At 40.5% G+C, this 135193-nt stretch overlaps 4 protein-coding genes across 8 annotated transcripts; all 4 read right to left on the bottom strand.

The window, feature by feature from the left end:
- Positions 1–17015: 17015 nt before the first annotated feature.
- Mettl2a (methyltransferase 2A, methylcytidine) lies at positions 17016–33926 on the bottom strand. Of its 2 annotated transcripts, XM_048367282.1 has the most exons (9): positions 33802–33926; positions 33578–33669; positions 30067–30419; positions 28064–28113; positions 25464–25524; positions 23207–23346; positions 19994–20100; positions 18684–18749; positions 17016–17360 (listed from the first exon to the last, which is right to left on the bottom strand). In XM_048367282.1, the coding sequence occupies exons 1-9, from the start codon at positions 33885–33887 to the stop codon at positions 17206–17208; spliced, it is 1110 nt and encodes a 369-aa protein (XP_048223239.1). In that variant the 5' UTR covers positions 33888–33926; the 3' UTR covers positions 17016–17205. The 2 variants fall into 2 exon arrangements, with proteins under 2 accessions (XP_048223239.1, XP_048223241.1); XM_048367284.1 differs by lacking the exon at positions 33578–33669 and having other exon boundaries at positions 33802–33893.
- LOC125365739 (guanine nucleotide-binding protein G(I)/G(S)/G(O) subunit gamma-5-like) lies at positions 28558–29342 on the bottom strand. The gene is made up of 2 exons (XM_048365970.1): positions 29337–29342; positions 28558–29006 (listed from the first exon to the last, which is right to left on the bottom strand). Exons 1-2 carry the CDS (start codon positions 29340–29342, stop codon positions 28794–28796), a joined length of 219 nt encoding a protein of 72 aa, XP_048221927.1. The 3' UTR covers positions 28558–28793.
- A 2793-nt stretch (positions 33927–36719) lies between the features above and the next one.
- Efcab3 (EF-hand calcium binding domain 3) lies at positions 36720–61809 on the bottom strand. 4 transcript variants are annotated; one of them, XM_048367279.1, is made up of 9 exons: positions 59117–61809; positions 54611–54686; positions 53212–53355; positions 52515–52586; positions 49798–49918; positions 43666–43844; positions 42608–42792; positions 39920–40036; positions 36720–37536 (listed from the first exon to the last, which is right to left on the bottom strand). In XM_048367279.1, the coding sequence occupies exons 2-9, from the start codon at positions 54615–54617 to the stop codon at positions 37207–37209; spliced, it is 1155 nt and encodes a 384-aa protein (XP_048223236.1). In that variant the 5' UTR covers positions 54618–54686; positions 59117–61809; the 3' UTR covers positions 36720–37206. The 4 variants fall into 4 exon arrangements, with proteins under 4 accessions (XP_048223236.1, XP_048223233.1, XP_048223237.1 ...); XM_048367276.1 differs by lacking the exon at positions 59117–61809 and having other exon boundaries at positions 54611–55038; XM_048367280.1 differs by lacking the exons at positions 54611–54686; positions 59117–61809 and adding an exon at positions 53606–54306 and having other exon boundaries at positions 53212–53388.
- Positions 61810–71789: 9980 nt separating this feature from the next.
- On the bottom strand, positions 71790–118954 carry LOC125366514 (EF-hand calcium-binding domain-containing protein 13-like). The gene is made up of 32 exons (XM_048367272.1): positions 118671–118954; positions 118009–118113; positions 114198–114251; positions 113168–113272; positions 112470–112523; positions 111674–111778; positions 110568–110618; positions 110042–110146; positions 108862–108915; positions 107243–107347; positions 106246–106299; positions 100444–100548; positions 100165–100218; positions 99653–99757; positions 98249–98302; positions 97280–97384; positions 96954–97022; positions 96233–96337; positions 92784–92837; positions 91324–91428; positions 91052–91105; positions 89482–89586; positions 88234–88287; positions 85660–85764; positions 84812–84865; positions 82291–82395; positions 80462–80515; positions 78099–78203; positions 76019–76072; positions 75037–75141; positions 72562–72615; positions 71790–71914 (listed from the first exon to the last, which is right to left on the bottom strand). The coding sequence occupies exons 2-32, from the start codon at positions 118067–118069 to the stop codon at positions 71805–71807; spliced, it is 2463 nt and encodes an 820-aa protein (XP_048223229.1). The 5' UTR covers positions 118070–118113; positions 118671–118954; the 3' UTR covers positions 71790–71804.
- Between the last annotated feature and the right edge of the window lie 16239 nt (positions 118955–135193).

The raw sequence follows: 135193 nt of genomic DNA, 5'->3' as shown, positions 1-135193 counted from the left end.
TATATGTGGTGCTGAGGAATCGAACCCAGGGCTTCCTGGATGCTAGGCAAGCACTCTACCACTAAGCCACATTCCCAGCCCGAGTCCATTCATTTTAAAAGGTGCTGGGGAATTGAACCTAGGACCTCCTGTATACGAGGCGAGCCCTCTTGCCACTAGGCCATATCCCCAGCCCTCCATAAGACTCTTATCTCCAATTAGTAACCAAAAAGTGAGAAGTGGAGCCATGGCTCAAGTGGTAGAGCATCATCCTTGGGTACAAACCCTCAGGGACAGTGCCCAGGCCCTGACTTCAAGCCCTAGGACGGGCAGAAATAATAAACAAATATATAAAAGGCAAACATGACCACTGGGCATGCTGGTTGACAGCTACAATCCCAGCACTCAGGAGGATCAAAAGTTTGAGGCTAGTCTGGGGAACATAGTACAGTCCTGTTTGGATATTAAGCAAATGAATGAATAATAAATATTGTATAAATAAAAGGAGAACATACTTACCAAGCAGCTATACTTGGTTATAGCCTCACCTTACAGGAGGGTAGACCACACCAGAACATTCCTCAGAGGTCCTGAGATTTTGTTCTTAAGTTTTACTGCACAGCATGGTGAATATATATTGCACAGTTCAAAATTATAAAGTAAAGGTTGTATGTTCTCACCACAAAAATGGTAAATATTTTTTTTCTTTTCTTTTTTGGCCAGTCCTGGGCCTTGGAATCAGGGCCTGAGCACTGTCTCTGGCTTCTTTTGCTCAAGGCTAGCACTCTGCCACTTGAGCCACAGCGCCGCTTCTGGCCATTTTCTGTATATGTGGTGCTGGGGAATTGAACCCAGGGTCTCATATATACGAGGCAAGCTCTCTTGCCACTAGGCCATATCCCCAGCCAAGGGTAAATATTTGCGGTGATGGATATGTTAACTGAAGCTTGGTGCCAGTGGCTCATGCCTGTCATCCTACCTTCTCAAGAGGCTGAGGTCTGAAGATCACAGTTTGAGGCCAGCCTGGACCAAACAAAAAAAGCCCATGGGATTCAATCTCCAGTTAACCAGGAAAAAGCCAAAAATGTAGGTATGGTTCAAGTGGTAGAGTACTAGCCTTGAGCAGAAAGAAGCCAATCAAGAATGCAAGGCCTGAGTTAAAGCCCCATTAGCAGCATGTGTGAGCATGTGTGTGTGTGTGTGTGTGTGTGCGTGTGTGTGCATGCGTGTGTGTGTGTGTGTGTGTGTCTCATGGTGTCTGAGGTTTCGACACTGCTTTACTGTTCATTAGTTTTCTGACTTTAGGGAAGTCACTTTACCTCTTGGGGCCAATTTCTCTATCAAAGTTAATCTTAGGATTAAGCCAGTTAACACATTCATTAGACTTTGAAGGTTTTTTTTTTTTTTTTTTTTTGCCAGTCCTGGGGCTTGGACTCAGGGCCTGAGCACTGTCCCTGGCTTCTTTTTACTCAAGGCTAGCACTCTGCCACTTGAGCCACAGCGCCACTTCTGGCCATTTTCTCTATATGTGGTGCTGGGGAATCGAACCCAGGGCCTCATGTATATGAGGCAGGCACTCTTGCCACTAGGCCATATCCCCAGCCCGACTTTGAAGGTTTTTTTAAGGTATGGAAATGGAAGATGGAATTGTTCTCTCAAGGCAAGGTCGCCCTAAGACAGGAGTTGTCATAGGGAAGAGAAGGGACCGTCACGCAGTGGGCACCCCACATTGCCTGCCCATCAACCCCCAGTCTTCATTCTCAGCAGGGTAATGGTTCACTCTGATGCAAGAACTTCTGCCCTGAGATCTTCAGTATCTCAAAGAGAACCTAGCTTTTCTTTTCTTTTTTTTTTTTTGCCAGTCCTGGGCCTTGAACTCAGGGCCTGAGCACTGTGCTGGCTTCTTTTTGCTCAAGACTAGCATTGCCAACTTGAGCCACAGCGCCACTTCTGGCTTTTTCTGTTTATGTGGTGCTGGGGAATTGAACCCAGGGCTTCATGCATGCTAAGGAAGCACTCTACCGCTAAACCACATTCCCAGCCCCATGCTTTAAATAAAGATGTTCAAAGGGAAGTTTGAGCTTGAGGCCTGTCACTCGCCAGGCAGGTTCTCTACCATTTGAGCCATGCCCTGGTCCTATTTTGGTTTTTTTGCTTCTAAATAGACTTTTACCTTGTGATATAATTTGGAGGTTTAAATCCAGCTAGCAGTCTGCTGTGAAGATCACTATATGTGCGTTACAGGGACAAAAAAAAATATTTTAAATGACTTCAGCGGCTTTTCATTGAGTCACAGAGTCAGGTTTTGGTTTTTATTTTCTGCCTGTAGTGGGGTTTGAACTCAGGGTTTGGGTGCTGTCCCTTAGTTTATTCACTCAAGGCTGGCCCTATACCAATAAACCACAGCTCCGCGTGTGTGTGTGTGTGTGTGTGTGTGTGTGTGTGTGTGTGTGTGTTTTAATTGGAGATAGGCAAGTGGACTTTGCTTGCCCAGGCTGGCTTGGAACCATGATCCTCAGATCTCAGCTTGATCCTGAGTAGGTAGGATTACAGGCATGAGCCCGTGGCGTCCAGCCAGAGTCAAGCTTGGTACTGATAGATAGGTCTATGGTTCGAGACCTTTCTCCATCTCTAGGGCAGTTCCTGGGGCCACTGGCCTCCTCTGGAACTGATTACCCTGGTCCTGGCTTTAATGCTGAGCACTGTGCTCATAGAGCCACTCCTCCTTCCCCGCCATACCTGCTGGTGGGCCCAGGAAACCAGGTGACTGCTTAGTTAATAGGCTGGCTGCAAACTAAAGATGCTACACTCACCTTCCTCATGGCTCCCAGAAGGCTTAAGGAGGAACTCCCGGGAGAGCCTCCCCATTTAACCTATGGCTCAGTCTTTCAAAATGTAACAGATTAGCGCCCCTTTCCCCCTTGATGCACTCCATGAGAACTGCCCCGCGCCAAACATCTGCTACCTCTCTTGATTTTAGTGCAAAAGCTATGACCCGGTAACCTGGAATGGAGGGACGCCCACCGCTGAGGACAGTGGCTCAGAACCCCAGCTATTCCCTGTTGCCACCACCTTGTTACCCCTGCCTGCCAATCAGCTTTGCATCAATAAACTTTATGTTCAGCACTTTGCCAGATGAATGAGAAGAGAGCAGCTAAAGACTGATCTCTGACCTTGGCACATAAACAGCCTACAGATTGGTCTTGACAGTTAATAAAGGACAGGCCCAGCAATTCTCCAATGCCTTTTTGCCTTAATTAGATCCCAAGCATTAACAGCTCTGGAGGAAATCTTTCATTTGAAAAGAAAGCACCCCCCACAAGGCAGGCAGCCACACCTTGTATTCATTCATTCATTCATTCAAACTGTCAAGTCATGTGAGCAGTTACAGGTGCAGACATCCATCCATGCCCCATTTCCAGTGCTCAGCACGGAGCTAACTGCTTTCAAGTAGAGTCCCTGCAAGAATTCCCAAAGTCCACCTTGAGCTCTGTTGGAAGACAGCTTGCAGGCAGGCGGGCAGTCAAGGATATGAGCTTCTGTTGCATCCCGCTTCTGCTGTGTGGCTTTTGGCAAGGTATTTAACCTCTCTGCCCTCAGCTTCCTCTGGGGGGTTAATAATACCCACCTCTAGGAGTTGTCATCAAGTCTAAGTGAGACCATGTGTGTAGAGCAGTCAGCGCCACAGCTCAGCAGTGTGAGGCAGAGGCTTGGCGCCCCTCCCCCGCCCCCGCCCCCCCCTCCCCCCCTCGTGCTCTCCCGGCCTCTGGGGAAGGAATGGACTGCAACACACCCAATCCTTGTCCTGAGCCACGTGGGAGACACGTTTCAGATGGGGCTCAGTTTCTCTATAAAATGGGGAGTGCTGATCGTCTCCCCGGGGTGGGAGTGGGGGAGGGGCTTCTGCGCAGAAGCCAGCGCTGCAGGGGAGGGGAGGGGAGGGGAGGGGAGGGGAGGGCGGCCACGGGAGAGTGTGGTGGCAGCCTGGGGCTTGTCATCAGATGTCACTGCATCCCTGGGGGCCGGCTTTAATAATGGACACTTTAAAATTCCTGACCCCCACTTCATGCTCGATTTGCTCACACAAGGAGGTTTATTCGGTGTTAATCATATTAATGTGCTGTTTCATTTCATGCTGTGTGGTGCGCACGTCTCTGAGAGCCAGAACAGCCCTGGCTGGCAGAGCCTGGCCCTGGCCTGGCCCAGGCCCACCCTGGCAGCACCACCGAAGCCTGCGCCCGCCGAGGCCTCTGGCCATCCTCTCACTTCCCTGACCTTCCTTTCAAGCACTGCTCTGCTTTATTGCTCTTAACTCTCAATTAGAAACTTGTGGGGTAAGTGACCGGCTTTTACTCTGTGCGCGCGTGTGTGTGCGTGCTCTGCACGAGTGTACCAATGCTGGGGCTTGAACTCAGGGCCTGGGTGCTGTCCCTGAGCTTTTTTTTTTTTGTCCAAGGCTACCACTTGTGCCACAGCTCCACTTCTGACTTTTTTTTTTGTCAATTCTATGGCTTGACCTCAGGGCCTGGTCGCTGTCCCTGGCTTCTGCTGCTCAAGGCTAGCACTCTGCCACTTGAGCCACAGCGCCACTTCTGGCTTTTTCTGTTTATGTGGTGCTGAGGAATGAACCCAAGGCTTCATGTATGCTAGGCAAGCACTCTACCATGAAGCCACATTCCCAGCCCCCACGTCTGGCTTTTTGATGGCTAATTGGAGATAGGAATCTAACTGGTTTTCCTGCCTGAGCTGGCTTTGAACTGCAATTTTTTTTTTTTTTTTTTTTTTTTTGCCAGTCCTGGGGCTTGAACTCAGGGCCTGGGCACTGTCCCTGGCTTCTTTTTGCTCAAGGCTAGCACTCTGCCACTTGAGCCACAGGGCTACTTCTAGCTTTTTTCCATGAGCAATGGACCCCAGGGCTTCATGCATGCTAGGCAAGCACTCTACCACCAAGCCACTTTCCCAGTGAATTGGGAAATTTTGCACAAGGTTTTATTCACTAGGTGGTCCAGTGTGAGGCCTCCTCCCGGAGGACTGAGCTTAGGATAGTTGTTTATGGGATGGATACAAGTTGGTCTGGGCTCAGGGGCAAGGTGATCAGAGGTTAGGAAAGTGGCACGATCTCAGGCTTCACACTACAGAACTCATGGCTCTTCACATGACCTATGTCCAGATAAATGGTGAGCTCTGAGCTGGGAATTAGGGCCTGCTGACATAGAAAGGTCACCTATCTGATGCTGACGCAGACCTCAGTGAAGGTATGTGGTTATGTGGTTTCAACCAGTTTGAACTATCTCTAAGAGACACTGTGGTTTTAGATCTCAGGCCCAAAGTCCAGGAGTTCCGTGTTTGGTCTGCCCATTCATCCCATCCGCCAATAAAGAGACAGAGGAGAGGCAGAGAGAAGAGGCTTATTAGAAGGCAGCCATGGGAAGACAGCCCTTCAGTACAACTTCAGTCATCTTTAGGGGTACAGATATTGGCCTCTGGTTAAATAGGGAGAATTGGGGAGATGGGTGAGAACGGTATGCAGAGTTAAAATAGTCCTGGCTAAGTAGGACTTGGTTGATCATTATTTCAGCCTTTGTTCTTGGAGGAGTGCTGGAGACATTGTTATTGCTTTACCATTGGAACAGAACAGGAACAGCCTGCCTGGCAGGTGGACTGCTGAGCTATTGGCTATTTTCTTTAAGATGATAAGAGGATGGCATTGCTTGTTTGAAGGGCAGCTGGCATTCTGCCACAAGATACTCCTCAGTGAATTCGATTTGGAAGCCCAAGGTGATTGTAAAGTGACTGAAGTAGAGAATGGCTCAGATCAAACAGCACAGATGCAAAAGGCAGGAACTGGATACCCAGGTTTTAGTTAGTTCACAGGCCAGTCAAAGCAGCATTTGAAGGGCCTTTTACTTAAATGATGCTGAAAAATAGATTAGAGGAGCCATTACTGTGACCCACTATACATCAGCAATACCATCTATAGTAAAGCCAGTGGGCATGCTTTGCTTAGCTAGGTACATTTTATTTTTTTCCAGTACTAGAATTTGAACTCAAAGCTGGCACTCTACCATTCGAGCCATAGCTCATCTTTCAGGTTTTTTTTTTAATCTTTTTTTTTTTATCTTTCAGCTTTTAGATGGTTATTGGAGACAAGAGTCTCATAAACTTTCCTGCTCAGACTAGCTTGGAGTTGAAAACCTCATAACTCAACCTCCTGAGTAGCCAATGGTGCTTAGGCCCTCAGCTACGTGACTTTGAGAGTTTTGATTTTACAAAAAGCACTTGCAAAACCATTTAGCGTAAACCAACTGAACAACTCATGGGGGGAGAGGGAGAGGGGGAGGGGACGGGAGGAATGAGGGAGGAGGTAACAAACAGTACAAGAAATGTACCCAAGGCCTAACGTACGAAACTGTAACCTCTCTGTACCTCACTTTGACAATAAATAAGAAAAAAAAAAAGAACAACAACAACAAAAAAGCAAGTGACTAAAAGCAAGTAAAAATAGAGGGTTTACTCAGGGCTCCCCTCAGTTTCAATCGTACAATAAATACTTGTGTGTTGTCCCCTAGGGACCAGGATTGTCTCTTACCACAGGTAAACAAACCAGAAATTAAACGTTCCTCCAGTATTGCCTACTATACAATCCACTCTCCTCTTCCTTCTTCCCTCCCTCCCACCTTCCCTCTCCCCTCCTTCCCTTCCTCTCTCCCTCCCTTCCTCCCTCTTTTCATCCCTCCCTCTCTTCCTAGGTCTCACACGTGCTGGGCAAGAGCACTACCCCTACCGCATTACTGGCGAAGGACAAGGTCAGGCTCTGTGATGTGCTCAGTCCTCTTGCCATCTCAGTTGAGCTCCGAGATCCCCCAGGCATTTGCTGGTGCACCCACCTTGCCACCGTGGGCACCCAGCATTCCTGCCCCCTCCTCCGACGTGTCTGAACAGACGTCTTGGCCCCTCTCCTTCCCCATCCCGGGAACAGCAGCACCCTGGCCTGCCACTCACCCGGATGCAGGGCTCCCCTCCCAGCCCCTCAGCCTCAGCTAGCACTTGGCCTCCCACAGTCCTTAGCGCTCAGCCTCCAGAGTAGCTAGAATTACAAGTAGGAGCCGCTGGCACCTGCCATCCTTTTATTTTTCTAATGAAAGGTGTTGTTTTTTTCTTTAAGAAAAACTTTTTTTAGAATAAAAATTGGCAAGATATAGTTATTAATAGAATGAAAATGACAAAAAAAAATAGGGACCAGTTGTGGAGCTCAGTGATCCCATGCTTGTCTAGGAGGCCCTGGGTTCCACCCCCAGCAAGGACAACAACAAAAACAGAAGTGGAGAAGAGAGAAAAAGAGAAGAGGGAGGAAGAAACCCTCTCCCTCAACTCTACCACCTATGACATCCGCCATGGTTCTCCGTGCACACAGCCCGCCGCGACCTTCCTCCGCCTTCGCAAACTCTCTGATCTATGGCCGCGGCTTCGGCCTCCACGAGGGCCATTCCCTCCGTGAAATGCTCCCCCGGCTGCTTTTTAGTTTCAAAACTGCTGCTGCATGTCTACACACGACACCTGTAGGCAGCCGGAGCCAAAGCTCATATTCTTCCCTCCAACCTCTGAAATCGCCCCTTCTTTCTCTTCATTAAAGACCTCATTATGGTACCAGCCTCCCCCCCCCCCCCCAACACACACACTTAGGTTAAAGCCAGAAACCTGCATGTCATTCTTCGTTTTTCACCTCGCTGCCTCTCCCAGTTGGGTACCCACCCTACCTGGCGTACTGGTTAGATGTGTCCCCATCTGTCCCCTCCTTCCTCTGCATTGTTCAATCTGTCTTGCTTGGGCCTGCACACCTGTCACACTCCCCTGTCACGCTCTCTAGAGAGATCACTTCCCAAGTGTCCAGGAATTCCACGTTTTCTTCTTGGCAATTTCCTCTGTAACCCTTCGCTGCGTACAAGGTAAGGCTCAGCTGTTGATGAGCTCGATTGAAGAACAGCTGGTCGGCAATTCTCCTTTTTCTTTCTTTTTTTTGCCAGTCCTGGGCCTTGGACTCAGGGCCTGAGCACTGTCCCTGGCTTCTTTTGCTCAAGGCTAGCACTCTACCACTTGAGCCACAGCGCCACTTCCAGCCTTTTCTGTTTATGTTTTTATCCATTTATACTGAGGAATTGAACCCGGGGCCTCATACATGCTAGGTAAGTGCTCTACCACTAACCCTGGACGGCATTTCTAATTCTCACCAGATGCTTCTAGAACTGTCCCACGCAATGACCCATGGCACTGCTGTTCATTTGCTGCTGTGCCATGTAAACAGATCTTTAGTGGGGGCGGGGACTTGGCCCTGTTGCCTCTGGCTTCTATTCTACCTACCCAGAAACTCCCCATTGGCTGTGAATCTGCCTGAGGACTACCTGCTCTGAGACAGCCTTCCAGAAAAGTCTCTGTTGCTGCAAATGTGTTCAGGATGAACACGTGAATTCTCTCTGGGCCAAAGTTCCCAAGGGACATACCGCCAACACAGGGTGAAGCGAAGTCCAACAGACACAGGCGAGCCTGTGCCTGAGAGGAGTCCTCAGAGACGGGCATCCAACGCTGTTCCATGCACTGCTCGCACGGAGTCGGGGCTCCAGGATTTCCTAAGGGAGCGAGGTGTCCGGGAGTAATTTGGATAGATGAGTTTAAGGCCATTGGGAGCTACTTGGGCATTGTTGGACTGGGAGAAAATTGTGTCTGCTTGGCTTGCTCACGCCTTGGCAGTTCTCCTGGGGCCTCTCATCATTACTGTGCCTTTGAATCACCGGATCCACCTCCTCCAGCTGGCGCCCTGGCTCCCTCTGGCTGTCATCCCCTCTTGTCTGGGTGGGCCTGGCTTGGGAGCCATTTGGAGCTCCCTCCTGCCTGCAGCCGGGGCTTCCGGTGCCCAAGCCATGATGTCTCACAGAGTTGTTCCACAGACCTAGACTGAGGAGCAAAGAGAGGCAAGGGGGATTGGCCTGGCAGGGCGAGGGGGAGTGGAGGCAGCCTGGGACTTGCTAGGTGGAGGGTCAAGTGACCCTTCTGGGTGATCCTGAGTCAGCAGACAGGGTGGGGAGTCAAAAAAAAAAAAAAAAAAGTCAAGGCAGCTCTTGCCTAAGGAAGGAGAAAAGAGACAGGGACTCAGCAGCAACAGGAGTGGTATGAAAGGAAAACTCGGGACTTGCTGTTAACAATCCATTAAGATTGCTGGCTGGGCATAGTGGCAGTCTTGTAATTCTAGCCACTTGGGAAGAAGAGATTGGGAGTATCACCAAGAAAGCCCAGCTAAGAAAAGTGCTCAAAACCCTATGTCAGCCAGCAGTGTGTTAAGGTGGTATGCCTCTGTCACCCCCAGTGGAGGTGAGATGAGAATGATCATGGTTCCAGGCTAAGCTGGCCTGGCTGGGTGGAGAATGTGGACCAAACTGGAGGCAGTAAAAGAGATGGAGAGCTCCATGTGTAACAGTCAACTCCTAACCTACATTCGGTTCCTGCCCAGACTTCGTCGGTTACATTTCAGAGCACAGATCAATAATGGTACTCTGTAAACCAGATTCTGGTGAGCTGGGCTGAACGGAGAATCCAGACTCTGGGCGTGAGGGACAATCAAAGACAGGCAATCATTCTTCCTCATTTGGGTACATGCAGGAGGCGGAGGCAGGGGCCAGCTGTGCTGGACCGGCTGCTGTGCTCCCCATGCTGTGGGGGTGGAGAGGGAGAGGAGCTACTGAGAGCCTCAGGCCTTTGCACGGACAGTTCCTCCTGCTCGGACGATGTCCTGTGAGGGAGTCACCTTCAGCTGTTTATTGTGTCCTGGCCATAGGCCAGGTGCATTGCTGTTCTGCTAAGTGTTACTGCAAGGAACTTACGACTTAGCAAGCGCCACTGAAGGTCAGCCTTAGGGAGCAAGGGTGCAGAGCATGTGAAAGGCTTGGCACTGTGGATTACTTCAGGCTTCCTCGCATTTTCTACAACAGACCTACATGCCCAGTCCTGGTGTTTTCTGCTCTGGAGGAGAAATCCAAACTCACAGAAAGGAAGAATGAATGGGTGAATGCAATTTGAGCTTACTGCAGGTGACCATGCCAGGCTTGAGCTTTTGGTCAAGGCTACCAATCCAAGTCTCATGGCCTCACAATGGACCAAGCAATCAGACTATGGTTATTTGTCCCAAAGATTGATCATGCACGTTCCATTGACGATAGCCAAGAGACAATGAGTAGTCATGAATCCACTCACTGCAAGAGGGAGGCTGCTGTGTTTGTATCTAGGAAATTCACCACCAGCCCTACTTCTGCTTCTGTTCTTGGGGCTTGAACTCAGGGTTTTGTGATCTTGCTTGGCTTTTTTGCTCAAGGCTGGTGTTCTATCACTCAACCTACAGCTAGCTCTACTTTTGGCTTTTCTTTCTTTCTTTCTTTCTTTTGGCCAGTCCTGGGCCTTGAACTCAGGGCCTGAGCACTGTCCCTGGCTTCCTTTTGCTCAAGGCTAGCACTCTGCCACTTGAGTCACAGCGCCACTTCTGGCTGTTATCTATATATGTGGTGCTGGGGAATTGAACCCAGGGCTTTATGTATATGAGGCAAGCACTCTTGCTACTAGGCCATATCCCCAGCCCCCCCCCTTTTTTTTTTCTTTCTTTCTTTCTTGTTGGTCGTAGGGCTTGAACGTGGCCTGGGCACCGTCCCTGCGCTTTTTCACTGAAGACTAGCGTTCCACCACTTTGAGCCACAGTGCCAGTTCTGGTTTCCTGGTGGTTAATTGGAGATAAGAGTCTCATGGCCTTTCCTACCCAGGTTGGCTTTGAACCTCAATCCTCAAAGCTCAGCCTGCTGAGTAGCTAAGATTACATGCACGAGCCACTGGTGCCTGGTTACTTTTGGCTTTTTGTTGGTTAACTGGAGATTGTCTGCCTAGGCTGGCTTTGAACCTGGATTCTCAGATCTCAGCCTTCTGGGTATCTCAGCCTTCTGGGTGGTAGGATTACAGGCATGAACCACTGGTGGGTTTTTGGTTGTTTTTTTTTTTTTTTTGCCAGTGCTGAGCTTGAACTCAGGGCCCCCTGATCTTCTTTTTGCTCAAGGCTAGCACTCTACCACTTGAGCCACAGAGCCACTTCTGGCTTTTTCTGTGTATGTGGTACTGAGGAATCGAACCCAGGGCTTCATGCATGATGGGCAAGCACTCTACCACTAAGCCACAATCCCAGCCCCACTGGTGCTTCTTAAACAAGGCTCCCTGATCATAACCTAAAGACCAAGAAGCACACTTGTGAGGTGAACAAGTCCTGTCTGGACTGTGGGTACTAGCAGGAGGAGGGTGGGTGAATGGAGAGGGAGAAGAAGGATGAAGAAGGTCAAAATAAGTGTGTGGAAATGGAACAATGAAGCTCGGAGAATGGTTTGGGAAGAGGTTGTGGGGACGTGGGAACAACTTGTCAAGGTACACTGCTTGCATGTCAAAATGAATCCCCCTAATTGATGCAAAAAAAAAAAAAATCTGTAATGTCTCAATGCAGCCTGGCTCTGAAAATAGCAGCTGCAGCTCCAAACCAAAGAACAGGTCTTTGTGAGCAGAGTGAAAGAAGCTGTTTATGCTGAACTCATCTTTTAAGCCACCAAGAACTCACTAATGTCTTCAAAAAAAGTACGAGAATCAACTATGACAGGCAGCTGTCTCAACACATTAGATTTTGTCTTCCTATTGATTTTCCAGGATCTTAAATTTCCAGCCAGAGCCCAAGAGTATGGCGTGATATGAAGCAAGGTAGGAGGCCGACTGCAGAGCATTGACAGGGCCGGGCCCAGATTAACTACACAAGATTAGGTGACTTGCCTTTGCAGTTTAACACCTACAGTCTTGGGGTGATCCAGGTTACACCCTGACTCTAGGCATGGCCTTCAAGAACATGGCTTTGTTCTACTAGCTCCATTGTACCTGTCGCAAGGTTAACCATTCCTCCTTTTTCAAACACTGAATTTCTTTCCTCAGCCAAACTGCCACCGCTTTGGAAGATCCATTGTTACAAATGCCTCTCCTAGGCTCACCACTGGGCCATACCCTCTACATCTGTAGCTACCTTCCCAGCCCAAACCAATACCCTTCTTGTAGGCTGGGGACTTGGGGGAGTAGTGCGCTTCTCCAGTATGTGTGAAGCCCCAGGATTGATCCTCAAAATAAAAATACATCCCGTTTGGAGTCAGAGTCCTACCAGTTAGCGTGCAGAGGTCACGCTGTGTTCCACCCAAGCATGTGACTATCCTCTGCCCACCACGATTCTGTGCAAAGTCCTTCTCAGTCTACTTGGCTCCACTTGGTTGCTGAGCTTAGCAGATGGCAGGGAATAAAAGGGAGCAGGGCAGGAAAGGACTCATCTTTTTAAACTCCAAGACCAAATCAAGTGCCAGGAAAAGGGAATAAAAACTGTTCTTGTTGCTTTGATAGGCTGTAGACAAGCCAAAGGAGGGTTTTTCGTGGATCGTGTTAATATATCCAATTCTTTACTTCAAAAGATAAGTAAAATATAGTATGGTACTGGTGACTCATGCCTATAACCTTGTTATTCCAGAAGTTGAGGTCTAGAGGCTCATGGTTCAAAGCCAGCCCATGTAGAAAAAATCCATGAGACTACATCTCCAAAATAACCAGTAAAAGGTCAGGTTGGAAGTGTGGTTCAAGTAGTAGAATGCCAGCTGAGCAAGCAAGAGGCCGAGTTCAAACCCTGGTACTAGCAAAATAAAGATAGAAATACTACTTCAGTGATCCAGTCGGTTCACTTTATAGTAAACTCATGTGTGTATGGGTGTGTGAGCACGCATGCGTGCATGTGCATGCCAGTCCTGTGGCTGAACTTAGTCCTATGCGCGGTTCCTGAGCTTTTGTACTTCACACTAGCATTCTACCGGTTGAGCCACACCTCAACTTCTGGCTTCTTGTTGGAAAAGGGACTTGTACAGAAGGAGAGGACTAGAATAAGCCTTGTGGCGATGGACTGGAATCAGAGGCACTGATTTGAAGAGGTTTCAACATGTAAACACAGAGGTAAATGTTGTATGTAAACAAATGTATACAGGGGCCTGGAACCAGGAACCTAAAAGCACTAAACACACATGGTGCTCAGCTCTTGGTTTATTTTGCCAATCCTGGGGTCTGAACTCAGGTCCTGGGCACTCACTGTCCCTGAGCTTCTTTTGCTCAAGGCTAGCACTCTACCACTTGAGCCACAGCTCCACTTCTGGCATTTTCGGTGTATATGGTACTGAGGAATCAAACCTAGGGCTTCATGCATGCAAGGCAAGCACTCTACCTCTAAGCCACATTCCCAGCCCAGGTCCTGGTTTCTAAACACCACTCCACTGAAAGCAAGCACAACTGTGAGCCAATGCCTCATTCTAGATGGGGACACAGAAAGTGCAAGATATCCTTGAATGACTTTTGTTGGAAGTGCTGGAATATGTCAAGGTCTCAGAAGCCAGGAGTGGTTAAGTTTGAGGCCAGCTTGAGATAAATGAAAAGGGAGAATAGAAAGCTTTCTCTTTTATTGCTGGTCCTGGGCTTGAACTCATGGTCTGGGTGCTATCTCTGAGCTTTTTCAGCTCAAGAATAGTGCTCTATCTCCTAAGCCACAACTCCACTTCCAGTTTTTTTTTTTTGCCAGTCCTGGGCCTTGAACTCAGAGCCTGAGCACTGTCCCTGGCTTCTTTTTGCTCAAGGCTAGCACTCTGCCACTTGAGCCACAGCGCCACTTTCTGGTTTTTTCCATATATGTGGTGCTGAGGAATCGAACCCAGGGCTTCATGTATAAGAGGCAAGCACTCTACCACTTCCAGCTCTTTTCTGGTATTGGAGAGAAGTCTCATGGACTTTCCTGCCTGAGCTGGCTTGGAACCTTGATCCTTAGATCTCAGTCTCTTCAGCAGCTAGGATTACAAATGTGAGCCACAGGTGCCTGGCTTAGAATGCTTTTCTTTATACTACAATGTCAACCAATAGATGTAGAAGGAGCTAGATATGATTGCTGGCCATCTTAGTTATAATTCAGTCAAGAAATTAGTGACATACTCAAAGTACCAAGTTAAACCTTTGATAAAGAATGGGACATTTAGTTTCAAAGCATCTCCCTACAAGGTACTTACCTGGGAGACATTGCCTCAACTAAATAAAATCACCAATAGTGGTGATTACAAGTGTATCACAGTACAACGGAAGACAGCACTGCTTATGATATTCTTGCCAAAATGCGTAATCTGAACCAAGTCATGAGGAAATGACAACAGATAGGAGCTGTTACAAATGCAATCTTAAACGTCAAAGTTAAGGAAGCAAGGCTGCAGTAGGCTGAGACAAGGATGCAGTGTTAACACAAGGGGGTCTGTGTGTGGACAGACACTGGGCAGCTTGAATGCTCTGTAGACTATAGTGACGTTGCCATATGTTTCTACTTTGAAGCATCTATATGGTAAGTGGCAGAATGTCTCTAGTTACAGAAATTATAAATTACGGGGCTGGGGATATGGCCTAGTGGCAAGAGAGCTTGCCTTGTATACATGAGGCCCTGGATTCGATTCCCCAGCACCACATATACAGAAAGTGGCCAGAAGTGGCACTGTGGCTCAAGTGGCAGAGTGCTAGCCTTGAGCAAAAGGAAGCCAGGGACAGTGCTCAGGCCCTGAGTCCAAGGCCCAGGACTGGCCAAAAAAAAAAAAAAAAAAAAGAAATTATAAATTACACAGGAGTTTGGGACATTCCCTTGCAATTTATTTGTAAACAGTTCAGCAAAAAAGTCACCATTTCTGCAACCTCCTCATAGTACACTTTTCTCCAAGTTTTGATCCTTGCTACGCTGGGGGCTGAGATCTGGAGGGTTGTGGCCAGCCTGGGCACAAGTTTGCTAGCTCCCATCTCCAAAATAACCAGCAAAAAAGCAGGGATCGAGGTGACTTAACTAATACAGCACTCACCTACCAACTATGAAGTCTTAAGCTGAAGCCTCAGTACATTTTTTTACTCTTTTGTGTGTGTGTGTGTGTGTATGTGTGTGTGTGTGTGCTGGTCCTGGGGCTTGAACTCAGGGTCTGGGTGCTACCTTGAGCTTTTTAGCTCAAGGCTGGTGCTCTACCCCATGAGCCACAGCTCTCCTTATGACTTTTGGGTAGTGAACGGGAGGTTGAGTCTCAGGACTTCCCTATCAGGGCTGGCTCGGAACTGTGATCCTCAGATCTCAGCCTTTCTTGAAATTAGAATTACAGGTAAAAGCCACCAGTACTTGGCTTGTTTTTTTTGTTTTTTTTTTTTGCCAGTCCTGGGCCTTGGACTCCGGCCTGAGCACTATCCCTGGCTTCTTCCCGCTCAAGGCTAGCACTCCACCACTTGAGCCACAGTGCCGCTTCTGGCCGTTTTCTGTATATGTGGTGCTGGGGAATCGAACCTAGGGCCTCGTGTATCCGAGGCAGGCACTCTTGCCACTAGGCTATATCCCCAGCCCTTGACTTGTTTTTAATTCTTTCTAGACACACACTAGAGGGAGAACAGTGCTAAAACCTAGAGGACTAGGATTTAAAACAGAGATCAGGAGTAATTACTCATCAAGCATACCACATTATTTACTTTGGCACTGAGTCTTGCTATAGCCCTAGGATGGTCTGGACTAAAGATCCTCCTGCTTTAGCCTTCAGTGCGGGATTAAAGGTTTGGGCGGGGCTGGGAATATGGCCTAGTGGTAGAGTGCTCACCTCGCATATATGAATCCCTGGGTTTGATTCCTCAGCACCACATAGATAGATAAAAGCCAGGAGTGGCTCTGTGGCTCAAGTGGTAGAGTGGTAGCCTTGAGCCAAAAGAAGCCAGGGACAGTGCTCAGGCCCTGAGTTCACGCCCCCGGACTGGCAACAAAAACAAAACAAACAAAATAAAGGTTTGGGCCTCCTTGCCAGCAGGATAGGTTTTGATGTTCTTCCTGGGGGGAAAAGTCCTAAAACAGATCATTCATTCAATCAGCTTCCTTTGTGGCTTTTTTTTTGGCCAGTCCTAGGGCTTGGACTCAGGGCCTGAGCACTGTCCCTGGCTTCTTTTTGCTCAAGGTTAGCACTCTGCCACTTGAGCCACAGCACCACTTCTGGCCATTTTCTGTATATGTGGTGCTGGGGAATTGAACCCAGGGCTTCATGTATACGAGGCAAGCACTCTACCACTAGGCCATATTCCCAGCCCCTTTGTGGCTTTATTAAGTCTTTTAGTCATCTTTGTATGTATCAAGTGCAACTTCCCAGCACAGATACTATTATGGTTTTATTGCGTTGCTAGAGACAGACCTCCAGGGCTTTGTGCATGCTAAACATGCTTACTCCTGCTCAGCTACAACCCCAGCCATACCTTGGTTGTAAATTCACAATTCTAGTGGGTGTTGGTGGTTCATGACTATAATCCTAGCTACTCTGGAGGCTAAGATTGGAGGATAGTGGTTTAAAGCCAGCCCAGGAAGGAAAGTCCACAAAATCACTCAGAAGCTAGAAGTGGTGCTGTGACTCAAGCAGTAGAGTGCCTTGAGCAAAAGCAGCTCAGGGACAGTGCTCAAGCCCAGAATTTAAGCTCCAGGACCAGAAAAAAAAATGTAATTCCAAAGTATAAAACTTCAGTTTTAGGGCTGGGAATATGGCCTAGTGGCAAGAGTGCTCGCCTTATATACATGAAGCCCTGGGTTCAATTCCTCAGCACCACATATATAGAAAATGGCCAGAAGTGGCGCTGTGACTCAAGTGGCAGAGTGCTAGCCTTGAGCAAAAAGAAGCCAGGGAGAGTGCTCAGGCCCTGAGTCCAAGGCCCAGGGCTGGCCAATAAATAAGTAAGGTATTTGGTGAAAATGGATTTCTTAAAAAAACAAAAAACTTCAGTTTTAGTTATAGAATGGGAAGGTAGATTGAGAACTCAATGCAAGTGAGAGGCCTGGCTCAGTGGTAGGGTGTCTGCTGAGCATAAAGTGTCACCTAGTTCAAGTTTCGGCCTCCCACAAGAAAAAAGAAGCCAGAAAAAGGATCTAAAAGAAGCTAAGAGAGTATATATTAATAAACGTCACAAATAAAAAATACAAACGATATAAAATATTTTGAAGTCTTAGGATGCTTGAATTCTTAAACTGTCCAACATCAAGGAGCCGCTGTTTATGGACGCTCTTCTTTAAAAAGCCCCGACGCACTTGGCTGGTGTTGGGTCAGGAGCAGGCGCTGGTCAGCTGGTGGCGGGCACCAGAGGCTTGCGGTATTTGCACTGGATCCAGACCCGGTACATCGTCAGCTGTTTCCCTCGGTTTACTTGCAGTCGTCGATCCACCAGGTTCTGTACCTTTTCCAGTCCCGCCGTAGTAAACAGTGTATCTAGCTCATCTAGGTGGGAAAGAGGAGATGCTTCCGTATTTTCCCCTGAAGAAAGGGCATTTCCCACACTAAATCCCCACGTTTACTGGAGCTGTGAGACTGCTGTAACTATGCATTCACTAGCTAGTTATTCAGGTCAGGCTGGGGAAAACACCTTCTCAGAAGGGCAGCCCAGAACCTACAGATTTCTGAGGGGGAGGACTTATTATTATTATTATTTATTTTATTATTTTTTTTTGGCCAGTCCTGGGCCTTGGACTCAGGGCCTGAGCACTGTCCCTGGCTTCCTTTTGCTCAAGGCTACTAGCATTCTGCCACTTGAGCCACAGCGCCACTTCTGGCCATTTTCTGTATATGTGATGCTGGGGAATCGAACCCAGGGCCTCATGTATACGAGGCAAGCTCGAGGGGGAGGACTTTTTAAGAACATAAAACGAGTCCGTTTCCTTGCCCCCAGGCCCAGGCTCTATGGACAATTACATGAAAAATTTCAACCTGAAATGGTGGCACATGCCTTGGGAAGCTGAGGCAGGTAAATTTAAAGCTTGAGGCCAGCTGGGCTTCATAGCAAGACCCTATTTCAACAACAACAGCACCCCTAAAAACACCAAAAATTATATGCAAAGGGGCTGGGCATATGGCCAGTGCTTGCCTCACATACATGAAACTCTGGGTTCGATTACTCAGCACCACATATACAGAAAAAGCCAAAAGTGGCGCTGTGGTTCAAGTGGTAGAGTGCTAGCCTTGAGCAAAAAGAAGCCAGGGACAGTGTTCAGGCCCTGAGTTCAAGGCCCAGGACTGGCAAAAAAAAAGCAAAAACCTACAAGAATGTTTTACTGGAGAGCTTTCAATACTTTAGCCAAAGGCTCAGCATCTGTGATCCAACAAAGGAATGGGGAGTATGTAAGTACTGGCGAGGCACAGGCTGTGGACAGGGAAGGCAACAGAGAGCAACTCCTCGAGCTTAGGGGAAATGACTCACCTTGATACAGCTGTACCTAAAGCCCAGCCTCATGCAGAGGTCTAACAGTAATAGAGATGAGTCATTAAAAAAAAAAAAAAAAAAAGCAAGTTCTCATTTTGGACAAAATGACCCAAAGAAAGAGCAAAACAGTAGCACAAACTAGGACTGTGTAAGTTCAGAATGGCTTCAGAGTAGTGGGGAAGGGGACAGAGAAGGGGCCTGTAGGGAAAAGGTAGCCTGCAGGGTATGAGGGGTCAGATCACTTTCCTTCTGAAGATACACCGAAGACCACATATCTCACCCAAAGACCACATTTCTAACCCAATAGTCTGGGGCCTTTAGCATAAAGAAGATATTTTCCATACCTTGTGTGAAGAAGTAAACTCTGGTGCCATCACCTCTCACATAGAAATTTCCAGATAGACACTGACCTGCAGGGTGACATGGTAAAAATCAGAGAAAAGTTAAAATACTACTTGATAATCGAATTTGCAACAACATACTAATTTCACAAGCAGAATCTACAAAACATCAGGTAACTTCATGGGAGTGAATTTCAGTAGATGCAATTTTTAACTGTGCAGCCTAGAATTATTTGATAAAACAGTACGTTTTTACTTTTCGTCTCTCTGATAAAACTAATGGTGCAATCTTTTTTTGAGACAAGGAGAGCCATACACTTACAATTTTGTCCTCGCTATCCATACACTTAAAATTCTGCCTCAGTTTCTTAAGTGTTACACACTACCATGGCCAGGCCACAAATTTTGTCAAAAGAAAACCCAAGCAATATAACTGACCATAAAGAAATGTGACTTGGCCACCAGTACCATTTTGGTGACAGTGCTCTCACACCTCTCCAGGTGTCCACATGCAAATTCATGTCCATGACGAGTCCTATTGTTCTTATCATGGACATCCCTTCCCTTCTGCTAATTCTATTGCATTATAATTTGGCACCTAATTATAATTATTGTTTTAAGTTGTGGGGCTTGAACTCAGGGCCTGGGCACTGTCCCTGAGCTCTTTTGCTCAAGGCTGACATTCTACCACTTTGAGCCACAGCGCTACTTCTGGTTTTCTGGTGGTTAACTGGAGATAAGAGTTTCATAAACTTTCCTGCTGGGGCAGGTTTTGGACTGAGATCCTCAGACCTCAGTCTCCTGAGTGGCTACTGGCACCAGGCAGATATTATCTCCTGAGTCGCCAGGATTATAGGTGTGAGCCACTGGCACACATACCACTACCTTGGCAGGGCCCTGCCTGGGCTCTGACAATCGTACTTGAGCTTCCCAGTGTGCTGAGGGGACAGCACTGTATGAAGCCATTGGCCGAGATTTAGTCTCTGGAACATTTGTTTAGGCTGGCCTCCCAAGTAGCTATGATTACAGGATGAACCACAATGACTAGCTAGCTCTCTTAACTTTGTGTGAGTGCAAGTCCTAGGGCTTGAACTTAGGGTGTGGGTGCTGTCCCTGACTTTCTTTAGCTTAAGGCTAATGCTCTACCACTTGAGCCACAGTCCCATTTCTAGTTTTTTTTTTTTTTTGAGTAGTTTATTGGAGGTAAGCGTCTCACAGACTTTCTTGCCCAGGCTGGCTTTGAACCATGATCCTCAGACCCATCGATGTAGTCTGCCAGCAAAACTCTCCCTTTGATTACAGTAGCACAGTACCTTTTTTAAATCGGAGCTGAGCCATGTCATAGCGACCATAATCTCGCAGAAGCATCATCCCTCCAGGCTTCAGAAGTTTGCTCAGTCTATTGATTGCTCTCTGCATCCTGCAGGGCAGTAGAGAATGAGATCAGCCTTCGTAGGGCAGAGTTCCTTTTCCCTGTAGCATATCCCCAAGACCAAGGACCTACTAACCCTCCCACTACATGGGAACATTAACTCCTCTTTCCCTTCAGTGGGGACAGATCCAAGAACCTGCCCTACTGTAGGGTTCTGTGGTGGGGAAAGTTCCACGTTTTTGTTTTTGTTTTTTTTTTTTCTGTGCCAACACTGGGGCTTGAACTCTGGGCCTGTGTGCTGTCCCTGAGCTTCTTTTGTTCAAGGCGAGCACTCTACCACTTGAGCCACAGCACCACTTCTAGCCTTTCCGATAGTTTGTTGGAAATAAGAGTTTCATGAACTTTCCTGCTGGGGCTGGCTTCAATCATGATCCTCAGATCTCAGCCTTCTGAGTAGCTAGGATTACAGGCATGAGCCACCAGTGCCTGGTTTCCACATTCTTCATTTGGCCCTCAGCCTTCCTGGTCCTGGGATTGCCAGGGGTTCTTGCCCTGTGCTCCTGTGGTAGTCTGGGAGCCCTAACCATCCAGTGCGGGGAGTGCTAGCAACCCATCTGCCCCAGTGGCAGAGCGATACAATCTCAAAAGGTTATGTGGTGATACAATCAGGATGCGGAGTACTACAGTGCCTTACCTTTATGATTGCTCTGCTACAGTCTGGATCTAGAATGTCCGTCCACCACTGACCCAAATGTTAAAGACATATGAGCTAGACGCTTTTGGGAGATGGTAGAAACTTCTTATGTGTAGTAAAGTACATCCTGACCAGAGCACTTCTTCCACCCTGACCCCCCAGCCCACAGTGGAAACAGACCTAATGGGAGTTCTTTAGGGATGTGTCATCAAAGGGGACTGCAGGATGGGGTCCCTTCCTCTCCTCTTCCTTTTACCCTCTGGTCATGTGCTCTTCCTGCTGCCTTGCTAAAGGCCTAAAAGCCAACCAATCATGCAATGAAATCTCTACAATGAGCCAAATATGGCTTTCCTGTTTATTAGCTAATGATCTCAGGTGTATAGTGATACAAGGGTGACCGAGAGGTCTCTAAAAGCCTTGGTGCTGAATTAAACATTCATAACAAGTATACATGCTACAAACCCCAAAAGTAATTTCCAAATCTCACACTATCCCTGTCAGATCAGACTACTTCAGTGCTATCGAAAGAAAAGTGGAACAGAGGTCAAATCTTAAAGTTCCTGCCAAATGTGGTGAATACTGTGTCCTTGCCTTAATCTTATGATTTGGCTTTTTGACATAATCTGCTGGCTCTGATGTTTACAGTGAGATGTTTAAGGTCTCTAAGAATCAGTACTAACCCCAGGTTAGGGGTGTGACTGTCCACAAGACTGGCGCATGCCAAGCCCCTGGCTCTGTCCTGACTCACTGGAGTCAGGCAGGGTCAGTTGTCAGGCACTGGATCAACAGTGCCTGAATCAGCCACCATCTTTCTGATTCTGCTTTTCTGAGTAGTTTCATGGGACTACCTAGGAAACTATATGGATACATATGAAGTTTTTTTGTTTTTTTAATTTGCAAAGGTATGGAATCTTGCTATGTTGTCCAGGCTGGCCCTGAAATCCTAGGCTTAAGAGTTCTTCCTGCTTCAGCTTCCTGTGTAACTAGGACTATAAAAGCCTGTACTAACTATGCTATTCTATACTATGCAGGCCCTCCCCACCGCTGGGTTAAGGATTAATCAAGGACCTCAGGCATGTTGAGCACACATTCTACTACTGAGCAACACTCCTAGTACTTTGTATACATAATTCTTTTTTTGTCAGTCATGGGGCTTGAACTCTGGGCCAGGGCGCTGTCTCTGAGCTCTTCAGCTCAAGGATAGTGCGCTACCATTTCAGTCACAGTGCCAGAGTCTCATGGAGGGGGCTAGGAATGTGGCTTAGGGTAGAGTGTTCGCTTAGCATGCATGAAACCATGGGTTCGATTCCCAGCACCACATAAACAGAAAAAGCTGGAAGTAGTGCTGTAGCTCAAGAGGTAGAGTGCTAGCCTTGAGCAAAAAGAAGCCAGGGACAGTGCCCAGGCCCCGAGTCCAAGCTCAAGGACTGGCAAAAAAGCCTCATGGACTTCTCTGCTCAGGCTGGCTCGAACCAAGATCCTCAGATCTCAGCCTCCTAAGTAGCTAGAATAACAGGAGTGAACCACCAGTGAATGGCTGCACACAAGATTTTAATATTATATATATTGTGTGTGTGTGTGCTGATTCTGGTGCTTGAACTCAGGGACTAGGCAGTGTCCCTTAGCAGGCCCTCTATCACTTAAGCCACATTCCCACTTCCAGCCTTTTCTGGTTAATTAAAGGTAAGAGTCTCATGGACTTTCCCTCCTGGGCTGGCTTTGAACTACTCAGAGCTCAACCCCTCTGAATAGTTAAGATTTATAGGCATGAGCCACTGGCACTCAGCTAATGGTATCTTTTAAGGTACAGCATTTGACTTTTTATTTAAACATGGTTTTATGGAATTTTGTATTTCAATTTTACCAAAATATTAAGCATCAGAGAACACATGTGTTGAGCTTCAATGTGAAATCTGTGCAGTTAATAAATGTAAGTGGGGCTGGGAATGTGGCTTAGCGGTATAGTGCTTGCCTAGCATGCATGAAGCCCTGGGTTCCATTCCTCAGTACCACATAAACAGAAAACACTTGAAGTGGTGCTGTGGCTCAAGTGGTAAGAGTGCCAGCCCTCAGTAAAAGCAGCTCAGGGACAGTGCCCAGGCCCCGAGTTCAAGCCCTAGGACTGGCAAAAATAAAAATCAACTTTAAGCATTTAAAAGGCTAACCATGATGTTCTCTAACAGCTGTGGCACTCACAGTGACTATCAGTAGGCAGTTTTCCACCAAACTCCTGACAGTGAAAGGAAGAACAGAAGCCAGAGCTAGCAGCACCCAGTGGTAGAAGCTCAAACAGAAGTTGGACACCAGGGCTACAGTTGTGTGGCATCTTCATGTCTGTTACAACGCAATGAAAATTCTCTTTATTTAGGTCTTTGTTCATTTTATTCAAGTCTTTTATTCATGGTCTTTGGCTAGAGCTTTATCTTTGTTAGGTCCTGGGCTAAGGGATCTAAAACTTACTTGTCTGGAACAATTGCTGAAAGGACAAATATGAGAACGATGACATCAAGACTTTCTTTAGGTATTGGGTAGCACTGATCTTCATCGCAAAGATTGTGAACAAAGGCAAAACAGCGGGAAGGGTCATAATCTGAATGTGTCTGCAGACAGGTGGAAACACAAAGGGTCAGACCATATGAGCAGAGTTGGAGAAAAGCTTTTCTTCCTTTAAATGACATCACTGCCATTCCCAGCAGAAAGATGTTCTTCTAGTCATTGGTGTGCAAGGTTTTCCTCTTATTTTAGGGCAGGGTACCATAACCCTCCTAAATATGCCTCACTTGTGGCTGGGATTACAGATGTGTACCACCACACCTGACTAATCTGTTGAGAGAAAAGTATGGCTGTGTTTTCACCTGGGCTGAATCAGTGGGTTGTAAGAGTAAGCCACAACACCTGGCATCATGTTTTTCCAGGAGGACTCACAGGGTTAAGAGTCAAAATAACCCAAGAAGATCTTGTGGAATCTAACTGGTGCTATAAAAATGGAACATTATTGCCTATAATCCCTGAACTCAAGGGACAGGCAACAAGATTCTGAGTTCAAGGCTGGCTTAAATTATACAGCAAGAGACTGTTTTACAAGAAAGCAAGGGTTAGGAAGTAGGTTAGCCTACCATGTACAAGGCCTTGACTTCAAGTCCCATTATTAGTAAGGAAGCAAAACAAAACAAAACCAGCATGAAAACAAACATGCCCAGATCCTCTAAATCTTCGTCTTGAGATAGGGCTCATTGTACAGCCCACTCTGGCCCTTAATACTCATACTCCTGCTCAGCCTCCCAAGTGCTGAGATTACAGGCATATGCCACCAAGCCCAGCTTTACTTTCATTCTTTATTTTGATACATATTATCCTTTTCTCAGATCTGAGGGCTGAAGAAAGATCAAGAAAGCAAGAGATGGGGTTGGGAATATGGACTAGTGGTAGAGTGCTTGCCTCATATACATGAAGCCCTGGGTTCGATTCCTCACCCATATATGTGGATATATGGAAAAAGCCAGAAGTAGCACTGTGGCTCAAGTGGTAGAATGCTAGCCTTGAGCAAAAAGAAGCCGGGGACAGTGCTCAGGCCGAGTTCAAGCTCCACTACTGGCAAAAAACTAAAACAAAACAAGAAAGCAAGGGATGAACAAGGAAAACACCTCATAAGCAAAAGACAAACTATAGCAATTCTTGAGCTCCTGTGCGAACAGCATCCTAAATGAAGGCAACAGATAGATATACCCTAGGGCATCTTCCCTATGTCTTTTTTCCCCTAAAATTGTGACTTTGCTTCTCATTGGCCTTCATGCATCAAACACGGCAAGCAAGTTTATCAGCTAGGTAGATTCAAGGAACCCTCTGGGGACTCTGGAATTGAGAGACGCAGGCTGGGTACAAGTGCAAAACTTGGAACATCTCCAAAAGAAAGCTGGTCTCAAGAAACTTGAGGAGATGGGTGCTGGTGGCTGCGATCCTAGCTAGTCAGAAGGTTGAGATCTGGACCATCACAGTTTGAAGCTAGCCCAGACAGGAAAGTCTATGAGACTCTTATCCCTCTATGAGACTAAACCCAAAAGCTCTAAGTGAAGCTGTAGCTCAAGTGGTAGAACACCAGCCTTGAGTGAAAAAACTAAGGGACATCACCCAGGACCTGAGTTCAAGCCCCAGTACTGGCACAAAAAGTCTATGAGATACTCTCTCTAAAATAATCATCAAAAAGCGGGGTTTAGGCATGGCCTAAGTGGTAGCATGCTAGCCTATGAAGTAGAAGGCCCCGAGTTCAAGCCCTAATACTGCCAAGAGGGGAAAAAAGGAGGAGGATGAGACAGCATGGAGTAGCTGCTTGCCATAGTGTGGTGACATTTCTCAGGCCTAAGTTCCAGTACTCCCCATGCTGAGCTACTCTTTGTATAATCAGGTTCTGTGACATAATTCTTTATAGTCTGGGCTTCTACAAGTCCAGTTTCTTATAAATCAAAGAACATTTATTGAAGAAATCTAATTTCAATTAGAACATAAGATTGGAGAGGTAAAGAGCTCTGCTCTGAGTTCTATAGCTTGTAAGTCAACATTCATGTGTGGCTCTTTATTCCAGCTCCAAGCTGTTTCAGGGAATCTTTTACTTTTAGGATACAATACAAAAATAGAGTTAGTAACCTTGATTTTTAATCTTTCCTCCCCATCCTCAATCAGTAACAATTATTTCTACTTCTATAGGGGTCATTGCACTTACCCGGACCAGTTCTATAGCAGTTGATGAAAAATCACAACAGTAAACAAAGAGTCCTGGGTCACTGAAATAAGCAGAAAAAACAACAATTAGGCTACAGAGTACACTATGTTTTTTGTTGCAGAGTTAAAATACCAAATGGCAAAGAACAATGGATGGGTTGAAAGAACTGTGCTACTAGTCGCAACATGTTTTGGTTAAAATATTTTTTTCCCCTTGCAGTACTAGTTTGAAATTACTGTATTCAGTTAGTCTTCTACCACTGAGCTGGACTCTCAGCCCTTAAAAATCTTTCTTGATACGTATTTGTCAGGCTTGCTGATATGGCTAATCTTAGTGCTTTTCTCTTCCTCCAGCCAGACAATTCTATATTGCCTTCACAATAGTAATCCCGTATCTCCTCTGAGTTACCTTGGCACTTGCTGCATGCTAGAAAAACAATTGTGCCTGTCTACCTGCTCCTACCATATGGTGAGGGGCACCAAAGCAGGGATCAATTACATTTGCTACTTATGTGTTCATCGTTGGCTATTATTCTAGATGTGGAGAGACAAAGAGAAATAAGATAAAAACCCCTGCGCTTATTATTGAAATTCTTAATGTCTAGAATAAATTTTGAGGTATTAATACAAAATATATTTAATAACTATCAAAATTACAATTAAAAAATACTATGTATTTATCCTCAAGACATCAAAACACAAAACAAGGAGTAACTCTAGGACTTACTGTGCATCTAGTACTGATTTTGTCCATTTTTGAGCTAGGCCTTGCTTTCTGTCCGGGAATACACCTGGGCAAGCATGGTTCACCTATGTTAGCTGTCCCAGTAGTTAGGATGATAGGCAGGAAACATTTGCTATTAAGTTTGGGTCTCCCAAGCTTTTTCTTCTTGCCTAGGCTGGTCTTAAATCCTGATTTCAATAATCTCAGCCACTGACTTAAAAATGTTGAGTTGGAGGTATGGCTAAAGCAGAAAGCAGAGTATAAGCAAGCACAAGGCCTTGAGTTCAAATCCTAGTACTTGAAGATAAAAAAAACCTTTAACAATATATGGGCATTAAGGTAACACAAATAACATAAAAGGGCCACAATGACTACATAATTACATTTCTGAACTGCATTAATTGGGTTAAGTTTGCTAGATGTCCCTGACCTAGACCTTGAAGACTAGTGCAGCAGAAATGAGGGAAGACAGTTTGATTTGGGGAAGGTATAAGTCAAGGAAAAACATACAGTGTGACAACTCATTGGGGAACAAAAGACAACACATACTTCATAGAACAAACTCTCTCTTTACTATGCTAAATAATTTATGTCTGATTCACAGGCGGAGGAAAATCTGCAATAATGGCTTACATTGATGCAGTGGGTTCTAGTAGCACAGCACAATAATCCTAATTAATTTAGTATTGGTCTTAGGGCTTGAACACAGAGCCTGGCCACTACCCCATAGCTTTTGTGTTCAAAGGCTAGCACTCTACCACTTGAACAACAGCTCCACTCTGGCCTTTTGGTGGTTAATTGGAGATTAAGAGTTTCAGTTTCCTGCTTGGGCTGGCTTTCATCTGTGATGGTCAAATCTCAGCATTCTGAGTAGCTAGGATTATAGTTGTAAACCACTGGCACGCAGCAGTAATGTCATTTAAATGGTACAAATAGGCTGTGGGTATAGCTCAGTGGTAAAGCATCAGCCTAGCAAGCTTGAGGCTCTCGATTCCACCCCTCATACTACAAAAGAATAGGCACAATCAGATCCTGAAAAAGATACCTCCATTCATTTTTTCCCTCCATTTTTTAAACCCATTGGTTGTGATGATTAGTGGTCATAATTCTTGAGGGTCAGTTAAAATGGAATATAAAGAATATAACATTAAAAGTAGAACAAACTGGGCACTGGTGACTAGTTCAGAAACATTCAGATCACACCGTTCTCTCTTAATCTACCCATATCCTTATAAGTAATGTACTTCCCTGAGTCTCTAGGGAACTATACAACTCAAGGAGGGATATAGGACTCACGCACCCCCCCCCCCCCCCAGCAAGACAGAAGTCTGGGAGGCCTGTATTTGTAACTAAGCACTTAAGTGGGACTGAGCCCTTAGCATGTGTGACCGGATATTAACACCAGGTGGATAGTCTTAGAACTATATTCCACAACACTAAGCTAGTGATGGAGAATTGGTCAATGTGGGGAAATCCACAACATCTGGAATCAGCAGTGTGCTGTCATTAGAACTGGATACACCTTTGTGTAGGTCAGCTGTACTCTACCACAGGTGTAATGACAGCTTAGTCACTATTTTACAAGAGCTCAGGAGAGAGGAGAAACAGAACATAAGCATATTTTAAGTACCTCAGAGGAAGGCACATTAACCTTGTAGCAGATTTTAAGTTTCATTAACTTCCATGGTATCAAATTAAACTACACTGGATCATGTAGATATCTTAATCCTTCATAATATAACCAAAGCTTCTAGATTATAGTTTTGATAGTCTTGCATACAGCATCAGATAGCAAGTTTGAGTCCTGGTCTCAAATGGCAATCTTTTTTTTTTTTTTCCACTTTCTCTCATATAGATAAACCCGATAACATACTTACCTGTTGGTTTGTAAGATTGGAAAGACTGTGTTTCCCACACCACAACCAACCTGCATATAGAAATGAACTATTAATCACAGAAGCTATTCACATTAAACTTTTTTTTGAGACAGGGTTTCATTATGTAGCTTAGGCTGGCTTTGAACGTGCTATTGCTCCTCCAACTTATGATCATCCTGCCTCAGCCTCTGCAGTGCTGGGGATTATAGATACCACCATGCCCAACTCTTTAACTGATATTCTACATAATAAACTTGCCTACTTATATGAGAGCTCAATAACAGCCACGACAGTCCCTGATCTTGACATAAGGGGCCCTAAATAGCCACAGGAAAGTAGAAGGGTGCTAGTCTAGAAAAAAAGGCATGAGTTACATTTACTTTTTTTTGGTCAGTCCCGGGCCTTGAACTCAGGGTCTGAGTACTATCTCTGGCTGCTTTTTGCTCAAGGCTAGCACTCTGTCACTTGAGCCACAGCACTTTTTTATTTTTTTTTTACATTAAGTATTTTATTGTATGCCACTGCCAGTGTATATAAAACAGTTAACTTTGTGAAATAGAAATTCATGAAAATTCAGAGAGGTAGATGTTAAGGACTGACAAAAGTAGAAGTTGGTAATTATGGCACATGTGTTATAGAGAAGCTTCTGTACAGGCTTCGACTTTATCTCTCTTGACTATTCATTGGTTCATGGGAAATGGTCTGGAGATCCTCCACAAGACTTACTGGACTACAAAAAGGAGCAGACTTTCTGGGGTCTGAAGGGATTTGTACTTGAGGACACTCCAGTCAGCAGTGGATCATGTTGAGCATTCTGCAGACAGAATTGTTTTAAGTCTGCAGCTGCCTGAGAAACCACGCGGTTGAGCCCTGCCTCCATCCGGAGCTGCTGAACCACTTTCTTCATCGCGGTGACGCTGGAAGAGCCAGACGTGGCGCGGAGCTGGGGCCGACGCGTCGGAGGGAGCCCGACAGCACTACTTCTGGCCTTTTTCTATATATGTGGTGCTGAGGAATCGAACCCAGGGCTTCATGTATACAAGGCGAGCACTCTTGCCACTAGGCCATATTCCCAGCCTTTACCTTTACTTTTTTGAGTTCTAGACCCTGCACTCTTATCTACAATTACTTGCCTCCCAGACTTCTGTCTACCAAAAAAACCTGAAAATAGAGCTGTGGTTAATGTGGTAGAACACTATCCTTGAACAAAAAGCTCAGGGAGGGACAGTGCCCAGGCCACCTTACTAGGTGCCACTGTTCTCAGCCATTTTACATACATGATCTCAATGCTTCTAACAGTGATCAAGCTTTAGAGGCAACAGCAGAAGTCTCAGTACTCCAGGAGGGAAAGCGGCTTGTCTATCATCACACTACAGAGCACCAAGGGTATAGCTCAGTGGTAGATTGTCTGTCTGTCTAAAGCACACACACACACACACACACACACACACACACACACACACACAAACTCATGGCATAAGGCATAATTCTAAGCCAAACCAGCTCCAAAATAAGCCCCCACTGGAGTTGGGAGTATCCTATTTGTGTCATTTTCATTATAGTAGCTACCTACAGTAGCTACTCTTTTTTTGGTTTGTGCTGGTCCTGGGGCTTGAAGTCAGGACCTAGATGCTGTTCCTGAGCTTTGGTGCTCAAGGTTAGCAATCTGACACTTGAGTCAGAGCTCCATTTCTGGCTTTTGGCAGTTAACTGGAGATAACTTCCCTGCCTAAGCTGGCTTTAAACCAAAATCCTCAAATCTCAAGTCTCCCAAGTAGCTAGGATTACAGGGGTTGAGCCACATTGGCTTGTGGCCACCTACATACTTTCTTTCCCAGCTCAAATAATGGAAGCGAATCCAGGCCAATTAAACTTAAGTACTACATTGAGACAGTTTCAACAGACAGAAAGAACTCCTTGGGACCATTAGCCTTTTCAATGCTACCTAGTGAGCAGGGTGATAGCTTCACTAACTGTATTACCAGGACCACAAGGGAGATTACCTCAAGTATTCGGTAGGTGGCTGAGGATCCAGGAAAGTCATCAGTACAAACCATCGAACTGAGTTTCTGAGTTATACCCTCTTCCACAGGAGGCTTCTGGACTTTATGTCCAAGGCTGGTAGAACACTTATGTTGTTCTTTTATTGTTAAATTAGGCCCGCTGTCATTGCTTCTACACTCAGGAATTTCATTCCTTTTGTTCTCCAAGTGCCAATCCGTCAAGTAAGTTTCGTTTTGTGTCGGTGCCAATTCAGGGAATTCGGTAAATAGCCAGTGTCTATCTTTGAAAAATCCATTCTCATGAATTTTGTAGAAGTCATTCCAGTACTTATGAGCATTGACTTCATAATCCGCTGAAAATATTTCAGAAAGAATCAGTCTCAAAATATTTTATTTATATCAAATGTTATTTTGCTTCACCAATGTAATTTTATACTAAAAGTACATTCAAATAGAGCCGCAGTCTCAAAGCTGAAGGCATTTTTGAAGTAATTTATTTCTGCTAGTTATTATTATACATTGTTCCCTATTTCTGAATTCCAGAAAGCTTAACTTTCTAAAAATATAATTTTATTATAATTAAGGTGTTGTACAGAAGGGTTATCATTTCATAAGTCAGGTAATGAGTACATTTCATTTTCTGGACAATGTCACCCTTTCCGTTGCTTTCCCAGTTTCTCCCTTTCTTCCCTGCCGACTACTTGCACATGTCATTTTCCTCATAGTATATACTGAGTAGTATGACTGTTTGTTTGCCCTTCCTAAGCCCCTTGTCCCCCTAAAGATAAACCCAAAGTAAAAACAAACACCACCACCACCACCACCACCAATTAAGAAAAAAAAAACAAAACCACGCTCTCATTTCCAGGAATTCATTTTGGTAAATAGTATTTTAAATGTTCAGAGAAGTTACACCTTTGGGTTTCTACCCTAAGGGTATCTTCCTTTGGTCTGTTTCTGTGTGACTGCTTAAAGTCCTGTATAGGTTATCACATCGAGTTATATTTTAGGTCTAGCTCCTATATATGAGAGAAAATACATGTCATTTGTTTTTCTGAGCTTGGTTTATCTCACTTAGCATTATTTGTCCTGCAAATGACAGAGTAAACATTCTTTCTAATGGACGAGTAAAATTCCATTGTATCTATGTACCATATTTAACTGATACACTCATCTTCCAGAGTATTTGGCTGTTTCTATAACTTGGCGATTGTTAACAAGAAGCTTAATTTTTGCTGGTACTATTAGACAGGAAACTTATTACCTCTCATTATCTTTTCACACCCTTAGATGGCCCTTGACTATTGGAAAATTGTATAACTAAGCAATCCCTGCCCATTTATATATAAAATTAAGCAAAAAAAAAAAAAAAGCCTGTTTCTTTAGGCCATGCAAAATACTTTTGTATTTGTAGACAGCAAATTTTTCCCTGTAAATCATCATCAGCATCCTTTTTTAAAAAAAAAAACACAAAACTAATTGCCCTAGGTTCTTTGGTTGTTCATGTAAACTCCATGGATAACACTTAAGCAGCTCTTTAAGTATGTTCCTGCATGTAGTTATTTTAGAGTGTAGAGTCCAACCATGAACTCAATAATACTAACAGATAATAACAACGGAAACAAGGCTAAAAGGAAAACAGATAATAAAAAATTGTCTTCACGTGAGAAGGGTTTTGATAAATCAGAGAGGAGGAATACATGGATTTTTTTGTGTACGTACCAGTCTAGGGGCTTGAATTTAGGGATTAAGTACTGTCACTGAGCTTTTTGCTCAAGGCTAGCACTTTACCATTTGTTACAGCTACACTTCTTGCTTTTTTGGTGGCTAATTGGAGATGTGTGTCTCTGGTCTCAGGACTTTTCTGCCTGGGCTGGCTTCATACCACAATCCTCTGATCTGAGCCCCCTGAGTAGTTAGATTACAGGCATAAGCCACCAACATATTTTTTTGTTTTTTTTTTTTGGGGGGGGAAAGGCATCAGTCATGGGGCTTGAACTCAGGGTCTGGGCACTGTCCTCCATCTCTTTTGCTTTGAGTGACAGCTCCACTTCTGGTTCTCCGGTGGTTAATTGGAGATAAGAGCCTCTTGGACTTTCCTGCCCTGGCTGACTTTGCTTTTTTTTTTTTTTTTTTTTTTGCCAGTCCTGGGGCTTGAACTCAGGGCCTGAGCACTATCCCTGGCTGCTTTTTGCTCAAGGCTAGCACTCTACCACTTGAGCCACAGCGCCACTTCTGGCCTTTTCTGCCTATGTGGTGCTGAGGAATTGAACCCAGGGCTTCATGTATGAGAGGCAAGCACTCTACCACTAGACCATATTCCCAGCCCCCCTCTCTCCCACTGACTTTGAACCACTGTCCTCAGATGTCAGCCTCTTGAGTAGCTAGGATTATAGGCCTGAGCCACCAGTGCCTGGTAGGATTTTCTTTTTGTATTAAGGTGATTAAGACAGTTTCAGATTTCAATTTATTGTTCTTTGCCAATACATAGCTTTGACTAGTGCTGCAGATGAAAGAATAATAAAGAGGATTTTACTTCCACCACTGCTACTACTAAACTGAATGTTTACCTCTTTGCAAAGCATTTAATGTCTTGTGGTTCATTCTTTCCCTCCCTCCTTCTTGGGGCCCCAGCACACAAGCTAGGCAAGCACTCTACCTCTTGAGGCAAATCTTCAGTCCTTTTCTTTCTTCTTGAGATACCCCTCCTTATGTTTCCTAGGATAGCCCTGAGACTCCTGAGCCCACATGATTTTCCCAAGCAGCAGGGCCTACAGATATACACCACTGTCCCTGGCTGAGGTTTAATCATAAAAGAGAAAATTGTGGTACATGCTACTCAAAATTTCTTTCAATTCCACCCTGCCAAACTATATATGATGGATGCTTTCTAACTGTATTATTGTTATAAGACCCCTCTTTCAATGAGCATGACTCTCAAATTTCTACTTTCAATTGTCAATTGCAATACAGAGCCAACTAGTTTTAGTCATCCTCTGTGGATGTTCTACAGTGACCATATCCTCTACTTCGAGACGCCTCTTTCAGCTTCAACCATCTTTCCTGGACAGAAGCCCTACTCAACCTCAACTTCATTACACCAGAAGATGTATAATCCCCAGTTACTAGTCTCCTCTCCCAACAGTACTTAAGCGTTTGAATCTACCCTTCAGTGGCAACTCTCAAAAACTATATATATAGCGGAGAAAGTACACTATCTGAGATGATTATGAGACCCATAAGGTTGCCATTTTTCAGTCGTATCGAGACAATAACTCAGTCACCGGAAAAAAAAAGAAAACGGTTAATTAACCCTCCCTCAAATAAGAACCTGGAAAATCTTAAAAGCCCCGAGCTGTGTGTTCCACGGCCGCCCTCCTCTCCCCGCCCCCTCCGTTCTACTCTCGAGTTCTGCAGCCGGCCAGTAACAAAGGATCCCGGGGGCCGGTCCGGGGGCCGCGTCCGGCAGTGCGTCTGCTGTCGGGGTCCCCGAGTGTCCGACGGGGCCCACCTTGTCTCTCCGGGCACACCCGCTGGGTGCTGTTCTCCTGCACTTTCTTCTCCGCCGCCGCGGCCTGCTCTTCCGACCACTCCACGTTGTCCCTGAGGAAACCGAACGGGCGGCTTAGAGGTCTCCGGTCCCGAGTCGCGGGCCCGGGAGCGCTGGGTGCTTCGGAGGAGCGGGCGGCTTGCAGAACGGCTCGGGAGCCGCAGGGCATGCGGCGGAGCACTTACCAGGCATTGTGGTGGAAGACACTCGCCGGGTCGCTCAGGAACCGGCTCCCAAACGCTCGTCTCTTCCCGTCTACGGGAGCCGCCATGACACCGGACCCGGAAGTGCCTTCAAGGCCGCCACGCTTGAACGTCCGTCAGGCCACGCCCCTTCCGGAAGTCACGGGGTCAGCGCGGGAAGGGAGGCCGGCGGCCTGGGCGGCGCTGCGGCGCCTTTGGTTGGGCGGTCCCCCAAGTTGGGGCCGAGGTCTCTAGGAAAGAGGGCAGAGGGCCGACTTGGCGATACTATCCCTGGAGGCTCTGGGGGACGTGTCGGCTGGGAAGACAATGGAAGACATTCCACTTGAGCCCTCCATTCAGTGTTAGAATCCTGACCGGTTCACCAGTTTCCCTCAAGATTGTGCGTGTGCGTGCGTGCGTGCGTGTGTGTGTGTGTGTGTGTGTGTGTGTGTGTGTGTGTGTGTGCTGGTAGCAGGATTTGACCTCAAGGGCTCGCACTTGCTAGGCTGTTGCTCGGGGACACTCTACCACTTGAGTCATGTCCTTATTCCTCCCTCATGTCTCTGGCCTCCCCAGACTGAGACTTGAACTGGGCATGCGACTCTTTGGTTCTTTGGCTGGCGCTCTACCACCCGAGCCTAGCCCCCAACCCCCATCCTTCTTGTTTTAGAATAGAAATTCTTAGGTCACGGTTAAAAACATGAAGTTACCCACATCCACTTGGTAGCCAGAATTGAGGAAGGTAACAAGCAGTGGGGGAAAATAGCAATTACTGGGCTTCTGTGTACACGCACACACACACACACACACACACTTTGGTAGGGGGAGTGTTATGAGGGCGGATATGAAATGAATTGCAAGCACATGAGGTTCACTCCTGAAATGGACAAATTAAATTGTAACTATCTGCAATTAGCTGGGCTTATTTATTACAGTACAGATTGCAATACATACATATACAGTTGGCCATATGAATACATTTCAGCCTTATATTCTTATTTCCATAATCACTACCATCTGGTTCTGAAAAGAAACTAGAAGTATGCTATTAGCAAAATGTGGGTGACTGGCAGTGATGAAGACAAAGTTATTAATTAGTACGGTACTATACAGAGTTCCATTGTAGGGAGTTTCTATAGATAAAACTGTACTGAAAAAAGTGGGAACAGCCCACTTTAGCTATCACAAAAAAAAGAAAAATGACAGTCAAGAACATGTGCTTTATTTGAAGACCAATACTTTTTTTGTTTGGTTTTGGGTTTTTTTTTGCCAGACCTGGGGCTTGAACTCAGGGCCTGAGCACTGTCCCTGGCCTTTTTTTGCTCAAGGCTAGTACTCTGCCACTTCAGCCACACACAGCGCCACTTCCGGCTTTTTCTATATATGTGGTGCTGAGGAATCGAACCCAGGGCTTCATGTATAGGAGACGAGCACTTTACCACTAGGCCATATTCCCAGCCCAGACCAATACTTTTGTCTTTCTCATAGTGGTTTGAAACATTTTGAACAAAAGCATTCCAAAAAAGTACAGGGATTTTTCTTTCCTCACCAAGAATGCCCAATAGTTTGTAACATTAATTTGTTTCCCTATTCTTCTTTTCCCTTCCCTTTCTTTGAGACAGGTCTCCCTGCTTCAGTGGCGCAAATGCTGGGATTACATGGGAGTGCTAGTACATGGGCACAGTGTGACCCTCTTTTGTGTAATGTTTTTAAGTGTGTTGAACTTAACTTTATATGATTATCTTTAGTTGGCCTGTACAACTCACGTTCTCCATCTTTTAAATCATCTAAAAATTTTCAGATGAAGTTTGGAAGTCACATTCTCAGTCCTATTTTTATTTTTTTTGGAGATAAGGTCTCAACTCTCTACCCTAAACTGGCCCAGAACTTGAGATCCTTTTGCTTCTTCTAACTCCTGAGGGCTGAGATTATACCATGAAACCTTATTTTCCTATTGAGTAACAAATAAGTGTTCATCATAGAGTATTTAGGAGAAATAAAATAAGAAAATAGGGCTGGGAATGTGGCCTAATGGTAGAGTGCTTGCCTAACATTCATGAAGCACTGGGTTTGATTCCTCAGCATCACATAAACAGAAAAATCCAGAAATGGCACTGAGGCTCAAGTGGTAGAGTGCTAGCCTTGAGCAAAAATAAGCCAAGGACAGTGCTCAGGCCCTGAGTCCAAGCCCCAGGACTGGCAAAAAAAAAAAAAAAAAAAAGAAAAGAAAAGAGAAAAAAAACAAAAAAAGCCCCCAAGAAAATATTGTATCTCACAATTTAATACATTAACACCTTTTTATATCCTGTCACTACTAATTTATTTATGGAAATACCTTTTAATTTTAAAAGGCTCAGAAAAAACTGTATTATGCACTGCTTGATTAATTCAGTGAAATTTGGGATTGAATCCAAGGCCTTGTGCTTGTGAGGCAAGTACTATTACCACTTGAGCCACACCCGTAGTTTGTTTTGCTTTTTTAAGCTTTCTTTCAGATAGACTCTCCAGACAATAGTCTTCAGTGAGACCCAATCTCCTAATTAAAAAATCATAGCCAAGCACTGGGTGGCTCAGCTGTAATTAATCCTAGATACTCAAGAGGCTGAGATATGAGGAGCATGGTTCAAAACCAGCCCAGGCAGGAATGTCTGTGAGACTCTTATCTCCAATCAACCACCAAAAAACTGGAAAAGTGGAACTGTGGCTCAAAGTAGTAGAGTGATAGCCTTGAGCACAAAAGCTCAGGGACAGCGCCCAGGCCCTGAGTTCAAGCCCTACCACCAACAAGAAAAAATAATGATAAACAGCTTGGTAACTAAATAATCACATATTCCTGTTTTTTTTTTTTAAAGGGGTAAATTTCTAGAAATGGAGTTGCTGACTCAGTAGTTCTAACTAGTTCCATTACTAAGCCTAGTGAGGTTAAGGCATTTTATCTGTTTGCTCACTGTTATATAGCTAGACCCTAGAACAGGGCACAACATACAGTTTCAAGTTTCTGGGGGGCTGTGATAACCCCTAAAACCGAAAAGTTATTGTCATCCTCAGCCTCTGGCCTCTTTCATAAGCACTGGGAAAGCCTAATTCCATTTATGGTCAGAAGCTTATTGCATGGAGGGTCCTTTGGAGGCCAGGTTTTTCCTTTTTGCCAAGTCAGTTTTAATCCAGGTGGGGGCAGCAGGGAGCAACTGGCATTTTTAGCAAGGATGCTATCTATATCTACTTGCTAGTAAACATTTTAAGACAGCAGCATCATTTTATGAAGTAAATGTTTTTTTACTGGTCAGAATGTAAGAGATGTCAAATTTTCCACCTGCTAAGAATGTACTAGACAAAAGCAAGAAATCATAATTTTGATAACTATGAAAAAGTAGTTTTTGATGAGTTGTTTAGAAAAATGTAGAATTTTCATTGTCGAAACCCTTTGAAACCTTTCCGTTTTCTTTTTCTTCCAGTTTCTATGTCCCCTTCACTGATATCTGATGAGGAAGAGAATGTGGAGCTGTGGGAGGAGGAATTTTTGTTCATATAGGCATCGTGTAACCGTAAGTCCTTAGCAGAAAGCAGCTCTTGGCAAACATTCCAGGACCAAGTGTAAGTAGAAAAAGTGTCATAAAAGGTCTCATTTCCAGTTTCTATTCCAACCAGATCCCCTCGGATCTTCCGCCAGAGATTTAGCATTTCTTTCCGGTGTTCAAGAGCAATTCCTAAATTATAGGTGTCTGTAGCTTTCTTCACCTGCAACAAGAGCAGACATTTGCTGTAGTTACCTTCAAATGCACTTGATTTGTGCTAGCTTTGAGCAAAACAGCTCAAGGAAAATGTCCAGGCTATGAGTTCAAGCCCAGATTCAGTGTACATACACACACACACACACACACACACACACACACACACACACACACACAGAGAAGGGTGGGACAGAGGTGGAATACATAATTGGCACCCATTTCAGTTTGGGGCAGGGAGAACCAGTGGGAGGATATGCTGAGTAAGTCCTTAAGGACTTGATAAACTTGAGGGAGTGCTGACAGGAAGGAATTCCAGGAAGAGGAGGCAGCATAACCAATGGCTGACAGTAAACATGCTAGAGTTGGTAGGGAAGGTTCAGGCACTTTAGTGTCATGATTCAAGTGGGTAGGAAGGAGTAATGATGGAAGAGAAGTGGGCCTTTAAACATAGTCTTGTAAGATATCGATCTCAGGATAGGTGGGAAGATCCCTCTCCTTGTTTCTGAAATTCTTCCTCCAGGGAGCCACTGATTCTGACACAAGAGAGACAAATCCCTCAGTTATGTGGATAACTAAAAAGCCTTGCCACCACTGACAGGGAATTTATTCTTAACCAAGACAATGTCGTGACTAGATCTTCATGTGAGATCACTTGCTATGTGGAAAATGGTCAGGAACAGCAGCTACAGAGAAGATGACCCAAAGGATGGAAGTGGTTGTCTAGACAAGAGCCACAGAGGGCCTCAGCTAAGGCAAGATTACTAAGGGTGGAGTGATGGGAACAGATTTGGAGATTTTCCCAGAAACTCTCCAGACAGAGGCTGGATGTGGTGATGGGTGTGAGGAATGAGGAACAATAACCATGTTAAGATGCCTCCTGGCCTTCTAGCTACAGTGACTAAGCCTGTGGTCTCAACAACTACAACAAAGAGTCCTCAGGGGAGTGCCCGCTTGATGCAGAAGATGGTGATTGGTGCTGGACATGTTAAGTTTGATGTGTTAGGAGACATAGCAACATAGCACAGAGCTGGAAGTATTTATGAGTCAGTGAAATAAGGTAGAGGAAAAGTCTAGGCTAGGGACTAATTCAACAGTTATCATTGTATAGGTGGTAAAGTGTGAAACAGGAAGATAGACTGAAATAGCCCAAACACTCACCCTAGCTGTTCCTTCACCTAACACTGAGATCCAGTGTTCTGCTATGTCTGGGTAACAAAGATGACAGACTATCGATCTTCAGCAGCTGGTACCTGAGACTGGAGGCCTCTGGCTCTACTCAGCTTCCATTTAGTGCATGATGTGCCATGATGAACTCACACCTCTTTATTCTGTGGCACGCAGCTTTGAAACTCCAAAGTCCTATTTATCCTAGTGCACTACTCCTGTCCATTTCCTCCTCTGAGACTTCCATGTGCCTTCAAACTTGCTAAAGGAAGGAGCTGTGTTTTCCTCTCATGCTATCGCCTCATCTCAGAACTCCTTGCTAAACATTTACTGAATAGATGAATGGATAAAATAGATATGCAGCGAGAAGAGTAGCACAAGAGTAGAAATCTGGGCATCTCAGTATTAAAGGGATACAGGAAAGAGAAGAGAGAGAAGAGCACACAGGGCCACAGGACTGAAGATGAAGCGTGTGAAAGCCAAGGAAGTAGAAATGTTGGGGAGAGTTTGAGCATTAGTAACAAAGGGAGGCAGCATAAAGTAAACACCCAGTCTTTCTCTGAAAGGTAGCTAAGTTGCTCAGACAGGACACACAGTAGACAGGCAGCACAGATGTGCATACAGGTATGCGTTCTGGAGCCACTCAGCTCATAATCCTTGTTAAAGTTACTTCCTGGCTGGGTGCCTTTGAGCAAATCATTTAACTGTTCTGTGCATACTTGTGAACTGTGATGGAATGTTTACAGTGCTTGTTTCTGGGAGGCTGTGATAATGAAATGAGTCTGTACCTGTAGAACACCTGTGGAATACCTGTAGAGCTCAGTGCCAGACAAGAAGTGCCTGTCAGCTACGAATATTCTTGCTCTTGCACTAATAATGCTGCTTTCATGCATACATAATGGTTCACCAAGTACACCACTCACAGTCTCTGTGGTTTACTATCTTAATTAGTTTGCTATTTCCAGCATGCAACAAATGAATGTCCCAGTAATAATGCCGAGTGCAGCCTCATAAATGATTAACAGGATGAATCATAACCCTTGACATTTTAAATCCATTTGTCTATGCACAAGAAATGTTATTACAATGGATAAAAATGAGAACCCATCTTGTCTCATTTTGAATACAAGGTGCCGATAAAGATTCTCTAGGTTTATGAGGTGGTGTTGAAGCGGAAGGTACTTTGCCAGTGCTTTCTGGGAAGACTTTCTACAATGAGTACTCACATGTGGCTTAAGAGCAACGGCATCAGACACTGTCCAACTATGCTTTTTCTTGAATAATTGGTCGATGGCAATGATTTCATCTGGATAGCCTGAGCTCACTGGTTTTACATGTGCTGCCTGTAATACACATTTTGAAAGAAGGTATAGGATACATGTTGGTTTGAATTATATAACAAAACATAATAAACGTGTATATCTTATTATGAGAATTTATATATGATCTTTTAGGTTGTTGCTAAACCATTTGTCATTGGTGTTGGAACCATATGTAAGGTGTAGGCTCAATCTCTAGCAACAGAAAGGAGAACTATGAAGAATTTGCAGAAAAGCAAAGGTGTGTGCCACAGAGTAGGTATGTGGTTAGGGAAGTCATGTGAATCTACTGCTCACTTTGGAAATGTCTATTACCTAATTTAATTCAGGCACTCATTAACTTCTGTTCCACATTCCCCCCATTCACTGTTAACACTCTTACAGAGCTCATAGTGCTGCTGGGAAGTTAGGCCTTCAGGCTCCTACTGCTCTTAATCTTGTTTCTTTAAAGCGTTCAAATATGCCAAATACTGGTGGCTCATGCCTATAACTCCAACTACCTGAGGATTGTGGTTCAAAGCCAGCCCAGGCAGGAAAGTCTGTGAGACTCTTATCTCCAATTAACCATTAAAAAGCCAAAAGTGGAGCTGTGGCTCAACTGATAAGAGAGCCAACCTTGAGTGAAAAGCTAAGGGACAGTGCTCAGGATCTGAGTTCAACTACTTCATGTGAATTCTCTTAATATATCTTCCTGCTTTATGGTTGTTGTTTTTTTTTTTTTATAAATCCTTTAGCCCAGTTTTTAATCTTCCTTTATGGGAGACCATTTCCTGATTTCTGAGGCTAGAGTCTCTCCCTGTATTGTTTATTTTCTTCCTTTTGAGATCTTTGCCTTTTACTTTTCTTCCTCCAGGACCAGCTCACAAGATGGAAGCCCTATGTATAGTAACATGTGGCCTGGCATTTAGAAGGGCCCTGAATTTGGCTATTGCTGTCTTAGGGTCTTGATAGTCCAGGTTGGTCTTGAACTCATTATATAGCCTCCTGGGACTTTCAGTCCTTGTAAGCATCCCAAGTGCTGGGATTACAAGCATGCACTGTTATTTTTCAGTTTGTTTTGAAATTCTTGATTTTTCTTTTCTTTTTACTAGGGACTGGACTCAGGGCTTCACATATGCTAAGCATGTACTATCTACCACAGAGCCCTATTGATTGATTTATTATGTTTGCAGTACTGGGGGTTAAACTCAGGGCTTTGTGCTTGTTGAGTAAGTACTCTACCATTTGAATCCCCAGTCCTTGTATTTTTGTAGTTTTAGTTTTTCAGATAAGAGTCTTGCACTTTTGCCTGGGTTGTTTCCAACCATACCCCTCTTATCTTGTCTTTCAAGTAGCTAAGATTTACAGGTATGTGCCACCACAGCTGGCTCTCCTTGATTATTTTTGATAAAGGGCTCTCTCTCTCTCTCTCTCTCTCTATATATATATATATATATATATATATTTTTTGCCAGTCCTGGGCCGTGAACTCAGGGCCTGAGCACTGTCCCTGGCTTCTTTTTTGCTCAAGGCTAGCACCCTGCCACTTGAGCCACAGCGCCACTTCTGGCCATTTTCTGTATATGTGGTGCTGAGGAATCGAACCCAGAGCCTCATGTATACAAGGCAAGCACTCTTGCCACTAGGCCATATTCCCAGCCCTGGGGCTCTATATTTTTATTTTGCACTGGGTTCTATAAATTATATAGCCAGCCTTGATATTCACTTTTCTTTCCCTTCATCAGTGTTTTTCATCATTGGCCCCATGTTGGAACTTCTGATTAACTGGACACGATTGTGACCTAAATACTTTTCTTGGAAACTCAGACATGACTCGCAGAATGGCTTCATTCCAAACAAATCTCATTCCTGTGCTCAAGCAGAGAGGCCTAAGGCAAACCTTGGAGGAAGCCAGTTTCCTGAGAGAATAGCTAGAAATGTGGGTATACTTGTCCTGAGATCTTAAAACCCATAATGATAGCTAAGCATGGTGGTCCATTCCTGTAATCCCAACATTCAGGAGGCTGAGGCAGGAGGACCACCAGTTCTAAGCCACTCTGTACTATAATAAGTTCCAGGCCAACAAGGTTTACATATGGTTTCAAATCCTGTCTAAAAGAGCCAACTAAACAAAACAAAAACTGGCAATGACCAGCTACATGGGCAGGCACCAGAACTCGATAAAGGTTTAGAAGGCCCAGCTGGGCCTGTAGCGAGGTCTAGTGAGGAGTAAGGTGGCCCCTCTGTCACAGTGTTGGTGTGGATATAGCCCTCCTATCGCGCGGCATTTGGCCAGCCACATGCTCTGGCTGGTTGAGGGACTCCTAAATGCAGGTCCCTGAGCTGATGGGATAGACAGCACTGCAGGTCTTTTATTATTGTTATTCTTACAGTACCTGTGCTAACCAGGACGGAGAGCTGGCACCTTCAGTAAATTGACCTATTTGTTGACAATAAGTGAAATATTTACATCTGGGCCTATGTTTAGGAACATACTCCAATAATATTATTTGAAATATAACTAAAGATACTTTTTCACAGAAATCATGATATTCTGTTCTATATAAACAAATCTAAGCATATAAATTAGCTAATGTGACATAATCGAAATCTCACCTGTGCTTTCCAGTCTTTTTTATGGAAAAAGTAGTCCTCAAAGAAACACAGAGGCTCCCTTTTCCTTAGCATTTCTAATTTCTGCAGTTCCTTTGGTGGCTTTCCCATCATCACCCCATCCACATCAGGAAACAAAGGGAAGATGGGTATTTTTGAGTATGGGCTATCTGTAGGAAGACTGCATCCTAGAAAGAAGCAAACAAAACTGTGTCACTATGAACATAAGAACTTCCCATAAAAGCTGTTGTGGCTACTGTTTATAATCCCAGCACTTAGGCAGCTGAGGCAGGAGGGATCTCTGATTCCAGATGAGATGGGTTACTAGTGAGACTCTGCCTCAAAAGCCCAAACTAAGCCAGGCACAATGGTGTGCAGGCCTGTAACCCCAGCACTAGGGAGGTGGAGGATCTTGACATTACACATTCAAAGTATTTAAGGTTGGGCACTACAGTTTAGTGATGTAGTGCTTGCCTAGCATGAGTGAGGTATTGGGACTAAGCTACCGTTCTGCCAAAAAAAAAAAAAAAAAAGACAAACACAAGTTGCCTATTTTGGTCTTTGTCTACTCTCCTTGGTGAGCTTGTTCTCTTTTTGCTCTCCTCCTTCCACTCCATATCCATCTACAAACCCTAGGCTTCACCCAGGTGTCTGAAGTGTTAGGTTAGGGGCTTAGGTTCTGATCCTGGCTTCTAGTATTTCTGACCAGCCATAAAGCCATATGCAAATACATCTTTTTTTTTTTTTTGTGGGTAGTACTGGGCTTTAACTGAGGGCCTATCACATGCTAAGCAGATGCTCTACAACTAAATAAGGTCTCAAATTTTAGCCCAAAGCCAGCCTCAGGCTATGATCCTTCTACCTAAGCTGCCCATGTAGCTGAGATTGCAGATCTGTTCCACACTACTCCTAGCTTATTTGTTGAGATGAGGTCTCACAGACTTTTTGGTTGGGCTAGCCTTAAACTGCAACCCTCTCAATCTCCACCAGAGTAGCTGGGATACAGAGTGCCCACCCTGCCCAGTCCAAATAAACAAGCAGGAAGGACAAATGGATCTTACTTTTGAGCTCTTCAAGAAATTTAAATAAATCCTTTTCTTTCATAATTGCAACCCGGGCTGCATTAGCAAAGGCAGCGGTGCTTGAGTTTGGAACTGTGCATATTTCTGGCTTAAATCTCCCTTTTCCATAGGGACTCCACAATTCTGTACTGGCCTCCTGGAATTTCTTTCGGAAATAGCTTAAAAAGAAAAAAAAAGTAATTCAGAAATGGATAAAAAGAGATAGAGAATAAAAAAAAAGTCAGACTGTGAGCTATATGTGCTAGATAAGTTTATTTTGTATACTCATTTGATACTATTTGAGTGCCTAATCTGGTGATAGTCACAGACTGTTCCACTCTTTCTCTGTAGCCCTTGGTCCATGGATTTCTTCTTCCTCCTCAAGACCTGCTTGTTTTTTTTTTTGTTTTTTGTTTTTGCCAGTCCTGGGGCTTGGACTCAGGGCCTGAGCACTGTCCCTGGCTTCCTTTTGCTCAAGGCTAGCACTCTACCACTTGAGCCACAGCGCCATTTCTGGCTTTTTTCTATATATGTGGTGCTGAGGAATCAAACCCAGGGCTTCATATATATGAGGCGAGCACTTTACCACTATGCCATGTTCCCAGCTCTCTTTTAATTTTTAAGCAGTTATTACGAAGGCAATGTACAGGGGGGTTACAGTTACATAAGTCAGATAAAGAGTACATTTCTTTTTGGACAATGTCATCCCTTCACACTCTCCCAGTTTAAAATGCAGCTTTTTTTTTCTCAAATTTTTATTATCAAACTGACGTACAGAGTGGTTACAGTATCATACGTTGGGCATTGGATACATTTCTTGTACTGTTTGTTGCCTTGTCCCTCATGCTCCCCTCCCTCCCCCCTTTCCCTCCTCCCCCCTGGTGTTCAGTTCACTTACACCAAACAGTTTTGCAAGTATTGCTTTTGTAGTTATTTCTCTTTTTTTACCCTGTGTCTCTCGAATTTGGTATTCCCTTTGAATTTCCTACTTCCAATACCAGTAAACACGGTTTCCAATATACTCAGATAAGATTACAGAGATAGTGTAGGTACAAACATAGGAAGGTGATACAAAACATTATCTATAATAGAAACTACACATACACATAGGACGTTGAAAGTGGTTACAACTGTGATATATCACTTGTTTCCATAACATGGAGTTCATTTCAATTAGCATCATCTTATGTGTTTCTAAGGGTATAGCTATTGGGCCTTGTGATGCTCTGCTATGGCTTGCCTAAACCTGTACTAATTATTCCCAATAAGGGAGGCCATAGAGTCCATGTTTCTTTGGGTCTGGCTCACTTCACTTAGTATAACTTTTTCCAAGTCCTTCCATTTCCTTACAAATGGAACAATGTCATTCTTTCTGATAGAGGCATAAAATTCCATAAAATGCAGCTTTTTAAAATTAAAAACATCTCACTGACACTGGGTGTCAGTGGTTCACACCTGTAGTCCTAGCAATTATTCTGGAGGCTGAGATCTGAGGATTGCAGTTCAAAGCCAGCCTGGGCAGAAAAGTCCATGAGATTCGTATCAACGATAAACTACTTAGAACAAGCTAGAAGTGGTTCTGTGACAAATAGTAGAGTGTTAGCTTTGAGCACAAAGAGGCTCAGGGATAGTGCCCAGGCCCAGTTCAAGCCTCATGACCAAAAAACAAAACAAAGCCTCAAGGTTATGGGTATGGCATAGTGGCACACCCTTGCTAAGCACATGTGTAGAGGTTCAGTCCCCAGAACCACATGGCAGAGGAGAGAGAAGGGGAGTGGAGAAGAAGGAAGCAGAGAGGAGAAGTTAATACATGGTTTCATTTCTATGAATTTGTACAATTTTGAAAGTTATTGCTGATTACTAATTTATTTTTATTATTTTTAGCAAAGTTATACACTATGGTTTCAATATTTTTGATGTGTGTGTGTGTGTGTGTGTGTGTGTGTGTGTGTGTGTTCTGATACTGGGGTTTAAATTTGCTTAAATTTCTGCTGAAGGCTGGCACTCTGTCACTTCAGCCACACTTCCACTTCCAACTTTTTGCTGGTTAATTAGAAGCATCTCACAGACTTTCTTGAACAGGCTGGCATCAAACAGCAATCCTCAGATCTCAGCCTCTAGAATAGCTAGGATTATAGGCATGAGCCACGTATACCTTTTTTTTTAATTTAAAAATTTCAATACTTGGGGCTGGGAATATGGCTTAGTGGCAAGAGTGCTTGCCTCGTATACATGACACCCTGGGTTCAATTCCCTAGCACCACATATATAGAAAACGGCCAGAAGTGGCGCTGTGGCTCAAGTGGCAGAGTGCTACCCTTGAGCAAAAAGAAGCCAGGGACAGTGCTCAGGCCCTGAGTCCAAGGCCCAGGACTGGCAAAACAAAACAAAACAAAAAATTTTGATACTTGTTTTGTTGTTTAACATACAGAGAATGGGTGTGTGCTGATGAGAAGAATGTGTATATGGTGGCATGGGAAGAGGGGTTCTGCAAATGTCTGTTAGGTCTGTTAGTTGATTTTTCTAGGTTTGTGGTACTGGGGCTTGAAAACTCTGGGCCTCACTCTTGCTCTGCATTCTTACTTATGGCTGCTGCTCTAACATTTGTGTCATGCCTCCATTCTGACATTTTCCTGGTTAAATGGAAATAGTCTCTCACAGACTTTTCTGCCCCAGCTGGCACAAAACCCCAGTGCTCAGATCTCAGCCTCCGGATGCTCCTGATGGTGTTGAGCCATAGTTGCCTGGTATTTTGAATTAATCCTCTCTCTCCCTCTCTCTCTCTCTCCCCCCACCTTTTTCCTCTCCCCTTCTCTCTGCAAAGAAGTCTGTTCTTAATCTAATAGAGAGGCCCTTGAAGGTGACTTGTTTTCCTTCCTTTTTATAGGGTTTTTCTCTCTTTGTCTTGTACTTTCTACTGTTTGGCCATAATATCCCTTGGAGAGGATCTTTCTTGGGTGAGTCCACTAGGAGTCCTTTGAGCTTCTTGGATGTCCCAAGATTTGTTAAGTTTTTGCAGTTAATTTGTTGGAATTGGCCTTTTAGGCCTTTTACCTTTTCTCTCCAGGAACATCCATAATGCAAACATTTTTCTTGTTTAATGATATCCCATGAATCTCTATGGCTTACTGTCTTCAGGGTTTCTCTCTCTCTCTCTCTCTCTCTCTCTCTCTCTCTCTCTCTCGCTCTCGCTCTCGCTCTCTCTCTCCCCTTCTCTCTCTCTCTCTCTCTTTTTGGTTATACTAGAGTTTGAACTCAGGGTTCTGTGCTTGTTAGGCAGGATGCTGTCACTTGAACCATGCATGCCCTCAACCTTTTATTCTTGTTTTTCAGGTAGGGCCTAATGTTTTTGTCTGGTACTAGACTCAAATCATGGTCTTTTCACCTAAGGCTTCCTGTGTAGCTAAGATCCTAGGTATGTGCCACCATGTATGCTTATAGATTGATGTGGGACCTCTTTACTTTTTAGCCTGGCTGACCTCAAACCTTAAACTTCCTTATAGCTACCTCTTGAGTAACAGGGATATTACACCTGTGAACCACCATGCCCGACTTCAGTTTTTGTTTTTGTAAAATATGATAGGATAATTTCAGACCTTATAACTCAGAAATCTGCCCTCATCAGTTATGCTATTGAAGTACTTAATTCTGTGTGGGTTTTTTTTTTTTGTCAGTTGTGGGACTTGAACTCAGGGCCTGGGCACAGTCCCTGAGCCTCTTTGTGCTCAAGGCTGATACTCTACCACTTGAACCATAGTGCCACTTCTGTTTTTTTTTTTTTTTGGCCAGTCCTGGGGCTTTGGACTCAGGGCCTGAGCACTGTCCCTGGCTTCTTTTTGCTCAAGGCTAGCACTCTGCCGCTTGAGCCACAGTGCCACTTCTGGCCATTTTCTGTATATGTGGTGTTGGGGAATCGAACCCAGGGCCTCATGTATATGAGGCAGGTACTCTTGCCACTAGGCCATATCCCCAGCCCCGACTTCTGGTTTTTGAGTGGTTATTGGAGATAAGAGTCTCATGGAGACGTTTCTGCCCAGGCTGGCTTCAAATGTCAATCCTCAGATCTCAGCCTCCTGAGTAGCTAGGATTACGGGTGTGAGCCACCTGTGTCTGGCCATTTATTGAGTAATTTAGCATCAAAATTTCTTGTGCCACAGCATGCCTTTTATTTTTTTTCTTTTGGCATTACTAGGATTTGAACTCAGGACTTTGTGTTTGATAGGCAATGTCCTATCATCTGGTTGGTTCACACCTCCAGTCTAGCACCAAGATTTCCGATTGGTTCTGTTTAATAATCACTATCACTGCTGAATTTCTCATTTATATCATGAATTTCTTCCTAATTTTGTTGAATTATCTATTTCCTCTTATATTGGATTTCCTTAAATTCAAGTTCTTTGTCAAGCAATTCCTTGATTTCCTTCTCCCTGGGGGCTGTTGCTAGAGTTACTGTGTTTCTTTGGAAGTGACAGTGTTTTTCAGACTTCTTGTGCCCCTATGTTGGTATTTGTGAGTCTGTCAGGTTCTTGCCTCTACCAGTTTTCTTTCCTTCTACAGAGTGGCTTTGTAGCAAGAGAGTTTCAGTTTGGAGAAGTGTCCTAGAGGGTAATGTGGGTATTCTGTGTTGGCTTTAGTGTTTCTGATAGGTGCTGTATTGTAGTGTACATCTAACTCCTCCAGCTGTAATCTATGTTGGTGATGGATGAGAAGTCTCCTTTCTGGCTTCCCCTCGGGTTTTGTGTCTTTTTTTTGGGGGGGGGGGGCTGGTACTGGGGTTTGAACTCAGGGCCTTGTGCTTGCTTAGGCGGGTTTAAAAAAAAATTTTTTTTTGGCCAGTTCTGGGCCTTGGACTCAGGGCCTGAGCACTGTCCCTGGCTTCCTTTTGCTCAAGGCTAGCACTCTGCCACTTGAGCCACAGCGCCACTTCTGGCCATTTTCTGTATATGTGGTGCTGGGGAATTGAACCCAGGGCCTCATGTATACGAGGCAAGCTCTCTTGCCACTAGGCCATCTCCCCAGCCCGGTTTTAAATATTTTTAATGTCCTTAGGAATCAGACAAATAGTGAGATGATGAGATAAATAACTACCTCATAAAAAAATCAAGGAAGTAACAATACAATCCGATTTTAATAAAACAGCAGCAACATCTAAAAATTCCTATACACTAACTGTGTGTAAGAGGCAGTATAAGGAAGTGGGTAAGAATATGGATTCTGAAATTAGACTGGGACAAAAACCTAAGCATCCTTGAATCTTGGATAACTTATTTAACTGGTCTGTACTTCAGAGTGATAGTGTGTACACATACACACATACAGTCTATGATTTTTCTAATTATTTCCACATTACAGTAGCTAACATTCATTGAGCTTTTATAACGTACCATGCACTTTCACATGTCTTATCATACATCATTCCCACAAGTGCCCTTTAAAGGCAGAAGATATTATTATTAGATATTGTTATTCCCTCCTTCTATATATATGAGAAAACTGAGGCTGAGTAGTTAAGCTTACAGTTAAGACATTTGCATACCAATGTCAGGCATTTAGTAAGAGGCCTAGAACCAAAATGAAAGGAAAAGAGAAATTTTGTGCATTCTCTGTTCCACATCCCATAGGATAGCATAGAAAAACTATTGAGGCACGTAACATTTTTTTCTTACACCATTGGTGCTACCTATTTTTTAAGCTTCTCTAAGAAGGATCCCGAAAGGCTTTGAAGATACAGGGGTTTGGTTCCACTCCAATCCCCAAACTACCATGGAGAGGGCTGAACTTACTGCAGCTCACTCGCAAGCCAGAAGACCTGTTGTTCCCGTATGTAGGGAGTGTCTTGTGTTCCACACCAGATTTTGACTTGAAATCATGCCTGGAAAAGTCTTATTTTGCTGGGATTCTGTGGCCTAGGGTAGCTAGGGAAGGCCGAAACTTTGGCCTACAATGGGGCCTTGAGATAGTCTGAGGTCTGCCTTGCAATTTCAGAGCCAGGCAGGAACATTGTGGTGTATGACTATTTGCCAGATACTTTCTCCTTTGCTTTGGACCAGATTCTTGTGGAGTAGGATGTTGGTGAGTTGTCCTCTAAGTGCCTCCGAGAAGACTGCTTTTTTCTCTTTCCTGGCCACTTACCTCACTATTTCCATTATAGCTTTCCTGGGTAGGGCTGAAGTCTCTACAAGCTTTGACAATATTTCAAATAATATGACCCCTGGGGTGGCAGTCAGCTCTAAACATGTCTTCTTACTTGGAACTATGGGGGGAAACAAAAAAAAATGCTTTCTATCAAAAAAAACCTGAGAAAAATGGCAAAAACAAGATGACATTCTTTTTACTGAACAAGACGAGAGCTACAGTAAAACATTGAAAGTCTATTTGATAGATCACTTTTATTACTGAGTATATGGAATAATAATAATAATCGAATACTTTTAATTCAAAGACTTCTAAAGTAAATAGATATTTTTAACACAAGCACAAATTCTTTGTTAAGTACTACTGTCTTGTTCTTTTAAAACATTTATTAATATTTTTAATTTTATTATAAAGATGATGTACAGGGGGCTGGGAATGTGGCTTAATAGTAAAGTGCTTCCCTAGGATGCATGCATGAAGCCCTGGGTTCGATTCCCCAGTACCACATAAACAGAAAAAGCAAGAAGTGGTGCTGTGGCTCATGTGGTAAAGCACTAGCCTTGAGCACAGAGAGGCTCAGGGACAGAGCCCAGACCCTGAGTTCAAGCCCTAGGACTGGTTAAAAAAAAAAAAGATTATGTACAGAGGGGTTACAAGTTACATAAGGTAATGAGTACATTTTTTGGAACAGTATTACCCCCTTCCTTGTATTCTCCTGTTTCCCGCCACCACTACCCTCCCCACTAAGTTGTAAAGTTCATTTCCAACATAATGTCTAAGGAGACGGGAAGAATGACAGAAATGGTGGGACAAAGGGTGAAGTATTGTCTTGTTCTTTTTAAGCAAAATGATCAATAAATCAGTTATCTCTAGCTTTGCAGAAACTTTCATTATAATTGTATTTGCAAACAGTAACTGTACCCTAACTACAGTTCATAGCTTAAAAATGATTCAAGATTTGGAATGTATTGATTCAAAAAACCCATGTGACAGTGGCTAGATTTTTTCAAGACAGCCAAGCATGAGAGCAGTAATCATACTATTTCAAGTGTTTGACACAGCATTATAGCCTGTGTAAAACATGTTCTCTCACCTCCAGAACATTCCCCAGACCTCTATGAGGGTAGTGGCTTCATCAATATGAGGAAGGTGTTCAAGAACAAGTTAGCCGGGCGCTGGTGGCTCATGCCGGTAATCCTAGCTATTCAGGAGGCTGATGAGGGGCTCCCTATGCTTTTGTCTACTAAGTATAGTTTTAGTAAGCAGAGGGAAAAACAGACACTAACAAAAGTCTTCCATGTGAAGACAATGAGAAGTAAAAATACTCATCAAGATCAGCAAGTTTTAATTCACCATAGATGTCATACTTGTTTATATTCATAATTGGATCATAATTCCAAGCCAATCTGGGCAGAAACTCAAAAACTGGAAGTGGCAGTTTGGCTCAAGTAGTAGAGTGCTAGCCTTGAGCACAAAGAGGCTCAGGGTCAGAGCCCAGGCCCCTGAGTCAAGCCCCACAACCAGAAAAAAAGAACATCAAGTTAGCTATTCCCTAGGGACCTGCATTGGGGGGTGGGGGAACATTTTCTTTTTCTAAAGAAATGCTGTTTTTTTAATTTTTTCTTTCTTTCTTTCTTTTTTTTTTCTTTTTTTGCCAGTCTTGGGGCTTGGACTCAGGGCCTGAGCACTGTCCCTGGCTTCTTTTTGCTCAAGGCTAGCACTCTGCCACTTGAGCCACAGCGCCACTTCTGGCCATTTTCTGTATATGTGGTGCTGGGGAATCGAACCCAGGGCCTCATGTATATGAGGCAGGCACTCTTGCCACTAGGCCATATCCCCAGCCCATGTTTTTTAATTTTTTAAACTTGAGTTTGAACTCAAGAACCAGTTGCTAGCCCTGCTTGCTCACAGCTGATACCCTATCTCTTGAGCTTTTTTCTACCACTTTTTCCCTACCCCCCTTTTTGTTTTTGCTCTGTATATGCATGGATATACCACATATTCCATATGTATACCATATACTATATGGAGTCTTTTGGACCTTCCTGCCTGGGCTGGCTTCTAACTTCAATCTTCCTGGTCTCAGCTTCCTGAAGAGCGTGAGCCACTGGCACCTGGCTAAGAAATGCCTTTTCTTTTGTAAGAGGAATGTCTTTGGAGGTAGTGCCTACACTTGGTAAGGAATTTAAAACACTACAAAAGGAGACCAAAGTTTTCTACACCTCTCATCTCCTGAATGTCCTTATTGGAGACAAACATGCCATGTCTTCCATGGGACACAAGTGGCTACTTTTTGATGTGTGTGAATTACAGCTTAAAAACTGTCAGGTTTGGGGTTGGAGATATGGCCTAGTGGCAAGAGTGCCTGCCTCATATACATGAGGCCCTGGGTTCTATTCCCCAGCACCACATATACAGAAAACGGCCAGAAGTGGCGCTGTGGCTCAAGTGGCAGAGTGCTAGCCTTGAGCAAAAATGAAGCCAGGGACAGTGCTCAGGCCCTGAGTCCAAGCCCCAGGACTGGCCAAAAAAAACCAAACCAAAACAAAAAAAACCTGTCAGGTTTGCTTAAAAAATATTGTTTAAGAGAAGCAGTACAAAAACAAATCACAGCCCAAATGATTCCTTCTGGATCTGTCTCCTGGTTGAAGAATTCAGTGGCTATGTAGTGGGTGGCAGCGACCTAAACTCCTGTTTCTATAGTGACCACTCACCTACAGCCCTGAGGAAGCGCTCCTTATCTGTTAGCACCTTCATGAAGTCTGAGAAGTTTACTTTCCCATCTCCTGAAACAGAAATCTACGATCAGAATAAGGATAACATATATATGTACTTATATATTTAATATAATTTTATTGTTACTATTAAGGTGTTGTACAGAAGAGTTACCATTTCATAAATCAGATAATGAGTATATTTCTTACAGTTTCCCCCTCTCATCCCTGCTCACAAGTTGCAGTTTATTTTCCACATAGTGTATACTGAAAAGCACGAAAGCATTTGTTTTCCCTTCCTCCTTCCCTTTCTGTATCTCCTTTATCCCCTGCTAAATAGACCAAAAAAAAGGAACACCCAAAATCCAAAGCAAGAACAAACATCACCACCATCACCACCACAACAAAATAACCCACAAATTCCTTTTAGTAAATAGTATTTTAAATGTTCAGAGAAGTTACACCTTTGTGTTCCTCCTCTAAGAGTGTGAATGCCCAGAGTCCCCTATCAGTTATCATGTCCAGTTATATTTTAGATCTAGCTTCCACATATGAGAGAAAACACATGTTGTTTGAAGATAAGGTGGGGGGGCTCCCTTTGCTTTTGTCTACTAAGTATAGTTTTAGTAAACAGAGGGAAAAGCAGACACTAACAAAAGTCTTCCATGTGAAGACAATGAGAAGTCAAAATACTCACGATCAAGATCAGCAAGTTTTAATTCAGCATAGATGTCATACTTGTTTATATTCATTCCCAATTTAGCTAAAGTACACATCAGTCCATGTAAATCAATGCAGCCAGTTTTGTCCTTGTTGAAGAAGTTGTAGGCATCATGGAAGGCTGGGGAAATGGAATTGTGTTAGGATTTTTTTTTTTTTTGCCTGTCCTGGGCCTTGAACTCCAGGCCTGAGCACTGTCCCTGGCTTCTATTTGCTCAAGGCTAGCACTCTGCCACTTGAGCCACAGCGCCACTTCTTGCCATTTTCTGTATATATAGTGCTGGGGAATTGAACCCAGGGCTTCATGTATATGAGGCAAGCACTCTTGCCACTAGGCCATATCCCCAGGCCCTTGTGTTAGGATTTTTAATCAAGAAGAAGTACATATGTTAACAGGACTAAGACAACGCCACTGTTCAAAGATCATGTTCTGGAAAACTGTTGAGAGAAAAATGAGTATTTTATGATATTTTTAATGCAGAATATTTATCTTTTCTTGGAACTTGAAATGGAATAAACTAATTGGTAGACAATTTAACAGTCAGCTAAACCTTGAAGTGGTTGAACAAATTAGTTAAGTTATAATACAACTGAAGTTAGAAGCATAGAGCATCTTGGGAGCATAAATTAATGTGTCCTAACTTAGTCTTGTAAGGCAAGGAGGGGCAGGCCAGAAAAGGTTGAATGATAGGTAGGACAGTTAGGGATGTAGCTTAATGTAGAATGCATGCAGGAGACCCCAGGTTCAATCCCAAGCACTATCAAAAAGCAAAATGTTAAATGCAAATGGACCTGTTGTTTTTTTTCCCACTCAGCTGTTTCCAAGGTCCTTCATTCCTCCTTAGGACAGACAATATTCTGTGCATGCATGATGAAGATTAATTTGGACAAGGGATACAGACAGGAAGAAATAATAGAATCTACAAATATTCCACTTAGTGCTTTGAACATTTCTTTGTAAACACTTCAAGTCTGTCCAAAACATAAATACAGGGTACTGAGGCTTGAACTCAGGGCAGGGCACTGTCCTTTAGCCTTTTTGCTCGAGGTTCTTGCTCTACCTCTTAAGCCACAGCCCTACTTCTGGCTTTTTGGTGGTTGATTGGACTGAGCTGACTTCAAACTATGATCCTCAGATATCAGCCTGAGTAGCTAAGATCACAGGCATGAGCTATTGGCACATATCTTCTGATTCATATTTGACCTTGCATTTGTTCTTTTCTTTATTACAAATTCTTCTGGAAGTAAAACTATTTGACTAGGATTGTCTACATTCCAGGGAGATGCCAATTTGAAAACAATTCCCCTCTGACCCCAACCAAAGGTGTCCCTCTGAAATGATAAGATAGCCCAGACACCTCTTGAAATCCCATTACCTTCCATTTGTGAAGGGTTCAACTTTTTTTCTTTGTGCTGTGGTTGGCCTTGAAATCCTGGTAAGTCTTTTTCCCTGAGAAGAGAAATGAAAAGATTTAGATTTACTGCAAATGTCAATAAAGTCAACAAAAGTCCACTTCTGCAATTTCTGTTGACTAGAATGTTTGTAAGCATGACAACGTATCCAGTCAGGTCACTTGCTAAAGCTACAGGATTGATGGGTGAGAAAATGTTGACCACTGAGGTCCATTTCTGCTGTCTACTTGTCAATCATACTTTACTCCTTAAAAAATATGAAACTCGCTGGGCATCAGTGGCTCACACCTGTAATCCTAGCTACTCAGAAGGCTGAGACATGAGCATCAAAGTTCAAAGGCAAGTCTGTGAGACACATGTCTCCAATTAACCACCAAAAAGCTGGAAATGGCACAATGGCTCAAAGTTGTAGAGTACTACCCTTGAACAAAAGCAAGCTCAGGGACAGCACCCAGGCTCTGAGTTCAAACCCCAGGACTGACCAGAAAAAATAAAAAGGAAACTCAATTTCAGAGGGATTAAATATCTTGTGCCCCCACACAGAAATAAGTAGGAATCCTGAGATTTAAACTCAAGTTTGTTAAGCTTTAAACTATTCCTGATGTTGGAAATATGTAAATCCAAATTTTAATTAGCCTAATGATATACTTGTAGATAATATTTTGTGTCTATTATTATTTAACAACTTTAATTGGAAAACTGTATTTTTACCACATATGAGAGAAACAAGGAAAAGATAGAAAGTGGTTCTGGAAAGTTTGGATTTGGGTAATCTTTAATTTCCTCAGGAAGTAAAATATGGAAAAAGAATACTTTGGGGATGCTTTGTATTGACCTGAAGTAATTTAGGAGAATTTAGTATTCAGGAGAAAGGTAAAATATAAAACTTGTATGATTATAATACTTTGAATAAAATTTAATTACACTTAATTAAGTACAATTTAGTAATAAACTAATTCAATAATTATAATTTTTTTTTTTTTTGGCCAGTCCTGGGCTTGGACTCAGGGCCTGAGCACTGTCCCTGGCTTCTTTTTGCTCAAGGCTAGCACTCTGCCACTTGAGCCACAGCGCCACTTCTGGCCACTTTCTGTATATGTGGTGCTGGGGAATCGAACCCAGGGCCTCATGTATATGAGGCAGGCACTCTTGCCACTAGGCCATATCCCCAGCCCCCCAATAATTATAATTTTATAAGATTATTTTAAATGCATTTGGTTTGGCTACTAATATTAATGAAGGTTTGAAAGAGTATGGAATCTCTTAGTTTTGTGATTTTTTTAAGTAGTTATTAAAGTGAACACTAGAAGAATAAACAAAAGTTTTTGTTATTAATTTTATGTCCTCTGGAGTACCTAGTAGATTCATCTGGTTTTCAGAGGGACCTGGGAGAGCAGGTAGTAATAAGCTCTGGCAACGTACTGTTCTCAATATTTTTAATGTGAAATGTTATATAACTTGTTTTCTTTTCTCAGCTTTTGCTGACACTAACTTTTCTTATGTTCTGTTATCACCTTACTGAACTTCAGAAAAATGTACCCTTGCTGGGGATATGGCCTAGTGGCAAGAGTGCTTGCCTCCTATACATGAAGCCCTGGGTTCAATTTCCCAGCACCACATATATAGAAAACGGCCAGAAGGGGCGCTGTGGCTCAAGTGTGGCAGAGTGCTAACCTTGAGCAAAAAGAAGCCAGGGACAGTGCTCAGGCCCTGAGTCCAAGCCCAGGACTGGCCAAAATAAAGAAAAAAAAAAAAAGAGTCTTCACGGATTTTAAGGGCTGGGAATCTGGCCTAGTGGCAAGAATGCTTGCCTCGCATACATGAAGCCCAGGGTTCGATTCCCCAGCACCACATATATAGAAAATGGCCAGAAGTGGCGCTGTGGCTCAAGTGGCAGAGTGCTAGCCTTGAGCAAAAAGAAGCCAGGGACAGTGCTCAGGCCCTGAGTTCAAGGCCCAGGACTGGCAAAAAAAAAAAAATAAGAAAAATGTACCCTTATATTTGTTGCATTTCTAGCTATAAATAGGGTTCTTTGCATGGCATGAAAGATGCAACAAATACAGAAATATGTTCTCCAGAAGCAAGAGGAAAGGAGGTCAGGCAGTGTAAGGTTTTTATTATTACAGTAAAAAAGGATATTCTTGGAATGGGAATCCCTGAGATTTGGCAAGGACTCAGTCTAGCTTCTCATGTGGTATAAGGATTTACTCAGCACACATGGTATTATTTAATTTTTGCTTGACTACTTTCAATGTCAGAGAACTCACTATATTTCAGAAGGCAGCTTGTAATGGCAGGGCAGGTAACAGTGAGGCTCTACCTTCTGGGAGGTTATCTTCTCTAAAGAAATATTTTGTTTTAGCAGGGACAAATCCAAAGACATCAAAGCAAAAATAAAAAACCCCAAAACAACACCCCCTGCTAAAACCTCTCAAGTGAGAAATGGACAATTGTGAGACAGGAGAGGTTTTTCTTCCTATGACTTGATAAAATCTCATACTTAATAAAATCTCATGGTTCTCATGCTTAGCCTTAAAGGCTGTTTTTCAGGATCTATTAGTAGCTGACTGAGAAAAAGCTATTGTTAATGACACAGGTTAAACCCTACTTCCCAATTTTAATCCACTGGCTACTCCTGGCTAACATATTTCATTTTTCTGTGTATATTTGAAATATAGACTCTCTCTCTGTGTCTCTCTGCCTCTGTCTGTCTGTCTGTCTGTCTGTCTGTCTGTCTCTCTCTCTCTCTCTCTCTCTCTCTCTCTCACACACACACACACACACACATATGCACCAAACTCATGAAGTTGTGATTTGATTTTTTAACCTTAGGTTTCAACAACAATAATAAAAAAAACCAACCCTTAACTGCAGAGATTTTTCTTGGTCATTATTTTAATCTCCAGGGCATAAAAGCCAGAAGCATAAAGAGACATAAAGGTAATGACTAAGAATTTTTGATGTGCCAAAAAATACAGACAACTGCCTTAAATCCTGTCCTTACATTTTCTCTTGTCTTTGTTTTTGTCATGGGGCTTGAACTCAGGGCCTGAGTGTTGTCTCTGAGTTCTTTCACTCAAAGCTACCACTTGAAGCCACAGTGCCATTTCCAGTTTTCTGAGAGTCTCATGGTCTTTCCTGCTTGGGCTGACTTTAAACAGTAAACCTCAGATATCAGCCTCCTGAGTAGCTAGGATTATAGGCAGGCATGAGGCACAGGCATCGGCTTTTATCTTCTTAAACACTGAACAAACAAACTCTTCAGCAAAATAACAACCACACATGTAGCATTCTTACAAAAGTACTGTTTAAATATTGTCAGTACTGATACTAAGCTTCTCTTTTCCCGAAAATTTCAATGAATCATGATTTAGTCTCTACTTGTATTAATGTCTGTGGTAATATTCAAAACTGATTGTTTCCAAGGTTCAACAGCAGATTACCTTCACATTTGGTGGCTAGCTAGCCTATATACCCTATATATTTTTCTTCTCTGTTTCCATATGCTTAGGGCTCAGGTCTTCTTTATGACTTTTTTTTTTGCCAGTTGTGGGGCTTGGACTCAGGCACTGAACACTGTCCTTGGCTTCTTTTTGCTCAAGGCTAGCACTCTACCATTTGAGCCACAGCCCCACTTCTGGCCTTTTCTATATATGTGGTGCTGAAGAATCGAACCCAGGGCTTCATGTATACGAGGCAAGCACTCTTGCCACTAGGCTATATTCCCAGCCCTTCTTTATGATTTTACATAACACACAACTCCTTAAGTTCTCTAGTGTACTCGTGTGTGTGTGTGTGTGTGTGTGTGTGTGTGTGTGTGTGTCTTAGGAATTGAACTAGAGCTCTCTGCATGTAAGGCAAGTGCTTGATCACTTAGCTACATCACTAACACTTACTGTTTTGAGCCAGAGTCTTGTTATATATAACTAGGTTGGACTTAAACTCTTTTTTATTTTTTGCCAGTACTAGGGATTGAACTTGGCCTGGGCATTGTCCCCAAGCTCCTTTGGCTCAAGACTAGCAATCCACCACTTGAGCCACAGTGCCACTTCCAGCTTTTTCTGTAATTAATTGGAGATAGGAGTTTCATGGGCTTCCTGGCCTGGCTGGCTTTGAAGCTCGATTACAGGTGTGAACTACCAGCACTGGGCTTAGTCTTAAACTCTTGATTCTCCTGCTCCACTTTCCCAAGAGCTGACATTGTAGGTGGATACCCAGCTCTTTGGGGTATTCTGTGTCATAACACAAAATAGGTTCTCATTTGGAAGAACAAGCAGAATCGTTTCTCAAGCCAAAAGGATGTTTATCCTTTTCTTTTTCACACAAAATCTTTGTCTTCAATTTAGAAGTTTTACTTTATAAGAAAACTTACTATGAAATACTTGAGGACTGGTGTACTTTGTCTTTATGGCATGGTAAATACATTTATTACCTTAATAATTCTTCATCACAGTATGTCAAAACATTACCTACCTTTGGAAGACAGGTACTTTTAGGGGTTTCAGCTTAAGTTTTGATTTAACTTCTGAAGCTGCCATGTGGCCAGAGACTCTCCCTGTAATTCAGAAGATACAATTAAGGAATTAAGGATCATATCATAAATTATTACTGCTGCTGTTATACCAATATGGGACATGAACTCAAGGCCTTATGCTTGCTTGCTTGCTCACAGTTGATACTCTACCACTTGACCCATGCTTCCAATCTGGCTTTTTGTGGATTATTTGGAGACAGGTATCATGGACTTTTTTGCCCATGCTGGCTTCAAACTATGATCCTCCATACCTCAGTCTTCTGCGTAGCTGGGATTACAAGCAAAAGCAATCAGAGCCTGGCCAGATTAGTCCTCCCTCCCGCTCTCCATTTCTTTCCTCCTTTCCTTCCCTCTCTTCATTCCTAAGTACCTTAATACTTTCCTTTCTTCCTATTCCTCCCCTCCATTCTTTCTGCAGAATTTCACTAAGCTGGCCTCACACTCACAATCCTCTTGCCTCAGTCTCTCAAGTACTGGGATTCCAAATATGCAACAGTAAGTTTAGTTTACATATTATCTCAATCTCTCCTTTTTTTTTGTAGTACTGTACTGTACCATTTGAGTCACACATTCAGCTTCTTACAGATTAATTTCTTCATATTCTTTTGCAACTTTCTCAGCTCTCAAGGTCTGGAGTATGAAAGGTAAGGATCTCCCAGAATGACGTAGTACAAAAATCCAAGTTAAAATCATGTGCAAAATTGGAAGGTCATATGGAAAGGTTTCGTTACCATCTCTAGTTGAGCTGTAAGTAATTTTTTTTTTTTGCCACAGCTTTCCCTTTCCAATAGTGTCACTCTGATTCTATATTAAAAATGCTAAATAAGGCAAACCAGATATGCAACAAGAAATGCTGTTGTGTTCTTTCTCATGTGTAAAGCCTAAAGCAGCAAAATTCACAGGAAAGTAGAATGGTGCATAGCAGGGATGTGAGGAGATATTCATCAATGGACACAAGTTTCAGTTATGCACATAATTTCTGAAGACTGAATGTACAGTCTGGTGACTCTGTGGGAGGTGAATTAGCTTGAATGTAGTGATCATTTCTCAATGTGTAATATACCAAATCATCAAGTTGTGTACATTAATAAAAAATAGTATTATTATTAGGGGAGGAATCCAGTGGTATAACCTCTGAACAACTAATGAATGGTTTAACAAAATGAATACCAGGATGTGGAAATGTCTTGTGGGGACACATGAATGAAGGGAGGAAGGGTGAGCAAATGCAGTCATTATATCCAATGTATAATCTGTAAAAACTGGACTATGTAACTTGAGGGAAGAGGGAATGAGAGGGGGAAAGAAGAGGAAAACAATGGAAGGGGTGACACTGGTTAAGATACATTGTACCCATAACCTGGCTTTTGGAATTGAGATCTTTGTATAAAAAACAAAATAGATAAATAATCCTGGAAATATGTGGAAAAAGTATTTAAAGATAAAATTTACTTAAGAAACCACAACATTTCATGTTGCAAAGTATAAAATGTTGTATCATTTAAAAAATACCTATTTACTTGTTTCTAACTTAGCTGGTAGGAAGTAGCCTGGTAGTAAGTAGATTTCCCCAGGGTGTCCTTCTAGGATAGATCTTTCTTCCCTGTCAGTTTTTATGAGCCCACTGGTCTTTGTCAAAAGTAGGAGTAAGTATAGATTTGAGGCTGTCTGTCACCCTAGACTCTTAGATACACTCTACCACATCTATAGCCCCCTTCCCTTTCTCCTCCTGTGTAGTTGGAGAAGCAGGGATAGGTGATAGAGCTTCCTGAAATTTGTTGGTTTTATCACTAAGGTTACCTTTTTAAACTCTAAACTCCATTAGAAACAATGATGAATAAATACTATTAAGCCATGAAGAAAGAGAGTTTCAGAATGCTTGGTTAGAATTCTTTTTTCCCCCAGGTCTTCACCCCAGAGCTTGGAAAGCAATCATTCCAAACAACCCAATTACACAGTGTTCAGAATGGAGAAACCTACCACAGAGCTGGGAGCTGCAGAGATGCTCAACAATCTAGGCACGTGAAAGGTGCTGTGAAATAGTCTTGAGGCTCAAAATAATCATTACTGTAAAAGTATACCTTCAATTTCTTTTAAGGATGATAGATTTTTTTTCCTAAAAGGACTCAGCATACAATTGTACAAAATCCTCTTGTTTACCTACTTTTAAACTGTGCTACTAAGCACTTTGGGGCTTCAGATCAAGAATCCAATAAAGGGTTTTTGTTCCATCATGCAACTGTGACCTCATTCACTGCTCAAGCTCTGGCCCAGGGAGAAAATGATCATAAACTCCTTCCAGTGTTAGAGAAATTCTGTTTCAATGTGGTTCATTCAGCACCTTGGCAGGGTCTGTGTGTATGTGAGGGTGTGAATTAAAGAATGAGAACCTCGTTTTTTAGGCACCATTGAAATTTCAGGAAGGGGACAGAGCTGTTTTCAATTCTGCATTAATATATTTTCATTAATGAGGTGAAAGTTGTCCAAGTTAAAACGTTTTACACAGGTACCTTGACCAAATGATGATTAGAAACCCATATCATTATTGTTCAATCATAGAAGGGGGACAACAAAAATCAAACTCAGTCTTTAATACTAGGAGGAAAAGTGCTTAAAAGGAACAGGCTGAAGCAAAAGGATTTGAATTTAAAGGCCAGACTGGGTTCCACAGTAAGGTCCTGACCAGAGAAAATAGATAAGTAATGTCAAGCAGAAACTATAATGTTCATGATCTGACTTGTCCCATGGTATTTTAAGGCCTCTGCACAGAAGTTAGGAATGTCTTTAGTCTATTAGGCTAACTAAATACAGCCTCTGGCACTGAAGAATTAGATGATGAGGCTTACACAAGTGCCAGACTTCTCTCAGTGGCAGCATTTCTAGAAGTTTCCAATTCCTGCCTTGGGAGTTTGCTCATTATGAGCATAATTTAGCTTTACCAAGTAAGTATTTTCTGATCCTTGGTAATTTTGTCTCTCATCCTGGTTAGGAACACAAAGGGAAAGGAAGGGAAAGTTTAATGTACAAATCAACAACTGTTTGCTAAAGGGTTACCATGTTAAAATGGCAGTAATGACAGTTGGTATTAGATGGAGTTTGTGTTAAAAATTAGTTTGTTCTTAAGATAAAGTCTTACTATATGTCCTGGGCTGGCCTTGAACTTCTGGGTTTTCAACATCATTCCTACCTAAGCTTCCTAAATAGCTGGCACTACAGGCATGGGAAATGGTGCCCAGACAGAAACAAAAATTTTAAATTATTACTTATCTTTAATTTTAACAAAATACATGAAGTTTGCCATCTAAGTCTATTTTTTTGCAGTGCTGGGGATCAAACTCAAGACCTTCCCACATGCTAGGCAAGTGTACTAACCAGTGAGGTAATACCTTATCTTAACTGTATGTGTGTGTGTGTGTGTGTGTGTGTGTGTGTGTGTGTGTGTGTGTGTGTGTTGATACTGGAGTACAGGGGCTTGAACGCAGGGTTTCCTGCTCTCGCTTGGCTTTTTCTGGTCAAAGCTGATGCTCAACTGCTTGAGCCACACCTCCATTTCCAGGCTTTTGGTGTTTAATTGGAGGTGAGAGTCGTCTCATGGACTTTCCTGCCAGGATTGGCCTTTGAACTGGGATCCTCAGATCTCAGCCTCCTGAGTAGTTAGGTTTACAGGCCTGAGCCTATAATTAGTCTGTAGTTAGGATCACAGGCATCCAAGTCTAACTTCTTTAATGACACCGTTACCAACAGTTACTATATAAACTGCACTGTGATACTAAACAGGTTACAATAGAGCAAGAGGCTAAAAAATAGCAAATGAATCTATTAGAAAACAATAGTCAAGGTGAGATGTGAGGTGGAATGAGAAAAACAGTTGGAGAGGGAATGTTGTCCATCTACTTATGGATTGGTAGATAGAGAGTAGAACCAAGACTAGTAGGGAAAACACCTATGAGACTAACAAGTGTAAGTTATAAGGCTCACTCCTGTCTGATGACATTGTCACACAGGCCACACACTCACCTCTAAGATCACTGGCACTTTTTATCAGCTTGTGTGGACTTATTCTTTTTGCTTAAAGACAAGATAAAGATCCAAAATTACACAAAACTTGAAGTTATAGAAAGGAAGAGTATAGTTTATCTTAGTTTTTCCCCAAATAAGTGAGAACTGAAACAAACATCATAATTATGTAGGATATCCATCTTAATTCATATGCTGCTTTTGGTGTCTTAATATATCAAATTCTGAAAAAAAAAGCTTTGTAAAGTACTAGAATCAGAATTGAAATAAAAACTATTCACTTATCTCTTTTTATATTTCTGTATGTATATATGTATGTATTTATGTATGTATGAGGTGCTGGGGTTTGTGGTTTCTGTGGGGATTGGAAGTACATGTCTCTGCTGGGAGTGGCGGCAGTGACATTTAAAGAAATATGAACTTTTCTCCAACTCTGTTCACATTGTTCATCCACCTGTCTGCAGGAACATCCAGAATATGACTTCTCTTGCTCTTTTGCCATTGTTTACAATCTGTGTGATGAAGATCAGTGTTACCTAGTGCCTAAGCACAGTCTCAATGTCATTGTTCTCATATTTGTCCTTTCAGCAATTGTTCCAGACAAGTAAATATTGGGTCCCTTAGCTCAAGACCTAACAAAAACAAAGCTTGGGTCAGAGATCATGAGTTAAGGTTGGACCCTAAGTAAAGAATATTTTCATTATGTTCTAATGGACATGAAGATGCCACATATCTGTAGTCCTGGTGTCTACTTTCTGTTTCAGCCTCTAGCATCTACTGCTGGCTCTGGGCTCTGTTCGTTTGTTCGTTCTTTCTTTTTAAAATAATTCTATTTTTATTTAATTTTTGTTCCCATACTGAGGCTTAAATTCAGCACCTTATGCTTTTATGCTCTTCTGTGTTCTTTCATCTTATGGCTGGTACTTTACAGATTGAGCCAAACCTCCAGTCCACCTTTTTTTTTGCCACTCCTGGTGCTTGAACTCAGGACCTGAGCACTGTCCCTGGCTTCTTTTTGTTCAAGGCTAGCACTCTGCCACTTGAGCCACAGCGCCAGTTCTGGCCATTTTCTATATATGTGGTCTAAGGAATTGAACCCAGGGCTTCATGTATACAAGGCAAGCACTCTTGCCACTAGGCCATATTCCCAGCCTGGGATCTGTTCTTTTCCTTCCCTTCCTTCCCTTCTTTCCCTTCCTTCCCTTCCTTCCCTTCTTTCCCTTCCTTCCCTTCATTCCCTTCCTTCCCTTCCTTCCCTTCCTTCCCTTCCTTTCTTCCTTTCTTCCTTTCCTTCCTTCCTTCCTTCCTTCCTTCCTTCCTTCCTTCCTTCCTTCCTTCCTTCCTTCCTTCCTTCTTTCCTTCTTTCTTTCTCTTTCTTTCTTTCTTTCTTTCTTTCTTTCTTTCTTTCTTTCTTTCTTTCTTTCTTTCTTTCTTCTTCTTTCTTTCTTTCTTTCTTTCTTTCTTTCTTTCTTTCTTCCTTTCTTCCTTCCTTTCTTTCTTTCTTGCTCAGGGCCTAAGCACTGTCCCTGGATTTTTTTTAATTATTAAATTTTAGTGACAAGGTGTGGTGGCAAAGGGGGTACAGTTACATAATAAAGCAGTGAATACATTTCTTGTGATATCTTACACCCTCATTTTTCTTTCCCTTCCCTAGATCAGGTAGGCATATATACAATATCCATTGTACCAAAATCATATACAGTAACCATGTAGGGTATGCCACAGGAAATTCACCTAGAACTTTAACAGTAGAACTTCAACAGTAGAATCTTGCTGTGTCCTTCTCTTGGAGTTGTTTTTGCTTAGCCTCATCTTATATGATCATGTGTATATAGCTGTTGAGCTGTTGTGATCCACTGATAGGTTTATTCTAGACCTTTTTCTGTTTAGTAGATGTTTGGTTTTAGATACATAATGTAAAGTCTCTGACCCAAACATGTGGAAATACAACTTGAAAAGAAGTTTGTTGTTTTGCAGACCTGGTCTCTACTGTCCTCCTCCCTCCCTAACAGTCATATGTCAAGGAAACCATGCCCCTTTTTTCTCTGTGTTCTAGGCTTGTCTCGGTCAACATTATTTGTTCAAGTTCTGACCATTTCCCTGTGAATACAAATATTTTATAATTTCTAATTGCTATATAGTATTCCATTGTGCATAGGTACCACACTTTTTAAATCTATTCATCTGTAGTGGGGCATCTGGGTTGTTTTCATATTTTGACTATTGTAAATTGTGCAGCGATAAACATGGATGTGCAAATGTCTTTATGATATCTTGAGACCTGTTGTTCAGGATAGATGCCTAGGAGTGGTATGGCTGGGTCATAGGGTATGTCTATGCTGAGCTTTTTGAGGAACCTCCATACTGTTCTCCAAAGTGGTTGTACTAATTTGCACTCCCACCAACAGTGGAGAAGGGTTCTTCTTTCCCTGCATCCCCTCCAGCATTTGTTGTTGCCTGAGTTCAGAGTATAGCCTGGCTTCTTTTTGCTTAGGGCTAGCACTCTACCTCTTGAGCTACAGCACCACTTCTGGCTTTTTCTATATATGTGGTGATGAAGAATTGAACCCCGGGCTTTATGCATGCGAGGCAACCACTCTACCACTAGGCCACATTCTCGGCTCTGTTCTTTTAATGGTTAGGTGGGAACATCTGTAAAGGAGCGTGTGGATTGCCTATGTGTATGAAGTATTTTGATCATATTTATATTCACCACCTTGTCCTTTACCCTCCCACCCTCCTGTTCCCAGTCCCAATAGTCCCCCCCCAAAGCATTTTTAGTTTTGATTCTACAAATAATTTAATGTATTTTGTATTTAAATTAACCCTTCCCTCAATAAGGGAGGTATTTCTACTTCATGTGTGCTGTTTTTGAGTGACATAGATGAAAAATATCACCATACCTAAGTTCTTAAAATATTATATCTTACTAGGCAAATGCTCTGCTTTGAGGCATATCATAAGTTTCATGTATGATGATGATAAAGATAATGATGATGATGATGATGATGATGATGATGGTGGTCCTGGGGCTTGAACTCATGGCCCCACGCATTGTCTCTGAGCTTTTGAGACCAAGGCTTAGTGCTCTACCACCTGAGTCATAGCTCCACTTCTGGCTTTTTAGTGGTTAACTGGAGATAAGAGTCTTATGGACTTTCCTGCCTGGGCTGGCTTTGAACCATGACTCTCAGATCTCAGCCTCCTGAGTAGCTAGGATTACAGATGTGAGTCACTAGTGCCCGGCCATGTATTATATTTATAACCAATAAAGCATCTGAAATAAACAGAAAGCATCCAGTTATCAATTCTTATATTGTATTATAATTTTCTACTTACGTTTAAGCTTCTTCAGGCCCTCCATTATTGAAGCTGCATCAACCTTCCCATTTCCTATAAAACATTTAAATTCAGATATGGGGGCTGTTATATAAAAGTTAATAAAATTGTGATGTTATTAAAGATAATATTATAAGCTGAAACTCTATCAGTTTGTCCTGTAATTTGAATTGTTTTCTTTTAGGTATGATCACCAGTACCCAGTGATAATTCTGTGTTAGGCAGTTTAGTTAAAATCAATTACCCATCCAGTTTTAAATTAGGAAATGTTGGGTTAGGCAGTGTCCAGTTATATAGCAGAATGCAAAATGTAACAACATAGTAGAAGGAAGACAAGGTAGAGATTGAAAATTCAGTTAAAGTAGAAAATCTGAGCACTAATGAATAAAAAGCATACAATCTGGCCTACTCAGGTTGCTGTATCCCCTATACAGGGTTGCAGTTATCTCAAAACTGGAGGCTCCAGAGACTTACCCTCTGTTAGGGGAGGGATATGGTTTTACAGGCAATGGGCCAGCATATGCATTATCTTCAGGACTGAACACATAGTTCAAGTGGCACAATCCTTACCTAGCATGCTTTGAGGTCCCGAGTTCAATTATCACCACCACAAAAAAGTAGTTATATAGCACAAAGACAAATGGGTAAGTCATGTAACTTAGCTGAATAAAAATATTAGAAGTCTCACTAAATAGTCAAATGACTCCAAATTTCTGCTTCTCCTGTGCATTTTTTCTTAATACTTTTATGGTCCCAATTTTAATTTCTCTTCTTTTTTTCTTCCCTTTTAGGACATATTAGTGGCATTTATGCTTTTGTTTTTGTTTTTTCCAGTTCTGGAGCTTGGACTCAGAGCTTGAGTACTGTCCCTGGCTTTTTTTTGCTCAAGGCCAGAACTCTACCACTTGAGCCACAGTGCCACCTCCAGCCTTTTCTGTTTATGTGGTGCTGAGGAGTTGAACCCAGGGCTTCAGTGCATGCTAGGCAAGCACTATACTGCTAAGCCACATTCCTAGCTAGTACTTATGGTTTAAGAAATGAAAGTCTTTGAATATTTTTCTGTACTGAAGTTTTCAACTCAGGGCTGTATGCTTGCATAGTCTATTACTTGAACCATGTCCCCTGGACATTTTTGCTCTAATTATTTCTCAAGTAGCATCTCAAGTTTGTGTGTAAGGGCCAGCCTGGGCCTCCATCATCCTCTTCACAGTTATGGTATAGCTGGGATGACAGATGCATGCCACTGCACCCAGATTTTTATGTGTGGAAATGGACTCTCTTGGACTTTTTTTGTTTAGGGCAGCCTCAAACCCCAATCATCCTGTTTCCTGAGTAGCTAGGATTATGGAGATAAGCCTTTGTGCCTGGATTCTAAGGATCTTCTATAATGGAAAAAATACAGTTTGGGAAGATAATATAATTATAGAAAAGAACACTTACTGTCAAATGTCAAATGAGTTATCAGATCCATCACCTCTTCTTTTGTGAGCCTAATCCCTCTTCCTGCTAGAAACTTCTCTAAGTTCTGGATATCAACTGTGTTTCCTTAGGAAAGGTAAGAAATAGTATGAAACTATTTATAAAGGTGAAAAATGCTCTTTGTGCTTATACTTTCCATAACTTAGGTACAAGCAATTACAAAAAGAGAAAAAAAATCACATGTGTTTGGTTTTGGCTTTAGGGGAACCAAAGGTAGCTACAGAAAAGCAAGCTTACCAGGGGTTTGGAATTGGCTGAGGGGTTAGTGCAAAACTGACTCCAGTATGAGCTACACTAGGAATTTAGTTTTAGTTTCTCTCTTATTACCCTACTTGAATATTCATTTCTTTCCTACAAGTTTATCCTCCCTCCTTCTATTCCTCCCTGTCTTCCTCCTCTCTCTCTCTCTCTCTCTCTCTCTCTCTCTCTCTCTCTCTCTCTCTCTCTGTCTGTCTGTCTGCTATAACACCTGGAAATACATACCAATATTTAAAATTTAACTTTTACTTGTTTTAAAATACATTTGAGGGCTGGGAATCTGGCTGAGTGGTAAAGTGCTTGCCTTGTATACATGAAGCCCTGGGTTCAATTCCTCAGTACCACATATATAGAAAAAAGCCAGAAGAGGAGCTATGGCTCAAAGTGGTAGAGTACTAGCCTTGAGCAAAAAAGCAGCCAGAGACAGTGCTCAGGCCCTGAGTTCAAGCTCCAGGACTGGCCCAAAAAAAATCTATATATTTGACTCTGAGCCATGCGTTGGTAACTCAGCCTGTAATCCTAGCTACTCAGGAGGCTGAGCTCTGATAATTGCAGTTCAGAGCCAGCCTGTGCAGGAAAGTACATGAGACTCTTATCTCCAATTAACCACCAGAAAACTGGAAGTGGCACTGTTTTTGTGGTACTGAGGAATCAAACCCAGGGCTTCATGCATGCTAGGCAAGCACTCTACTGCTAAGCTATACTCCCAGCCCCAGGGATTTTAATTTTTTTAAATAAATTTATTCTCAGGATAATTTTCTAGGAGAGGGCTAAGAAGGAGAAAAGGTACAAATCCATGCCTTTTGATATACTGAAGAATTCTTTGGGGGTACATTTCAGAGAACTCTAAGGGTTTGGATTTGTAAATATATAGTAGTTATTGTTTATCTGAGTTCAACAGCATCCACAAACATGGAACTTATGCTATAGGTAAGAATTTAAACTTTGGTGAGTAGGAAATACTTCCATTCATCACTAATTTCAGAGCATTGAAGACAATATTTACAAGATTTTTGCATCATAGTTTGTAACTCACCCTTAATATAACTGATAGTATCCACCAAATCATTCAGATAAACTGTTCTGTCAACTGTAAGGCAAAGGGAAAATGTTTAAGATCAGCTAAATCCATCTTACTATGATTCACAAATTTATGTTGTATTACATTCTGAAATTATGAAACTCATAAGGTGTTTTTTTTTTTTTTTTTTTTCCCAGTTCTGGGGCTTGGACTCTGGGCCTGGGCACTGTTCCTGACTTTTTGTGCTCTAGGCTAGCACTCTACCATTTGAGCCATACCTCTACTTCTGGCTTTTTGTGCTTAATTGGAGATACCAGTCTCACAGGCTTTCTTTCCCAGGCTGTCTTTGAATAGTGATCCTCAGATCTCAGCCTCTCAAGTACCTCAGATCTCAGCCTCTCAAGTAGCCAGGATTACAGGCATAAGCCACCAGTGCCTGGTTCCCCCCTTTTTGTTTTTTCCCCCCATTATTTTCATGGTAGGGTCTCATTTTGTGCCTGCTCTGGCCTGGGCCAAGATTCTCTAATTTGTGCGTCCCTGTGTCAGTGGGTGATGATAGGTAAGTGGCACTATGCTCAGCCATTTTGCTTCCCCTGTAACTGAGGTAACAGGCACTTCCCGCCATGCCTGAGCTGGTTTCAAACCACAATCCCTAGAATCCAACTCCTAAGCAGCTGAAGTTACAGGCTTGAGCCAACATATCCAGCATCCATTTACTTTTATTTTATATGATACCAAAGAGGCTCTGTCAGCAGCTATGATAGAAGGACTGTGTGTTTCTCTGGCGAGTGCAGTGAAATGGGGGGAATACTCACTATTAGTTGGTATACAGGCCATTAGTTCTTCAAGTTCCTCATCCTTCATTCTGATTCCCAGGTCTTCCAAAAGTCTCTCTACTTTTCTGAGTTTGATCCGGGGCTCTTAGAAAAGAAGGACATAGAATAAGAATGTGAACAGTGAGGCTTAAGAGTTAAAGATGAACCATGGTCACATATCGAAAATGCTATTTGGTAGGTAAAGCACCAGAACATAAAAGAAATTGTATGCCTATTAACAGTAGGAAAAAACGCGATATGTGACCATTCAATGTTTAACAGTATTTGCCTTTAAGAGGTAGGTTAGATTGGTGGGAGGTAGGGAGAACATCACATTTGTGTGTGTGTGTGTGTGTGTGTGTGTGTGTGTGTGTATGTGTGTGTGTGTAGGTGCCTCACACATGCTAGGTAAATGTCCTAGAAACTTGTACTTGCTAAGGAAAATGCTTTACTATTGGCCCTAAAACATATTTCTATAGTTAAAAATTAAAAGGATAATTATGTTCATAGACTTGGTTATGTAAAGTAGAAATAGGATATTTCTCTAAATACTGAATGGTCCAACTGCAGGCTAGTCTAGTGACTCATGGTTGCAACAGTAGCCAGTCTATATCTGTCTAGCTGGAAAAGTGTTCAGAACTTTTCAGTGATATGATACTTAGATATCCAAATGTGAATACATTAAAATGGCAAGTTTCAAATCATGTTAATCAATAAATTATCAAGTAGAAAAACGAAAACTTTAAAAAATAATATATAGCTGGGTGCCGGTGGCTCATGCCAGTAATCCACTGGGATCTGAGGATGGTGCTTCAAAGCCAGCCTGGGCAGGAACATCCCTGAGACCTTTCTCTCCAACTAACCACCAGAAGACCAGAAGTGGAGCTGTGGCTCAAAATGGTAGAGCACTAGCCTTGAGCTTAAGAGTTTAGGGACAATGCCCAGGCCCTGAGTTCAAGTGTCATGACTGAAATAAAGAAATACATGTAAGGATTTTTTTGAGAGGGTCTTTCTAGATGGCCCAGGCTGGCCTTCAGCTCCCTATCCTGTTTTGGCTTTTAGGTACTGGGATTACAGAAATGCCCTACCATGCCTGACCAAAGATCTTTTTTTTAACCTGTGTTTTCACTATGCTTATCACTCACCTCTTAGGGTCTTCACTCCTTTTAGCAATCGATTCTTATATGCCTTTCCACTAGCTGTAAGACAGGGTACCATTTATGACATAGGTTAAACACTGAGAAGATTAGTAAACACAGCACAAATACAACAAATATAATTTGTAGAAAAAAACTTGAAACACCTTCTGATTTTTTTTTTTGGCAACTTATCCTATTTTACCCTAATGGGAAAATGAAACCAAAGTAAAGATACTTACTATACTCGTTGCTTAGTTAAAAACAGTCTTAATTTCCTGTTTATTCTTTTTTCCCCTTATTTCCCTGGTGTGCTTCTCTATTTGGCCATAATTTAGAGCAAGTGGTGCTCCCAGGAGAGCAAGAAAACTTGTCTTGATGGTGGAGAATAGTGAAAGACATCAACTTTCAGTAGTGAAATGAAAGTGGCAACAAGCACTAAGATTTCCTCTGTGAGCATCATGTTTTCTAAGTGCATTTTACTAAATACACATATATACAATCTCAGAAGGGTTCACATCCAAGCCCCTACATCTAAGCTTCAGAGGATTTGCTTATCTACTTACTGTAAACTGACAAGATCTTCTGCAGCTCCTTGTACTCCTCAGGAAGCACCAGCCCCAGTCTCCTCAGCACACGGCGCAGGTGACGAGTATCAACTCTCTCCCCTTGGCAAAGATCGGAGTTATTCACGTTAAAAATGAATCATTCCAAATTATGAAAAACAGTTATTTATGTGGATTAATTCCTAATTGGAGGAGCAAATTTACAATGAAACTTATCAAACTACATAAAGTTAAATAAAGGACATCTGAATGCGTGCTTTGAGTTACAGAGAATTTATACATTATAAAAATATTTTTTTCCTCGAATATGTCTAGGGTATTCTTAGCAGAGGATCAATGGCTCAATAGCTATGTGCATATGACCATATAAAATGATGCCATATAAAATGATGCTTATTTAAATGAACTCTAAGGAATGAAAACAAGAGGTTTTTCTACTGTATTGCTTCTAATTATTTCTTTTTTGCTTTCTTTTCCCCCTTTTGGTCTATTCCCTGTTGCCACTTTTTTATTTCTGTACCTTTTGTCTTTTTTTTTTTGCCTGTGCTGGGGCTTGAACTCAGGGCCTGAGCACTGTTCCTGGCTTCTTTTGCTCAAGGCTAGCGCTCTACCACTTGAGCCACAGCGTCCCTTCTCGCTTTTTCTACATATGTGGTGCTGAGGAATTGAACCCAGGGCGTCATGTATATGAGGCAAGCACTCTACCACTAGGCCATATTCCCAGCCCAATCACCATGACTTCTACTCACCAGTAAAAATTTTTGCTTCATCCATCTCATCATTGAAGTAAACCATTTGATTCTCTATAAGAAAAGACAATTCAGGCATAGAGATTAGAAAAATGATAGTAAAATTTTTAAGTTGCAATATAAAGAATTGGAATTTGTCTTTCAGGATTTTGTCCACTATTTTAATTCAAACCACAAAGGAAGAAAAAAAACCAAATCAATAAAGTGAATATATAGGTAACTATTACCATTTTGATTTCCTTCAGCCCTAGCAATAGACAGGTTTGAATTTACACAAGTACTGCCCTGAAGCCTTTACATCATTCCCCACCTCTAAATAATTGTGCAAAGGGGTTTCAATTCAACAAGTTAGATTATGAATTCAATGCATCTGATCAATGTCCCTCTTACACAATCCTCCCCCATCTTCCACAATCCCATTGATTCCCTCAAGTTATATAGTTCAATTTTCATATAATGTACATTGAATATGATGACTCCATTTGCTCACTCTTCCTGCCTTCATTCTTTTCTCTTCCCCTCAAAAGATGTTTCAGCTTCCTGTTAGAATCCTATTTTTTCCAGTTTTCTTTGAATTTTTAAGTTGTTATTATAAAGGTCATGTACAGAGGGGTTACAGTTACATAAGGTAGGTAAAAGAGTACATATCTTCTTGGACAGTGTCACCCCTTCTCTTGCACTCTCCCAGTTTTTCCCTCCCACCTACAAGTTGTATAGCTCATTTTCAACATAATGTCTAGTGAGTACCACTGCTACATTTGTTCACCCTTTGTTCCTCCACTAGCATCTTTTCTTTATGCTCTAAATGAGTTTATGTTCCTCCTCTCCATCCCTTGACTGGAAGCTATTTGAGACCAGGAATCAGACATAATATTTCCTTATATAATAAGTTGTAAATTGTCCACTCCTTTAGCTGGGTGCTTGGCACTAGTTTGTGCTAGACAAATAAATTGAACAATTCAAGTGACATAGAAATAGTCACACTTCTGGGTTAGGAAAAAAAACTGTCAAAAATAATCAGTTAAATTCCTTACTGATAACAAAAGCCTCTTAGGGTAGAAAGCATTTTGTGGAATCTCTAGCTAATATGTAAGGACCAAGATCACAGTTAAAAAAGTAACTATTATGATTTTTTTTATGATGGGAGGAAGAATCAGACAATTATTCATAAGAATAATTACTAGCACAATTAAGCCTGGTGCAAATTAGGTTTTTTTCGTGTGTGTGTGTGTGTGTTTTTGTCAGTCCCGGGCCTTGAACTCAGGGCCTGAGCACTGTCCCTGGCTTCTCTTTGCTCAAGGCTAGCCACAGCACCAGTTCTGGCCATTTTCTATATATGTGGTGCTGGGGAATTGAACCCAGGGCTTCATGTATACGAGGCAAGCACTCTTGCCATTAGGCCATATTCCCAGCCCCGCGAATTAGGTTGTTTTTGTTTGTTTGTTTGTTTGTTTTTGCCAGTCCTGGGCCTTGGACTCAGGGCCTGATCACCATCCCTGGCTTCTTTCCACTCAAGGCTAGCACTCTGCCACCTGAGCCACAGCGCCCCTTCTGGCCGTTTTCCAAATATGTGGTTTTCCATATATGTGGTGCTGGGGAATCGAACCGAGAGCTTCATGTGTAGGAGGCAAGCACTCTTGCCACTAGGCCATATTCCCAGCCCCGCGAATTAGGTTTTTGTTTTTGTTTTTTTTTTTTTAAATTTTTATTGTCAAACTGATGTACAGAGAGGTTACAGTTTCATACGTTAGGTATTGGATACATTTCTTGTACTGTTTGTTACCTCCTCCCTCATTCACGAATTAGATTTTAAAGTACAGGAGAGGCCAAAACTTTTTATGTTAGGGCCAGCTACAAGTAAGGGTAGAATGGAAGATGTGCAGGTAGCAGTGGCCTGTCTTACCTACACCTGTCAGTCACTATGGACAGTAGAAACCTTGAATAGATAATTATTTGTGTGTGTATATATATATATATATATATATATATATGCTTATTGAAAAATGGGCAGTTAAGCTCTCTGATGCAAGCTGGCCATTCCCAACCCCCAGTCAGGTTTTTATTAATGGGGAAGCTACTGGCTAGGCTCAAAATTAACTCCCTCATATGAAACAATCTTGGCTTGGGGCTCATCTCAACAAATTCTTCCTGATGAGTTATGCCTCTCTGATGCTTCTGTTTAGTTTTTCGCCTAGCTATAGTGATCTTGTTAAATCATAATGGAACTATCTTATTTAAAGCAGGCATACATGTAAAGGGAGGATGGGGGAAAGACATAAGAAGAAAGATAGGTAATAGCATTTGTCACAGTGGTAACAATCGTTAACTCTAGCCATTTGGCACACAGAGAAATACTCAGTTTTTCAAAGGCACTCAAAAAGAATTCTGCTTTTAGTAGTCCTCACACGGAAGCTTAGGGTTCCTCCCATCACAGTAGTATTGGAAATCCTGGCCATCTACTTCCTATCTACTTACCATCTACTGGCAGGTGGCTCTTTAAGTCCACATAGTCATCTTCCATGAGTTCAAGTTCCATGTCCTTCACCAGATTTTCCAGGTTACTGAAAGGGACTTTTTTCTCTTAGGAAATAAGGAGATAGAAATAAGAAATGCAGAACTGGAGGCATGGCACAAACAAGTAGAGTGATTGCCTCATAAGCATGAAGCCTTGAGTTTAAACTACAGTACCACCCAACACACACACACACACACACACAAAACCAACCCATTTCCCCACTCACATACCACAGGCTATATAAGTAAACTCAGTCAGTACTGGAATTGAGAAGAGAAAGCACTCCCTCTGCACTGAGCTATAACTGTCAATGGTAGTAATGACCAATGAAAAAGAAGAATTAGCTGGCTGCTGGTGGCTCACGCCTGTACTCCTAGGAACTCAGGAGGCTAAGATCTGAGGATCGATGTTCAAAGCCACGCTGGGCAGGAAAGTCCACGAGACTCTTATCTCCAATTAATCACCAAATAAAGAACAGAAGTGGAGCTATAGCTCAAGTGGTAGAGCACTAGCCTTGAGCATAAAAGCTCAGGGACAGTGCCCAGGCCTTGAGTTCAAACCCCAGGACTGGCACACACACAAATAAAACAAACAACAAATTAGATAATTCTGACAAATTGTAATAAAAATAACCATCTGAATGAAAACACAACTTCAAGCTTGGAATAGTGACATATTACTAACCATGACTGCTTCTATCATAGTCCATAGACTCCCAGCAGAATGATAGGTTGAAGAGACAAATTCAGAATCAAGAAACTAGCCAAATATGAGATCATTAAGACCCTCTCTGATCAGTGAGAATTTTTCAAAAGCAACCACAAGGGTAGAGGCATGGCTCAGCAGTATCACACCATCCCAGCAAGCATAGAGCCTTGAGTTCAAGCTTCAGCCCTCTTCCCAAAGCCAAAGCACAGTGATTTTCGGTGCTGTTCTCATTACCTTTGAAATGCCTCAAGCCTCTCAGCACTCTTTTCTTGTACACCATTCCATCCTCTGTAAAATGAAATTCAAGTCGAAGGATAACAGAGTCAAAGATTTTCTAGGTTGTTTTATGATTCATTTACAAGTTTTATCTAGTTCAATCCTCAAGTAATGAAAGAAGAACTGTTCTCAGTGTGCCGTTTATCTCCTAGCTGGACACATGGGCAGTGGCTACAGTGTAGTACACACACACACACACACACACACACACACACACACACACACACACACACATTCTCAGTATTTCTGCTTTCTTCCTCTTTTTTCTGGTCCCTTCCTTTCTTCCCTGCCTATGTTCTGGGTTCATGAGGTATGCATATATGTTTAGCTCAAACTGTAGACCCCATAAAGGGATGATCGCAAAACTAATTATCAACCTAAACAGTAATAAAAAGACAGTTTTAAAAATTATTTTTGTTCATTAAGTAATCTTGATGGAGGTGAAAACAGAGATGGGATGGAGAAGAGGAGACATCTGCCAGCCTGACCCATCCTCATGGGTCTTATCAAACCCTAGTGGCCTTCATCCTGTGCAGGAGTATCTGCAGGGCCTGGTGTATGTCTGTGGAAGTCACCATTAGAGTCATCTGGCATCCCCTTTCTATGTCCAGCACCAAAGTGCTAAGAAAGCTGAAAGGGTGTAGTGCAGAATACTCGTTTACCATGTACAAGGCCTGATACTCAGCCCCTCCCCCCCAAATAGCCTCCATTTTCATAATTGCTCATGAGAGAATGCCAGGCACAGTGAGTGGCCACTATGTGAGGGACGTGTGTGAAGAATTTGGATGGGTGTTGAGCATTTACTGGTAGGATGCTGCTTTCATTGCTCTGGAAGAGAAATAGCTCCATTGACAATGGGTATGTGTACGTTTGCCCTTGCCTGGGGGACAGTTGGGGGCAGGAACCATGGGAATAGATAATGATGTCTCTGTGGGGACCCCGAGAAATGGGCTTATGCTAGTGTCTTTATGGTGAACCTAGAGTAGAACTTTTTTTTTGGTGGGGGTGGGGAGTTAGTCTTAGGGCTTGAACTCAGGGCCTGGGCACTGTCCCTGAGCTTTTGCTCAGAGCTAACACTCTACTACTTGATCCACAGTGCCACTTCCAGCCTTTTCTGTTTATGTAGTACTGAGGAATTGAACCCAGGACTTCATTGCATGCTAGGCAAGTGCTCTACCATTAAGTCACATTCCCAGCCCTTAGAGTAGAGCATTTGATGCTAACATCAGAATACACATAATCCCAGCAGCCCCTGATCTCAGGTGTTTATCTTTTTGTTGTTGGTTGTGTGGCTTGAACTAAGGGCCTGGGAGCTGTCTTTGTGCCTTGGTGCTCAAAGCCAGTACTCCACCGCTTGAGCCACAGTGTCACTTCCAGTTTTTTTTTTTTTTTTTTTTTGGCCAGTCCTGGGGCTTGGACTCAGGGCCTGAGCACTGTCCCTGGCTTCTTTTTGCTCAAGGCTAGCACTCTGCCACTTGAGCCACAGCGCCACTTCTGGCCATTTTCTGTATATGTGGTGCTGGGGAATGGAACCCAGGGCCTCATGTATATGAAGCAGGCACTCTTGCCACTAGGCCATATCCCCAGCCCCCACTTCCAGTTTTTGAGTGGTTAATTGGAGATGAGTCTCACAGGGACTTTTTTGCCCAGGCTGGCTTTGAATTGCAACCCTCAGATCTCAGCCTCCTGAGTAGCTAGGATTACGGGCGTGAGCCACCTGTGCCCAGCTTTCAGGTGTTCATCTTTTAGCTAATGGGTTGTGATGAGATGGGAGGCGCCCAGGGGAGAGCCTGAGGACATGTGGTGCATCAAGGGCTCCAGAAGAATTTAGCTGTGTTGTCAATGTTTAAGCAAGGGCCCCTGGCTGCATGTAAAGAGAGATTTCTCATTTCCTAATGAAAAATAAACAAGAAAAATAAAAAAGAACAAGACTTCTTATACCAGAATGGCATGTTGCTTCAATTTCTTACATTCCTCACCCAGAGGCCCACACCACCTCCCTGTTTCCCTGAAAAGCAGGAAGGAGCAAAGTACTCACTACAGATGGGCAGACTTTTTAACAGCATCCACTCTTCCTGTTTAGTGAGCTTGAGTCCCAAGTTTTCCAGCATATTCTTTATGTCTCTGATATGAATCTTTTCTCCTTTGAGTAGATGGGAAATGTTTCAGATGACAATATTAAAACAACTACTCCAAATTATGAAAGTAGAATGAAGTAGAGCAGTATTTTATTTTATTTATTTATTTTTTGCCAGTCCTGGGCTTTGGACTCAGGGCCTGAGCACTGTCCCTGGCTTCTTCTTGCTCAAGGCTAGCACTCTGCCACTTGAGCCACAGCACCACTTCTGGCCGTTTTCTGTATATGAGGTGCTGGGGAATTGAACCTAGGGCTTCATGTATACATCACTAGGCCATATCCCCAGCCCCAGTATTTTATTTCTTTGATTTGGGTTTTTGAAACTCAGGGGCTTCACATTTGCTTGGCTGGCACCCAACCACTTGAGCCATATTGCCAGTACTGCTTTTTTCCCTGGTTATTTTGGAAATGAGTCTAGTAAACTTTTCTGCCCAGCTGGCTTCAAACCTTAATCCTTCAGATCTCATCTTCATGAATAGCTAGAAATAAGGGATGGAGCACTAGAGCCCAGCGAAATACAGCACTACTTCTAGCTGCTGAATAAAGTAAAGTACAAGTATACAAGCCAACCTCACTAATACAGTTACTTTGAAATTCAGTGTCTAAGAGACACTGGGACACTAAGAGACTAAGAGACACTAAGAGTGTTTAACCCAGACAAGACAACATTTCTGTTCTGTGTCTGAGTCAATATAGCATGGATAAACATGGAAACTGCATAAGAACCCATTGATTTATGCTGATGCTGTGGTTCGAGTGTTTGTGTTCTCAGCAAAATCTGTAATCTCAGCTACTTGGGAGGTAGAGATAGAGGGATACTGGTTTGAGTCCAGCTGGCCCTCCAAAATAAGTTAGTGAGACCCTATCTCAAAAAAGAAGCTGGTATGGTAGTAGAGATCTGTAATACCAGCTTCAAGGAAGTATATGTAGGAGGATTATGGTCTGAGGCTGAACCTGTCAAAAGAAAGACCCTATGTGAAAGATAACTGAAGCAAACAGGGCTGATGGCATGGCTCAAGTGTAGAGCTCCTTGCCTAACAAACATAAGTCCTTGAGTTCATACCCCAGTACTGCCCCTCAAAAAAGAATCATGTTGAAACAATCTCCAGTATAATAATAATAATAAAGGTAAGGGTTTTAGGAGGGGATTCTCAATAATGAATGAGATTATGGACCTATAAAAGGAGTCTTACACAGTAGTAGCCCAACACTTCCCTATTTTTGCCTTTCCACCTTCCACAGAGTAAGGGTGAAGTGTTCAAGGCACCATCCCGAAGCAGAGAGAAGCCCCTGCCAAACCCTGAACATGCAGGTGCCTTGACATTGGACTCCCCTGCAAATGGCCCAGCATGTATAGCAGCACGAGTAGACTAAGTCAGATGGCAAATAGAATCTACAGAATTCTACCTGCAAGAAAATCTGTTACTACATCATAGCCTGAATTATGGGGCTGACTCTTCCTAGTGTCCATAATCTGATGCAAAATCTTTATATTGATAGAGTTAGGGACACAGCTCAGGAGAGGGTGTGCCTTGTGTGAGCGAGGCCTTGGGTTTGTTTTTCAATATTGCAAAAAACAAAAACAAAACAAAGGGATGTTACTTCGAGACAGTGTTTATATTTTGGCTATTTGCCATCTGACTAGTGCCTTGAACACATAGGGTCTTTCTTTTGACAGGTTCAGCCTCAGACCATAATCCTCCTACCTTTACTTCCTTGTAGCTGGTATTACAGGTTTCTACTACCACACCAGCTTCTTTTTTTGAGATAGGGTCTCACTAACTTATTTTGGAGGGCCAGCTGGACTCAAACCAGTATCCCTCTATCTCTACCTCCCAAGTAGCTGAGATTACAGATTTTGCTGAGAACACAAACACTCAAACCACAGCATTATCATAAATCATTGGACTCTTAGGCAGTTGTCTGGGTTGCAGTGGCTCACATCTGTAATCCTAGCTACTCAGAAGGCTGAGATCTGAGGATTGAGGTGCAAAGCCAGTGCAGGCAGACAAATCTGAGAGACTCTACCTCCAATTAATTAGCAAAAAGCCAGAAGTGGAGGTGTGGCTCAAGTAGCAGAGTGCTAGCCTTGAGTAAAAAACCTGAGTAAAAAAGCTAAGTGAGAGAGTGTGAGGCCCTGAGTTAAAGCCCCAGTACCAACACACACACACACACACACACACACACACACACACACACACACACACACACTTCTCTACAAACTCAAGATCTTAATTTTATATCTTACATGAATTCTCACTCACCTGAAAAAGATTTTGCTACATCCATCAATTCATACAAGTTAACCATTTTGTCTTCTGTAAAAAAATAAATCAGAATTTGAACTCAAAGATGAAGACAGATTTTTAAAAAAAAATCTTAAAATATGGTATATAGAATTGCAGCATTTTTTCACTCTTTGCTCTAGAATTTTTATTCTTCTTCTAACCCACAGGAATATGCAAGGTAGGAGAGAAGATTTAAGATATATATATATCAATACACACATATGTATATATATTTCATGAATATGACTTCCTTTTTTTCTTCCCTAAAATATTAGCTGTTAGATCTTGAGAGTGTTGAGGGTGCATGGAGTTTTGTTTGTCGGAAGGTCTTATAGGCCAATCCTCTCCTTTTCAGATCTGGTTCTTCTGTCACCCTGGGGAGAGCAGCTCTCAGAGTGTGGCCATGACTTCTAGAGTTATCCACTACTTTTGCCTTTCTTGCTGGGTTGACGTCTGCATTGATGGGGATTAAACTGCTGCCATCTCCATGCGAATCATGGCAGCGGTAACCCAAGTACACCAGAGGCCACTGGGTTCTTCACTGTATGTGCTTAAGAAATAATGTCCTCCCTTTGAGTAAATACTTTGCCCCCAAATTTACCCAGTAGATAAAGCAATATTACCTCTATTCTGGTACTCAGTAAATATTTGTGGAATGACAAAAAAAGAAAGAAATGTACTAAAAAACATATGACTCTGGCTCTTGAACAATGAGGCCCTGTCCCAGGAAAAGATAATTTTCCACGTTTAGAGTTCAGAAATTCGAAACTAGCCTTTCTCACTGGTCAAGATTCTTGTGATCTGAATCTTAGTGTTATTTCCTAAATTAAATGGGGGTTAGATGAAGGCAGAAGAGATTATCTTCTCCATCAGTCGGATTCCTTCAACTCAGCCTCAAATACTATTGCAGACTGATTTTTAAAAACTGTCAATAGGAGGGGGGCATGAGGGACAAGGCAACAAACAGTACAAGAAATGTATCCAATGCCCAACGTATGATACTGTAACCTCTCTGTACGTCAGTTTGATAATAAAAATTTGAGAAAAAAAATTAAAAAAAAAACTGTCAATAGTTTTAAAGGCACCTTTAAAAAATTATCTCTTCCTACCTTTTCTTCCTTTAGCCTTCCATCACCCCTTTCTTCCATATTCTCTTTTTTTACTTCTCAAATTATTCTTTCATTCTATTTTTGGATTTCTGTATTTAGAAGGATATTCTGAGGCACAGTTTTGTCAATCTGCCCATCTGTTGGTCTATCATCTGTCTGTCTGTCTATCTGTATTTTTTTGAGACAGGTAGCCCAGGCTGGCCTCAAACTTTCACTCCTCATGCTTCTGCCTCTTCAGCACTGGGATTACAGGCATGTACCACCACAGGCATGATGTACTGTTTTAACCTTGTTGCTTATTCTTACTTTTTGTTGTTTGGTTCATTTTGCTCAAGGCTAGTGCTTTACCACTGGAGCCACATTTCCACTTGCATCTCTTTTGGTAGTTAATTAGAGATAAGTCTCACAGACTTCCTACCTGGCCTGGCTTTGAACCATGATATTCAGATATCAGCCTCCAGAGTAGCTAGGATTATAGATGTGAGTCACCAATGCCAACTCAATAGTTTTCATTAAGGTCCCTTATGCTGTCTTTGTACATAGTTTCGATGCATTTCAAAACTACGCACCTTCCATCTTTCTTTTTTTCATCATCCCTTTCCCTCATCTTTCTTAAGTCCCGTAGTGTATATAAATATACACATATATGTACATATCCATGAATATGAATGTCTTTTAGATATAGTTTCTACTCACCAGTAATTGGTAGGTGAGACACCAGGTCCTTCATTTCTTTTGCTTCAAGTTTGAACCCAGTGTTTCGTAGGACATTTTTTATGTTGGAGACATTAACCTTTCCTCCTTTAAAAAAACAAGAAAAGGTAAAGTTCTTATAAAATGAAAAACTTAGGCCACTGACACCTGCCTAGAAATGAGAGCTTATCATGTGGGAGTCAGAAATATATGCTTAACAATTAAACTTAGGAGAGAAGTCTACTGGGGAGAAAAAAAACAGTCAGGCCACAGTAACAACAACTCCTATTAATCTGGTCAAAAGTTAGTATTCAAAACTTGGTACAGGAGCTGGGAGTATGGCTTAGTGTTGGAGTGCTTGCCTAGCAAGCATGAGGCCATCCACACCACAAAAATAAAATTAAAATTAAAAAAATAAAATTTTATACAGAAGCAAAAAATACCTCCTAAATGTAATTATACATGAAGGATAACTAGTTCATAAAAAGAAAATTCTTTTCTTTTTTTTTTTTTTTGGCCAGTCCTGGGCCTTGGACTCAGGGCCTGAGCACTGTCCCTGGCTTCTTCCCGCTCAAGGCTAGCACTCTGCCACTTGAGCCACAGCGCCGCTTCTGGCCGTTTTCTGTATATGTGGTGCTGGGGAATCGAACCTAGGGCCTTGTGTATCCGAGGCAGGCACTCTTGCCACTAGGCTATATCCCCAGCCCAAAAAGAAAATTCTTAATGTAGCTTTTATAACATGAATCTGAAAACAACCTATACATGTGTATATATATATATATTCCAGATGATTTATATAATTAAATGTATAATTTTTAAATTTTCTGTGATTTCTATGAAATCATAGAAAACAATGGGAAATCACTGAAGAAATGATTGATCAAATTAAACATATAAAAATGAAAAATGAAGCCGGGTATAGGTGGCTCACACCTGTAATCCTAGCTACTTAGATGAAGCTGAGATCTCAGGAGTACAGTTAAAAAGCCAGCCTGGACAGGGTAGTTCATGAGACTCTTACCTCCAATTAACATCCCCTAAAACTAGAAGTAGCACTGTGGCTCAAATGGCAGAGTGCTAGTTTTGAGCAAAAAAGCTCTGGGTCAGCACCCAGCCCCTGAATTGAAGCCCCAGGACCAGCACACAAGAAAGTCTATTTATCAAAATACAATGGACAAGAGTGGATTGTAGTTGCTTAGATCTAAGAGGGCTAGTACCAGTAACAATGCTAATGGTCAGAGTTTCTTTGTTGGATAATGAAATGTTCTAAAACTGATTGTGGTGATAGTTGTAAAAGTCTGTTAATATACTAAAACCCTCCAGATTGTACGTGCTAAATGAGTGATGTGTATGAATTATGATCTTTGAATGAATTATAAACATACAACTATGAATTGTATGAATGATCTGTATGAATTACAGATCAGCAAAGCAATCATACAACTTTATTAAACAAAATTAAAAGCAAATAGCCAATTGGCAAATATTTACTACAGATAAAATTATATGCTTAGATTTAATAGTAAAAAGATCAAAATGATAAAATGTCCTGAACATGACATGCAAAGCATGAAAGGAATAATGATATAAAAAGATCTTCAGCTTCATTGATAACAAAAAAGTCATAACAATAATTAGATTCATTTTTTATTCTACAAAATTAGCAAGAACCTAAAAAATGTGAAAATGACATGTGGTAGTTAGAACAGAATGGTAATCAGTACTCTCATAATGTGTGGAGAGGTAAATTAATATAATCATTTTGGAATGCAAAGAGGGGATTTGGATTTTAAGCCTTAAACACGTTAAAACTCAGTAATTCTTGCCAAAAGAATGTGTCTAAAGAAATAATTTTAAAATTAGATCAAAGCTTATCTATAAAAATCAGAGCAAAACTGTAGAGACTATTGAATGTTTAATGAGAGGAGAATGATTAACTTATAATGAGATGCTAAATCAGATGAAATGATAATTAAATTAAAATGATGTTTACAAGGAATTTTTAAATGACACACTGAAAATCTTTTACTAGAATTTTAGGATTAAATGTTGGATATATAAAATAGCAGTAAGTTTAGTGAATCCTTTACACAAGAATGAATACACACAAGAAAAAGAACAAAGGTAACTATTATTATTATTTTTTTTGCCAGTCCTGAGCCCTGAACTCAGGGCCTGAGCACTGTTCCTGGCTTCTTTTTGCTCAAGGCTAGCACTCTACCACTTGAGCCACAGAGCCACTTCTGGTCATTTTATGTATATGTATATGTATATGTATATGCATATATTCTGTACATGAACCCAGGGCTTCATGTAGTGGCAAGCACTCTTGCCACTAGGCCATATTTCCAGCCCCAAAGGTAACTATTATTAAAAGAGGTACTATTACTTGAGATTATGGGTAATATCTTCTTTTCTTCTATATGCTACTTTATATATTTCAGATTATTCTAAAGTAGCCAGTACTTAGTAGATCCTGAGAATATTCTCAAATTGTATTGTCTGTATCCCATTTCTCACTTACCTGGGAAGAATTTCATACTATCCACTACATCTTTTCGAAATACATTTTTATTAGCTGTAAGAGATAACACAGTTAAGGTTTTGAAGAGTCATAAAAATCAATGTTCATACTTAAAAGAAACTTTTAGAAACATATTGCAATTCATTCTCAATGAAATGAAAGGTATTTAGGAGACTCAGCGCAAACTATTGCTAGATAGAATACAAAGCTATTTTTATTGGCATCCATAGTCTTCTTTTCTCTAATCTGGCTTTATCTTCTCTTTCTTCATCTTTTCTGCTCCTGTCCTTTTATTATTTTCCTAAGCCTTAGTTTTCTTACATAGTACAAAAGAACTTGTTTGTCCTATGATAGGACTTTTGCCTGACAAGGTCCCTGGTTTCTAAACTAAAACTAAAACAATAGGATTTTTGAAAATGCTATCTAGAAGCTGGATGATGCATGCCTATAATCTCAGTACTCAGAAAGAGGAGGCAGGGGAATTGTGGTAAGTTAGAGGCTAGCCTGGGCTACACTGTGATACTCTGTGTCAAGGAAGAAACACAAAGAAAAGAAGAGAAAATAAAGGAAGACAGGAGAAGAGAAGGAAAAAAAAAGGAAAAGGAAAGATAGGAAAAAAATAAGAATGCTAGTTAGGACTGGATCTTTTAAAATGTATTTTAAGTTAACATAAACTGGTTCAAATATTAGAATTACTAATAGAAATGTTGGGACCACCCTCCTCTGAACTCAGGGTAATGGACATGGTTCTTGCTCTTCTAATATTTAGGATAGGGCCATACTTGTATCAGATCTTAAAAAAAAGTTTATTGAATGAATAAATGTTCAGGAATCAGTGACATGCTTACCAGAAAATGGTAGGGTTTTAAGCAGCTTTTTGTGTTCCTTATTTGTGATCTCTATTCCCATGCTTTCTACAACGCTTTTCACATCCGCAGCATGAATCTTCTCTCCTTTAGGTAAGAATAAAGATCCTTGTAATGGCTCTGTGATACTTTTCAAAGTGGTTAGCTCTTCCGAGTAAAGGAAGGAGTCAGATTTTTTTTTAAGCCAGGCATGGTGGTGCATGTTTGTAATCCCAGTATTTAGGGAACTGACGCAGAGAGCACCATGAGTTCAAGGCAAGCTTGGATTACATAGTGAGACACTACCTCAAAACCCAAAAAGACAAACCAAAAAATTCTCTCTCAATGTAAAGTAAAACTTGAGTCTCTTGTAAATAAACAGCATTATATAGTAGTAAGGGGTGTGTAATTTCTCAGGAATTTTGATGCTATTTCATGGCTAATATAATTCAGCTACTGCAATAATAACTCTATTCTTTTTCTTATTCTTCTCTGGCTGTCTATCCCTTCCTCTTTTTTTGCCTGAATTGTGGCATGTCTTAAAAATGATAAATAAAAACTGTAATATGTTTTACCTTGGGTGACTTTGTTTTTATTTTTGGTGCCAGTACTGGGACTTGAACTCAGATTTGGGCTCTTTCCCTTAGCTTTTTCACTCAAAGCTGGCACCCTACCACTTCAGCCACAACTCCACTTCTAGCTTTTTGGTGATTAAGAGGAGATAAGACCCTTATGGACTTTCCTGCCTGGGCTGGCTTTGAACTACAGCCCTCGGATCACATCATCCTGAGTAGCTAGGATTAGAGGCATGAGCCCCTAGAGCCAGGTCAGTTTAGATGAATTTATATTACATAATTACATTGCAAGTTTGGGAAGAGCAGGGATGTCTTTCAACATTTAGCTGTAAATCACATAGAGCTTTGCCCCCACGGTCAGTCCTGCCAATAGAGGGTGCCACAGGGAGCCCTTCAACCCTCATCCTGACACTATCAAATTCCAGAGTTCTAAGATAATGACAACTGGCAAGTTTAGACTCAGTTAAATAATGATTTGAGAATGTGTGAAAAATAAAGACATTTTCAGAGAAGAACTGGCCCTTGCTGAGGAAACAAAACAAACCTAAGAAGGAGGTTTGTCAATTAGATGTGACAACTGAAATCCCCCCTCCACAAAAAAAAAAAAAAAAAAAAAAAAACCAAAAAGCAGAAAGTTAGAAGCAGTGGTGAGCTAAGAAAGTGACAAATAGGCTTAGAACTCGCAGAAGATTGGATTTTAACTGTTCTAGTCTAGCTTTCAATATGCTCATATGACAGATAACCCATTCTAGGTTAAACTGAAGTCTCTCTAACTGTACATCTGTGCTGGCTAAAATGGAAGCAGTACTGACTGTTCCCACAGCTTCCAGGGGATATTCTGTGTGGCTGAGAAGCCACAAGATACTTTGCTAGTCCATTTACTTCCCTGCTCATCCCCATGACTAGTTCACTATCTTCTCTCCTGTGTCTTTTTCCACTCCACCACTGGCTGTCTAAACAAGGAAGGCTTTTCATAGGCACTGCTACTACCTTGCTTGTCCCCAACTGGACTCTATTCTATTTCTTTGTCCCTGTACAGCAAAACTCCTCAGATACCATACTGCTTTAAAATATGGTTCTTGGATTCTTTGGCACCCACTCTAGTCAGGCTCCTTTCTTATCTCTCTGCCAAGTAAACTATCTATATGATGAGTCCTTGGCCTAAGGTTCCTTTTCTGGGGACACCCAACCTAACTGGACATCTTCCATATTCTCTTGAGTTTCCAACTACATCACTGGCTGCTCCTTTACTCCTCTGCACCAATCACCAACTCTTCTCATCCCTTATTACTTTGTGTATGGGGTTGGGGTTGGGTGGTCCTGGGGCTTGAACTTAGGGCCTATGCACTATCTCTAAGCTTTTTTTGCTTAAGGCTATCACTCTGTTAATTGAGCCACAGCTCCACTTCCCACTTTTTTAGTGGTTACCTGGACATGAGAGACTCACAGACCCTACCGGGGCTGGCTTCAAACCATGATTTTCAGTTATCAGTCCCCTGAGTAGCTCAGACTACAGGTGTAAGCCACTGGTGCCTGGTCTCTATCACTTTTCTTTCCCAGTCACTCAGCTCTAACTGCATCGACCTTCTTGCCGGTCTCTGAATAGTCCCAGCACATTCCTGCCTTTGAGTCTCTCTCCTTGTCTCCTCTGCCTTCATCATTGTTTGTCTAGAAATCCTGACATGGATCAAATCTTCACTTCTTTTAAGAGATGGCTCACATGTCATCTTCTCAAGGAGGCTTAATTAGCTACATAAAATGATGGCTATGTATTGTATTTATGGGTTATTGCTTGTTTTCTCTACCGGAATGTGAACTGCACGAAGCAGTGATCTTTGTTCTGTTTACCAATGTATCTTGAGTATCTAGCACAATGCTTGCCATCGAGCAAATACTGGATAAGTAGTTGTTAACTGAATGAATGGAAGAAACTATCATGTTAAAAATATACTTCAATATAAACCTCAGAATAGGTGGTGTAATAGTCATTGTAACATCTCACCTGTAATCTTTTTAAGTTCATCCATCAACACATTGAAATTAGTCTTCTTCTTATCTTTAAGAAAAACAAAATCAGATTTGTAGAAGAGTGATCTAAAAGTCCTTAAATTGTGAAATAGAAACTGAAAACTCAATCATTTGAAAACATTCCTTGAGAAGTTTATTATTTTTGTCATGCTATACCCTCACTAAATAACTCATATATAGGTAACTGTGATTGATTATAATTTCCCTAATAAGTACAACATAAGAACACAGTTTTAACTACTCCTTTCCTTCAGGATAACCTGTTAGTCTTTTCAGAGATTGGAAATGTTTTAGAGAATTAAAAAAATTTGTTTAAGAAGTTTGTTTCTATTTTGTTGATGCCATCTTTTTGTTTATAGTGATGTCAGTGCATTGGTGTGCATGTCTTAGGTTGCCAACACGATAATCATCAAGGCTGATGTATTGGTTAAAGTTCACTTACAGTGACAAAACTTACTTTCCAATGGCCATTCTCAATTGAATGACATTTTCATACAGAATATACTTAAAGTTTCTTCACCCAATATTTCTTAAAGCCTATGATGAAGGTTGAACATTTTCTTTTGCTCCTTTTCTTGTACTTCTTTGTCTTATTTCTACTACTATTACTGGCCTCATGTCCAAAGGGGGTTCTGTTTATTTATTCATTTTTTATAATATTCATTACATCTATATTTACCTATTTATTTATATTAGTCTATGTTACTAGTGAAAGAGAGTTAGTGTTACATTCATCATCATCATTTTAAGCTTAAAATGATACTGCAAAGCACAATATTTGGCTTTTTGAGCTTGACTTAGCTAACTCAACAGGATGCTCTCCAGCTCTAAGCATCCTACTCTAAGTAACATAATTCCATTCTGATTTATGATTGAATAATCCACTGTGTATCTACACATTTTTTATCCATTCATCATTTTTTTGGAACCGAGGCTGGTTTCACAGTTCGACTACTGTGAATAGTGCTGCAAGAAACATGAGTATGTGAGTATCTCTGTTATGTTGACTTCACTCTTTATATATTCTGAATATTAATCCTTAATCAAATGAATATCTAGCCAAGATTTTCTCCCATACTGTAGTTTGTTTCCTGATTCTGGTAACGGTTTGATGTACAGAAGCTTCTTAATTTAATTTAATGGACATTTGTCCATTCTTGTTCTTATTTCCTGTCATGTCCAGAGTTTTACTAGGGATTATATAGGTTTTCAAAACTCTCACCATCAAGAGGTAGATGGCTCTTCAGTGCCTTGATTTCTTTCTCCTTGAGGTCAATTCCCGTATTTTTAACGAAATTTTCTACCTTATCTGAAGACACTTTTATTCCTGAAGAAAGAAGGGGATGGATGTGAGCAATGTCTGTAATGATACAAACTATTATTCCTAAGCACCAATACTATATAGAGAATAAAAAACAAAGAAGAATTAAACTAGTTAAGTAAATATGGTTTGGAATATAAACATGATTTGGGGTGTAACTTTTAAACTTTAGGAATTGGAATTCACAAGTTACTCTTCATAAGAAAATGAAGAGTTTGGGGTTTCTGGCAAATCATGGCAAAGGCTGAGCTCAACCTTTTGTAAGTGTCTCTACAAAATAGAATTTAAAGGCTGCTAAATTAGTGGAAAGAAAGATACAGGTCCACAGGTTTACTCCATCATAATCCCCTAGGAAACATTTAAAGTCAAATTTATTTTTTAAAGTGATGCATAAAACATAATGTTATACATATTGATGGGACAATATAATATTTTGCTGCATGTATACATTTTGTAATTGTGTTGTTGTTGTGAAACTGGGAACCGAACTCAGTACCTAATGTTTTGACACTAGCTATAGCTCTACCAACTGAGCCATGCCTCCAAATTCTCACTTTGTAATTTTTAAGTCAGGTTAAACCTATCTGTCACCTCAAACATTTGCCATTTCTCTATGGTTTAAACCTTCAAAATACCTTTTTCTATATTTTTGAAACATACAACTTGAGGCTAGAAGTGTAACTCAATTGGTATTTACCTGGCAAGTATAAGGCCCTAAGTTCAAAATCCAGTACAGCAACAAAGTTAAAATGCAAACCAACAACAGCATTTTGAAATGTACCACTTATGATTGTTATCTATATTTACCTAATGTACAATGCACACCAGAACTACTTGTTCCTATCTAACTGTGCCTTAGTACAAACTGATCAGCCTTTCCTCATTCTTCCTCCTCCTCTCTCTTCTCCCCTGTCTCTAGGCTCAGTATTCTAGTTTTTAGATTTACATATAAGAGAGATCTGTGGTATTTTCTTTTGCTGCCTGGTTTATTTCAGTTGACATAATGCTCATCAATTTCATATTTGTTATTGCAAATGACAAAATATCATTCTTTTTTATGGCTAAATAGTATTGTTATATATACATACATTCTGTTTCCATTCATAAGCTGATCACATTTAGATTGTTAAAAACATGTTTCTAGGTACTAAGCCTAGAAATTCAATATGACTTGAAAAGTCATTGAAATATTCTGAATGTTAAAAAGTGGCAATTATAATGTGCATCTTTATCTGGGAATCACTGCTTTTGGGTGTATTGTAATTAAATTTGGGGTCCATTGTAATTAAACCATTACATTGCTGACTGTAGTGTGCCCTAAAGTTGAATTAAGGATAAATGGAAATAAACAGTGGGAACAGCAAGATTAACAACCTGAAAACTGAAATAGGAAGAGTTTGTGCAAACAACAGCACAGCTTGAGGACCTGTTTTTATCTATGGAGAAAAGAACTATTAAGCTTCTCACCCACCTTCGAGATTTTCCAGTTCCTTCATCAGTCTGTTCTTATAGACCCTTCTTTTGGCTGTAAGAGACAGTTCAAATTTCAGGCAATTGTGCAGCTATTTAAAAGTAGCATAAGTACATAATTTAAAGATTATAGACTTTTACATTAATAGTTTTACTTTCTGCTCTCATTTTGGTGATGGGGCATGAAATGTCCTTACACCTGAAGTACCAGTCACAGAGCTTCCTATGTTGAGAATCTCTCAAAGGTTACCATGGTTATTTTTAAAAGCTCACCATCAGTTGGCAGATTACTTAGCAGTTGTATGCTTTTATCTTCTTTGAGTGTTATCCCTATGTTTTCCAGAAAATCTTCCATGTTATCAATGTCAATCTTCTCACCTTGAAAAAGTAAGAAATGAGAATAGTTTAAAATTTGGATGATCTTATAAAAAATGATTGTGGCTTAAATGTTAATGAAGTAATCTTGACAGGAATGTAAGCTACCACAAAGATAAAATCCTGGAAGCTTTTTGATTAAAACACACCTCACTCTCATAGTTTCAGTCTCTACTGTCTTTTTTTGTGTGGACAGTTAGGATTTGCTTCATAACTGCTGCCCCTAACTCTGCTCTTGCCCAAATCCATCCTCTACTTCCATACAGCTGCTACCCTAATCATTCTAGTTTGTAAATCTATCACAACACTCTCCTGCACAATCTTGGAATGACTCTACACTCCACACAGTATAAAACTCATACTTTTTTGTTTGATATTCAAGGCCCTCCATGATTTGTCTTGTATTAGTTCCCTGTTTTTGTTATAACAAACTACTATCCACTTTGTGGCTTTAAAACAATACAGATTTTTTTAAAATTTATTTTATAGTTCAGGACATTCGAAGTCTAAATTCACTGGGTCAGAGAATCAGCAGGGTTGGTTCCTTCAGGAAGCTCTGGGAATACATTTACAACCAATCGGGAAAGACCAGGGTAACTTTCCCACCTCAGGATCTGTAATCATATCTCCAACGTCACTTTTGCCATATAAGGGAGCATTTACAGCCTCTGATGATTGGAACCAGCCCATCTACACCCCCCTCTTCACTCTCTGAAGTTTATTCCTTGCCAAATTTATGCTAGTTCACACCAGAGAACAGGTCTAATTATTTCTATTTCATAAATTTTCACATTGCTTCCCATATTGACCCTTTTAGGCATTTTTCTTGCCCATCTACTCTGTGTGGTAAACACTGACTTGCTTTTCAAGAACCAACTCATGTGTTTTGGGTTAGACACTCCTTTAAATCATTTTGTAATCCTTCTGGTGCCAGTGACCATTTTATTTATTTGTTTGTTTAATTTGTTTTGTTCTGTTTAGGTCCTGAAGCTTGAAGTTAGGGCTTGGACACTGTTTCTTAGCTTTTTATTTGTGCTCAGGACTAGCACTCCATTTGGGCCACACTTCCACTTCTGGCTTTTTGCTGGTTAACTGGAGATAAGAATCTCACAGAATTTCCTGCCAGCGCTGGTTCTGAACAACAGTACTCAGATCACAGGCTCCTGAATAATTAGGATTACAGGCCCGAGCCACTGGTGCTCAGGCTCTTTTTTATTTTAGTAGTCTTATAACATGGCACCCGTTTCTCCCCATTACATCAGACCCAATCACATAAACCTCCTACAAGCTTACGTCTTATAGATCCATACTTAGGATATAGTAGATACTCAATAATAAGTTAGTAATATATAACCTACCAGTAAAAAGAGCCCCTTTATCCAGTACCACACCCATTTCAACTGTCCCATCATCTGTAAAACAGAATTTTATTAATAAAGATGATAATAGCAGCTGGGAAAATATATAAAAGCTATGTCTTGAAGCAAAACACAAAATTCAGCAAATTTTTATGATTACCTGCAGAATTCTATCCTGTTTTCATCCCAAATGGAAAATGTGGAAAGGCAAATTTTAGATTATAAAAAGAAAACTTCACATTTTAATACTATTTTTATACAATTAAGATAGTAACCTCTACTTAGTAGAATGCAGGGCTGATGCTGGGATACTTCCATATCTGGAATAACTTATTGATTATAAATCTGGCAAGCAACTTAAATGCAGCAAATGTTCTGATAGGGAATATTTAACTTGGGGCACTAATGAAGCTTAGCTCTATCCTCAAACTACCAATAGCACATCACTGTGGTAGTTATTCTTCCACTAACTATATTCAATGTGAAAAAAAGAGCTAGATTAACCTAATTGAACTTTAATATTATTTAAAACACATCTTTAAACCTGCATTAAATTATTTTTTATGCTTGTACTGTGGCCTGAACTCAGGGCCTGGGCACAAAAGATAGCAATTATTTTCTTGGCCAACTGACCCAGCTAGGAAGATTTAGAGCTGAGATTTGGCTGATACAAAATTCGAGTTTCTTTCTAAAATACTGTATTGGAACTATTGGAATGAGTTAAATGTTTCTGATATTTTTCCAAAGATGGCTATTGTTTTAGAAAGTTTTCATATTGAATGGTTATATAGCCCACTATTATAAGACCACGTTAATATGTGCTAGCTGTTACTGAAGTTAAAAATGAATTGCTTTCGTAATTATTGTTTTTCTTTATCTTTAATTCACGTCCAGTACTGCAGAATATACAACAGGACTACAGGTATGAGTCACTGGTGCCTACCTTTCATGAGTTCTTTAATTGGCTGTTATATGAGTGATGACTTACTCATCAAGACAGAACTTCCTCAATTTTTTTCTATTTTCTCATAATTCAGCCACCATGTCCTATACATTTTTTTTTTGGCCAGTCCTAGGACTTGAACTCAGGGCCTGAGCACTGTCTGTCCCTGGCTTCTTTTTTGCTCAAGGCTAGCACTCTGCCACTTGAGCCACAGTGCCACTTCTGGCCATTTTCTGTATATGTGGTGCTGAGGAATCGAACCCAGGGCCTCATGTATAGGAGGCAAGCACTCTTGCCACTAGGCCATATTCCCAGCCCCATGTCCTATACATTTTAAGTTAAATTTAATCTTTTTTTTTTTTTTTTTTTTTTTTTAGAACAGGGCCTTACTAGATATCGGCTCATTTGAGACTCACTGAGTAGCCTGAAACTTGTAGCAAGCTGGCCTCAAACTTGAGATCTTCTTGCCTCAGCCTCCTCAGGTCTGGTATTCAGGCACATATACCTATCTTCATTTACTAATCTTAATAATTAATAATTATTTAAATTTAAAAATAATTATTGTTAAATCATTATTCTTAATAATTCTAAAATATCTTCCAAATCAGTCTCTTGTCCCATTTCCCAGGCTGTCATCAATAGGACAAAGGAAAGGTGAACAATATTAATCAGTCATGAAATATTTGATATTTGTTGGGATAGACCATCTGCTAGGCTACAAAACAGGTCTCAGTTCAAAAGTATTAAAAAAAAAACTAAGTATGTTCTCTGATCGTAAAGGAATTAATTCAAAATCAACAGTAGAAGGAAACTTGGGGAAAAAATCCATACAATTTTGGAAATTACATGACATACTTCTAAATAATCAAAAGAAATCACATAGGATAGTAGAAACTATTTTGAACTGAATGAAGTGCAAACAATATAACTAAAATTTTTGAAATGCAGCACTAAGAGGAAAATTCATAGCTGTAAATACTTAGATAAGAAGATATTAAATTATTAGTGTCTGTTTTTTCACTTTAATAACCTGAAGGGCTATGGTGGGGGTCCTGAGTTCAGTGACAGACTTCTTTCCTTGCATGGACCACTGGGTTTGATCCATGGTATCCCCTCTAAAGAAGAATGTAGGTAAAAAAGAATAACTAAACCCCAAGGTATGCTTAAATAATTGTTAATCTAATGAAGACTAGAGCAGACCAGCACAGTGACATGTGCCTGTTGCCCCCCAGCTATTAGTGTAGTTGAGGCTATGAAACCACTTAATCTCACTATTTTTTTGAGACTAGCCTGGGCAACAAAACGAGAGTCTGCCTTAGAGAAAGATTAGACCTGAAATCAATAAAATGGGAACAGAAAATTAATTGGGAAGATTAGTGTTGGGTTCAAAGATCATCCAAAGTGATGAACATTATTCGATTCAGCAACAAAAAATACCAAAGAGGAGGAGAGTGGACTGGGGATGTTGCTCGAGTGGTAGAGAGTATGCCTAGCAAGCTTGAGGCTTTGAGTTAAGTTTCCATTACTGAGAAACTATCCATCCATCATGCCCTCACCCACTTGTCCATCCATACATGAGAGAGAATATTCCTAGTAACTTTACACAAATTAAAAGGATTATAGAGAAATACAACAAACCATTTTATGCCAACACAATTTAGATGAAGTGAACAAATTTCTCTTAAGGCACAGATTACTGAAACTGACTCAAGAAAATGAAAGCTAAACTCTAACATGACATACTTCTAAATAAGTATGTCATGTTTAAGGTCCTTCTAGTCTTTTCTTTTCCAGCTTTTTCCTGATACTTTTTTTTTCTTTTTGGCCAGTCCTGGGGGCTTGAACACTGGGGACCTGAGCGCTGTCCCTGGCTTCTTTTTGCTCAAGGCTAGCACTCTACAACTTGAACCACTTCTGGCTTTTTCTATATATGTGGTGCTGAGGAATCAAACCCAGAGCCTCATATATGGAGGCAAGCACTGAACCACTAGGCCATATTCCAGCCCTCCTGCCACTTTTATAACATGAAGCAGACATTCTAGCCACAAAGAAATACTTGCTGCTTTCCAAGCTTTTGTATGCATTTATGGTTTTATTTGCATTATTTCCTTATCTGGAATGCCTGTGCTGCCTTGGATCTCCTTTCTAAAAACTTAGATCTTTGAGTTTTAGGATCTCATATATATACATATATGTATATACGTATGTGTGTGTATATATATATACATATATATATATACAGAGAAAGAGAGAGACACAGAGAGAGAGTACAACAACATAGTTTTATAATGATCCATCAGCATTTAAGATTCATTAGAGGTTGGAGACCCTGTCATCCTGTTTTTATATTTTCAATAATTTATGTATATTAGCACTCAATAAAGTTCACTGCATGAGTTGATAAATTCTTGAGGGTTAGATATTTACATTTAACTTTGAAATATTTCTTCAGACTCCAAATCTACTTTCAGAAATTCCCTTATATGTATCCAAAGGAACAACTCACCATCAATAGGCAGGTTGCTTTTCAGGTCTTCGTATTCATATTCATCAAGGTCAAACCTCATATTTTCCATGAAGCTTCTTAGCTTATCAACTTCAATCTTTATTTCTTAGGAAAAAGAGGATGAAAAGTAGTGAAGCAAGTAATACTGACAAACTAGAAATGCCTGTCATGGCCATGCTTTAAGAAAAATAAATTTGTTTAAGTGAAAGGAGCAGACACAGGAATTGGGGACAGAAACTGCTCCCTCAGTTTTTTTGTTTTGTTTTGTTTTGTTTTGCCAGTCCTAGGCTTGGACTCAGGGCCTGAGCACTGTTCCTGGCTTCTGTTTGGTCAAGGCTAGCACTCTGCCACTTGAGCTATAGTACCACTTCTAGCTGTTTTCTATATATGTGGTGCTGGGGAATCGAACCCAGGGCTTCATGTATTTGAAGCAAGCACTCTTGCCACTAGGCCATATTCCTAGCCCTCCCTCAGTTTTTGCCTGTGACATTTATAAGAAATGAACTGTGAGATTAAGCAGGGCTAGTGAATTCTGGCAAGAAACTGCCTTTATAATTACATTAATAAAATGCTACAGTGAAAATGACCATTTCTTCAAAGGTAGTTATGTTCAAAGTAGTGAATGATGAGACAAAAACCACTTAATAAGTAGGTTAACAGACAAATTTTCCATCACTGAAAATATGTGTGGTTTTTAAATAGTGAAAAGTCTCAGTTTTACCTGATTGCTCTCTTTTTGGGAGAAATTTCAGGCCTTCCAGCAATTTTTGCTTATGCAGCTTTCCAGCAGCTGCAAGATAAGGCAAAGTATAGTTAGTATTGGTAAGGAAGTATACTGAAATAATTCAAAACCCAAGAGTTTCAGACAGAACGACTCATAATTTTACATAGTTTTTTTTCTATATAAGAATCTCCTCCTCCTCCTCCTCCTCCTCCTCCTCCTCGTCTTACTCCTCCTCCTCTTTCTCCTTCTCCTTGTTCTTCATCTTCTTCTTCATTAACATTCACTAAATGAGTGAATACTTTATAGGTAAATTAAACACTTACCATCAATTGGCAAACTTTTCATCAAAACAGGGCTGTCTTTCAGGTGAAGTCTTAACCCTACATTTTTAAGAATATTTTCCACATCAGCATAGTCAATTTCTTCCCCTGAGAAAAGAAAATGGTATTAAAATGGTCAAATTCCAATTTCAAATAATAACAAAACCAACCATGTCTATGAAAGTATCATGAAAATAAAAAGCAAAGGAAACATTGAGTGTTGTCTATACAGAACCAGAAAGATGACTCAGAAATCTAGCTTCTTTCTGGTAAAAGGGAGTCCCTCCAGCTTGGGAAAAATAAAACAGAGCACACAGAAAGTTCCTACAACAGACCACTAAGTATGCTAGGGACTTCACTCTGCCACTGTGTAATATTTGCTCTACTCTGTAATTTTTGCCTGGATTATGACCTTGTCATGTGTGTAATTTGCCTTGTCATTTTTTCGATTAAAACAGAAAAATTTTAGGGGGCTGGGGATATAGCCTAGCGGCAAGAGTGCCTGCCTCAGATACACGAGGCCCTAGGTTCGATTCCCCAGCACCACATATACAGAAAACGGCCAGAAGCGGCGCTGTGGCTCAAGTGGCAGAGTGCTAGCCTTGAGCGGGAAGAAGCCAGGGACAGTGCTCAGGCCCTGAGTCCAAGGCCCAGGACTGGCAAAAAAAAAAAAAAAAAAAAAAAAAAAAACAGAAAAATTTTATCACTGAAAAACTCCACAGAAGATAAGGCTTGTTATTTAGGCATTATGCTGTGCCCTTTTAAATAAGATGCCGGTAAGGGCTAAATATAATGATGAGCAGGATTTAATTTGTAAAGTATGTCTCTTTAGTTGCATTTAATTACCAGTAAAAATAAATGTGATAGTAGGATTAATACACCATGGACAGGATAAGATAAAATATTTTAAAATAACTTTTGTTAAATATTAAGAGATAATTTTAGTTTTCTTTTTCATAATTTCACACTCACCTAAAAAGTTATAGACTTCAGCCATAAGTAACTTCATGTTAAGTTTTCTTTCATCTACAATACAATATACAAATTAGATATGGTTTGCTCTATACTGAGTTGTATATCCCCCGCATGTGCATATACTGAACCCTTAAAACCCTATGTGATTGTATTCAGAGAATAGGGTCTTTAGAAGGTAATTAAAGGGAAAGAAATAAGGGTAGGATCTAATAAGATAAAATAGTGCTTTGTAAGAGGAAAATTATCTAGAGATTGAACCCAGAATCTTGCACTACCTAGACAAGTGGTCTACCACTGAGCTATATCCTTTGCCATTATGCATGCATGCATGCGTGTATGTATGTATATATTTTGGTGGCCCTGGGAATTAAACTTAGGGCCTTGAGCTTGGTGGGCAGGTGCTCTAACACTTGAGCCATGCCTCTAGTCCCTTTATTGATTGATTTATTTGGCTAGTCCTGGGGCTTGGTCTCAGGGCCTGAGCAATGTCTCTGGCTTCTTTTTGCTCAAGGCTAGCACTTTACCTCTTGAGCCATAACTCCACTTCTGGCTGCTTATGTGGTACTGAGGAATTGAACACAAGGTTTCATGCGTAGTAGGTAAGCACTCTACCACTAAGCCACATTCCCAGCCCCTGAGTCCCTTTATTTTTGATTTTGCCTTTTTGATAGGGTCTCATTAATGTTTCCAAAGATGGTTTGGAACTTGAAAGTCTCCTGTTTCCATATTCAGAGTAGCTGGGATTATAGGCATGAACCACTTCTGGCTTCACATAGTTCCCTCATACCTTCCCCCAAAAGAAAAACCTTGTATACTTTAATCTCAACACTGATTATGATTTCATTTTGGTACTCTCTACCATAGGAACTCTGGTAGCAGCAAAATAAGCAGATATTTTATCTAAAATTAAGTGATATTAATGATCTATGAATTTATATTCATATTTAATTATTTTAATCCCAATAACAGAAAATATTATCTTATTATTTTTCTGTTATTGGGATTAAAATAATTAAATATTAAGATGATATTTTTCTGTCCTTTAGACTTGAATATCTGTGTACTTTTAAGTTTTAGCATAAAATTAATAACTATACTTGAGATTATTTCACAGAGATATAAAATTTGTGTTAGCTGGGCATAGGTGGCTCACACTTGTAATCCTAGCTACTTAGAAGGCTGAGATCTAAGGATTGCAATTTGAAGCCAGTCCAGGCAGGTAAGTCTGTGTGACTCATATCTCCAATTAACCACCAAAAGCCAGAAATGGAGCTGTGGTTCAAGTGGTAGAGTGCTAGTCTGGAGCAAAGAGATGCTTAGGGACAGCACCAAGGCTCAGAGTTCAAGAGCCAGGACTGGAAAAGATAAATAAATTTCTTAAAGGTACTGTATTTGAAATACCTTCAATTGGCAGGTGTTTACATATTTCCTCAACTTCTTCATCCTCCAGTAAGAATCCCAAATGTTCTAGAGCATCATCTATTCTATCAACATCGACCTCTCCTCCTGAAGAAAGGAGGAAATAAGAACTAAAGAAATTTGTATTTTTGCCTCAAAGGGGAAAATAAATCAGTTGGAGATTAGAAAGAGAAAAAAAATTCTTCCTCCTTAGTGTTCTAGACAATACTGCTATAGCAGTATGTAGGATTAATTCACCCAGAAGAAGGAGACAAATTACATCTCTTTCAGGGGAAGAAAAATTCCTTACCAGTAAGATTTGAATTTGCTACAGTGACAACACAGTATTGGCAATTATGCCAAATATGAACAAAGAAGAATTTTAGCACATAAAGATCATAATCACATAGAGAATTTTCATTTCCTATGGGATGAAGAGCGCAATCATTGAAAATAAGAGAGGTTTTAGACAAGTAAATGAAGATCTTGGGTCTGTCTATAGCAGCATCACTCACCTCCATATGCCTTCACGCCATCCATCAATCTGTTTTTATACACCCTTTTATTATCTGTAAGATATAATGGTCAATTTAATTTACCTCCCAATTTATGATATAAATGCTGAGGACAAGACATTTATGATATGAATGCTTAGGACAAGACATTTTATATTACAATTACCTTTTTCTTGTTTTTATTTTTAATATGTTGAACAGATACACTTCTATAACTATTAACAGACTTCATAAGCCCAAAGTTCCCTGAAATCAACCGTCATGTCTTGAAATGCTTACCATCCAATGGCATCGTCTCCAGTAGTGCCTGGCTTTCCATGTTTGTTAGATGGATGCCAGCATTTTCAAGGAAATTTTGTGTGTCACTGGCATTAATCTTAATACCTTAAAAAAGATAGGAATCATGATAAGTGAACATTTTCATATATCCTGACTTTACATTAAAGAAATAATAAAAGTAACTGCAGAAAATTTCTGCAATATAATTGCAGAAGAACAAGGGCACAGTGGGGCCTTTCTTGTTGTGAAGGAGCTAAAAACTAGAGTATAATTCGATAAGCCTCATCAGAAGAACACTTGAGTGAGGAGAGGCAAGGTGGTAGAGCTGAAACATGAAGTCGTTTCCTAAATCTTCCCAAGTCTGAAACAAATTACCAGGTGTCTGGTCACAGAGAGAAGAGGAGGGTGGGAAGGCATGGGAGTGTATGGCAAATAGTAGACTGTAAGAGATCATGTAGAATCCAGAAATTTCAGATTTGCAAAAGAAACAATGAGCCCTAACTTAAGGTGCTAGGAAGAGGGAGAATTCCCTTAGCAGAGTTTTTAGCAAAAGATGAAAGGAAAATTTTGTTGAGCTGTACAGACACACAATTTGGAATCTACAAAACTATAATTTAAGATGTGAGATCTGTGAACTGCCAGAAAAGCAGATGCAGGAGAAGCACCCCATCCCTTCCCACACACAGTCTGGCTTGCTCTTTGGCTATGATGGGGAATTAGACTAAGAGAGGTCTTACAGTCAAGTTTTTCAGTCTGGGAGAGAAGAAACCATATATTTATACCTTTAAGCTCCAAAACCGCCCCCTCCCCCCCCCCACTAATTTAAATGACCACCCTTAGAATCAATGTGGGCCCAGGAAACTGGTTGTGACTTGAGTGTAGGTTCGCAGACACAGGCCTCCTTGGTGGGTAGTGCAGGTGACTTTGCAGAGGGAAGTTGGGAACTACAGATGATCTCTGGGGAGGGGGATCAGGGCAGCTCTCTGTGAATTGCTGCCTGAGAGTACCATATCCTACAAAATTATCCTTTAAAATTGATGGAGTTCCCCAGGTTAAGCACAAATCAAAGTAGTTCCTGACTACTACGCCGACATTGCAGAAGATACTTCAAGGAATCCTATGCACAGATAAGAAAGAAAGTCACAAGAGTTTGGAAAAGCATAAATTTAACAATGAGAATTGGGAGAGAATCAATTATGTTCAATTCAAAATCCCTAAGATTAACAAAGGAGAAAAAAAACAGAGAATACTCAAATCAACCAGAAAAAAAAGGAAAATTTGTACAATCTACCTCTCAATACCAAACTCTAAATCTAACCAGCCTTAACTCTGAAATTAAAGAATGTAGACTCACTGACTGAATTAAAAAACAAGATTCAATTTTTTTGTTATCTTCAAGAGACATACCTCACTGGCAAAGGCACAGAGAGACTGAAAGGATAGAAAGGGATATACCAAAACAAATAAAATTTGAATGTAAATTGCAGAAGCTCTACTAAAGCCCGACAAAGTGGTTTTCAAGTGGAAACTAGCCACACGCAATATAGAAGGTCATTATATAGTAATCAGGAAGTTATATAATATAGTTATATAATAATATTATATAGTTATCAGGAAGATATATAATATGAATGCACCAAATACTGTTGCACACAATTTTATATAACAACCACTACTTGACATATAGGGGCAGATATATTGAGATAACCTAAGCATAATGACAGTTTTCATATCCTTCTGGCATCCAGCAGATAGATTATCCAGACAAATGGACTGAAGGGACAAATTTCAGAGTTCAATGATACCATAGAACAAATGACAAATCACTGTTTACAGTATCCACTAATATAGAGAATGTGGAGAAAATATTCTCAGCAGTTCATGAAAATGTCTACAAAACAGATCACAGACCATAAAACAAGTCCTGAGAAATATAAAAACTGAAACAGGAAATGATTCTGTGGCTCATGTGGTAGAGCACTTGCCTTGAGCTGAAGAGCTCAGAGACAGTGCCTAGGCCCAGAATTCAAGACCCATAACTGACAAAAAAAAAAACTGAAATAATTCCTTCAATAGTAACAGGTAAGAATCAAAACTAAAAAAGTCAATAGCAAGAGAAACTACAGAAATATACAACATATGAATTGAGCAATACAATTTAGAATGATCAGTGGATAGTTAGAAATATTTGGGAATATGGTGGAGGTAAAGAGGCTAAAAATTTCTCAGAATCAAATGAAGGTAAAAATATCACATAGCAGAGTACAGGATACAGTAAAGGTAGTTCTAAGGGGAAAATTTACAGTGCCAATATTAACAAAATCAGAGATCCACAACCTAATGGCTTAACTTCAAAGCTTTATAGATACAAGACAAACCAAACCTGTAATTGGTAAAAAGTAACAAATAATAAAGATCAGAACTGAAATTAATGAAATGGAAATCAAATAATATAATAGAGCAATAAAAAAATTGGTTCTTTGAAAAGATAAACCAGATTGGCAAGCCCTATCCAATTTAACACAGAGATACAGAGAGAAGACACAATCAATACAATTAGACATGAAAAAGGGGGTATTATATCAGATAGCACTGAAATCCAGAGTATTGATGGGCATATTTTGAAAAATTATACAGCAAATTGGAAAACCTAAAATAAATGTCTAGATACATATTACCTACCAAATATTAACCAAGAGGACATAAAAGACCCAAATATATATAAAATTGATAAGATTGACATCACTCAACAAAGATTCATCACAGCACAACTCATCATTGCTAAAACATGGAACCAACCGAGATGCCCCTCAGCAGAGTGGATCAGGAAAATGTGATACATATACACAATGGAATTCTATGCCTCCATCAGAATGAACGACACTGCCCCATTTGTAAGGAAATGGAAGGACTTGGAAAAAAATCATACTAAGTGAAATAACCCAGACCCAAAGAAACATAAATCCTATGGTGTCCTTCATAGGGAATAGCTAGTACATAATTAGGCTAGTCATGGTAGAAGATCAAAATGCCCCAATAGCTACACCCATATGACTACATAAGATGATGCCAAATGAAATGAACTGCACGTTACGGAAACAAGAGTTATACCACTGTTGTAATTATTTTCAACATGCCATGTGAACTTGTACTTTTTTTTTCTCTTTTTCCTCTGTTTGTTTCTTTGGTTTGTTTAGTTTTGTTTCTCTTATATTCCCTTCCTGTGGTTGTACCCCCACTAGCACTGTATCTCATCTGAGTACCCTGGATACTGTTTATACAGGTATTAGAACTGGGAAAGGGAGATGGAATATGAAAATCGAGAGACAAAAAACAAAAAGACAAACCATCCAAAAAGCAACACTTACAAAACCATTTGGTGTAAACCAACTGCACAACTCTTGGGGGGAAAAGGGAAGGGGGAGGGGGAAATGAGGGAGGAGGTAACAAGTAGAACAAGAAATGTACTTACTGACTTTCATATGAATCTGTAACCCCTCTGTACCACACTTCAACAATAAAGAAAAAAAAATAAACATGAGGCCAGACACATTAGCTGCTGACATCTACCGGATATTTAAAGAACACCAATGTTGCTCAAGCTATTACCTAATAGAGACTACTTCCAAACTCATTCTTTGAAGCCAGTATTACCTTGATACTAAAACTGGTTAAGGACACAGCAAAAAAGAAAATTATAGATTATCTTCATTGATGAATATAGATGCAAAAATGCTCAATAAAATACCTGCCAGTTAAAATCAACAACACACGAGAAGATCATATAATATGACGAAGTTGGTTTCACACTAGGAATAAAAGGTTGGATTAACATATGCAAATCAGCAGAGGAAAAAAAAACAAACAAAAAGAGAACAATCTGATTGAAAATAAACAAAGGACTTGAGTATGTATTTCCCCAAGAAAACCATAAAAATGAACAAAAGGTAATGAACATGCGTTCAACATCATTAATCATCAGGGAAATACAGTTCAAAAGCTCTCACATTTGATAGGATAGCCTTTATCAAAAAGGCATGAGAGCGAGTGTTAGTGACAGTGAGGAAAAAAGAGAACACTTATACTTCGCTGAGGGTATTTTAATGGCTACAACTAGAAAACAATCTAAGAGTGTGGAAAACAATCTAAGTTTCTAAAGAAACTAAAGAAATATACCATATGGAAACAAATAAACAATAATAATACTGGCAAAGATAGAAGGAAAAAGAAACCCTTATGCACCATTGGTAAGAATATAAATTAGTGTTGTTGCTATGGAAATCTGTAGGGCAGTTGCTAAAAAAATTAAAAATACTCTATCATCCTCCTATTCTAAATATACTCTAAAGAATTAAAGTGAACTCACTGTGGAGGAATCTGGTTTTATTTTTTGTTTGTTTGTTTTTTGCCAGTCCTGGGGCTTGCATTCAGGGCCTGAGCACTGTCCCTGGCTTCTTTTTGCTCAAGGCTAGCATTCTACCACTGAGCCACAGAGCCACTTTTGGCCTTTTCTATATATGTGATGATGAGGAATCAAACCCAGGGGTTCATGTATATGAGGCAAGCACTCTTGCCACTAGGCCATATTTCTAGCCCTTGTTTTTTTTTTTTATTATCAAAGTACAGAGGGGTTACGGTTTCATACATAAGGCAGTGAGTACATTTCTTATCCAACTTGTTATCTCCTCTCCATTTCCCTGTCCCCCCCATGAATTGTACAGTTGGTTTACACCATATAGTTTTGTAGGTATTGCCGTTGCATTGGTTTGTCTTTTTATCCTTTGTATCTCAATTTTGGTATTCCCTTTTCCTTCCCTAGTTCCAATACACATATATACAATAACTTAAATTTAATTTTTGTTTTTGTTGAAAAGGTGATGAGTTGGGGGGGTTACAGTTACATAAGTAAGGTAATGATTACATTGTTTTTAGACAATGTTACTCCATCCTTCACTTTCTTCCCGTAGAGGCATCTGTATACTGTGTTTGTCACTATGTAGCTCACAGTGGACAAATAGAGGAAACAAAACCATAGACAGTGGAGTTTTATTCATCCATAAGAATGAAAATTTTTACTTTTGGGAAAACGGATGGAACTGGAGATCATCATGTTAAGTAGAGTAATTCAGTCCCACAAGGCAAATATTGTGTGTGTTCTCTCATATTTGGAACTTATGCAGAAAAAGAACATGGAAGTAAAAGAGAGATTGCAAATATGTAATGGGGAAAGGGGTAGAGGAATATGACTAAGTACATGAAATATACATGAAAATATAATAAAGCCCATTACTTTACACATGAATACATGCTGAAGAAACCACCATTATTTATACTCGCAAAACTACAAGGACAAGCCATCAGACTATATTACAATAGATTTCTTTAAAACTGATACTTTTAGCCAGAAACTATGGCTCATGCTGTAATCCTAGATAGTCAGGTGGCTTAGATCTGAGGATCGTAGTTCAAAGCCACCCAGGCAGGAAAGAAAAAGCCAGAAGTGGAACTTTGGTTCAAGTGCTAGAGTGCCAGCCTTGAACAAAAAAATTCAGAGACGTGCCCAGACTCTAAGTTCAAGCCTAGCTACCAGCACAAAACTCAAATAGCAACCAAGCTCCCCACCCCCCATTCTTATTTAAGAGGTAGATAATAAGAAACCTAAGTGTATTCTTAAAAAATTTCATGATTACATTGGTAAAAAACTTGTGTGGTATTTATTGAATAGTGGGTTATACAACTAAAATATATACATACAACAAAACATATTACTTTTGTATGTTTTCATCATTAATTCTCACTTACCAGAATATAAGTTGGCCACATTAAACAAGGAATTCAGTGTAACCATTCCAGCTTCTGAAATACAAAGCACAAGTTTTGATTGCTATTGGAAAGGGGATCACTTCTTTTCCCCATAAAAATTTCCAGGAGAATTGTTGTTGGTATTATAGAATCTTTGACCTTTTCCCCCAAACTTCCATTGTTCTCCTTTGATGTGTAATTTGTTTTTCCTAGGTAGATCTAAACCTACCAGTGCTCTTTTCAGCCTTACGTCAGAGGTGAGATGAATGATCAGAAGTTATAGTTTCATCCTTGAAAATTTTAACTCTACAAGTTCTTTCTTTCCTCTTCTTTCCTTTCCTTCCTTTGTCCTTCCTTCCTAATTTTTTTTTCAGTACTAGGGTTTGAAATTAGGGTATCAAACTTGCCAGTTGAGTCATATCTAGTCTTTCTCTACTCTTATTCTTTGAATAGGACCTTATGATTATTCTTATGAATAGGACCTTGTGATCCTCTTAGTACAATCTCAACATACCCAAGATAACAAGACATTTTCACCCATGTATAGCATGTGGTTGAAATGGGACAACACTAAGATTTTTGCCTTAGGCTGACTACAAACTGTCGTTATCCTAAGTAGCTGGGTTATAGGAGTGAGCCTAGTTATTCTCCTGTTTGATTTATTTATTTATTTATTTATTTATTGGGCAGTCCTGGGCCTTGGACTCAGGGCCTGAGCACTGTCCCTGGCTTCCTTTTGCTCAAGGCTAGCACTCTGCAACTTGAGCCACAGCGCCACTTCTGGCCGTTTTCTGTATATGTGGTGCTGGGGAATTGAACCCAGGGTCTCATGTATACGAGGCAAGCTCTCTTGCCACTAGGCCATATTCCCAGCCCTGTGTTGTGTTTTTTTTTTTTTAATACTTCCTTTCTTAAGTGAACAAAAATACTCTCAGACAGTCTATAAGAATACATGAAATATTCTTCTGAAAGGAAGTCATAGTGGTAAATAAAATACCATCAACTTTCAGAAGGTTCCGCATATCTTCCACTTCTTTCTTTCCAAGCCCATACTCCATGTTTTCCAGAATGGTTTCTAGTTTATTCTCAAAAGCCTTCCCTCCTGAAGAAAGAGATGAAATGAGAAAGATGTGATATAATGCTTAAGATTTAAAGTAGAGTTGTGTCTGACGTGGTAGAACACCAAGACTTAAGTGAAAAACAAACAAACAAATGAAGAGTGGGATCCTGAGTTTAAGCCCCAGTACACACACACACACACACTCTCTCTCTCTCTCTCTCTCAAAGTTCTACTTATTTCTATGTACCAAGGTGGAGAGAGAAAAGCAAAATTGCATTCAATTGTTCAGGGAAAAGATAAAAATCATTGTAGCAGGGGATGGGATAGAGATATGAGGAAAAGAACATCTTAGGCATGTTAAAAATATAGTGCTGATTTTCCTTCATAGATATCTATAACAAAGAAAACAAGTAAGATTTAATATTCATTCTTCATTTTGTGGTAGAGAGATAGATGGAAAACAACATCCACATGATGGTTACCAAGTTTGAACTCTGTGGTAACAATAAATTATCTCTACAAACATAGTAGTTGTTTGAGTTATTTGGCAAAAAGATTAAAACTTTAAACTGGGTACTGGTGGCTCATGCCTGTAAATCCTAGCTAGCATTGCAGCTTGAAGCCATCCTGAGCAGGACAGTCAATCTCCAGTTAGTCATCTAAAAGCCGAAAGTGGAGGTGTGGCTCAAGTGGTAGAGCACCAGCTTTGATCAAAAAAGCTAAGTCAGGGGCTGGGGATATGGCCTAGTGGCAAGAGTGCCTGCCTCGGATACACGAGGCCCTAGGTTCGATTCCCCAGCACCACATATACAGAAAACGGCCAGAAGCGGCGTTGTGGCTCAAGTGGCAGAGTGCTAGCCTTGAGCGGGAAGAAGCCAGGGACAGTGCTCAGGCCCTGAGTCCAAGGCCCAGGACTGACAAAAAAAAAAAAAAAGCTAAGTCAAAGTGTGAGCAAGGCCTAGAGTTAAAGTCCCAGTGCCAGCACCCAAAACAAACAAACCAACAAAATGGTTAGAATAGACCACAGTGTTTCAGAATTGGGATTCGAATCCTGGATCTTCCAAAGTTCAGACTGTGTGACCTTAAGCAAGTGAATCAACATGACTCATCTGGGAAATAGTGCTAATGAAGTACTTACTTTTAATTTCACTGGGCGATTAAGTTAGTAGATGTCGTTAGAATAGTGCTTAGAGCTACACTCAACAGAAATGAGCTATTATCAGCAAGTAACTAAATGGACTTTTTTTTTTTTTTTTTTTTTTTTTTTGGCCAGTCCTGGGCCTTGGACTCAGGGCCTGAGCACTGTCCCTGGCTTCTTCCCGCTCAAGGCTAGCACTCTGCCACTTGAGCCACAGCGCCGCTTCTGGCCGTTTTCTGTATATGTGGTGCTGGGGAATCGAACCTAGGGCCTCGTGTATCCGAGGCAGGCACTCTTGCCACTAAGCTATATCCCCAGCCCTAAATGGACTTTTTGAAAGAAGAAATAAGCGTGGAGATCTCAGTCTTACTTGACATTCTGTTTGTCAGTCTTACTTGACATTCTGTTTGTCACTTACTGCGAAAACTCTTTAAACCACTTAGCAATCGATTCCAATACACCTTTCCATCAGCTGCAACAGAAGATATAACTAGTGTTACAGGTAAAGTGATACTGAAGTTCATAAGAAAACTGTAGACTGCCAATTTATTTTATTTTATTTTTTTATTTTTGGCCAGTCCTGGGCCTTGGGCTCAGGGCCTGAGCACCGTCCTGCTCAAGGCTAGCACTCTGCCACCGGAGCCACAGTGCCCCTTCTGGCCGTTTTCCATATATGTGGTGCTTCATGTGTAGGAGGCAAGCACTCTTGCCACTAGGCCATATTCCCAGCCCTAGACTGCCAATTTATGAAGACAATAACATTAGATAATTTGCCTTAGAGATTCATCTAATTTTGCACCCACACAGCCTTCTTCCTTAGCTTTAATAATAAAGTCCTAGGAGCTGGGTGGCTCATGCCTGGAATCCTAGATTCTTAGGGTGCTGAGATCTGAGGATCATGGTTCCAAGCTAGCCCAAGAAGGAAAGTCCATGAGACTCATCTCTAATTAATCACCAAAAATCCAGAAGTAAAACCGAGGATCAAGTAGTAGAACATTCCTCTTGTAAACAAAAAGCTCAGGGACAGTGTCCTAGTCTTACAAGCCCCGAGACCAGCGCATGCACAAACACACATATAGAATAAAGTGAAGTAGAGAAATTTCTGAATTTGTCCATCTCACTATTCTTAAACTTTCTCTCTGAATTTACCCTTTTATTTTTTCATTTATTATTTATAGCAATTTAAATTATCTTACATTAGTTATACAAAGGGAGATTTCATTGTTACATTTCCATACTAGTTTATAGTATGTTCCTATCAGTTTCACCTCCTCATCTTCCCAAACAATTTCAACAGACTGCCTTGTTAAATTTCCATAATTGTAAACAATCTATTTTGACTGTATTCAACCTTTACCAAAATCAATTCCAAGCTTATAATTCTTTTTCTTAGTTTATTAATTTAAGAAGTTCTCAGTCTCAGTCCCCAAAGATTAAGCCCCACTCCCTGTAATAGATTTCGTGAAGGCAAGAACTTTGTCTTAATTTTATCATCCAATAAATGTGGAATAAATGTTCAGAGATTCTGCACTCCCCCAATAATACACATACCTAAACTAAATTCCCCTGAAGGCCAAAGCTGCATCAGAAATACTTACAAGTAATTGGCAGGCTTCTGATCAATTCCCAGAGTTCCTTCGGTGTGAGTTCTATCCCCATGCGTTTCAAAGTATTATCTATTTCATTTACACTAATCTTGTTTCCTATGAAAAGATAGAAATGATAGCTGACAAAAAAATTAACAAACAAATGATTTCATAAGGTAATGTTACTTTTTAGTCTATGTGGTAAGGTTATTTATTCTCAAAATTTATGGCAATGTATTATCTTACCAAATACTTTGGTAATCTAGATTTTGGTTATTAGAGCAGTGGCTAAAATAATATACATTACTGAAAAAAATCCAGGAAATTAAAGGTACTGTACCGACAATAATTTAGTAGCAATTTCATAAAAAATATGTAACTCAAAGTAATCTGTATCACTGGATAAAAGATAACATTAGCATATCAATAAGGTTAATATGTCTGCGCCTATATGATATAAATAGAACATTTAGTACTATAACAAGAAAAGCATCACAACTGCTCTTTACAATAATTTCCCCCTATGTCTTTCACTTACCAGTATATAACTCTACAGTTTCCATCATGTCAGTCAGGTTAACCTTTTCACCTGTAAGATAAGGCACAAATGAGACCCACCACAATGACTCAGGCCCAGAAAACATATGGTAATTCCAGGCATGAATTGCATAATTCACTTTTATGAATGTCTAGTATGCTCCACTGCTGCACTTTTTCACCCTTTTTCCTTGGATTCTGTGCTCTCTCACTACCTGCCCACAGATGTGCATGTGAATATACCATATATAAGGTAAAGAATACAGAGTCATCAGAAAAAGAAAAAAAAAAACAAATGAAGAAAAATGTCCTTTGTTTCCATACCTTTGGAGTTTGTTTCAGTATGTATATTATTTTATATACATATGAGGAGGTGCTTGGGTATTGCACCTTTGTGATTCTCTCCTAAGACTATGCTCTTTTGGTCTCACTGTATGTGAGTATCTAGGATCCTCTGTAATTTGTCATATCCCAGTGTGTTTTAGAGCTAACATCCACATGTTAGGCAGAACATGTCCCATTTGTCTCTCTGATCTTGGCTTACCTTACTTAATATGATTTGTTCTACTTCCATCCATGTCCCTGAAAATGATATTACTTTATTCTTTTTAATGGCTGTGTAAAATTTCATTGTATATAGGTACCACATTTTTTGGATCCACTCATCTATTGTGGGGCCTCTGGTTTGTTTCCATATCTTGGCTATTGTGCAGCAGCTACTTCTATATGCAGAAATATATATATATATATATATATATGTACCTTCTCTATATATCTAACTCCATAGCCAACATATTTCTAGTATTTGAAGAGTGTAGGGCTGCCACTGGCCATGATCCTCCAAGTCTCATCCTCCTAAGGGGCTAGGATAACAGCTATGAGCCACCAACATCTGGCTTCTCTGTCTTTTTTAGGTTTGTCAATTTCCTCAATGGCATTAGAATTTAGGTTAGAGGTGTGGATCATTGCTTAACAGATTACCAACCTCTGATTTAAATATAATTTGAGGTAAGAAATTTTCCAAATGAATATATTTGAAAGCTTTTATTTTTTCAAGAGGAGCTCAGTGGTTCCCTGAATCAGTAAAAAAATCAATGAAATGCTCACCATCAGTTTGCAGACTGTTCGTCAGGTCTTCAATTTCCTCATACTCTAAATCATAACCCATATCTTCTAAGATATCCTCCACTTTAGAGATTGGACATTTCCCACCTAGGAAAGAAGGAAGTAATAAAAATAGGAGCTGGTAGCTAAGAAAATATTGGCTATCTTCATGAACCAAGTATAATCAGATGGAAGGAAATGTACGGCATAACAAAAAAAACCCAAAACTCTTCAGGGCTACAGAGAGACTTACTCTGGAAGCCAGAAGTGTACTAATACATTTGGCCAGTCTTGCTTCAAGGGATACTTTCTGTAGTTTGCAGGAAAGTTATGTTTAGAAGAAAGTTAATTATATGTTATATAATTTACAAAGACACTACAAAGTAAGTTTGTATCAATATATACATAAAATTAATGTATTTTATCAGATATTCACATATATTATTGATGTATGAATTAAATGTACTTGTTATAATTTTTTTGTTATATTATAAATTATGAGTGTTTTTAAGGTGAATCTGTTGAATTATAGTAAATACTTTGTCATCAGAAAACTATAATTATCAATTAGAGTTATATCTAAAAGTGTAATTGGCTGATTACAAATAAACTAATTTTGAGGGAATGGTAAATTTTTTTCTTTTTATTACCATCAGTTGTACAAGGGGATTTTGTTTTGACATGTCCATATATGCATACAATATAGCTCACACAGCCTCAAGTCTCCATCATTCTCCCTCATTAATGATATGGATTTCTAAAAGTCAGATCTTGCCTTCTTATTGGGATTCTTACTCACCGGGAAACAATTTCATATGATCGAGCAATATGCTTTTATATACATTCCCATAATCTGTAAAATAAGGCACATTTAAAATAAAAGGAAATGACATAGACAGTCGAAAAAGGAGAAGAATAAAAATTTCAAATGAAGATAAAAAACTAACTTTAATTTTTACTTTTACATTTTCTGGGCCTATAGACCTCTTTTTAAATAAGTACAAAAATAAGACAAGAAACTCTCTCCATTCTTTTTTTTCCCCCCTTTCTGCCATGTTGGGTATTGAACCTAGGGCCTCACAACATTCTAGGCAAGTATTCTACCACTGTGCTACACTCAACCTCAGTAGAAAAATCCTCATTGTAGATAGTCTGTTTATTCTACATCACAGCCAGTATAACCCTTCCCTTACTCTGTCTTCTCTTGTTTCTATTACTTGGTAATTTATTCTTTTTCTCCTAGCCCTGCTTAAGCTTTATGTACCTCATGGTAATGGTACAGTTAATAGCAGAATCAGGTCTAAAGATCTAGCTTCTCAAAACAAACTTAAATGTCAAAGGCATAATGTCTGTACAATTAAAGGTTAATAATTTTGTCTTCTAAGTTTTTATAGGAAGTCAGATCCACTTTTAGGATATTCTCCTTCTGAAGTCCTGACTAGCATAAGATACATTCCAGTGACTGTAGTAACTTGCAATAAGTACATAAGTACCTACCAGTAACTGGCAAGGTTTTCAGCAGCTCTTCATATTCTCTGCTTGTAAGCTCTATCCCCATGTTTCCCAGCACCTTTTGTGTGGCTTTGGCTTCAAATTCTCCTCCTTCACGGAAAAAAAAGGGGGGAGGATCATGAAAGTGAGAATTGTCTACTGACTCCAAATGGTCAAAATTAAGCTAGCTCAGTGTTATCTTTAGTTTTCAAATTAAGAGTCATTTCCTTATTTCTAAAGAAATAACCATTTATAATAGTCTAAATAATCTGAGAGACATTAACCCAGCTCATTAGAAAGACATATACAGTATGCAGAAGGCCCAGTTATCTAAGTATGCATATGCTGTTACCTGATTTGAATCTTGTTACCACTACATAAAATCTGTTACTCTGTTTTGAATAAACTATTAGGTAAGTTATTCATGGTAACCACATTATTTGCATTCCCATCACAAAATTTTAGTTTACAGGTTTATAGTAAGTCCTAAGGAAGTATTTTGAATGAATGAAACAAGTATGTTGCCTATGTAATTCTGGTGGCATGAACCATAAAATAAAAATGAGGTATCAGAACACTTAGACAACTTGATTGTAGGTTTTGCGTGTGTGTGTGTGTGTGTGCATGTGTGTGTGTGTGTGTGTGTGTGTTGTGCTGGGGCTTGACTCAGTATATGGGTACTGTTCTTGAGCTTTTTGTTTTGCTCAAGGCTAGCTAGAATTCTACCATTTGAACCACATTTCTACTTCCAGCTTGGTTTTGGTGGTTAGTTGGACATAAGAGTTTCGCAGACTTTTCTGCCTGAACTGGTTTTAAACCACAATCCTCAGATCTTAGTATTCTGAGGTGCTAAGATTACAGATGTGAGCTACTGGTGCCTGGCTCAGACAACATATTATAGAGATTCATAACAACAAACTTTAATCATTAAACATGTTAAAGTTAAATCAATGATAGGATAAGAAAATTTAAGTATTTATGGAAATATGAAGTGTTTGTATTAGTTTTATATCTTTTCAATAAAATTTTTTCTCACCTGTTAATTTATTTACTTCTTGTAGTAGTTTATTCAGACCAGTCTTCCCAGAATCTAAAACACGAGCAACAATTAGATATACATAATGGTCTACTGATTCAAAAAGACTTTTTTCAGTACAGTTTTTTCTTAATGATTTGTTTTGACGATGAGCTAGGGAAATTTACTCTCTAAATATGTTAACTATTAATCTAACTGTTGTCTCTTTCTCTTTTTCAAGACCTCAGCCTCTGCACATCACAAACATCTCCCAGTTCAGGTTTCCAATCTTTATGCTGTCTACCACTAGGTTTCTAGAAACAATTTCAGTTTGAAAAATTAAACTGTTCCCCATTCAACATTATACTAACACTGTCAGTAGGTATGTTCATTATATACTCAAAGATTGTAACTTTAAATAAAAACAATATATTTTTGATTGTTTTACATTAAGACATCCTAGCACAGAACTAGCATAAGACTTGCACATGACGTTATTAAGCAGTCCATTTCCCTTTTGCTAGGGAATGAACACAACGTCTCACACATGCTAGCAAGCACAGAGTCACATCCCTTCCTCTTATTAACAGTTTATATTGTGGACTAGAATACGTTACAATGGCAGAATGAGCTCTCAGATTAGTGTTCTGTTTGTTTTCCTAGAACTGTTATTTTTTTAGGACAAGAAGGAAATTAGAAACTGGACATATGATTAGCACTTTCTTTCTTTCTTTTTTTTTTTTTTTTTTGTCTTTTCTTTTTTGGTACAGGGGATCAAATCCAGGACGTTGCACTTGCTGGGCAAGTGGTTTGCTACATCCCAGCCCCTGATTAGCATTTTCTGAAAGAAAAGAATATGCTGTTTAAGAGTATGCAATACTATGTTAGCTTTGGGATAGTTTGTATTACCACACAATTAGCATATTTGTCCTTTGAAAAATCGTACTATTTACAAAACATGTACTACCTAAAAAATTCTCAGAACACAGAAAGAAAATGTATGGAAAATAGTAAAGAAAAGTTAATGTCATGGAAGATAGAGCATGCATTGGATCACAGTGCTGAAATAAATGAAAGTCAACAGGATAAAGAGAACAATGGAAGAGGTAATGACTGACAGTTTTCTTTATATGAGAAAAGATTACAATTGTCAGACTCAAAATTTACCCAGTGATTGTCATTTAACTACATGAAAGTAAATCCATTCCTATTTTCCACATCATAGTAAAACTTCAAAAATGTGCAAAAACAGGAACAAAAACGATTACCCTCCAAAGACCACTAGTATTTGTAGCTGACTTGCCACATATCTCTTCAGCCATATTAGAAGGCACAGGGTAATGATATTTTAAATGATACTTAAATAAGTGGGATGATATTTTAAAAGAAAATAACTGTCTAATCGAAATAGAATTCTATATCTAGACATACATAAGAATATATCTATATATGTACACACATTAAGTATATATACATACATATGTTTACATATGCACATATGTCATATATACATACACACATATTTAAATTTAAATTTACTAAGACAGATTTCATTATGATATTCCCATACATTCATAAAATGTACTTTGGTTCTATTTGCTCCCTGTATTAGTCTTTCTTACCCCTTAGTCCTTGTTCCCTCTTCCTCCTTCCCCTTAAATAAGTGGAGCTAAAGAAGTCAGATATTCACATATACAATTTAGAGGGGCTGGGAATGTGGCTTAGTGGAAGAGTGCTTGCCTAGCATGCATGAAGCCCTGGGTTTGATTCCTCAGTATCACATAAACAGAAAAGGCCAAAAGTGGTGCTGTGGCTCAAGTGGTAAATTGATAGCCTTGAGCAAAAGAAGCTCAGAGACAGTGCCCAGACCCTGACTGAGTTCAAGACCCAGAGCCAGCAAAAACAAAACAAAACAAAACAACAACAACAAAAATTTAGATTTGTCTATCTTACCTTGTATAAAAGTTGTGGGAGAAAAATGAGGGAGGAGGTAAGTTTGACAAGCAATGTACTCACTACCTTATGTATGTAACTGTAACCCCTCTGTATATCACCTTGAGAATAAAAATAAAAGAAAACCAGATAGAACTAAAGATATAAAGGTAATATCAATAAAGTAGAGGAGAAAAATAGAGCTAAGATGTTCTTAGGTCCTTCTGTCAACCAACCAACCAACAAACAAACAACCCCCCCCAAACAACAACAACAACAAAAACCACCTGAATTTGGAGGAACACAAACATGTATTACTTTTTATTTTTTTTTTTTGCCAGTCCTAGGGTTTAAACTCAAGGCCTGGGGTCTGGGGATCTGGCTCAGCAGAAGAGCACCTGCCTGGTGAGCACAAGGCCCCGAGTTCGGTCCTCAGCTCTGGGGAAAAAAAAACAAAACACAAAACTATAAAAACTTTAAACTCAAGGACTGGGTACTGTCCATGAGTTTCTTTTTCTCAAGGCTAGCACTCTTACCATTTGAGCCATAGCGCCACTTCTGGCTTTTTCTGTTTATGTGGTACTGAGGAATCAAACCCAGGGCTTCATGCATTCTAGGCAAGCACCCTACCACTAAGCCACATTCCCAGCCCATATTTTTACATTGCTTTGTAGCAAGATTCAGCAACAGAATGAGATTTGAATGGTCAGGCCAATCAAATCAAAAGCATAAATGACAGAAAAAGTAATTGGACAGTGAAATAGGTTAAAAGACTGTATTGAAGTGAAATAGGCTAATACTGGGACCAATTTTTTTTTTTTTTTGGCCAGTCCTGGGGCTTGGACTCTGGGCCTGAGCACTGTCCCTGGCTTCCTTTTGCTCAAGGCTAGCACTCTGCCACTTGAGCCACAGCGCCACTTCTGGCCATTTTCCGTATATGTGGTGCTGGGGAATCAAACCCAGGGCCTCATGTATATGAGGCAGGCACTCTTGCCACTAGGCCATATCCCCAGCCCCTAATATTTTTGATGAATAAGAGGAATAGGTTTCTTGGGAATACTAGTAAAATAACAGAGTGAGAGAGTTTGAGAAAGATTTTGTTAAAAAAAAATTTAGCCAGCATTTATATTTAAGAATAACAAGGTTAGCTAAGCACTAATGGCTCAGGCCTGTAATCCTAGCTGCTCAGGAGGCTGTGATCTGAGGATCAGGTTCAAAGCCAGCATGGGCAGAGAAACCTGAGAGTTTTGTATCTCCAATAACCACCAAAAAGCTAGAGCTTTTTGGAACTGTGGCTCAAATGGTAGAGCACTAGCTAACCTTGAAAAAAAGGCTCAGAGACAGCCCCTAAAGCCCCATATTCAAGCCCCAGGACCAGCACAAAAGCAAGCAAGCAGGTAAGCAAACCAACAAAAAAACCCAAACCAAATCAAAGCAACAACGAAAAATCAGAAATGGAGAAGAAAAACACTTCCTGTTCCCCAGGGAATGGGAGTTAAAGATTCTGAAAGTCTATCTTTAAAAGGTTGAAATATTGGAAAGAATACTATGATCCAGTGCCAAACTACAGGAAGAAAGGATTTGGAAGTCTGTGTATCCTAAGATTGAGGGGGTTGATATGACTTTTAAAATACATTGAAGTGATAATTAATCTGAACTCAGTAACTTTTTCTCTGTGAATAATAAGCTGTCCTCTTTCAGCTTCTGAGTTCATATACCAGTCACCTTGACGTTAATAAGAAGATACTAAATATGAACGTGCTCTAATATGGACTGGGTTCTTCCCTAAGATTGAAAAAGTTATACTGTCCTTGAAACAGATCTAGCGCCAGACTAACCCATAACGAAGGCTGTAAATCTGAATTTCTCTCAGAGGTTCAGTAATGTCTATTATGCTTACCATCAACTGGTAGATTTTGTACCAAATCTTGAAGTTGCTCATCTGGGAGGTTGACTTTCATTTGTCCTAAAATGTTTTCCACATTATTGATATCAACTTTAGCACCTAAGGGAAGAATCAGAAATAAGGGAAATGTTAATCACTTCTTGAACAAGAATTAACTTCAGTTAAAACACATACCAGGAATGGCTCTAGCAAAAATTCCAGAATCACACTGTTCAAGTCAAGAATTTGTGAGCTCTTATTCAATCTTTAGGTATGAATTCCAAGTATGAATTCATTTTTCAAGGAATTACGATGGCAGAAAAAAATTTAAAACTTTCTAGTAAGTGAGCACTAAATGTTTTTAGTTCTTTTAGTTAGCGAGTTGTACTGAACAATTTCCAATTATTTATTTACTTATTTAATACTACCTGTGAAGAGACATGTGAATGTGTGTGTGTGTGTGTGTGTGTGTGTGTGTGTGTATGTAGGGAGAAGTTACTAAAGCTTAAACTCAGGGCCTTGTGCTTGCTTAGCAAGCACTCTCAAAGGGCCAGATTAAAATTTTCTTTTCAACTAAAATCCAATCCTAGTTGTAAAAAAAAACAATTTGGAAAAATGCAATAATATTTGAAGACTACCATAGGTATAGAATTAGTGTAGGAGGCAGTAAGACCCACAAGAGAATAACTAATAATACATATGTAAAGCAGAAGAATCCTATATATCTTTCTCCTATTAGGCTTCTTACCTTTGGAAGATTTCACACCATTTAACAGTCGATTTTCATATACATACCCATCATCTGTAAATAAAAGGCACAGTATATATCCAAATAATACAGAGATTCAGATACCTTTGTACAGATATTTTCATGATTTACATGAGAAACAACCCAAGAGCTATGAAACTGTGGGATAGAGAAAACTCTTAAAAGAGTGGTGTGTCTGACTGAATGGAAACACATAATTATCTAATAACTTGTGAGAAATACCACAAAGGAATATGAACACATCTTCCTTCCACTTTTCTTTTTGTTTAGTTTTTGTTGTCAGTCCTGGGGCTTGGACTCAGGGCCTGAGCACTGTCCCTGGCTTCTTTTTGCTCAAGGCTAGCACTCCACCTCTTGAGCCACAGCGCCCCTTCTGGCTTTTTCTATATATGTGGTGCTGAGGAATCGAACCCAGGGCTTCATGTATACAAGGCGAGCACTTTACCACTAGACCATATTCCCAGCCCCTTTCCTTCCACTTTTCTTCTCTGACTTTCCTTCTTTCTCCTACTTTCCTATCCTTCCACTCACACTTTCCTTACATCTCTCAGTTTAACTTTTGGTTCTATAGGTAGACCCAACAAATAATATGAAAATCTATATCCAATGGCAGCGATTCAAGAAAATAAAATTACTGACTCTCAAAAAATGAACTAAATTATAATTCAAAGAAAATACTAGGTCATGTTAAAATTTATTAAGACAGTCATCACATTTTTAAAAGTAGGATGTTTACTAAGTGTGTGTGCATATATATGTATATATATATCACATACATACACCATAGGTATATGTATAGATATCTATAGATACCTGTTTATAATTATCTATTATAATGAAGCTACAGATATCTATATATCCTACATTATGGGATTACACATACCCATATACATATCTCCATATTTTTTTGTTCTTTTAGCACTTAAGTTTGAACTCAGGTTCAGTGCTAGGCAGGAGCACTATCACTGGAGTCACCTTTATTATTATTACTTCTTATTTTTCAAGTAGAGTCTTGTGATTAAACCTGGACTAGCTTAGACTGCAGCCTTTTATTTACATGTCCAATGGAGGCATGATGATAGATGTGTACCTTCATGTCCAACTTTTATTGGTAGAGATGGGTGTCTCACAAACTTCTCACCTGGCTGGCCTCAAGCTGTGATACTCCTGATCTCTGCCTCTCAAGTAGCTAGGGCTATAGACATGAATCATTGCACCTAGCCTAGTTTTTAGAAATGTCTTAATGTGCAACTTGGACTTCCTCAAATGCTCTAATGGTATTTGAAATGCTCACCGTCAACATCTAGATTTTGTATCAGGTCTGAGTATTCACTGGATGTCAGTTCAATTCCAATGTCTTCCAGAATATTTTTCACATCTTTGACATTAACTTTTTCTCCTTAAATAAATAGAAATGGTTTAATTAAAATTATTAAAAACTATGTAGTCAAAACCATGACAGGAAATTGCCCATATTTTTACCGCACTACCTTGAACTCCTAGATAAAAAAGCAAAGGCACAAAATCTGGCCAGAGGAATGCAACAAAGGAAAGAAAATGAGAATTGCTTTTTTGACCTTGTGGAAAAAAGAATTTTCAGGGGCACAGCTTTCAGTTTTCTACAAAATTAGAATGGTATAAAGGCTGAGTTAATAGTCTGTTTTTTCCAAAATCATTAGATTTGAGTATTTTCTCAATCTTTATTTCAACATTTACTGTGATGATCAACATCAGGAGTGAATAAACTTTTCCCATAAAACAAATATTATAGGTTCTGCAGGCCAAATGGTTTCCATAGTATGTACTCAACTCTGTTATAACACACAAAAGCAGTGCTAGTATTACATGATTATATAACAAAGTCCTCATTAATAAAAAATGTGGAGACAGTATTTGGCTGCAATATACTTTAACAATAGGATGTTTATCTGGTAGCAAAAAGGAATAAACTACATAGCAAGCAACTGTAAAATCTTAATTGACACAATTTTCAGAAAAAACGTTACAGAGGTTCATAGTTTTCATATAGTCAAATCAAGAAAAATGATTATCACACAGGTAACAAAAACATTGTTTTTCAAAGGAGAAAGAACAATATGAAATTCAGGAAAGTGTTATTTTTAGGAATAAAGAGACAAGATGATAGTAAGTATCCATGAGGTGATATAATAATATTGGAAATATTCTAGTTATTTTTGATTAGTGGAATAATGAGTTTAATTATTTATGAATACTATAGTCCTGAATTTATGCATTCACTAAAAGATGGGAAAGTATTAAAGAAATTAGTTTTTCATAACTTGCCTGTAATTGTAGTCACATCATCGATCACCTTTTTCAGAGGAACATTTCCATCAGCTGTCATACAAAAGATAATTTGGACAATGATTATAGAAAAATTTCCTATTATATTTCTTTTTTTTTTTTTTTGCCAGTCCTGGGCCTTGGACTCAGGGCCTGAGCACTGTCCCTGGCTTCTTTTTGCTCAAGGCTAGCACTCTGCCACTTGAGTCACAGCGCCACTTCTGGCCATTTTCTGTATATGTGGTGCTGGGGAATCGAACCGAGGGCTTCAAGTATATGAGGCAAGCGCTCTTGCCACTAGGCCATATCCCCAGCCCCTAGCCCCTATATTTCTAATTATATCTAGCAATAATTACAAACTAGGATCCAATGAAGTTCTTTGAATTTTTTTTGAATTATTTGTGTTACCCTGACTTTTTTATTTCCTTATTTGTGTGTCTGATTCCTTATTGGCAAGTAGGACCACAGATTTTCACTCATGTTCTTTGACCATCGGGTTTTTGTTTTTGTTTTTGGCCAGTCCTGGGCCTTGGACTCAGGGCCTGAGCACTGTCCCTGGCTTCCTTTTGCTCAAGGCTAGCCCTCTGCCACTTGAGCCACAGCGCCACTTCTGGCCGTTTTCTGTATATGTGGTGCTGGGGAATCGAACCCAGGGCCTCATGTATACGAGGCAAGCTCTCTTGCCACTAGGCCATATCCCCAGCCCCCTGACCATCGGGTTTAACTGTAACAAATGTACTGTATTTCCAGTGCTTGAATCTTATCTGAAGATAAGATTGTAAGTGTGACAAAAGATATCATTCATAAGCTCTTTCCTTGTTTTTATGAACCTTAAACTTAATATAGATACTGAGCTAGATGTTTTGTATCTTTCCTATGCTACTGATTTGTTTTCCTCTAATGTTTCCAACTTCTGTGTCTCAAAAAGGTACCCTAGGAAATATTAAAGATGTTCTACTACTCTTCACTATGGATACTTTTCTCTTGGTTATTTCTGGATGTCTGCTGTTTATTCATTCATTCTCCCTCATATTTGTTCTATTTTTTGGACTAGTAACAGTTGTGGTTTTTTTTTTTTTAGCATAGGCAGGACAATAACATCAGATGAATCAAAATGATGAAAGACAGGCTAAGTTCTTCTTCTTTTTTTTTTTTTTTTTTGGCCAGTCCTGGGCCTTGGACTCAGGGCCTGAGCACTGTCCCTGGCTTCTTCCCGCTCAAGGCTAGCACTCTGCCACTTGAGCCACAGCGCCGCTTCTGGCCGTTTTCTGTATATGTGGTGCTGGGGAATCGAACCTAGGGCCTCGTGTATCCGAGGCAGGCAATCTTGCCACTAGGCTATATCCCCAGCCCCTAAGTTCTTCTTTATCAAAAATGTGTTAAAATATTTAAATCAGCCTAATTTTAGATTTTTTTTTCCAGTCCTGGGGCTTGAACTCAGGGCCTAAGTGCTGTCCCTGAGTCTCTCTGTACTCAAGGCTAGTGCTCTACCATTTGAGCCACAGTGCCACTGCCAGCCTTTTCTGAGTAGTTTATTGGAGATAAGAATCTCCCAGACTTTCCTGCCTGTCTGGCTTGGAACTGCAACCTCAGATCTCTGCTTCCTTAGTGGCTAGGATTACAGGTGTGAGCCACTGGCATCTGGCTAGAGATTCTTATACCTGAAGCTAAGATTCTAAGTTTTCCCCTCAAAGGCAAAATAGTGATTTGCGATGCTCACCATCAACAGACTGCTTTTGTATCAGAGTTTTCAATTCCTTATTTTTAAGTTTGAGTCCCATGCTCCCTAGAACCTGGTTCAGATTGTTGACATTGACCTTTCCTCCTTAAGAAAGACACAGAAATGTCAGAAAAACACAATAAGGATATAATATGAACAGTACTTATGTCAAGTTAAATTAACATTCTATGGGCCAAACTGCTGGTGAGAGTTAACTGGAGTTACATTATTGGAAAGTGGTTCTGCAATTCATTCTTTAATTAAAATGTTCGTAACTGCTAATTCACCGATTCTACTTTTCACAGAAAAAGGTTATACCAAAGTGGAAGGTATATATAAAACATAGAAACAAAAAACTCACAAGTTAAGTATCTAAAGACAGGGTATTTATTAAGTAACAAATAATGATTGAATGATGATTGCTGGTACCAGAGTTTGAACTTAGGACTTCACAATTGCTTGCTTACTTGCTCAGGAGATGGTCTACCACTTGGACTACACCTCTAGCCAACAAATGTGCATTCATTTAATAGAAAATGACATCTCTACAATCATTTATAAGAGATGGTTAGCACATGAAAAACAATCATTTATAAGAGATAGTTAGCTTTTCAGTGGAGTAGTTATTTTTTTAATTCATCATTTATTTACAATTCATTAGATAAAAACCCAATTAATGTGCCTGTATCCTTAATTTCCTCTGAAGAGAAGTACAAAAGACCTGACTAAAACTGAGTGAGACAAGCATTTAAAGGAAAGTAAACTGTAAATGATTCATATTACCAAAAGAATTAGTTTTTGTACAAAATATAAAGAATCTTACACTATAAACAAAGACTGCTGTATACATACTTAAGTCAGGATTCTTTTATATGCTTTTCCTCTAGTTTTCCTTGAGCACAAAACACATTTGCAAAATTCAGAAAGATAATAACCTCAATGGACAGACTGTCTCAGAAAAAGCTTTTACTTCTAATATATGTGGAAAGATCGTATTGATTATTTATTTCCTTTGGTTCAAAGCCCAATTATCAAAGTTTTTAATTTGCCATATTGATATGAAGAACATACTAATGTATACTGTTTATGCATTATTTTTTAGGAATATAATAGAGATCAACAAGGTTACAATTTAACAATTCAGAAAACTAAAGGAAATACTATCTTTACCAAAAGACCAAGCCAATCCCTTGCCTCCTACTATGTCATTATTCTGTTTTCACTTCAGTGGAGTAGTTATATGATCATTTAACTTCTACTAATTAAAATCACTCATGTGGCAAAGATAAATATCAAATAAAGAATATAAACAATGCCTGTCATTCTCCTGCCATCCCACAGATAGCAGGCACATAATTAGAGCAAATCTCAGGTAAATATCATTTATTTCATTTTTAATTTTATCATAAAATGATGAACAGAGAGGTTACAGTTACATAAGTCAAGTACATTTCCTTTGGAACAATGTCACTCCCTCCTTCATTCTCTCCCAGCTTCTCACCCTCCACTACTTTCTTCCCTTCCAAGCTGTGTAATTCATTTCCAACATAATGTCTAGTGGGTTCTACTGCTGAATTGGTTCACCCTTTTTCACACCATTTCCATGTTTCCCCTTCTCCTCCCCAAATCAGATAAACTTTATATAATAGACACCAATAGGCTTAAGCCATAGGCTTAACAATCATTTCCAACACTGGAAAAAAATAACTATGTTAAATTTATCAAGACCTGGTAGGTTGGTGTTTTTCATTGTAAACTTCCAATGAGATTTCAAAGCAATTTTGCCTGTATGAGATTTTTGATATTTTAATCATAGAGGGCTTCAAAATATTGAACAGTTATGATTCCACTTATTGTGACTAAAAGTTATTTAAAATATTATTTGATTAAATGGGCATATGACACTTATACATAGAAAAAAATAACACTAACAGCTCACAGCTGAGTATCACAATAGCAGAGTTTTTTTTTTTCTCAAATTTTTATTATCAAACTGATGTACAGAGAGGTTACAGTATCATACGTTGGGCATTGGATACATTTCTTGTACTGTTTGTTGCCTTGTCCCTCATGCCCCCCTCCCTCCCCCCCTTTCCCTCCCCCCCCAGGTGTTCAGTTCACTTACACCAAACAGTTTTGCAAGTATTGCTTTTGTAGTTATTTCTCTTTTTTTACCCTGTGTCTCTCAAATTTGGTATTCCCTTTGAATTTCCTACTTCCAATACCAGTAAACACGGTTTCCAATGTAGGTACAACCATAGGAGGGTGATACAAGAACATCATCAATAATAGAAACTACACATACACATAGGACGTTGAAAGTAGTTACAACTGTGATATATCACTTGTTTCCATAACATGGAGTTCATTTCACTTAGCATCATCTTATGTGTTCCTAAGGGTATAGCTATTGGGCCTTGTGATGCTCAATAGCAGAGTTTTAATTAACACTAGGAATACAAAGAAAGACAACTATGTAGATACTTAGGACTGGTTTCTTTGAGTCTGATTGAGTATCAAGTTTACATAGCATATTCACAAAAGGACTATATTTTGATCAATATGTAATCAATATATAGAAAGGATAGAAGAGGCAAAATGATATAGTAAGTAGAAAAAAAGTTGTTGGTCATGGTCATGGGGCTTGAACTCTGGGTCTGGGCACTGTCCCTGGACTCTTCAAGACTAGCGCTCTACCACTTGAGGCACTACACTACTTCCAGTTTTCGGGTGGTTGGTTGGAGATAAGTGTCTCGTGGCCTTTCCTGCCCAGGCTGGCTTTGAACTGCAATCCTCAGATCTCAGCCTCCTGAGTAGCTAGGATTACAGTATGAGCCACTGGTGCCCAGCTCTAAATGTTAAATACTTAAAAAAATAATACCTATTACCTACCGTTGAAAGACTTCAAACCCCTTAGCAGTCGATTCTGAAAAACTTTATCACCTGTAAGAAAAGGCACAGTTCAGGACAGGAACTGTTTTTCAAAGACAATGTCAGAGTCTGACTTGCTTTTGTGTGACTGACATAAACAAAGTGATCCTCTTTTACCTCTAAATTATGCGGAAATTAAGCAACACATTCTCATTATGGCATGGACTGGTTTGCTGCTGTGGAAGTCAGGAGCCTAGGTTTAAATTCTTGCACTGCTATTAATTAGCCTTGGGGTCTCAAATAGATCTATGCCTGTTTCTTCTACTGTCCAATGAGGTGTACTGTCCATTGTGTGTGTACAATGGTACTCAAACATCTGTATGCTAGAGAGTATTAGTATATTTATATATGTAATAACTCTTCAACACCAAACAACTATTGTTTTCTATATTATAGAACTGAACCTTTCATTCTTATCTCTTTTCTCTTTTTTTAAATCAAGGTCTTGTTGTATAGCCTAAACTGACTTCAAACTTTGGATCTTCCTGTCTCTGTCTTCAGAATACTAGAATCTTTGGTAGTTTTGATTAGGTTCATCTCTTATTTCTACCATATTTTCATTGTTTTCCTTACTCCTAAAGGTTGATATAACTAAGGAAATATTTTTCATAGTCCATAATGGCAAAGCTTATGCTTGAAGGTTTTCCTAATTTCAAACTGGTATAAAATATGGAAAATTTTAGTTTCTTAGCATCTGGTACAAGAATTAGTTGTAGAGGTAGACAGGACTTTGAAACAGGTCTTAATATGTAGTCTAGGCTGGCATTGACCTTGAGATTCTTGTATCTTTGCCTCCCACACGCTTAGATTACAGGTGCGAGCTACCACACCTGGTTAAGGAGATGCTTTCTAAAGCTCACTTTGGAATGAGCCTTTGTGTTTAAAGCAAGCAAGAAACCACAATGATAAAAGAAAAGGGGGAGAAATTCAGCATCTTTCCTGAAACTGAGGTGGACAGAAGAGTTTTCAGAGTTTATCTCTGCTCTGTGAGGGATAAGAATCAGAAGGAAACTCACAGTGATTGTATGGAAAAATGACTGGCATAGGATAGGAATCTCTTATTAGGATTTTCCAATGTTTACTTGAGAGAAAAGAAGTAAATCCTCCTTTTTCTCTCCTTTACATAAATCATCAGTACTATCTTTTCTCCTTAACAATGGTTTTGTAAAAGAGGATTCTTTTGGAGATTGAAGCTACACCTGAGTTGACCCGGTAAGAAACTGTTCACAAGGGAAAAGGAGCTGGAGGATGGATGTAGGCAACACGTAAAAATGCATCCGCTTAAATACCAATGTCAACAGCAGAGTGGCAGAGGAAACACTGCGGAGGTCATAGTAACACACACACATGCAGCTCACCATCAACTGGCAGTGACTTTAGCAGCTTCTCACATTCCGAATCATTGACTTTTATCCCCATGTCTTCCAAAACAGCTTTCACATCACTGGTATTAATTTTTTCTCCTTTGAAAAAAAGAATATTTGCAGGTGGAAAATTTATACATTAATAACTCAGTGTTTTAGAAGTTTTAAGGTGGGCTGGGGATATAGCCTAGTGGCAAGAGTGCCTGCCTCGGATACACGAGGCCCTAGGTTCGATTCCCCAGCACCACATATACAGAAAACGGCCAGAAGCGGCGCTGTGGCTCAAGTGGCAGAGTGCTAGCCTTGAGCGGGAAGAAGCCAGGGACAGTGCTCAGGCCCTGAGTCCAAGGCCCAGGACTGGCCAAAAAAAAAAAAAAAAAAACAAAAAAAAAAAAAAGAAGTTTTAAGGTGTTATTAATGAATATGAGCTATGATGATATACTTTAAAATAGTTGACATTGTCTCCATCTCAACTAAAGATTAAAGAACAAATGGCAAAATAGAACATACAAATAGAACATGCGAATAGAGGACAAAGTGAATCTGGGGCTGAAAATATGGGACTAGTGACAAGAGTGCTTGTCTTGTATACATGAAGCCCTGGGGGTTCAATTCCCTAGCACCACATATACAGAAAATGGCCAGAAGTGGCACTGTGGCCCAAGTGGCAGAGTGCTAACCTTGAGCAAAAAGAAGCCAGGGACAGTGCTCAGGCCCTGAGTCCAAGCTCTAGGACTGGCAAAAAAAAAAAAAAAAGTGAATCTGCTCTTGTAACATTAATGTAACAAAGGCTCTCTTGGGGTTGGGGATATTTAACGTGCAGAATGCAATCTAGTTCACAAGTTGGATTAGAATTGCCAGTAGAAATAATTCTGTTAATTATTACACTTGACTTATAATAGCTATCATATAAATTTAGCCATTTACTTGTAGGCAAAGAAATATTTATAAATGAAAAATATCTCTAGGGACTGGGAATGTGGCTTAGTGGTAGAGTGCTTGCCTAGCATGCATGAAGCCCTGGGTTCGATTCCTCAGCACCACATAAACAGAAAAAGCCAGAAGTGGTGCTGTGGCTCAAGTGGCAGAGTGTAATCCTTGAGCAAAAAGAAGCCAGGGACAGTGCTCAGGCCCTGAGTCCAAGCCCCAGGACTAGCAACACCCCCCCCCCCCCGCCAAAAAAAAAAACCCTCTAACATACATAGGGCATGTTATCAAATAATTTTTTTAAATACATAGATTATCTAAGAGCAAATTAATTTTATCTGGCAGAAATATTTCATAATAGCAAGGTAAAATGGCTAAATTAATGTCAGTGAGATACTGGGCAAACTGTGCAACTGAAGCTCATTGTAGTGTTTGGGTATGAGTGCTACAGAAACTCACCTGTGAAATCTTTCATTTTTCTCACTACGTTTTTCAGCTCAATCTTCCTATCATCTATAAGATACAGAGTCACAGCGTGAGGTTATTCTTTCTACTTTCTCCGCCTATAATGTATGCTCCCAACTACTATGTCATTATATGGATTTTAATTAGAGACTACTGTTTTTGTAAATACTTAATTAGATATAAGATTAAGTTCCTTTATGTCCTCTCACTTTGTTTCATGCACTTCCACTTCTTATTTATTTTCCTCTGTGGTTTTTTTTTGCCACAATTAATATCTTTTCATATTCTTATATGATTTTCCCTGTTTCCTCTTATTCTGACTTTTTTTTTTTTTTTTTTTTTTTTTTTTGCCAGTCCTGGGGCTTGGACTCAGGGCCTGAGCACTGTCCCTGGCTTCTTTTTGCTCAAGGCTAGCACTCTGCCACTTGAGCCACAGCGCCACTTCTGGCCATTTTCTGTATATGTGGTGCTGGGGAATCGAACCCAAGGCCTCATGTATATGAGGCAGGCACTCTTGCCACTAGGCCATATCCCCAGCCCCTTATTCTGACTTTTTTGATGCTTAATTGGAGATAAAAATCTCATGGACTTTCTTGCCTGGCTTCAAACCATGATACTCAGATCTTAGCCTCCTGAGTAGCTAGGATTACAGATGTGAACCATTGGCATTTTTAAATGGATTTAACCATTCTGTTTTCATTCGTGCATATGAAGTACTTTAATTCTATTCACCATCACCCCCCCCCCGCCCCATTTTCCTCCTCCTTTTTTTTTTTTGCCAGTCCTGGGGCTTGGACTCAGGGCCTGAGCACTGTCCCTGGCTTTTTTTGCTCAAGGCTAGCACTCTGCCACTTGAGCTACAGCGCCACTTCTGGCCGTTTTCTGTATATGTGGTGCTGGGGAATCGAACCCAGGGCCTCATGTATACAAGGCAAGCACTCTTGCCACTAGACCCATATCTCCAGCCCATTTTCCTCCTCCTTTGACAAGAGGATGTTCTGTTGGCACTGCCACCAATTTTCACTACTTGTTGTTGTTTTGGTTGTGGGGCTTGAGCTCAGGACCTGGTTTCTGTCCCTAAGCTTTTCTGCTCAAGGCGACCATTCTACCACTTTGAGCTACAGTGCCACTTTCAGTTTTATAGTGATTAATTGGAGTTAGGCAACTCCTAGACCTTTCTGCCCAGGTTGGCTTTGAACCACAATCCTCAGATCTCAGCCTCTCAAGTAGCCACCAGCATCTGGCTTCACTCTTTGTAATTGAAGACATTTGCCGGACTTAGGTTAAGAAAAAGACAGGGTATATTCTTTAAATTTCACCTCAAACTTTTTGAACACCCTCTAGATACCAAACAAACACTGCCATTTGTCTATGGATGATCTCAAATCCAAATGTTTTAAAATGAACAGATTTTCATCTGTAATGCTTACCATCAACTTGTAGGTCTTGCAGAAGATCTTCATATTCTTCAGGTGAAAGTTTAACCCCCATATTTTCCAGGAATGTATTCAGGTTATTCACATCAATTTTTCCTCCTTATGACAAAGTATCATTAAAGAAAGCTTATTAGTTTAGATGTACTATGGTTATCACTTTAATCATGAAGACATAGATGCAGGAAGACTTTGTCAAGGCTATAAGGAAAGTAATCAAAACTAAATCTAGCTAGATGCTGGTGGCTTATGCCTGTAATCCTGTATAGGCAGGAAGTTAGGACCCAGAGGGGGAGTCATAGTTCAGCCCAGGCAGAAAAGTCCTTAAGACTCCATCTCTAATTAACTACCTAAATGCTGGGCTAAGTGGTAGCTTGCTTAGCCAAGCAAGTGCAAGGTCCTGAGTTCAAGCCCTGATACTGGCAACACAACAAATAAAGAAAACCAACAAAAACTGCAGATTTTTATTCTTTGTACCATTTGTTCATATCAACATATGGTAAGTTCTAAATGGGTCTTGGTAATTTCTAGGTAACAATGGCATAATACATATAACACATCCATAAGTGTTGTGAAACTATACAAGATGTTCAATTTAATGAGTTCATGTAAGTGAAAAAGATTTCTTAGATTCATCTGCTTCTTATCATACTTTACACTCACCCTTAAGAGCCTTTACACCTTCCAGCAATCTTTTTTTATACACCTTTTCTGCAGCTGTAAGAAAAGACAGAATTAAGGCCAGTATTAAGGGAGATCTGCGTAAACAACAAAAAAATGTGATTCTTCCTCCAATCCCACAGTTACAAAATGATAAACGTCTTAATGATTTTCTCCTAAATGTGTCTAATTTTCTCTCCATTGGTAATGAAGTTTGTTTGGAGAAAAACTTTAATGAGCAAAATGTGTTCACTTGCACCAAAGTTTTAAAAACTTGTATATATAGAACTCATTGATTTATTTTTATCTCTAATATCCTTTATCCTTTCCATTTTATATATGCCTTATATTCTCAGGCATATTAATGCAACCAAGGACAGCAACATAGTCTTTTATTAGATGGCATAACTGAAATAGTTTTTATTGACCTTACTAAAAATGAAATGACCAGCTAAGTGCCAGTACTCCCATATACAATCCTGACTATTCAGGGAGGAGAGATCAGGAGTTTGATGCAGTTTGATGCCAGTTTGGGGAAAAAGCTGTTCACAAGGCATGGCACTATGCACCTATCATCCAAGCTATACTTAAGGCATAAAGTAGGAGGATTTCAGATCAGTCAAGAAAAGCAAGACCCTACCTGAAAATTAACTAAGGCAAAAAGGTCTGGAAGCATGGTTCAATTGGTGGAGTGCCTGCCTAGTAAGCTTGAGACTCTGATGTCTACTGTTGGAAAAAAGCCTTTTTGAATCCATCTGTCTGTCTGTCTAGTTAACAGTAATAAGGTTTGAATTCAGGGCTTTGCTATTTCTAGACTGACGATTTATCACTGAGCCACACTTCCATCCCCATATTTTTTTTACTGTTTATTTTTGAGACAGAGGTTTGCTTCCTATGTGGACACGTGCCTAGACCTTCCCAATTTAGGTTTCCCATTGTAACTAAGATGACAGCATGACAGTTGTGCACCACTTAGCCCATCTTCTTTTCCAACTTTAGCCTCCTAGCTGGGATGTCACAGGTGTTTTCCACCATGCTCAGCTATTGATTGAGAAGGGATATGCATGTCTAGGCTGGCCTCAAACACAATTCTCTCAATTGTGGCCTCCAAAGTAGCTAGGATTATAGGCATAAGCCATTGGTGCCCACCTGTGAGATATATATTTTAAACACTTACCATTACGAGGTAGAGAGCTCAATAAATGAAAATATTCCTTATTTGTGAGCTCAACTTTCATATCTTTCAGAGCATTGTCTAGGTTACTGAATTTTATATCCTCTCCTAGAGAAAATATAAAGAGTGTCAAAAAAGAATTTGAAAGGAGTGCAAGAGTAGTGATTTCTTTGTTGATGAATATCATACTTTTTATATTAATTGTTAAAATATTGGCTTTCCTTATGTCTTTAAAATTTTAAAATTGTTATTATAAAGGTGATGTACAGAGGGGTTACATAGGTCAGGTAACAAGTAACATTCTTGTTGAACAATATTACATCCTTGCCTTTGCTTCTCCCAGTTTTTCACTCCCATCCCCAGCTACAAGTTGTACAGTTCATTTTTAACGTAATGTTTAGTGAGTACCACTGCTGCATTTGTCATTAGAACACTTTAATACAAGTACATGACACTTTAATCAGCTTTACTCCCTATTGTCTTTTCTTGGATTCTTTCACCTCTTTTGCTCCCCAAATAGTTCCTCTTCTATTTTTGCATCTTAAAAAATCTAGATACTACATGGAAGAGAAAATATGTCACATTTGTCTTTCTCATGGTTTATCTTATGTAATGTGATAATGGTCTCCAGTTATATCCACCTTCCTGACAAAATAATTCCATTGTTCTTTATGGCTGGCTAACACGTGTGTGTGTATGTATGTATGTATGTATGTATGTGTGTGTGTGTGTGTGTGTGTGTGTGTGTATTGTTAAATTTCCTATATCCATTCAGAACACAGACAGGAGTAGCTAGACTATATGGTGGTTCTATTTTTATTTTTTTCTCTGAACTTCTTTAAAAAAAATTACTTACGGTCAAAGTGATGTACAGAGGGGTTATAGTTTCATACGTTAGGCCTTAAGTACATTTCTTGTACAATTTTTTTTTTTTTTGGCCAGTCCTGGGGCTTGGACTCAGGGCCTGAGCACCGTCCCTGGCTTCTTTTTGCTCAAGGCTAGCACAGCGCCACTTCTGGCCATTTTCTGTATATGTGGTGCTGGGGAATCGAACCCAGGGCCTCATGTATATGAAGCAGGCACTCTTGCCACTAGGCCATATCCCCAGCCCCTTCTTGTACAATTTGTTACCTCCTCCCTCATTTCTCCCCTCCCCACTCCCCCTTTCCCTTTTCCCCCATGAGTTGTTCAGTTGGTTTATACCAAATGGTTTTGTAGGTATTACTTTTGGAGTTGTTTGTCTTTTTATCCTTTGTCTCTCGATTTTGATAGTCCCTTTCCCTTCCCTAGTTCTAATACCAGTATATACAGTATCCAGGGTACTCAGATGTTCTCTGAACTCCTAAACTGACTTCTATAATGGTGGGACAAATTTACATTCTCACCGATTGTGTATAAACAATCCCTTCTCCCCGTATCCTCACTAGCATTTGATGTTTTTGTTTTCTTTTAACTATTAGAGTTTGAACCTAGTGCCTTGTGTTTGCTAGGCGTGTTGTCTTACCACGGAACCATATCTCCAGTCTTTTTTTTTGTCAGTCCTGGGGCTTGAACTCAGGGCCTGGGTGCTGTCCCTGAGCCTCTTTGTGCTCAAGGGTAGCACTCTACCACTTGAGCTACAGCAACACTTCTGGTTTTTGAGTAGTTAATTGGAGATAAGAGCCTCACAGGGACTTTTCGGCCCTGGCCAGCTTTGAACCGGGATTCTCAGATCTCAGTTTCCTGAGAAACTGGGATTACGGGCATGAGCCATCAGCCCCTGTCCTCACAGTCAGTTTTTGTACTGCATATTTTCAAGATAGGGTCTCACTGCCTGCCTGTGTTTGTGCCTAGGCCATGATCCTCCTGTGTAGGCGTCTCTTCAAAACTAGGATGACAGGTGCATATGCCATTGAGAAGTCTCAGGAACTCTTTTACTTGAACTGGCAGATGACCAAATTAGCTTCCCAAGTATCTAGGATTATAGGCATGAGCCACCAGTGCCTAGCTTTTTTTTTTTTTCTTGATGGAAGCCACTCCATGGGGTTTACTCAGTGTATGGGGACTATGCCTGAGTTGTTTTTGCTCAAGGCTGGTTCTGTGCCACTTGAGCCACGTCTTCGTTCCCAGCTTATTGAGATAAGAGGCTCATAGACTTTCCTGCCTGGGCTGGCTTCTAATAGCGATCCTCATATCTCAGTTTCCTGAGCTAGAATTACAGGTGTGAGCCACATGTGTCCTCCAGGAGCTTAATTGGATACAATCTCATTTGCCAAACTTTTGGTGTTATTTTTGAGCTATTGGAGCCCTATTCAAAAAGCATTGCATATACTTTTATCTTAAAAAATATAAATATGCTTCCGTAAGAGTTTCAAAGTTTTAGATCTTATATTAACTTGATTAACTTATTTTGAGCTTGTGTGTATGTGTGTGAGTGTGTGTGTGTGCATGCATGTGTGCGTACACCAGTTCTGGGACTTGAATGCAGGTCTTGGGTGCTGTTGCTGAGCATATTTGCTCAAGGGCAACGCTCTACCACTCGAGCTACAGCTCTATTTTCAGTTTTTCTAGTGTTTAATTGGCAGTAAGAGTCTTATGGACTTTCCTTCCCTAGCTCATTTCAAACTATGATACTCAGATCTCGGCCTCCAAGAATTACAGTTGTGAGCCACCATCAACTGGCTTAAGCTATTTTTTTTTTTTTTTTTTTTTGCCAGTCCTGGGGCTTAGACTCAGGGCCCGAGCACTGTCCCTGGCTTCTTTTTTTTTTTTTTTTTGGCCAGTCCTGGGCCTTGGACTCAGGGCCTAAGCACTGTCCCTGGCTTCTTCCCGCTCAAGGCTAGCACTCTACCACTTGAGCCACAGCGCCGCTTCTGGCCGTTTTCTGTATATGTGGTGCTGGGGAATCGAACCTAGGGCCTCATGTATCCGAGGCAGGCACCCTTGCCACTAGGCTATATCCCCAGCTCCCCCCTGGCTTCTTTTTGCTCAAGGCTAGTACTCTATCACTTGAGCCACAGTGTCACTTCTGGCTTTTTCTGTTTATGTGGTGCTGAGGAACCAAACCCAGGACTTGGTGCATGCTAGGCAAGCACTCTACCGCTAAGCTACATTCTCAGTCCCCAAATTAAATATATTGTTGAATTTCACTTGCAAGAATTCTGTTGGGGATTTTTTTTTTTGTATCTATGTCAATCTAGGGAATTGGTTTTAGTTTTCTTTTATCAATCTTGTTTTGGCATCACAGAATGAGCTTGAAAACACTGTTTCTGTTTTTATTTTATGGATAGTTTTTCTTTTTAGGTCCAAAACTGGGACTTGAACTTGATACCTGATGCTTTCACTCATTGGCTAGCACTTCCTAACTAAGCCATGCCTCCAACCCCTTTATGGGTAGTTTGAAGAATATCAACATTAGTTCTTTAGAAATCCAGTGAAATACAGCAATGAAGGTTTCTGGTACTTTTCTTTGCT

This window comes from Perognathus longimembris, chromosome 17 (assembly GCF_023159225.1).
Source record: "Perognathus longimembris pacificus isolate PPM17 chromosome 17, ASM2315922v1, whole genome shotgun sequence".
Taxonomy (NCBI): Eukaryota; Metazoa; Chordata; class Mammalia; order Rodentia; family Heteromyidae; genus Perognathus; species Perognathus longimembris.
The sequence above is the reverse complement of the archived record's forward strand: the minus strand, read 5'-3'. Positions and strand labels throughout refer to the sequence as shown.

What these genes read in the sequence shown, in the direction of transcription:
- Mettl2a (XM_048367282.1), bottom strand. Translation starts at nt 33,887, where the DNA reads ATGGCGGCTCCCGTAGACGGGAAGAGACGAGCGTTTGGGAGCCGGTTC. An exon ending in GGTGTGCCCGGAGAGACAAG is followed by an intron (nt 30,420 to 33,577) that starts GTGGGCCCCGTC and finishes AAATATTTTCAG; the next exon opens with CGGATTATGAAGTCAATGCT. An exon ending in CTGCTATAGAACTGGTCCGG is followed by an intron (nt 23,347 to 25,463) that starts GTAAGTGCAATG and finishes ACCTGTCTGCAG; the next exon opens with ACACATTCAGATTATGACCC.
- Efcab3 (XM_048367276.1), bottom strand. Translation starts at nt 54,785, where the DNA reads ATGCTTACAAACATTCTAGTCAACAGAAATTGCAGAAGTGGACTTTTG. An exon ending in GCGCTTCCTCAGGGCTGTAG is followed by an intron (nt 49,919 to 52,514) that starts GTGAGTGGTCAC and finishes TTCCCCCCATAG; the next exon opens with TTCCAAGTAAGAAGACATGT. An exon ending in AAAAAGACTGGAAAGCACAG is followed by an intron (nt 40,037 to 42,607) that starts GTGAGATTTCGA and finishes TGTGTATTACAG; the next exon opens with GCAGCACATGTAAAACCAGT.
- LOC125366514 (XM_048367272.1), bottom strand. Translation starts at nt 118,069, where the DNA reads ATGAAAGTCAACCTCCCAGATGAGCAACTTCAAGATTTGGTACAAAAT. An exon ending in TGGTTTAAAGAGTTTTCGCA is followed by an intron (nt 107,348 to 108,861) that starts GTAAGTGACAAA and finishes CTCTTTCTTCAG; the next exon opens with GAGGGAAGGCTTTTGAGAAT. An exon ending in TGTAGCAAAATCTTTTTCAG is followed by an intron (nt 78,204 to 80,461) that starts GTGAGTGAGAAT and finishes ATCTACTCAAAG; the next exon opens with GAGAAAAGATTCATATCAGA.